Consider the following 144,179-nt stretch of genomic DNA (forward strand, 5'->3'; position numbering starts at 1 on the left):
TGCTTCCACAGTATGTCAAAAACCTGAATTTACTTTACTTATTTTCTGAATTTAAACTACTCTTACTCATTGTCCAAATGAAAAGTAACGAGTACAAGTATTTACTTTTTAAATTACTCAAAAGTAAGAGTAAAAGTAGAGCATTTAAAAAATTCAGATACAGATCCTCAAAAAAACTACTCTTGAGTAAATACTTGAGTAATTTTACTCGTGTATATATACTATGCATTCGAATACATCGAATGCATAGTAATAGAAGTAAAACGAACACAAAATAAATATATAAAAAATGCTATCTAAATTATATGGTATGGTATATGGTCATTGAGGATAGGCAAGCGCTATGGTGGAGTCTGAAGAGGTCTTTAGACCACGGTGGAAGCTAGGGAGTGAGTCTGCCGTTCTAAGTGCAACAGGGGTTTATTCCACAGTTTGGGGGCCAGGAGGGCGAAGAGTCTAGGCTAGGGCAAGTGGATCGTTGTCCTGGGGTTTTTAGCGAGGGTTCTGTCAGAATCAAGTAGTTAGACAGATTATGTACAATTCGATCCATGGCCTGACCTGTTTTACACTCATAAATGATCTCATGTTTTATGTGTCTGTCATTAGTTTTGGTTTTGGGCATTAATGTCACTCAGTACAGATTTATAAAGCAAGGGAGTTTAAAAGACACATGTTTAACCATCCCAAGACTGAAGAGTTACCGATGACTCCAATGGACCACAATTAGATTTTCCTATTCAATAATTATTAGGGGTAGGTCTAATTACTATATTGCCATGGAGCTCTGAAATCTATAGGTGGGGCCACCCTTTGAACACTGGATCATCAATCAATGCAGGAGATACCCAGAATTATTATTTAGATGGTTGATGTGTGGTATAATATCCATATACCATGGCTATGAAGTCTGCCTTTGTACAGTTCTGTGTCACTTCATGGTTAAGGGGGGTAAAAAAAAGGCTGCCCTGATCTGTGCCATAACTTTAGTCACTAGGTGTCACCCTAGTCTAGAATGGTTCTCGTCAGGAAAGCATCTCTAGTGAGTCTAGTTCAGTGAGTTCAACTTTTTCGTGTCAAGGACCCCCAATGTATTGTGCTGTAAGAGAAGATATGTATTAAATATGTTTATTATTTTTCTCAAGGACCCGGTTCCCCGGACCCCACTTGAGAACCACTGCTCTGGTTCAATTGTACAGCCCAACAAAAAAAGTAAAAAAGAAAAAAAGTGACTGACTACTACATTGCAGATGTCAGTCCCAGCAGTGCTGTCTTTGACCAGGGCCAGGCTGGATGCCTTGATTCAGGCATCACTTTATAATCCATGTGTGTACAATGGAGAATCTCTTCAATAGGTTTACGGAACATCAATTCCAGGAAATATGTGTCTGTGAAAGAGAGGAGAGAGAGAGATATAGAAAGAACATGGCAGAGAGGAACGTGTTAATCACTTTAGCCGCTTATAGTGACCCAAAGGAATTGGCCTATGGGAGAAACTAGGGTTTAAGGGTTTGGTCCGGGGGGATATCCACCTGAACTGAATTTGTGCTCAGCCTTAAAAAGTTTAATATCTACCCCGGTCCATATCCCTTTGATCGAGTGGCGGGATGCACTCAGTCTTTGGTATGACCCGTCCGGGGATCGAACTCTTAACCACTAGATCAAAGGGATATGGACCGGCGTAGATATTAAACTTTTTGAGGCTGAGCACGCTCCCATCCACACGTCAGAGCTTATGTTTCTAGTTGGCAGTCATCGCTGCCCATGTCGGCAGCAAGACACCCACTGTGTTAGGGGTCTATATTCAGTTCAGGTGGATACAAATGGGACCCAGTGCCTCCCTGCTTGGCACTCAGCATCAAGGGTTGGATTGGGGGTAAGTCCCTGTGACATACTAGTGCCATGTCATGTCCAGGGGGTGTAACTTACATCAAGCTGCTTCACACTACAGAAACAGGAGAAAGGCTCCTGCCCTATATGGGCCTCAGGGCTCGGCAAGTCTTACTTTTACTTCCACCCGGGAGACCTGGGGTTCGAATCCCCTTCCAGAGAAAAAGCGAATCCCTTCTCTGTGGCCTGTGGTTGTTGACCGGGTGTTCAGCGCGAAGGGCGAGTGAAAAAGCGTGGGGGGGCAGTGAGTGGGTGTGAATGCTCAAGACAGATTCAGCATAGGGAAAGAAAACGATGGGTTCCCATATTGCAACATTACGAACAAAACGAAATTGGCATCAATAATGTCAAAACACCATTTTAGAGGGGTGCCCGCTGGCCTACTGGTCCAGGCGCATACCACTTATAGACATTGCCACATAGGCATGGAGACCTGGCGGCATCACCGGTTCGATTCCCGAAAGATTTATTTAATGATTAAAAAGAATATGTCACTTGAATTAAGGTGACTTGATTGACATCAAGAAAGGTCTGTCAGCCCGCCCCATGGCTAAAGTAGGCAACCCCCACAATGTAATGCTTTGTTCAAAAGTCTGTAGCATTACAAAGAACCCTAAAACCTACCACTTCCATACAGAATGGGATGAAGACTTTTTCCCCCCAGTAATTCCCATTTTTTCCCCCTTACTACTTAAGTGTGTTTGTCTTATATGTAATTCCAGTGCCACATTTCCAAAGCCCACCTCAGGCCCACAGGTAAAACATTTGGGATGGGTAGATCATGTGGAGCTGGTCATTTTAAAAGTAGCTCTCAAGTCAACAAAAGTGTGGGCACAACTGTTCTAAATCCTCTCATACAACTTTGTTGGTAGCAGGGACCTAAAATACCCACAATAAAGGCCTGTTCTTCTGTCAATCACAGGTTGTGGTTGCCTGTTTATTTCTTGGGTTGGCTTCTGACTGCTTCTTCATTGTCTCCGCCAGGCCGAAAGGCACCCCCCCTTTTTTCTCCCCTTTTTCTGCTTTTGTAGTTGATGTTATCCTATGTAAAGTAGGCTACTATGTTCTGTCTTTCAATGTTATATATGAGATAGGCTACGTAATGTGGTTCCTGTGTAAATAAGCCGTAAAGCTTACTAGGATCTCCTTTTAGTTGACCTTGTACCAGTGATTTGTACAGTCATGAAACTGTACTTTTGTTCTATTGAAAACTGCTAATAAACTCTTCACTCAATCAATCAAAGCATGCATGCTCCAATTGCAGAAGAAGATACGGAACCCTTTTCACACTGACCTATTATAGCGCCACCAGGAGGGTATAACCTTCTTGACCTGGCGGAGACCTGTCCCAGGAAGAGCACTGCTTCTATTTATTATTGTTATTATTATAGACTAATATGCGCTATAACCTACTATCGTTGTTGTTATATAATACTATTAATACATCATTGAATATTAGTATTATTGTTATTATTCAATATTTTAAATGTCGATCAGTCAGTGTTTTATGACATCATAACAACAAAAAGGAAATAGTAGGCCTCAACTCATGTTAATAAATTTAAAAAAATAACACCCGTGTGAACTGAGCGGTGGAGGCCTGCGCACCTTGAGGTACATGCGGGGGTTGAGGTATATGTAGTAGAAGTAAAACTATTGGAAATACTCAAGTACAAATACCTTAAAATGATCTAAAGGGCTAGTTAAATTTCTATTAGCCATAAATTATAACTTCCAGGAGAGGGCGCTAATATTCGGACGTTATGTCTCTCCTGGAGTTATAAGGCAGAGTCATATGGCTCTTGCTGGTTGAGTCCCAACGTCCATACTAAGCTCAAAACATGTACAAATCAATAAGTTGGTGCGTGTGCGTGTGCGTGTGTGAGTGAGCCACACTTGCAAACCAATAGAGAGAGAGAGTGTGTGTGTGCCTGGCCTGAACAACAGCGCCCCTCCCTTAACATGTGTGGTCAGAAAAGGTACTGCAGGCTACATACAGACAGACGCATACACACACGGCCACGTATAGGAGACGGTGTAACCACCGCTCAAAAATACCTAAATGGAAGAAAATACATTATCAATAACATGACAAGACAACCATTGTAATAAGATTAAACATACATTACATATGAGGGCTGTATTTCCATACATTTTTTTTTTTTTTACATTTATGTTATATGAATATTATTATTATTGTTCGCGTCACAGCTGAGCTTTCACGACAGTCGGGCGCGTGTTGACGGCACCTGACGTGGCCCGTCAACACAACAATGGCGGACACCGTGCAGGAGGAAGAGGTTCTGACAGGCAGCTGGTAAGAACTGTCTGTTCTCTGTGTCTGTACTGTGACTGTCACCTGTTCATTTATTACATACACTTACATACACGTGTTTATCTTCATGTGCATGATAGAGACGACCCGGTCAATCCTTTATGCTGTGTTGAAGGAAGGCTAACGCCGCTAGCCCCGTTAGCCGCTAACTGCTAGCTTTAATACGATTATGGAAGATAACAATGAATAATAATGAATACACTGAAGGATGAAAACCCGAATGAATCAATGTTCGTTTTCTGTAACCTCCTCTTTTTATGTCTTCGTAAAGCGACGATTGTTGGGTTTCGGAAAAGCTTGTTGTTAACGTTTAATTATTGTCTGGTGGTCCTGTATATTAAAGGGCTTAAAAAGAAACGCATCAAATCTAAACTTGGATTAATGCATATGGTTCATTGGGAAGGACTCGTTCACAGTGTGATTCAAGATGCATAAAATGAGTATGAATTGAATGTATAACACAGTTAAAAAAAGAACACACACACACACACACACACACACACACACACACACACACACACACACACACACAGATCCATCTAAAGAAATTAGAATATTGTGTGTAAAAAAGCATTGTAGATGCCATAGCACCCCAAATCATAACTGACTGCGGAAACATCCCACTTGACTTCAAGCAACTCTGACTTCAGAAGATTTACATTTCTCTATTATAAATCATTGTTTTGAGTGGTAAAAACATAAAAATAAAAACCAGTGTTTCTCAAAGTGAGGTCCCGTACAGGGACCCTCAGGAATCCTTCAGGGGGTTCCAAATGGACCCTTACTGGTCTGTAACTCTGATATTCATTAGACCACAAACATTTGATACGATTTCTGTCTCTGAGACTATGGGACAATAATCTACATGGGGGAAAAAATCCTCAGTCTGTAAATGTAATACTCTCTGAAAGAGTCTACAAATGGAACCGAATGGACTCGCAATTTTTACAGACTCAGAGTCATGGGGTCCTTTACATTTAAAAAAAAAAAAAAAGTTTGAGAACCATTGTCATAAAATGATTGTTCACTCATAAGTAGTGCTATCTACAATAGTGTTGATCCGAGGCTAATACTTTTTTGCCTGGACCCCCATCTCTACTACAGTCGGTGTAGACTAATGGGGATCCTTAAAGGGGAAGACCACCCATTTTCAATATTGAACTATGTCATTAATATACCTTAGAGGAGTTGTGTGGAAATAGAAAAAAAGTTCCCCCTCTTCTGTGTTGCCTAGAACTGGAGGATTGATTTGGGGGTTTGTATTGTAAAGTACAACTTGATGACATCACACATTGTACTTCACAACACAAACCCCAAAACCATTCCTCCAGTTCTAGGCAACACAGAAGGGGGGGAACTTTTTTTCTATTTCCACACAACTCCTCTAAGTTATATTAATGACATAGTTCAATATTGAAAATGGGTGGTCTTCCCCTTTAATAAACAATAAACAACTATGTGTGTGCTGGTTGTGTGCGGTCCGTTCAGGGACCAGGATCTGGCCGAGGCCTTGGACTCTGGGGGTTCTGACATGGAGGAGATGGAGCGAGGTATTGTCCAGGTCCAGGAGATCCCTGCTCAGCAGAGAGCCAAGATGTGGAAGGTGAGTGTCGATTGGATGAAAGAGTGATCCTCGCTCTCGAGAGGTTTCTGGGTTCTTTAATGAAGATTAGCACAGCAGCAGCTGTACTACCTCGAAATAAACCAATATGTTTTTATTGTCTCTGTCAGTGTCAACATCAACAATGTAAAGGACAGTATGCCACCAAAGGACATCCCTCCCCCCCTTGAGTGGTTAATAACACAGAACAATGAGTGATCACGTTCAGTTTTCAAAGACTACATGTCATTGATTTGACTGGTGTTGTAGTGTTTTCAAGCCTAAAGCTTTAAGTTACAAATGTATTGAGAGCGACAGAATTCAGCAGTGATTCAGCGACTCACAGAATACATTCACAGTCTGTTGAATCCCTCATTCTTGATTCAGTACATGAGTCACAGCTACATTTAGAACCGTGTCCTTTTTATAAAAGATTCATTGGACTGTTTGGAACAAAAGTGGAAGATGGTGGTTATTTTTGTCCCAGGGCAATCTGACAAGACCTTAATATGAAATTCCATCCCTATTGATTTCTTGTTCGTCAGCGATGGCCGCAGTGTGTTAGCTGAGCTTTCATTCTTATTAGCTGTGCTTTGCAAGTACCCAACGTGTCTCTCAGGCTTGATTCATACTCACACCGAAAATAGACGATGTACAAGCTCACAACGCGTTACAGCACAACGTGTTGTGAGCTTGAAGATCGTCTATTTTTGATCCACGACAGGCTACATTATCTGTAGCTAACAAGTGAATACTGTCTCTGTATGTTGGGTTGTGTTTCCTAATCATTAAACACTTACTCTTTGTCAGATTGCGCTGAACGTCGCCGGAAAGGGAGACAGTCTGTCTCCATGGGACGGAGTGTTGGACCTGCCAGAACAGACTTTGATTCACAACCGCAGCCAACAGCTCATCGGTGAGTGGTGACTCCCCTGTGTGTGACTGTCATTCGCCACACTGCATACAAATGTGAGGACATTTTAAGGGAAATTAATACTTTGGCCATCAGCACTCTGTCTCGCTTAAAGCTACACTATGCAACTTTCCTCTCCTCCCCCTGATTTGAACCCGGTTTCCCGCACGAGTGCTGACATTATTTTTACCATTGAGATAATAGAGCCTGCCTGCTTGCTCGGGGGAGAAATGTAATCTTGACCGTCAGGTCAGATCCTGTATCTAGTCGAGACATGACCTTTGGCATGATCTACAGTGCATGTCTCGATAGATGAGCAGGGAGACAAAATACAAGCAAACAAATTGTATAAGTTAGATTGTATTAACTCATTGAGTGCCTATCCCGAATTAGTTCGGGATATATTATCGCATACCAGAGTGCCTATCCCGAACATGTTCGGGATATAAAAAAAAGAAAAAGAAAAATTTTGAAAAAAGATTTTTTGAAAATTTTATTTTTGGACCCCATCAAATCTAGTGAACATGATTTCAATCGCGATTTTGCATGTTCCACCCCCATACAACCCCATCTAACATACAGGGCAGCCATGTTTGTTTACATAACATGTAAAACATAATGGCGATTATCTCAAGAATGCCTGAACGGATTTCCAATCGGATTTTTTTGTTTGAAAGCTGTGAACAAACTGCACAAATCCACTCCAATGCAATCCAGGATTGCATTGGATTTTTTAGAGCTCATTCTTCTCTGTTTTTTTCCCATGCATGAGGTGTGCAAGGTTTAATCATGGCTAAGTTGACGAAAATAAGGCTTCTAAAATGCTTGGTAGCCAATAGCTAACTTCAAGCTAACTTCATCCTCTTCCTGTACATGCACAAAGGAAAGTGTTCAGGCAAGTCATGGCTGCAGGGCTTCTGCATATACCAGCATATCTCTATGGGATTTTCTATGGCCACTGGGCGCCCTCTAGTGGTGAAAGGGGTGGCACTCAAAGAGTTAACATACTCTACCATACAGATTGGACAACATTACATTTTATTCACTAAAAACATAGTGCCGGTTTAAGACTAATAGGTCATTGAGGAAGTACAACTGGACTTTTATGATTTTAAAATACAATATATAATTGATTACATTGATAATAATGCCACTTTACAACGCCATTAACATTCTGCACTGGAACAACAGAAGATTCCTTGTAACTTGGGATCCACCCTTCAATAAGACAAGATAAACCTTTATTGATCTGAGTGAGGAAATACGGTTAATGGTTAATGTATGTTAGGGTGAGACTTATACAAGTAATTGACAATACGATACTGTGGCGATATCAATAATATTGTCACATTATAACAATAGCGATGATATCTGTGATGATGTACACTCTATAACCTGTGAATATGAGACTGATAAAGTCTAATATCAACAGTGAATGTAAGGGGGAGTATATGCGAGTCACATAACGGATATCCATAACATGATCCTAACGTGTTACAGGATGCATCCTTTTATGATGGAGCCCATGATTCCTTGAGGCAGAGGTTAGATCATCGGGTTACAAACTTATGTTGAGCGTTAATGAAGCTGCTTGTCCGAGCGTTATTGTACCCACACACAGCACCTAGTCAGTAACACTGCAGTATATTAGGACACCCTTCGGCTCCCACCCAGGAAATGAAGTAACGCAGCCTGGAGGAGAGGGTGTAGTGGTGTCTGTAGAACAATGGCGCGGTGACCTTTTAAAATCCACCCCTTGTCCATTAGTTTGTTATTACAATGGGTTCTTTTGGTGTGTCATCCTGTAGGTGCACATTCCACAGAACATACTGTACATATGTTAGGCATACAGACCTGCTTCATGACAGTAGAATGTCATTGAATCAGCAAGTACATAAAATGCTGAAAGTGACTTTACATGTAGAGCCACCTATGTGATGTTAGATTGAGAAAAAAGGCCCTGGTCAATCACAGGCCCTGGTCAATCACATGTCTACTGTACACGTGCATCGTATCGTTGATGTCAGGCAGAAACCTCTTATGTCTAGATTTCTTCCCATAAATGAATGCCCCTGTACTTGCTCATACTACAGCGTCACACAAAAGCATCAAAAGTAGAAGATCCACAAGCTCGAAGTTTTCAGCTTGCAGATCTGCTACTTTTGCTATTTTTGAATTTGAATCCTAAAAAGTAACCTGTAACAGTTTTGGACATGAGGTTTCCACCCAACAGAGACGATATTAACCATGGCGTCCCTATTTTGGGCATGCCGTTCTAGGCGAAGATTCTCAAAAATAGCCTTGGCGTATTCTGCTTAATAATTCATAGTGCTCTGTTGTCTGGCGGTGTCACATGGCGAAAATGGAAGAGCAAAAAGCTCATGACGTGTTGCAGCACGACACGTTGTGAGCTTTTCAAACCTGCACCATGCAGAGGTGTGATTTTATGCCTGAGTAGACCTATTAGTCTTTAAGCCACGCTGAGTGCTGCTAGGTTTGAGTTCTAGCTGCCATCCTAGTTACTTACTTGGTAGCACTTCATTGATTAATTGGCACTCTGTTTACTTGACTGTGTACCCTGTTGTTTGCTAACCAGAGTTGATGTTGACTGACTGCTGGTAGGACTGATGAATAATGAATAGATACACATTAGGAGGAGGGCAACCCTTTCTGTAAGATCGACTGAATAGACTTAAAATTTCCCGATACGTTGTTTGTAAGCTTGTTGATCTGCTATTTCTGGAAAATGTATGAACATTTCAACATGGAAACGAATATGCAAAATAATTGTGATTAGGCGATTATGTAATAATTGTGACACGCCTAGGCTGAGCGTGCTTGAACAACTGGGTAGCTAAGTGATGGTGAAGAATGGGAACATGGAAAGGCACTTTATGACAAACCACAAATCATTTGACGAGACCTTTCCAGCCCTCATTGAGCTGATAATAAGCAAAAAGGAACTGAAATCTCAACCACCCACAAAAACATGACATTTCTGTTTTCACAAAGCCAGTTGCTAAAGTTAAAGACAGCCACTTACAGCCTTCACAAATGTTGATGAGAAGAGTTGCTCACACATTTGTGATCCAAAATGTGCTCTGTATGTGAAACTAAAAGTGCTGTAAGCACTTTAAACATAGATTTCTCTTTAACAGTTTTTGATTGTTTTGTTATAAACATACAAATAATTAGACGGCAGTAATAAGACATGTAAAATGGAGAAAGAAAAGGAAAATTGTATACATATATATGTTGAAACAACAATCTTTAAATGTAGATTTCTTAATTTTTTATAGAATTCATATCGTAGTCAGACTCATAACCCATGGTGGAAAACCATCACCTTTCTTTACTTCCTCCTCGGCTGTCATGCTCTGTTGTCCTGTGAAATAAAGCACTAAAATACATTACTAGCAGATCTACATGTTCTACGAGTTTGTGAGCTTGTAGATCTGCTATTTATGATGCACCACACCCGGTGCTCCACTCCAGGCTTAACTCTTCTCTCAGTGGTTCTCAAAGTGTGGTCCAGGACCCTCAAGGGGGTTCCAAATAGACCCTTACAGATCTGTAACTGAGAGAATACAAATGGAACAAAAACTTTTATGAGTGGTTTTTCAAAATAATTTCTGAAAATAAATAAAACACAAATCAAAGAAATTACATACATTAGAAAAAAATGTTTTAGAAGTAGTGAAAAAAAAAAACCTGATCTACAAGCTCACAATGTCGCAATGCAACGCGTTGTCTCAAACTAAAAGGTTTGGGAACCACTGTCCTCAACGACCCCGGTAGCCACTTTGAAAACCACTGTCCGAGACAACAACATTTTCTTTTTACCAATTTTTTGTAAAAAACAGAAAAAGGAAAGAAAAAACTCCAGCAAGTGGAGTTATAGGAGTTTGAGAACCACTGCATTAACTCATTGTGAAATTCCAAAGGTTATGCCTCATTCACACTACAGATATATAGTTGAACGTTTTGCTTGGTAATTCAATGTAATCTCAATGGAAACCAGCTTTAAACACCTTCTAAGCCGCGGCAGAACCCCCTGAACCCCGGTACTGCCGTGCAATCAGCGTTTTATTTATAAACATATTTTAAAAAACAAACACACCAAATGATAAACAACGCGCGCGGGTCGTTCAGTGCAAGCCAGCAGGACGTGCACACACTACGTGTTTGGGCGGCCACTTACTTAGAAGCTGCTGCTGGCTGTATTTCTGCCGTTCATTTGCATGGAGCGAGATGGGGTAATCCGCGAGAAAAAACAGCGTTCGAAAGTACATTACGTCCTCGTCGCACGCACATCGATCTAATTCCATGTATTCCACTCATTCCGAAGCCTCCATTTCGCCTGTCGTCTGGTCGAAAAACACGAGGGGATGGGCTAAACCAGGCTGCAGCACACACAGTGAAGGGGAACGTAATGGCCGCTCGTGGAGCCAGTGGCAGAGCCAGCCGATGACGTCATCACGTTTCTGACGTGATCCGATTGCACAACATCTCTTAAAGAGACAGAGCACGACCTGCGACTGTATTTTTCAAAAAATTATGATTAATTTCATTAATTACGGCGAAGTACGGGAATAGACGATTGGCTGAGGGGACCCAGTAGGAAGTCTGAGGGAGTGCGGCCAGGCTTAGAAGGTGTTAAAGGCTGGGCGTGTCGGCTGTCCTTGGAATCCAGCCTTTAAAGCTGGTTTCCATTGAGATTACATTGAATTACCAAGCAAAACGTTCAACTATATATCTGTAGTGTGAATGAGGCATAAAAATGTGGTCCGTGTGCTCTCTGCTAACAGGTACCTGTTTCAGCTGTGTGTCTTACTGTGTGTGTTGTAGACCAGCTGGGCGTGTCGGAGGAGGACGGGGACGAGATGGTGGCGGACGTGGAGTCGGTCATCACCTTCTACTGCAAGTCCAGGAACATCAGCTTCAGCCCTGAGCTGGGCTGGCCACACCTTCTCAAACCTCTGCTGGGGCTGCAGCTGCCCCGCAGCGACCTCTACAACTGCTTCTACGCTGTCATGAACAAATACATCCCCAGGTCAGTCACAAAGCTTCTCTACGCCGTCATGAACAAATACATCCCCAGGTCAGTCACAATGCTTCTCTACACTGTCATGAACAAATACATCCCCAGGTCAGTCACAATGCTTTTCTATGCCGTCATGAACAAATACATCCCCAGGTCAGTCACAATGTTTCTCTACGCCGTCATGAACAAATACATCCCCAGGTCAGTCACAATGTTTCTCTACGCCGTCATGAACAAATACATCCCCAGGTCAGTCACAAATGCTTCTCTATAAGGGGGCACGGTGGTGCAGTGGTTAGCACTTCGCCTCACAGCTAGAAGGTCCTGGTTTCGATTCCCGCCGGGGGAAGCTGTGGGCGCTGGGGGCGTGTTCCTCCAACCGCGTCATCAGCACCCACACCCTAGGTGGGGTTGGCGATAGGGCCTTTCTGTGGTGAGTTTGCATGTTCTCCCCGTGTCTCCTTGGGCATAGGCCCTCACACAAAAACATGCAGTAGTCCTGGTTTCTATACTACCTCCCCCTAGCCAGCCGGGTGCTCCCCAATGTCCCCTGGCGCCGCAGCGGAAACCAGGACTAAAGGTTAGGTAGTCACCGGGTGAGAAAAATGGGTTGCAAAAACCGTGGGATAATAAACATAAAAAAAAAGAAAGAAAAAAAAATGCTTCTCTATGCTGTCATGAACAAATACATCCCCAGGTCAGTCACAATGCTTCTCTACGCCGTCATGAACAAATACATCCCACGGTCAGTCAGAATTAGAGATGGGTATTGGTGTTACGGTACTTGTATCACAATATATTTTGCGATATATTGGATTTATAACTGCCGATACCAATGTCATCAAAAAAGTAAAAACATGGCAGATATACCAGCTCAGGCGGCGTCTCGCACTAATTTACAGTTGCATCTCGGCAACAACAACCCCAACCTCTACCATGATGTTTTTTTTGTTTGTTTTTTAAATGTGGAAGTGACCAGAGGAGTTGAATCCTAACAGCCCTGTCTTTATGGTGTGTGTCTTCTCCTCTCAGGGACTGCATACCAAACGGTCGGCCCTTCCACCTGTTCAGGCTGCTGCTGCAGTACCACGAGCCCGAGCTCTGCTCCTTCCTGGACACCAAGAAGATCACACCCCACTCCTACGCCATGAGCTGGGTGCGTCTTCCCTCTAACCCACCCACCCACCCTGCTGATTACACACCACATACCTCTCATTTCTTAAAACGGCAATCCATACATTTTCTTTAGTGAAAGATGCCCCCAACCCAGGGACTTTAAAGGTGATGCACCATGCATTTAAAAAGTATTTATGTCATATTGTTTATGTCCCAAAAACGTTTTTCAAAAGGTTTGAGGCTAAATTACCCCCCCCCCCCCAAATCTTTAAAAAAAAAAAAAAAAAAAAAAAATGAACAAAAAAAAGTTTTTGAAAAAAAAAAAAATGTTTTGATTTTTTTTTGATGATGACGTCACAATCGGCAGATGACGTCACAATCGGCAGCAAATCTCGATAGCCTGTTTTGAGAACCCGTGGGATACTTTTAACCTTCGCCTTCTCAAAACCAGAGAAAGACACAACGGTCAGAAATGGGACTTTGTGAGGATAGAAGATGCTAGTGGGACCCCCAAAAAAGGTTTTAAAATAGGAAAAGTGAAATTTCATGGTGTATCACCTTTAAAAAAAATGCTCAAGACACACATTTTCACTGTAGAGGATTACTAGCTTCACTTGTTGTTTTGCGGGTTGTGTTTGCGAAACCTTTCTAAAGATGTTTGACAATATAATGACATGGCGTACATAAGAATGGCAGGTTGAAAGGTAACGTGTGTGTGTGTGTGCGCGCACGCTGCAGCTGGGCAGTCTGTTTTCCAGCCACTGCCTCCCAGACGTCACCCAGGCGGTGTGGGACAGCTACCTCCATCAGACCGACCCCTTCCTCGTCTTCTTCCTCATGCTGGTCATCCTCGTCAACGCCAAGTAGGTCGCCTCTCCTCCGCCAACAGATCGCTCCGCAGGTTGTGACCCATCTTGTCTTCTAGACATGCCTTATCCTTTTTTTTTTGTCCCCACTCTAGAGAAAGCATCCTAGCGCAAGAAGAAGGGCACAGCAGAGAAGACCTCATCAGTGAGTCTGTGTGGATGTCGTTCATGATCACGTTCACCCATTTAGTCTGGAACCACTTTAACCATTATTTTATGCTTTAACCATTCAAAGATAGCAGATATAAAAGCTCACAACAAGGCACAGAGAGAGAGACATAGAGATTGCGGCCATTACATCGCTAGCTGACTGTAGACTATTAAATATAGATGCATTATGCACATACTGTAGGCTCTGTTTCATCACACTGTTATGTGGACTTCATGTTTGCTATGCAATTACAAACTTTTACATGTCAAGGACCACCATAACTCCTAAGTAGGGGAACCATTTGGTTCCATTCTGTACACTCTCATTGTTACAGATTTGTAAGGGTCCATTTGGAACAATCTCAAGTAACTGTGAGGGATAATTCTTTTTTCCCCTGTGTTTTTGCAATTTGTCAGAAATGTTGGAGGAATCGCCCTCTCTTCTGGAAGCCGAGGACATTGAGGACTTGTTCTCCCTGGCTCAGTATTACCAGAGCAAGACCCCGCTATCTCTCAGAAAGGTAATGAGGCTGATCATTAGAGCAAGACCCATATACTGTAATTGCAATTATGCAGCCCATTTGTCCCGATTTTCTTTTAACCACTTTCTACCTGGTGTCTGTATTGTTGGTCATGTGGTCATATGATGCTGGTGTGTGTCCCTGGCAGGAGAACCAGAACCTGTTTGGCAGCAGCCTGGTGGCCCTCAAAGAGGAGGACATGGATCTGAGTCAGGCTCTGTGTCTGCCTGTGTCTGTCCCCGAGATCCTGCAGGCCAACCAGCTGCAGCAGGTCAGCACAACACCCCCTCCCCCCACCCCCCAAAAAAATCTATTTCAACTTTTGTTTGTTTGTACATTAATGCCCTACTGCAGGTTTTATTCATATTTTACCAATGAAATGTATTAACTAGAGCTTGTGACTAAATAATAACTACATTTGATCCAGTTTAACACTTTTTTTTTCTTTTTTCTTTTCATTTCCTGAAAAGTAACTGATTTGGATACAAGATTTCCGCCTTGTAACATTCTTCATCAAATAGCTTGATATCGATATTGTACGGTACTGTAATATCGTATTGTATAGAGATCCGTGCTCATACACATACATTTTTAGTTATCGTGGTAATAAGTCACTGTTTACAGACGGTATGGCGGTATCTCCCCAAAAAGTTGTTTTGAATGATTAAAAACAGCGGTATGCATTACACAACTGCGGTTATTGCACACAGCCCTAGACCGCACCAATGCAAATATTCACAACTACTTGCAACAAAACAGTTTTAAGGCCATGTCACACCAATACAACTCCTTGCAACAGCCATTGGGGATAATGGTTGCAAGTAGTTGCAAGTAACTGCATGCAACAGTTGCAAGGAGTTGCAAGGAGTTGCATTGGTGTGCACTGGCTTTAAGGGAAGTTCACATCAAGCACTATAACAATAACTGTCGTCATATTTCTGGTGTGAACTCTGTCATCCACTTAAGCTAGAACTTTTTTTAATATATCATTTTAGTTGTAAAAATAATTGCGGTATAATCACGGTTATGAACTCGACACCGCGGTATGCATTACACAACCACGGTATTGCGGTTATTGCACCCAGCCCTAGTCTCAATAGAAGAGCAATGCAGCCACTGTTGGTCCTGTGGACCTACTTCAGAGCAGGCCATGCAGATCATCGTTGTTAAGAATGTCTTTTATGGTCTTCCTGGCAGGACGGGGTGCGTTTCTTTGTGGTGGACTGTCGACCGGCAGAGCAGTACAATGCTGGACACCTGGCCACCGCCTTCCACCTGGACTCAGACCTGGTGAGAACTCACCATCAACTGAATTAACCGACATGTACTGTCACCTGAATGAACCCTCCGTCAAAATGCTGCCGCCCCGTGGGTGACGGATCTGTGATACGGCGAATTTTGCTGCTTTTGCTTTAATCCTTGTGTGTGTGTGCGTGCGTGTGTGTTTTCAGATGCTGCAGAACCCGTCAGAGTTCTCTCTGTCGGTCAAGTCTCTGCTGGAGACCCAGAAGCAGTCTCTGGAGTCAGGCTCCATCGCCAGCGGAGAACACCTGTGTTTCATGGGCAGCGGGCGAGAGGAGGAGGACATGTACATGAACATGGTGCTGGCTCACTTCCTACAGGTTAGACCATATACATAGAAAGGTAGACACTTCCATCGGTTCTAGTGCATATGCATCGCAGCACCGAGGGAATCTGCATTGCTTCCGCCGTTGGACTGTTCTACTGAAACCAATGACTAATTCATATTTGCACGAGGGCACTACACCCCCATAAATAGCCGATCTACAAGCTCACGCGTGTTGTGAGCATGCAGATCAGCTATTTCTGTTGTGCCACACCCACCGGCGAGCAAACAAGTTTAAATCAGACTTGAGACATGGTTCAGATGTGACTATGACCTTTGAAGCTGCCATTTATTGAAAATAACAAAATTTATTCATGCAACCCTATCAAGACCTGGAATAATTTAAAGGAGTTACATTTAATATATATTTTGTTCTGTTCTAGAAAAACAAAGAGTACGTCAGCATCGCCAAAGGTGGATTCATGGGTGAGTGGAATCATGGAAATGTAATGCATACGTCTCTTTTCCTCTAGGCTTTTTTTCTTTAGTAAACATAAAAAAAAGTGATATTTACTTGTGACCCCTTAATGGGTCGCTTTGGGGGATTAAAAGTGCAAACTAACGAGTGTGTGTGACTCCAGCTCTGCAGCAGCACCTAGTGGACATGAACATCGAGGGTCTGGACTCATCCTATGTCCACTGGATCGTCAGCACCTCAGGCCCCCAGGGCTCCGCTGACGTGAGTCGCTCCACAACCACTGCCATTCATTATTCCTGTTATCCTCTTCTGTCTATTCTGTCTATTCACTTTGTCTCTCGTTGGTGGGCTGAGGACAGTTCAGAAACCTGCCTAACGGTGACATCATTGGCGGCCAATGGCGGGGGTTCCTTTCTTCTTCATTTTTATCCCACAATTTTGTTACCCATTTTTCACCCAGTGCCAATTGCCTAAGCTGTAATCCTGGGCGTCTGACACCGTTTTGCGTATCGACCGCCATTCGAATGGACACAAACAATTATCGCAAAAAGCCACCTGGTTATTTTAAATGGCAGGGGTGTAAACACCAGACTAATGTTGTTTTCACCAACCGAGCGACAAGGCTTTGACGACTGTTTGACCTCTGACCTCACAGGGAGAGGCCCTAGGCAGTGCCGGGGACAGCAAAGGGGTCAAATCACTGGTCAACAAGATGACCTTTGCCCTCAAGTCCAAATCCGTGAACGTAAAGGAGAAAATGATCAGCTTCATCGAGAACACGTCCACGCCTGTAGACAGGTGAGCTTCCACTGCTCAGCTTCCCGCTTGTTTGCACTTTACACAAATGATACTGACTGGCAAAAGGAAATGAATATAGTCTACAGGGGATTGTAGAGTCGGACCGATGCCATATTTTTGGGTCCGATCGCAATTTAGGAGAATCCTAGCCCACCGAGTACTGATGTTTTGACAGAGGTTACTGTATGTCAGAATGTCCAAAAATAAATCCTAATCTATTTGAATTTTCAATTTGACTGAAGTAAAAAAATTGTTATAATGGCCTGGGCAGCTAGTGTAGTGGTCCACACCTAGGCTGCTAATGCACTTAACAGCGTGTCGCGGGTTCGACTCCCGATCCTGACGAACTTCGCTGCGTGTCCCCTCTCCATCTCTCTCCCCATTTCCTGTCAGTCTGTTGTTCACTATCAATAAACTATCAATTAAAGCCCATAAAATATAAATTAAAAAAAAAAAAAAAAAAATTGAAGGGAATGAATAAAAGGAATAGGGGACTTTCGCCCTTTCGTCTACACTTTGGGCATTATATACTGTAGGTGGAAATATTCAAAAGTTCTCGGTCTCTATAATAGATCTACAAATTTCTGTGAAAGAATCAGTAAACATTGTCCCAAAAATCTGCCATTGGTTGGATTCTAGTATAAACACATATCCTTCAGTCCTTCCTTACTGTGGTCGTATTTCAACATCATCTGAGACAGTCATTGTCGATAAAACACATGTTTTAAGTATGGGTTGCTGAGATTTGCTTTTAACCCACAAAGTATTAATTTGCTTTTATGCCTATAAATTCCTGCTCTTCTTGAACCCTTGTACTTAACCGTATCCCCCCCTCACTGTAGTACCTTGTTGTGCCTTATATTCCTATTGCTAGAATGTCTTTCACTCTGCCCTGGCCAGAGAAGGTGCTTCCAGATCGGTAAGAGTTCTTCCAGTTACCACCACCACCACCACCAAACAATGAGCTGTTGTTCTCTCACCACCAGCATGTGTTGTCCTCCACCTCCCTCTCCTCCGCTAGTCTAAAGGGGAGATAGAAGGTCTTGCTTACAGTCTCCAAGGACCCCCACCATGCTCATGATGGGACCTCGGCCTGGGCATGCTTTATAACATCAAACCTCTCACTCACTCACTCACATTCTAACAGCAACACACACTGCTACTAGGGCTGCAATTATTAAAGATCGACATCTTCAAAGCTAGCGGAAATTGACAATCTACAGTACAAACTCGCAACGGGTCGCCTCACAATCTTGTTTGTTGTCATTTTTTATGAGGAAGCATGTCGTCGCTGTCAGGCAGAAACCTTGTTTCCATTTTTGACTTTTTGTGTAAATTTAACATTGAATACAGTACTAGACATAAAATACATCCTTTGTACGTGTTTTTAAAATGCAGATGAATGAACCATGAAGACTGTAAAAGTCAGACTATAAATTATTTAATTTAGTCTTCATTAATAAAATGTATCAATTATTTTCATGTTGATCCATTGATATGTAAAATGTTTTTTTGTTTATTTTACTTTTTTGCTTTTCGATTAATTGAATAAGTAATTGATAGAATGATCGATAAGAACGTCATTGATAATTGCAGCCCTACATCACTATGCAGTGACTTGTGTGTAAGGTAGACCAATCGCATTTTATTTTTGGTTATTTCTTTCAGGTGTGTCTCTTCACGCTATCACTAACAACATCGAGCACTTTGTGTCCGTCCGTAGTTTGTCAACACTTGAGCTAGTACTGTGTACTGTACTGGTTCTAGCTGCTATTTAGGGTGAACTTCACAACCTTCACTGCCGCTTTGCTTTGAGACGGTGCACCCTCCTCTGTCCTTCCATTTTCATTGTATTTCTATAAGGTGATTGCCCCTGTTCTGGGGTGCCAAAATAGCTGATCTACAAGACCTCATCTTGTAGAATTTTAGGGGTGGAGCTGCCTAGAGATACCAAACGGTGCCTTAGGGCCGTGTGTGTGTGTGTGTGTGTGTGTGTGTGTGTGTGTGTGTGTGTGTGTGTGTGTGTGTGTGTGTGTGTGTGTGTGTGTGTGTGTGTGTGTGTGTGTGTGTGTGTGTGTGTGTGTGTGTGTGTGTGTGTGTGTGTGTGTGTGTGTGTGTGTGTGTGTGTGGTCGGTCTATGTCTAACTGACTGACCCCTCGGCTGCCTCTCCTCCCTGACCGTGTTGGGGTGACCTGGTGGTATAACGTTGCCCTGTGTGTCTTGTTTCCTCCGTCAGGCACGTGAGCAGCAGCGACCGCGTGGGAAAGGCCTACAGAGGAGTCAAGCCCGTGTTCAGCATCGGAGACGAGGAGGAGTACGACACAGGTGAGACGCCTGCTCAATTATACAGTATGTAAATGGTGCATTTATATAGATAGATCCTTTATCCAAGGCACTGTACAATGATTGTGCATTACATTCACCCATTCACACACACATTCATACACCGATGGCGGAGGAAAGCAAGGCACCAACCTGCTCACCGGGAGAAACTAGAGGTTCAGAGTCTTGCTCAAGGACACTTCGACACCAACTCTGGGGGAGCCCGGGATCCCAGTTGTTTATTGCTCTGTTGTTTATTGCTCTGTTGTTGTGTTTATTGCTCTGTTGTGTTCTTTTTACAAACTCGGATTATCTTCGAATGATTTATGCTTGTGTCGCAAAGTGTATAACGATCTGAAAACAACGTGTCGCACGTCGGAGCGGCTCGTGGCTCGTCCCAGTGGCAGTGCGACTCGCGGCTAGCTTTGCTGCGTGACTCCGACTCGCTTCATGCAGAACAGGAGAACAGAACAGGTGGCCGCGGCACATCGGCGTCGCGACCGGTCACGACAGACTAGCCTAGCGCAGCTAAACTCTATCTACCATTGCTAACACAAGGGAGATATCATATGTATCCACGCAGTATGATATTGTCTGGCTATGCAAGGCTAGCGACAGACAGACAGAGAGAGAGATTAATCCTGCAAACGTATTCACAACACGTTGTTTTTGCGCGAATGAAACCCACTGATTTAGAACGAGTTGCAGGCAGCCGGGTGCTCATCGTGTCTTCATCATATGTGAGCTTGGTTTTTGACGGAGCTCGTGTGTGTGTGTCAGTGGCACTGGCACGTGTGTGTGTGTGGGGAGGGAGGGACTGAGAGGAGAGACGGAGAGAGAGAGAGAGAGAGAGACAGACAAACGGAGCAGCATTCTAGTCCTGTTCAAGTGTCTAAACTCTCATTATGTTACTCAAAATGCGCACTTGCCCGGTCGGGCAACCTGGTAGCAACTTTCACCTGCCCGACCATTTTATTTACTTGCCCCGGGCAGTCGGGCAGGCGTTAGTGTCAACCCCTGTAATAAACTTTATTTGTATAGCACCTTTCATGAAATAAAATGCAGCTCTAAGTGCTTTATGTGACACACATTATAGACACAATCAATGTCTGCAATCAAATATTCATTAACCACTTTCAACCTGGCATACCTATTTTGGGCATGGCATTATAGAAGAGCATTTTATTTTTGTTGAAATGTGTTTTTATACATACCAGTTTAGCAGCGGTGCAGCACAACATTGTTCAAATTGGCCTTGTTAAAAAAGGAAAGATAATAAAAAAGAAAGCTATGTCATTGACCATTTTCTTTGTATTGAAAAGTGTCTGTTCTGGCAACGTTTAGGCACCAGTTTTAAAAATAGCGGTTTAGGAACACGGTTGATACCTGTCCCTGGACACTCCTGACCACAACATGTAGTGTAACTCGGCATCTCCTTACTTCCCTTTTGTTTTGTTTTCCTCTCCCCCAGACGAGATCGACAGCTCGTCCACGTCCGATGACGACAGGAAGGAGGTGGTCAACATCCAGACCTGGATCCACAAGCCTGACGTCAAGCATCACATCCCCTGCAACGAGGTGAAGGAGACGGGACACATGTTCCCCAGGTGAGAGGATCACATGCATTAGTGGTTCCCAACCTTGGTGATTTCAAGTAGCTGGAATTTGATATCGTTGCTGTCTGGCTGAAAGCTCTTATTCCCATATTGTAACTTTTGTTTTCTTGTGTAAATTAAGGCCCTACTTGATCATACTATAGACAAAAGTAGCAGATCTACAAGCGATGCATTTCAAGCTTGCAGATCTGCTACTTTTGCTATTTTTGAATTTGAATGCTGTCACAGTCCCAGGTAACTCTTTGGTTGCTGTGGGTTGCATGGATGAAAGGAAAATAAAATCTCATGACAAAAAATGTTGTATGGCCAAGTCCTATTATACGAATTGTGTAACAGTGTGACTAAAGAACGGGAGCGGTGGGGCTTATGCAAATCCGCTTATTCCATTGCCCCCGTAGCAACCACATTGTACTTCATTGTTGAGATTCTGCCATAACCATGATTCAGTAACGTTCTAAATCTTGTCTCGTGAGACTTCCGAATTTGGAACTCTCGCGAGACCACAAAATAACAACAATAAAAGCTAAGAAAGCAATTTAGCACGGAATTCTCCTTTAATCCATTCACTCTTTATTAGCGGACTCACGTCCAAATAAAAGATACAAGGAATAGACATACAAGAAACACGACAGGCAATGAAAATCATCATATAGAATGTAAATGGTACATAACTTAACACACAGGCATTTTAGCCAGTGCACCCTTAGGCTGGATGCATACAGTGAACTGCTCATTATGGGGCTTGAGAGCGTCATTGAGAGTGTCTTGGTCCTTTGTGTTGTTGCAGCCACCTGCTGATCACGGCCACCCACATGTACTGCCTGCGTGAGATCGCCTCCAGGAAGGGCTTCTCCTACATCCAGTCCAGACAGGCGCTCAACAGCGTGGTGAAGATCACCTCCAAGAAGAAGCACCCAGAGCTCATCACCTTCAAGTTCGGCAACAACAACACGGCCGGGGTGGAGATATCAGCCGTGGAACGGTACTACAGCACACTTGCTGCCACATGCACACATACAGTGGTGGAAGGAAGAGCTATTCCACATTTTTACGTAAAGCAGCACTATGTCACTTTCTTTTAATGAATGATATGTACTTTTGTCCAATCTGTATCGTAGAGTAATGAATTAAGTTAATACAACACAAACGTATACAACTGGGGTGGTTGTATTTTGTCTCCTTGCTCTTCTATTGAGACATTTAGATTGTTTCAAAGGTCATGTCTCAAATTGTAAAGTAAATCAAAATAGACATAAAAAATCGAAAAGCGATGCCCACTCGGTCTGTCTCTCTTCCTTTGACTCTGAGGCTGTCTCGAGAGATTACAAGTTCTTTAATAAAAAGTATTGAAGTCTTTTTGACAATGGCAGATCTACAAGCCCATGCCGAATCAAGTGGATGTGCGAATACTTCCTTTACATAGATCTACAAGCCCACAATCGGGAGCAGTTCAGCATTTTGATAGCTTGTAGATCTGTTATTTTCAAATAGATGAAGTGTAAAATCAATGCAATAATAATCGAAATCTACAAAGTTAGTTTAGTGCCACTGTTAGTGCCACTAGCCAAATCTTTCCCAACAACATTGGTGGACATGTACCAACCCAAGTCACTGAGGCACTGTTTATCTTATTATAAATGTCTCTGTTCTTTTTCTTTTTCTCTTGTCCACCAGATATTTGATACCCAACGCAGGGGACGCAACCAAAGTCATCAAGCAACAGATCATGAAGGTCCTGGATGCTCTGGAGAGCTCATAAACACAGCCTCTTTCTTTTTATTTATCTTTCTCTCTCTCTCTGTCTCTTTCTGGACACGTCATCCAGCTAACAGTGTTGAGTGGACAGCCTCCTCTGTCTTTGTGTGAGATACGAGAGGGAGGCTACAGTAGCTACTGACTGACTGACTGACCTATGGGACTGTGTGTGTGTGTTGACATACTCAAGCGTAATTTATCCTTTCTCGCGTCGCACGACAAAAGTATAAATGACGCTTTAGGTGCTCTGCGGTCTGGCCGATCTCAAGCAGTTATCCTCATAGTAATTTAAGCACTATAGGTTACGACAGGAGTAGTTTTCTCCTCCCCCCAGTACTTTCGGATGACGCCTATTTGTTTAAAAAACAAAGTTTAACCGGTCTGCAGCGCAGTTTCTAATGGGACGTTTTCCCGTAGCCTTAAAGCGGTTTTCTGCCTTCGTGCAGCAGCCGCGGTCGGTCATCTCTACACAACAAGTTTAACTTACAAGAGGTCCGGTAACGGTAAAAGGCTGCACAGTTTTGACCACGCCTCTGTTTTTTTTGTTTAAGGAGTCTTACAAGAAATAAGGAAACGCGTGGCTCGGGCGTGACAGAGTTGTATTTAAGCGGAACACTAATAGCTGTGCTGTCCAGATCACAGCGTGTGAGTTTCTTCTGCGTTCAGATGTTGCAGTTCTGTTTGTGGCCATTGGGTGGCGTGCGGATATTGAGATTAGATGCCTCCGGTGGTAAGAGCGTGTCTGGATTATGTCACTTTAAAACACCTCTTTATAAAGACCGTTTTAACATCTAGTCTGGCTTTTGTATTCACCTCAGATATGTTTTTTTAAGCTGCTTTGATTTAAGATTCCTGGTGATCGATATCGTACTTCTGATGTGTGAGGTGGCCTTGTTTTTCCAATGGCTTTTTTTCTTCTATTTTATTTTAATAATTAGCTTGAAGAAATAAAAAAAGGTATTGAATCAAGTATCTTAAAACCTGTCTGGGGAAAACACAAAAGCCAGAATAAATGTTAAAATGACCCGGAAGAAGTGTTTTGTTTTGTTTTTGTTTTAAGTGAAATGCCCCGCTTTATTAAACCCCAAATGTGAGGCTGGCATGTATGGTGGCACGCGAGGTGGCACATTTGTTCCATCACAAACCGAAAACAAAACAGTTTTTTTGATATGACAGCCTTAAAGATTATTATTTGAGGGATATTTATAAATATGTACATAATATATTGTGGTAAACGGCTCTACAAAGCTGTGCAAACATGCTATCCAAATAGTAGGAAGACGAGTACGCGGTTGATATTTAACTGGCCTTGAGAAACCAGCTTACACACGGTTTTGAAGGTCTGAAAACGTTAAAGCCTTTTACAGTTTCTGCGTGTGGGTGGGGGGGCGGGAGGGGTGTTCTTATGTTGTATATCCAATGATCCACTTAAATCAGCGGTTCTCAAAGTGTGGTTCAGGGTTCCCTCCAGGGGTTCTTGAGGGGTCTCAAGTGGGAACCAAATGGACCCTTATTACTTGCTCCCCTGTAAGTCCCCTTACAGGTACATTTGGTTCCATTTGTACACTCTTAGAGTTATGGGGGGGTTGTCGGCCCATTGCATCCCACACTGGTGGTCCTTGAAGTTAAAAATAAGGTTTGAGAACCACTGACTTAATGATATCAGTGAAGTGGACTTTGAGGAGAAGAATGTTCCTTGCCCTCTCTGGACAGTATTACCTGAAGAACCTGGACTGAATGTGATATTATTTATCTGAATACCAAAGTCAATTTTTAACCAATTCAAATTAGTTGTACAAGTCATCTCTCTTATTTTTCCATAGCTGACAGGCTCAAAACATTGCTGTTGTAGGTCATGGCCTATAGGTCCCAAAATCTGCATCGACTAGCTAGAGTACTAGAGTTCATTATAGTATAGTATACCACTAATTGAATTTCCAGTTCTGCATTTTCTTTTGCCCTGTATTATCTGAAGTAGTTATTGTATGTGATTTGACAACAGATCTAGATTGTATTGTTTTGTTGGTTAACATGAGTCAAATTTGCCTAATAGGCAGCTATAACCATTGAAACCTACAAATAAACAGTGTGGTCTCCTTTCTCAAAAGCGCTAAATCAAATCTTTTTGTCCAGAGAGGGCTCATTAACGCTCATCTCCGTGTTCTGGGTATGAGACGCTAGGAATCGTAAAGCCTGATTCATAATGCTGTGCCAAAAACAGCCGATCTACAAGCCCACATTGCGTTGCGTCACGATGAGGGCTTTTAGATCTGCTATTTTCGGGAAGAAGGCATTCAAGCTCACTATCAGTATGGGCAACATTCAAACTTAAGCTGAGACTATAGGCAGATGTGCTACCGGTCATGTCTGGAGGCTTTCATGGCATTCCTGTATAATTAATGCATTGTGTTGTAATTAATTAGTAATTTTTGTTAATTGTTCAGTATTCTTCTATTCACTGGAATATTCTTGATCTGAAAATGAGTCTTAAAACTGTGGATACATTTTGTTCTTTTTTGACAGATATTGGCAGATATTGACGTTGATGCCACATTACATGTTGCCACAAGTCAAATTTACCCAGCATTTATGTTTGCAATGTCTCCTGTATATTTTGCACCTTACTGTAATATTATTATTTTCTAACTACTTTTGTTTTTAAATAAATGGAGATTATTCAACTGCAACTGTGCACAAGTCATTTTTTTTAAACATGTTTGACATAAGAATTAATAAAATGTGCAGCCATTGTATCTGGTTCGACCATAACCTTCTGACCAGTGTTCTATTAAATATGTATTGCACTTTTTGTGCAGATCCAAATAAAAGTTCATTCAAATGCACCGAAACATAGCTGATCTACAAGCTCACAAAGTGTCAACGCGTTGTGGGGTTTGACGGCTTTGGGCTTATGGTTAAAAATGGCTTAAAATGTTGACGTCCTCACAATAACATAATTATTGTAATACAATATTCAAACGTGTGTGTGTGTGTGAGAGAAATATTTGTATAAAGCTGCCATTATACAGTACAGTGCATATTGATAAAACTGGCTACAGTATGTTGGTTGCCATGTCACATGTCAGCAGCAGGGGGTGTGAGAGAGCTGCCGTCAAATACTCGCCCATAACAACCAAGTGATGTGACTTTTAGACTTCACAATAATATCCCTTCAGCTCAAGAACACTGAGAGTAAGTGTTGAAAATAATACAACACATATGATATGTCCAATGCAACAAATGTGTGCACTTTATGAAAAATAAAACAACTTCCTGTAGCTGTTGAATTAACTTTTATTTTGAAATTCCTTGTTTACCCCGGAAATACAGTCATCTTTCTTTTGCATGTGTAAATAAATGGCAGCACATTGAACATTGATCTGCTGCTGCTGCTGCTGCTGCACTATGTCTGCAATAACTAGAGCAATGTCTAGTAAGTATATTTTAAACATATTCATGTCTGCTATAATAGAGCAATGTCTAGTACGTATTTTAAACATGTTAATGTCTGCTATAGCTAGTGTCTAGTAAGTATATTAAACATGTGTCTGCTATAATATAACTAGAGCAATGTCCAGTAAGTATCAACCTTGCTAGTCATGGCATTTATTCAATTATGCTTTCAATTGCAACACGAAGTTGAGCAAATGTTTGAATCAACACTTGCTTGGTAGCCCAGTTATAACTGTAGGCACAGTTTGACTTTGACTTAAATCTGAGAGTGTGCGAATAACCAAATGGACCTGTATATTTTGTTAGAAATGTGTTAGCTCTATATTCCGATAGTAGCCTACTCCTTTGTTCTAATCTAGAGTGTAGTGTTTGTTCAGTCTCCACGTCCCTCCAGCTCTTTATTAAACAGAAAATTCATTTTCAGGTCAGGATACACATTTTATCCAATCAGAATAGAGAACTCAGCCAGGAAACCAGGATACAGATTAAACAAGTGATGACACTAATAAATGAACAGACAAAATAGGAACTGCAACAGTATAAAAATGAAGCTGATAAATGGGTAGCTGTCCTGATCAGCAACCCACTTATTAAAGAGCTGGAGAGAGGAAGACTCCTGTTACTCTTTAACAAACACTATAGCACTATGATTACTATCACAATACAGAGTTCACTGTTACTGAACTAACACTATAGCATTATGATTAGGCCTACTATCACAATACAGAGTTCACTGTTACTGAACTAACACTATAGCATTATGATTACTATCACAATACAGAGTTCACTGTTACTGAACTAACACTATAGCATTATGATTACTATCACAATACAGAGTTCACTGTTACTGAACTAACACTATAGCATTATGATTACTTACTATCACAATACAGAGCTCACTGTTACTGAACTAACACTATAGCACAGCACTATGATTTCACAACATAAAGCTTTACCTTTTCACACAAAATAATACATGTAGGAACACCAGGTTGAAAGTAGTTAACTGTGTCTGTGTGGATTTTAATATTGAATGAATGTAAAGTATTAACAAGAGCTTGTGGCTAAACAATAACTTTTGGATCCATTGAGACACAGGCTCTTTTTTTCCCCCTATTTCCTTTAAAGGAGTAGTTCACCCCCAAAATGACTTTTTTTCTATTGATTACTCATGCCATGGAGAGTAGAGTTTAATAATATTTTTTGGTTTTTGTCACATTCCTAAGACAAAAATGTGATAACAATAAATTTACCCCCATTCATTTCGGATGGTGACCCGTTTCGAAACGGGTCACCATCCGAAATCCGGAATCAATGGGGGTAAATTTACTCAAATCAAATTTTTGTCTTAGGAATGTGACAAAAACCAAAAATTATTATTGAACTCTACTCTCCATGGCATGAGTAATCAATAGAAAAAAAGTCATTTTGGGGGTGAACTACTTTAAGTAACTGTGTTGAACATACAAGCAAGGGTTCCACGTGGCAGTGAAGATTATGTTTTGTGTGTGTGTGTGTGTGTGTGTGTGTGTGTGTGTGTGTGTGTGTGTGTGTGTGTGTGTGTGTGTGTGTGTGTGTGTGTGTGTGTGTGTGTGTGTGTGTGTGTGTGTGTGTGTGTGTGTGCGTGCTCAGAGTTCCGTGTGGCAGTGATCCAGCTTCATGTCAGTGGGGTGAAGGCAGACAACCTGAGCAGAGCCAGCTCTCTCATCAAGCAGGCTGCGGATGAAGGCAGCAAGCTGGTGCTGCTGCCTGTGAGTACAACTCTATGGAATATCGATGTAGGAATAGGGCTGCAACTATATATAATCTTAGCAATTATTCTGTCAATATGGGGGGATTTTTTCTTTCTAACAAATCCACACCAAATCCCCATCATTGATTAAATCGATTTGTCTGGTTAACCACAAAAGCCCTATTTTATACGCCGTTGTACAATGGTGTCAGACAAAATAACAGATCTAGAATTGAGCTTGTGGATCTGTTATTTAACTGACTGTTGCACCCTAGTCGGCAGCACATACTGTACCGGTAGAAATAATATATGATTCTAACGATAATGATCCCATCCTTGATAGGAGTGCTTCAACTCTCCGTATGGAACCAGCTTCTTCCCAGAGTACGCAGAGAGGATCCCTGGAGAATCAACCAACATGCTGGCAAAGGCTGCTAAAGACAACCAGGTGTTTCTAGTAGGAGGTAAATATATTCCTGCGATTTTGTTAGGGCTGTCACGGTTATTCATTTAAGTTGACGATTCATTGTCATACTAATGATTATGATTAACAATTTAATTGTACTTTTGACCATCATAAAATGACCATTGCTGCATCAAAAGTAATCAACAAACTACTTTAAATTCTGGTCAAAATTTGATTTATAATTATTTTGTGGGGGTCACAGCCTGAAAAGGTTGAGAACCCCTGACCTAAACTAAAATTAGTCTTCCTGTGTACCAGGTTCCATCCCTGAGGAGGACAATGGGAAGCTGTACAACACCTGTCCTGTGTTTGGCCCTGACGGAGCCCTGCTGCTTAAACACAGAAAGGTAGCTACTAATATAAGACCTGAGGGCGATTCTAAAAATGTTTTCTAAATCCTAATGGTTTTCTGAAAAACGTATGTGTTTTTTGCAGGTCTTTCAGTCCGAGTATCAAAAAAGCAACTGGGTTAAGTACCTTTGGTCCGACCAGTTTATCATTCACCAGGTTAGCATTCACCAGCGTCGGCAGGTTAGCATTTCACCAGGTTAGCATTCACCAGCGTTAGTTTTACTGAGGTTAGGGTTAGGGTTAGAGTTAAGGTTAGGTTTAGGTGTATCTCCGTCCCCCCCGCAACCCGATTCCGAATAAGCGGTTGAAGATGGATGGATTGATGGATCTGTCCCCCCCCCGACTTTCGGCACCTCCGCGCAGCCAATCACAAGTTTCCGCTACCTTAACCAAGTTGAATTTTTTATACACTCGGACTGAAAGTCCTGCAAAAAACACTCTCCCATGTTTCTATATCAGTGGTACTTTTTAATCTCAAGAACCCCTATAATTATATGTATTTCCTGTGATCTTAGAGAAGGGGTTCCAAAACTCTCTAGCTCGACACCCAAAACAGAAATGTTTTCTCCCCAGGGTCCCAAACCCGTTAAAATATTTTTTTATTTTTCAGTAATTGATTTCCGGAGACATTAGCATCTTTCTGCCGGGCATCAAATTATTGTCTCAGGAATGCAACAAAAACTAAAACATCTCCATGAATTCAAGGCATCATGGGGTGTGGAATTAAAAATTAAGTAGAAAATAAGTCATTTTGTGGGTGAACTACTCCTTTTAACTGCAAAGAATCTGAGAACTTCTGCAATTATGCAGCTGATCATTGTAGTATCCCCATTTTAAACCACTGTCAAGCTGATATCCCTCTTATATGGGCATGTCAGCTCACACCGCGTTGCTCTTCATGCCCTTCTCCTCTGGTTTGTGTGTGTGTGTGTGTGTGTGTGTGTGTGTGTGTGTGTGTGTGTGTGTGTGTGTGTGTGTGTGTGTGTGTGTGTGTGTGTGTGTGTGTGTGTGTGTGTGTGTTGTTTTCCCCTTTTCTTCAGATCCACCTCTTTGACATCGACGTCCCGGGAAAAATCCGCTTCCAGGAGTCTGAGACTCTCAGCCCGGGGAGCAGCCTGTCCGTGTTCGACACACGTAAGACATGGATTCAAGCTCTCAGTCGCCACCACTCATTTCAGTCATTAGGATTCCATACTGTAGATCGTAATCGCTATTTTCGGTTATTATTTTAAGATTAGATCATTTGAAATGGTCAAACTCTTCTTCCATGAAATCTTTTTAATAGCCCCAGATATTTCACATAAAAGCAAAGGTTAAATCCTCAATCTGTGATTTCTTCAGCTGTTTGGCAGTATGTAGAACAGCAGCGATAATGTCAAAATGTTTAAATATGGAGAGACAAGGTTACATATGTATTAATGTTGTTTGTTTGTTTCAGCATTCTGTAAGGTTGGGGTTGGCATCTGCTATGACATGAGGTTCGCAGAGCTTGCACAACTCTACCGCAGCAAAGGTCAGTTATTGTTGTTGTTAGTGTCTGGGTGATATCGAAAGTGATGAGTAGGGCACGATTATATCATTTTACTTGACAATTAATTGTCGCTCAAATAATTTTGTTTCTGTCATTGGAACACTCTGAATAGAAATTACATTTCTGATTGGGCTTTGTTAACGAAAGTTGCACAGGGAAGATACGATAAATAACGTACATAATTTAATAACGTTATACAACTGAGCTGATGCTTTTTTGTGTGTGACAAGCCGCTTCTTATCACCTGACAGGGAAAGGCCCTTTTGCCAATCCCACCTAGGGTATGGGCACTGATGACGTGGAGGAGTAGCAGTATGTAATATAATATGGTTCCTTTTGCCATGGTGTGTGTGTGTGTGTGTGTGTGTGTGTGTGTGTGTGTGTGTGTGTGTGTGTGTGTGTGTGCGTGTGCGCGTGTGCGTGTGCGTGTGTGTGTGTTGTGGTGGTCCAGGCTGTCAGCTGCTGGTGTATCCCGGAGCCTTCAACATGACCACAGGGCCGGCCCACTGGGAGCTGCTACAGAGAGCCAGGTACAGACAGAGTGACAAACCTCCCATAGCTGAGTGGTTAGTGAGCAGTGTTGGGTATCGTTACTTTTGAAAGTAACTCGTTAAGTTACATCGTTATCGCCATTTAAAAAGTAATCCGTTATGTTACAGCGTTACCTTCTGAGAAAAGTAACTCGCTAGTTTGATTTTCCTTTACCGCAATGAAAACCTACCTCTGATGACGTTTGTTAAACATAAAATCCAGAGTTCAGCCTAACGGAGTGTAGTGGAGCTGTGCTGGTCTTCAACATGGCTAATTTGCATTGACGTTGATTTCCCCCTTTCACCAATAAATCAAAACATAGTGAGAATTCTTCCACAGCCTTAATAAAGGGCAACCTCTCTGTTGTCTCTCAAGTCCTGCCATGTCATGGGCGACAAATTAATGTAAACAAACTAACTATTCGCCACTAGGGGGGCGGTAACCCACTAGGGTCACCCCCATAAGGGATTTGATGGAACATGTATACATATTTCTGTCTTACAAATAATTGGCTACTCTAAATTTCAAATAATCTAAAAATAATTGAATAAAAATGAAGTTTGCCTGTCCTTTTGTTTTTCCCTTACTGCTATTTCAGGGCACTTGACAATCAAGTTTACGTGGCCACAGCCTCGCCTGCTCGAGATGAAACGGCGTCCTATATAGCCTGGGGTCACAGCACTGTGGTCAACCCATGGTGAGAGCATGTCTTTACCTTCTCTATTAAACACACTGTGGTCAACCCATGGTGAGAGCATGTCTTTACCTTCTCTATTAAACACACTGTGGTCAACCCATGGTGAGAGCATGTCTTTACCTTCTCTATTAAACACACAGTGGTCAACCCATGGTGAGAGTAAGCCATTTACCATGAGGGAGTGGGTTGTTGGCTGATTTACCACTGTTTCAGGGTTGTGGCACGAGGCGAAGCCAACAACCCACAACCTTGAATGGTAAATTGCTTTTCTACCACTTTTACCATATAAATGAAAGAAAACAGTGTTTTTGTATTATGCCTTGCTACGATCCGCCCATGGATCACAAATTGGCCAGCCGCGATAATCCATAGCAGAGTGAAATCATTTATTTTGGCGATGCCAAAATCAGGTCAAACTTGACAGTTTGACGTGAAATAATCACAACACATCTAAGAAAGTGATTGATAGTTGAAAGCCTAAAATTAAAATGCAACAGTCATTGAAAAGCCATTGATGGAAACGTGTGTGAACCTGTCGTGTTGTGGGTGTGACGTGTCAATGTGTCATCGTAGGGGAGAAGTGATGTCCAAGGCAGGAGCAGAGGAGCAGGTCATTTATGCTGACATTGGTGAGTGTCTCCCACTACATTGATCTGATGTGTTGTCACTACATTGATCTGATGTGTTGTCACTACATTGATCTGATGTGTTGTCAGGGCTGCCAGATGGGCCAGATATTAAAGAGAATTCCGGATTATTGCTTTTCTTACTATTTATGTTATTCCATCCGTTAACCAGTCGTAGAGGCAAAAAAAAAGTAGCTCTGAGCCGGGGGTTGGGATCTTGCTGATCTTGGGATCTTGCTGCATCCACAGAGACAAAACTCTGTTGAGACTTCTTTGCCATTACGACAGACAAAACATAATTGAAGAGAGATACAAATAAGTGATTTTGAATAATGTCCCACCACTCTCGGTCAGAGCTGCTGTGGACTCTAGATTAAAAAAATAATAATAATAAAATACAGATCATTCTGGGATATCATAACATCAGATTAACATAATAAAATGGCTAGTCCGGAATACTACTACCCTAACTAAAAATGAATAATGCAAAACCATGCAAAATGATTTTGGTTTTAGTTTTTCCTGCATCATATGTGATGCTATTCAGCCTCTATAATAATCAAATATAATAATCCTCATACCCAGTGGTGCAGTGGTGATTCAATGTTTGGGGGGTCGCGGACGTCGCTCGACAACTACTATACAGGTCTATTGATATGCAAATTGGCTAGTTTCTTTGTTGTACGGTTGTCAATGTGTGAACTTCGGTGGGTGCGAGACCCCGGCTCAAAAAAAGATATGGGTCGTCGGGGGCGCGCGACCCAAGACCACTGCAACACTGCTCATACCTAACTAAAACCTTAAAAAAAGCACTTCCAAAAACAATCTAAACTGATATCAAACACCAACTGAAACTCATAAATATTTCAAAACTATTCTTTGAGACATACACAAACAGGTATTCAGGGGCTTGGCCGAGTCCGCCATTGCTTCTCCAGGTGGCTTTCACCATTGGAATTGCATTACGGAACATACAAGTTGTTACATTTTTATGGGATTATTTCATCATACCGCAACAGGTGGTGAATTATTGAAGTGCAGGTAATTGCAACAACACCTGATGTAGTGAAAAGTGAAAATATTCAAAATCTTCTGCAATTCTGCCAATAATATATCCTTTGAGACACAACGGAATCAAAACAACGGAATCATGCGACATTGATCCGCTTACCCTATTCGCTCATGCCATTTATATAAATGCACCATTTAGGACATGACGTATGTCGTAAGAATAACTCTGATGTGGACTCATCATACCTTTTGTGTTTCAGACCTGCAGTATTTAGCCGACGTACGGCAGCAGATCCCCATCACTGCCCAGCGTCGTACAGACCTGTATTCAGTGAACGCCGTGCAGGAGGGCTGAACCTCTACAGAGGTACACACCCAGACCAACCAGTGAACCAGACAGGTGTTGTGGACGCCATCGAACCGTCTGTTCTGCTCTACAGGTCCCAGGACACGTGATTGTGTGGAAACCCACGAGATAATATACAGATGTTGTGAACTTCACTGATTGACTGTTACTTGATTAGAGCCATGTTTCCCAACAAACAAATGGGTCAGGAGTCAGGACCCATTTTTGATGGGCCGCGAGTTAATTATTTTTTCACCTATCATACAAAACAAATCATTTTTTCAAAAGAATTTAAAAAATCTATGTCCAATCCATTTGGCCATCTGTTTGTGGTCAAACCAGTAGGAGGAGTCCTCCTACCTCAGTGGTCCCTTAAAGGTGTGCCATGGCACACTGCTGTTCTGTGAGATAGGTCCAGGTGTGCCTTGGGTTGTGTGACAACCACACTTTATTACTGCAACATAATACCACTTTAAAAATATATTATGTTAGACATTATAAAAAAATTAAAATATATAGATTTACAGAGTGATGAGTGATAATGTGTTATAGAGGCTATTTTTCACGGATTTTGACTTGTGGAGGACCTGGACACAAAACTGTCTTGAGTGGAAGAGTAGGGCGAGCCCCTCCAACCACTGCTCATGTACTAGTTATATTGACTTTCTCAAATACACAGATTGGTCAAAATAACAAGTTTATTCATTACAGTAAGTCCTCCAGGATTGTCATCGTTTCAGATGTTGACACATAGATTAGTTAAATAGATGTGTTAAATCTTTTCCAGAGTTTTATGTTTTAAGAATGTCTTCAAAATTTGTTTTGACTGAATTAAAATGAAGCAATAAAATAAAAGATTAAAAATCATGGTATAAGTTTAAGAACATTCATTATTCCTGATTGATACCTTTGTTGGGTGCCGATGCAACGCACATTTTTAGCTTGTCGATCTGATGTTTTAGGTGTACGGCAACCAAGTATAAATCAGGCTTTAGAAGCCGTGTCGGCAGTAAGAGTTTCATGAGCGGTGGAGCACTTTGGATATCATGGAACGTTTATTGATGCCCGCCCCACAGCATTGGAACCTGTTGACCGTTGCTGTGCTCAAACATCCTGTCATCTGCGATGTTAGCACAATAGCCTATACAGTAGCTCAGTGATTATCAAACATATTAATTTCAAGGACTTCCAGTTTTTATGCATTTGGACCCCCATTTGATATTATCTCTATCTCCGGGGCTCCACTCTACATGATAAAACCCCCAACTCAGAGCAACCCCAAAATCCCAACTCTAAAGGACTGTCCATACTGTCTCCGACCACCGAACCTTTCGTCGGAGAGTTCCGACTTTCCGACGTGTTGCTTTCCAAAATCAAATTCGGGGTAATGCTTTTCAGAAGTTGCAAGTGACGTCATTTTGTAGTTAAACCGGACCTTTCCGACAAAAGGTTCGGTGGTCAGAGACAGTATGGACAGAGTACAAATAGAACCAAATGAACCTTACAGGTCCATTTGGTTATATTTGTACACTCTGAGTTACAGACCGGGGACCCTAATTTGACAACACATCCATTTATGATCTGATGTGTACCGTTGTTTCACTAGGCCTGTGGTTCTCAGACATGCCGAGAGTGCCGCAGCAGCACGATGCTGGGCTCTGGGAAGAGCGTAGTAAAGAGCACCTTTAGTAATAGATACCCAAAGAAACGCATGGCAGAAAGGAAGGCGCTGGCTGTTCATAAAAGGGCTTTGTATCGTGTGTGGACACACATGGCCCCTTAAGGCTCTTTTCCACTATACAAGAACTACGTGAAGTTAAGTATGTTGTGCCGTTTAAACATACTTGTACTTTGTTTCCAAACGTTACGGCTCGCTCGGTTTCAGATAAGGTTCTCACAACCCAATTTATTTGGGCCCTGCTCAGAAGATGGTACTAATAAAACTTGTACTTAAATATATAAAAAATAATTATGAAAAAGATTTACAATGTTCACATAGTGTTGCATCATGACACCTTGTCAGCTTGTAGTTCTGCAATTTTAGCTTTTTTCTTTTTTTTTCTTTTTTTTTATGACACTTCCCCAGTTGTACTGGCAATGGAAACATACATAAAAAGTACATCACCAAACAAAATGTGTTCTCAAATGTATCTTTCAGGTTATGGAAGGTTGAGGGTTAAGCTTTGATAAAAAGAAAATGCATTAGTCAGCAACAATAACCACACCCTGCTGTGACATACAGTAGTTGCATAACTGGTGTATTGGAGACACATAAACACCACAGACACAGACACACTATCGGAAGTGAAGATAGAGATGTGAGTGAGAGATGATTCTATGAACAGCAATGAACATTGCAATCTTTAGTTATTCAATAAGGAATTAATAACTAAGCCTTTGTCTTGCATTCTCGAATACAAGAACGCTCGCCCCAAAACACGCTCGTCCAGGGGCAAATCTGGCAACCTCGGAACAGTCGCCACTACAGCTGGTATTCCTAAGCGTAATCTCTATAAAACATTATGCCAAAAGCTAACCTTATTCCTAAACGTAACCTCAGTAAAACTATGCCTAAACTTAACTTCAGTAAAACTATGCCTAAACCTAACCTTATTCCTAATCTTAACCTCAGTAAAACAAGAATAGAATAAATACTGCTGGGGCGAGTAGTCCACATAAAGAAATTGGGGTGAGTGTGTTTTGGGGCCTTGGAGCCTTCCGATGACTGCATTCTCTTATTTTGGAGTGCCGCCACTTCCACCTCAGTGTGGCAACTTTTCTTCTAAATGTATGTTCTGTATCTGTACTTTTACACGTCCGTCTCAATCAAAGAGTCCACTTGCTCCAGGTCTATCGTCACCCGACGCTCCTTGTCCTGGAGGTCATGCTTGTCCCCTAGATGGCGATGCTTCTTGCCTGCCATGTCACACTCGTCCCCTAGATGATAGTCCACTAGATATGACACATGGAAAAAGTAAACATTACTATCATATAGATCACAATAATTAATAAAATACAGCAGTAGTTCATATAACTTCAGAAAGAGGGCAGGGTGTTTAACCTATTAAGACCTGAGGCCGATTCTGCAAATGCCAAGGACCCCCAAAATGATATACATTTGGCTGCGGACCCCCCAATCTAAAATTGTTTTGTTTTAGGGACGCCCAGAAGAGAAGATTTGTGTTAAAAAGAGTTTGAAGTTACAATGGGTTCTAACAGGAAGGCAGCTTGTCTTATACAATTAATATCAAACTTCTAAATACTGAATCAAGCAACTTTTGGCTGTTCACAAAAACCCTAGTAGACTTTAAATGACCCCAAACATGTTTGAAAGTGAGAATTCCCATTAACATACTCTACCATACAGATTAACTAGTTATATTGTATTTACAGACTTTATCATACAGATGTAGTTTATTGTAAATATGTTCTATAGTTGTATTTTAAAACATTTAAACAGCCCTATTTTTGGTTAGGGTTAGGATTCTCATTGTTAAAATAACGCTGCATGCAATAAGCTCATGCAACAAGTTCCAGTTCAATATGGGTGTACCTTTGCATGTTGCGTAGTTTTTGTAGTTATTTCTACCTTTGCATGTTGGGTAGTGTTTGTAGTTGTTTCGGTCCAGGTGGACCTGGTAGGCGATGGCGGCCAGCACCATGGCGCCCACCGCCACACACAGGCCCAGACTGAACATCCACATGGCCTCCGACGCACGGCTCTCCACGTGCCTTAACTGATCGCCATCTGCAACGTCAACATGTATCATCACCACTAATTAGGAAAGGATTTAACAAGCCAGAGCCAGCAGAGGCGTTCATTCAGAAAGAATATGGGAGGTGGCAAAGATTCGTTACCACTTAAGCCCCATTTCCAAAATAGCATAAATAGTGGATCTAACAAGCTCACAATGTGTTGTGAACGCAGTGCATTGTGAGGTTGTAAGATACACCATTTTTGGCCTATAATGACCAAAATAGGTTGAAAGTGGTTAATAAAGGTATGGTCATACAAAAGAAACATATCTATAACGTGTCACATTTCTGGACGGGCATCATTGAGATGCACTTATAGTATATTAGTGTTGATCTGAAATGTGATTACTCAGCAAAAAACTTTTGAGAGAGTTGGGGAAAATATGCATAAAATAACTAAAATGTGAACACTAGGGGTGGCTAGCACCATCCCCTGGGACCCCAAATGAGGCCCCTGCAAGCCAAACTGATTTAGTGATTTCTCCCACAGATTTCGAATGATTCTGCCATAATAGTCTGGATAATTGCTGAAAACGATCCGGGGGTAAAGCGGATGTCCTGCTTCCATCTTGTTTTTGCATAGTTGTCCCACAAATCAAATTATTAAAAGCATATACAGTATAACTTACTGCTTAGCCCAAATGAAAAATTTGATATGTTTTAAAGATATTTTAAATTACATTTTAGTGAACGGAAATGATGAACAGATGACAGCTTCCTTTCTCAGCTTTCGTGTAGCAGACTATATAGCATTCAGAGATTGTGGAATAGTAGACCAGGAAAGATGCTCAATTGTACTTAAGGTTGACAATGGGTAAAAGGCTCCTTTATCTTCATATAATTGGTCCTACTCACTATTGCTCATTATTAGATGATGACACCATTTCTATTTTAATCACTCTGTGCCTCAGACTGAGGTTGGTGGTGTTTTTTAATTGATGGAAGAACAATGACTTATTGGCTTCTGTTTCAGCATAATCATTTTCCAGGAAGCCAAAGGCATAGGCCTTGGAATCCCAATGGGAGATATCATTGGTAGGCAAGTTTCTGAACTGACCACAGCCCACCTCAGACAGAGAGGAGTAGATGTGTTGTGAACTTGTCGATCTGCCATTTGCCTATTATGTCCGCTACTCCTCACACTCCGTGAAAGGCCATTATGTGACCAGCGATCACTCACCGCTGGTGGACGTCAGAGTCTGGTTCATGGACAGGTTCTGGATGATGCAGGTCACCCTGGTGTCTGGGGACACGATGACAGTCAGGCGGCTGGTGACGTTGTAGAGCGGGGAGCCCGGGTGCAGCGGGGTCTTGTGGGTGCTGACCACGGAGCCCTGGGGGGGCTCCTGGAAGTCGTTGATCAGCCACTGGACGGAGGGCTCCGGGAAGCCCCCGCTGGACTGACACGTGAAGTGGGTCTCCTCTCCCGACACCTCCGGCTCTTCTCGCTCTAGAAGAGGAGAGCTGAAGCTTGCTGGAAAGTGAAGAAAAGAACACAGAAAGAATATTATCCACTTAAACAGTATATACTCAGTATATACTCTGTTGTCGGGCAGAAAACTTAATTACAGAAAAACGATTAAATAAATTAACACGTGCTTAGTCTCATGACAGTTGTTGTTATGATAATCCACAGACCTTGAAGAGAAATACAGTATTTAATCTGCTGATGTAGCTTACACCAGCAAACTATCTCTGAGCAGAAAGACGTCATCCATAAAGTACTGGCAATGCTTTATTTATTGGCACTTTGAATGCCACAAATCATTTACTTGCATTGTATTGGGATGACAGCAGACATGTTCTATGACAGAGGTTTTATGAAGTGATGGAAAAAAGGAATTTCACCCAGTTCTTTACACCTACTGTATAAACATGTGATACTGGGGGTGAACTGAACTGCCCCTTTCAGCATGTTTGTCTGAAGCACTGGCTCTCAACACTGGTCCCTGGAGACCCCCTGGAGTGCTGCTGGCTTTTCTTTTTCACCAGGTAGCCTACTAGAGGTCCTGGTAGGATAAAAAGGTCTAGGTCCTACCAGGACCTCTAGTACTGCTGGTTTTATATCCTTTTTTTTCTTAAAGATTTGTTTTGGGGCATTTTATGCTGACAGGAAATGGGGGGAGAGATGGGGAGTGACATGCGGCGAAGGTCATCCGGACGCCGCCGCCAGGCATCCATGCCTATGTGGCAATGTTATGCGCCTGGACCAGTAGGCCAGCGGGTGCCCTGGTTTTATATCCTACCAGCCCAGGACCTCTAATACTGCTGGTTTTCCATCTCAAAATGGGCCCTTGTTGCGGGTACAAATGGTCCCATTTGTACACTCAAGAGTCATGGGGGAACCACTGGGATAGAAACCCAGAAGTACTACAGGTTCCTTGAGCACCAAGCGGGGTACAGTAGTTACTAGTAAGACACCTCAGGGCGACAAGCGATCTCGCCCTTGCCATCTGGCCAGTGATGTATATCGGACCAGTTACCCATTAAATGGAGACCCCAGCTGGTACCCATCCCTGGAAATATGCTGTGAGAGCCCAATCATGTTTACTCAGTTATTCGTTATGTGAAAGTCCTATGACATCTGACATCATACATACTTTTGTGCCCATACATGGAGATCCCTGTCTGTAGAACCAGCCACACAGATATGGGCTGTCTTGGCCATATATGGATTCTGTGTATGATTGGTTGACGACATTTTATTTCACAAGATTTCTTGTTACTTAGGGGAGGCCATAGGGCTGGCTGTTGTCTTCTCCCCCTTGCTGACGTCGGCCTAGGCAGGGTTTGAACCACTCACCTTCCGCATGAAGGCCATATGCACTAACCACTACACTAACGTCACGCCCCAGTGTCCAGCTTAATATTGATGACATCAGGGATCTCCATATATGGCCATAAAAGGGATAGTGTGGTTCCCCTGACATCACAGTGATGTCAGAGCAGCAAACCCATGCATAGACCGTAAAAAAGTGTACAACGTCTGGACGGACGGAGACATGATGTGCCGTTTTACATAATAAACTGCAACCTTTGGTTGCAACCAATCTTCAATCTAATTGGTCACTGACCTGCTGTTATGAGACACACGTTGCACAGTGCAGGACGAGGCTCCTGCCCGGAGACGAGGACAAACAGGCTATAATTGGTCCGGGTCTCTTTGGGGTCGGGGACGACGGACAGCTCCAGAGTGAAGTTCCCCGTGGTCGGAGCGTCCGGGGACACTCTGGTGCTGCTGTTGTTGGCGTCCAACGCGCTCCATGTCCCCACGTGTGAAGCATCCTCCCACGCCGACCTGAACACCACCTCATCGTCCTCTGTCCTCCATTCAACGGAGACGTTCCCAGAGTCCAGTCGAAGGCCGTCTGAAACGCAAGGCAACGCCACCGGATGTCCAACGATGCCCAGGACACACTCTTTATCTGAGAATGGCGGAAAGATAAACTGGATGAGTAGGTTCACACACACTTTTCCATCAAGAATTTTCAATGACATTGAACTTACATTATAGGCTTTCAACATCGAATAATCAATCGACTACTTTTTCGATTAATCAAATGATTGAAAACACATTTGTGTTTTGTTTTAATCAATGAGACGTACACCCTCTCAATAATATATATATATATTATAATGGACAAAGTATAAAATAGGCCTTAGTTGGTTAGTTATGGCCTATTTTATACTTTGTCTTACATGTCACACAAAACTAGTGAAAATAGCTGTTCGACAGACCTGGATTGCATTGCAGCCCACCGGTTGTGAGCTTGTAGATCGGCTATATTAGGTGTGTGTCACCGGGCCGGCACGCAACAAAGTATACTTTACAAAGCCCTTTAAACAGTGAATGTAAGCCTTCCGCAGACTCCTCTGAACACAAATAGCTAAACCACATGAAATCCAACTCTGTTCATAATTTGTCCAGTATATATACAAAGTTGTAAAGAGTCCTCTTACCCAAACAAGCGCTGTCATAGAGAAAGGAGAGCAGTAGTCCAAAATGCCACAACAAGGAAGGCATGACAAAGGGCAGGTTTGCACATGCATGAGATAAAGTTGTAGTCCTTAATGCAAAAACACATTTACAGCCCCCATTTCTTTTCAGGCGGCCGACATTATTTCCATATTTCTTTCAATAATTCCCATATCTCCTGTATCCCTCCCTTCTCCACGACCTGCCTCCTCAGACAAAAAACTGCATAAAGTCTACTTACATTTCTCGACTGTGACTAACGTAAGACCCACCCACACACCCATGACTCGACTGACATCAACACCCAGGAGGTATGTTACTGTCATTCAGGTTCCAGCATGTCTTCATGGGCCCTGCCTTTGTTTTTGTACTGTTATCCCAACAAACAAGGTCAAACTATCCTGGGACTTTATGTGGAAGTAGAACCTGCAGAATAAACCTTCTCTAACACAACCCTACACACTTTCCCACTTAAATCCTCTGTGGATCTGTGGGCTGTTGTATAGGCCTACTGGAAGCTGATCTGACCTGTTGGACAGCTTTTCTTGCACACACACACACACACACACACACACACACACACACACACACACACACACACACACACACACACACACACACACACACACACACACACACACACACACACACACACACACAGGGACAGAGGGGAAGGGAGAGGGACTGGAGGTAGGGGAGAGGGACTGGAGGTAGGGGAGGGTGTTTACAACCAGGTAGGGCCAAATTAAGTCATTAGTGAAGGTGTTTCCTAAACATACCTGAAGGTCGGGACACTATTTTAGGGTCGCAGAACCATTTCTATTGGTCGTGGGCAAATTTGTGTGTTTTTTTAAATGTTTTGTACAAAATTTGTTTTTATTATTTTATGTTTCGTACAAAACATGTTTTTATTATTATTTCAAAAGATTTTAAAAAAAGAAAGGAAAAATTAAGAAAAAAAAATAGATGATCAGAAATTAAAAATGTTTCACTTGCATACAAACAAGATTCATACGTTTTAAAACACTTGAAAATAGCAGGTCCACAAGCTCACAACACGATGATGCATTGTGAGCTTGTAGATTGGCTATTTTCACCATGAAAAAAAAAGAAAGAAAAAAAAGAGAAAGAATAGAATACTAAGAATTTTTCTAAGTTTGGTTTCCAGGGAGACACCAAATGTATCTTTTGGGTGATTGCATGGGTCTCAACTAAACAAAACATATCTATGAATTCAAGTCTCCATGGGGTGAGTAATCGATATATTATATATATATATATATATATATATATATATATATATATATATATATATAGAGAGAGAGAGAGAGAGAGAGAGAGAGAAACACTTTTGAGGTATTTTTTACATTAGCCTACTGGGATATAGCCTATTTCCAAACATGTTAGGTGTCATTTTACTGTCTACTCGGTCTCGGGCATAAGAAGAGCACACCCCAGACAGTTTTTAAGACGCTTTATATTGATTCAGTATTTAGATGTCAACAAAACTAAATGTAAACAAAACCAAGATTAAATAGGCCTAGCCTATATTGACGATTTCTTCAACAAATAAAAACTAGACTACAAGGGACTCGTGGAGAAGAGATCCAGTAGAACTAAAAGACAAGTCGCGTTATTATTATTATAATTTTTTTGCAATCTTATTCTTTTCATTTCTGATTTCTGAGTTATGTTTTTTTCCCCCCTTTTTTCATAGTTAACCATATAAAGACCCCAATGTAAACAAGCCATTGTGCTTTCTTGGGTTTAAATCCTAGTAGACCTTGTACTGTCCTGTGATGTGCTTTTCCTATGCAAACTGCTAATGAAATATTCATTCATTCATTCATTCATTCAATCAACCAATCAATCAATCAATCAATCAATCAACAATCAATCATCTATTTGAATGATTACATCAAACGTGAAATTCACGATGGCAAATATTGCGGCATGGTCATGCTGGACCTCCAGAAGGCATTTGACACCGTCGATCATTCTATTCTGATTGAAAAACTCAAAGCTATTGGTCTTGACAACACAGCAGTGAGATGGATGCACTCTTACTTGGTGAGGAGGGAACAGATGGTGGAAGTCAACGGAACCCTGTCCCCCCCCCCCCCCCCCCCCCCCCCTCCCAGTAAACTGTGGAGTACCTCAAGGGAGTATACTAGGACCACTGTTGTTCTTAATATACGTAAACGACATGTCATCTGCTTGTGACTGCAATCTGTTTCTGTTCGCGGATGACTCGGCACTGTAGACGGGTTTCCTGTTTATAAACAAAAGGATGCAAACGCATCTAACGGGTGCCTTCTACGGGGTGCCTCTAGAGGGCGCTATTATGCGCAGCAGCTCTGGTCAAATCTAGACTAGGGCTTATAATAAAATTCGTCTTCACGGAGTTTAATCAAAGTAGACTAAATGTGCATTGTTTGTAAGAACTTGTTCACTGAATTAAAAATGTATTTCAGAATTGGATTTGTGTTTAATTTGTATATAATAACATTGTATGTCATTGAATGATATAATCCCATTTTGCAATCCTCACATGATTGTATTATCAGGAGCATGGTGGTACGGCCTTATATATTACCTCTATGTGTACGGTCACTCAAAAATAAATATGTTTACCGTACGGCGTACGACAAGAGTATTTTACGACCTGTTGCCACCTGTAGTCAGTCACGTCACTTTGTCAACTTTGACAACAAGTGAGAAGACGAAAATGGCAGCATCCGATTCCGATTACACAGCACAATTAAGTATTTCTGACCGAGCAGACTATATTAATAAATTGGTTCTTAGCCATGGAGAGATACTACCAGATCCATACAATATTCCAGAGAAGGACTGGATTGTAGATATGTCCAAATGGCCACTCATCACATTTCCTGACATTTATCTGTATCTCATAGAGAAGCCCAGTGTTTATATAAAGGAAAATCTACGTGCCTACAAATCCTTAGATGCATATAATTATGTACTTTGCGGTCATGTGCACGAAATAAAGTGGTATGACACAGGATCAGATTTTTGCGTTTTGAGGGCAAACGTCCTACCAAGTCAGAGACAAGGCCAGAAGACAAAACCATATGATGCCTGGATTTATGTGCACAAGGGCCTTGGGTACATCCTAACAGCGAACTGCACATGTATGGCAGGGTAAATATAAAACACAACAGATTATCTGAGATTATAATTCAACTCGGATGCTAATAATCTATACATGGCTTCAGGCTTGCCTCTTGTTGCAGCCATGCTGCAGCCATCATGTGCCAAGTTGAGATGTCAGGACGGAGGCACAGCGAGGAGGAGGTTGCCTGTACTTCTAAACCAAACCAGTGGAAGGATATGTCCAGGAAAAATGTTGAGTCAAAGAAATTGTTGAACGTCAATTTCAGCCGACCAAAAAGGCATCTGACAGAACTGCCCCTTATCTACCATCGCACAACAGCACCCCAAGGTGTACCAGGTAAGCTCCGTGCGTAACGCACTGATAATTAACCATTACGCGCACCCCAAGTTTGTGTCCAATTTTACCCTTAGATTAGATCTACTTCTGTGTAGTGCAGAGACGCTTAATTATGAAATGGGAACCTATGAAAGAAGCTACAGGGCTGAGAAATTAGTTAAAATACCATGAATGTAATCAATCAGGCAAAACATTACATTTAAAACTAGACATATGGCTGGTTTGCAATGTATTTATTGTCTCTGGGATTCAGTGATATTGATACTCATGTAGGCATATCAATGTGTGTGTAATTTCAATAACTGATAACATGTTTTCTTTACCCCCCCCCCACTCCAGATGTATTTGAACATGTCCAGACTTTAAGAAAAGGATATCCAAGCGCCAGCTTGTTTTCATCCATCAGCACAACTGTTGACTCAGACACAGATACAGCATCTGAAACAGGAGAATGTGACCTCCCTGAGCCCCTGACAGCTATGTATGACCCATATGCTAAAGACATATCACCAGCTGACCTTAAAGAGATGTGCAAAACTAGCTATGAACAAATTAGGTGGCAATTTACAAATAAAAAATTGGATGATCTACAGGATGTGACCAAAGATCAGGCAGAGTGTAAAACATGGAACATACACAGAGTTGGACGTGTAACAGGCAGTACTTTTCAAAGAGTTGTTAAATGCAAAGAATCCTCAGTTGAAAGTGTTGTTAAAGACTTAATGCAATATGAGTCCACAGATCTCTCTGCTGTTCCTGCTATCAAATGGGGCAGACAAATGGAAGCTACTGCACACCAATTTTATGTAACAGAAATGAGGAAGATTCATGCAAACTTCAAGGTCAAAACAACTGGTTTAACAGTGAAAGCAGATGAGCCTTATCTGGCTGCATCTCCTGATGGCATATTTTCCTGTGACTGTTGTGGAACAGGGGTGCTAGAAATTAAATGTCCATTCAAGTATATGGAGGGATTTAGAGGGATCAGAGTCTGACACATCCTTTTGCCTCGACAAAAACTATGATCTGCGACCAACCCACCCATATTATGCACAGATTCAACTGGAGATGTATGTTTGTCAAATGAACATGTGCGATTTCATGGTCTGGACCAAAACAGAGAGTGTTATTTGCCGGCTACAGAGAGATGAAGCCTTTCTGCAACAGACAATTCCCAGGGCTGAAGTCTTCTTCACGGAGCACCTCCTTCCAGAACTTCTCTGCCGCCGCAAAGACCCTGATTTGGCTGAAGAGATATCATGTCTGCACTGCAAAAAGCCTAGCTTTGGCAAAATGATCAAGTGCACAAAATGCTGCCAGCACTTCCACTATGTATGTGTGAACATTACCAGAAAGTCCAAAGAATGGAAGTGTGAATATTGCAAATAGATCCAGATAAGTACTCTAGCAGTGATAAACATTGTAGATAATACAAAGACACTGGATCTAACATGTCAGTTCATACAAACTGAGAAGACAGCCAGCACACAATATATCACATTTTCAAATTTTATTTACCTCCGTTTAATGACATTGTTGAGCTTTAAATTGTTGAAATCATCTGGAGTGTTATATTAAGTTGTAAAAAAGAAAAGAAAAACTGGAGTACTCTGAATTTATATTATTACAGGACCAATACAGGCCTGGGGAAATCTAGTGCAGGGGTCTTCAACACTTACAGTCCAAGGACCCCTTAGTTGTGAGAGAGATGAAGCAGGGACCCCCACAACATTTTTATAGATTCCATATAGTTTCATCGTTTGACAGCACAATCATCAGTGTATTTTGGATTCATGTCAGTTTGTGTTTTCAGATATTTAACCGCCGTCAATACTTAATAAACTTGACCTTTCACTCTGTACTTAGTCTGCTCTTTTTCCCCTCTAGGCTACTCCAAACCTCTTTGCTGAAAATAGCAGATCTACAGGTTCACAACGCCTTGCGCTGTGAGGCGTTGTGAGCTTGTAGATCTGCCATTAAGTTCTCAGAATATATTATGGACGCTAGGGTTCAAGTGGTTGGTATAAAAAAAAGAGAAAAAAGTTTCTATCACTCAGAGATTTGGAGGACCCCTGTAGTAACTCTGAGGACCCCCTAGGGATCCCGGACCCTCTGTTGAAGAGCCCTGATCTGATGTGTTCCATGTTCGTTTCATCCTATAACAAAGGGCTAAAAAAAAGAAAACACAAAAAGATTATCAGCGGGCAACCACACTCTTCCTAAGGTTGGTGAGAGCAGCACATATGGTTACAATATCATCCAGCATATCTATCTGACTGATGGGTATAACAGTGTTAAGTATCTGAAAGAGTTTAAGCTGACCTATAACTCGTTCCACATGCATGCGGACTCTTGATAACTGCCGTGAAGTGTCAACACAAGAACCGGGCAACTGAGATTTTCCCTTAGTGAAACTTGGGATTCTTAATGTTGCTCCTACACTGGCCAATTCCTCTCTAACAAGAAAACCTCTGTCAGCAAGGACCTCATCCCCATAATCAAGTTTTCTCAAAAAGTTGGAATCTAAAGTTATTAACTTGTCAGAGGCACGACCACCCCACCCATCCGACAAAAAAGATATAGCTCCTGCTGGTGTTATTCCAATTAAATATTTGATTGTGTTTTGATGCTTATAATTTGACCAGGTTTCAGCCCTTGCTTTGAGATTGTATGTTCTTTCAATAAAAATGTCAGTACAGTCTACAATACAACGGCACTTTTTAAATTTAGGTTTAAAACTCTTTGGCATGTTTGCCCTAATTGCATCTCTACTAGGCCATATTATCAAGGGCTTCAATATCGCAGACAACATGGGTATCCACCCTCTTAAGATTTTTGATACAGTTGAAAATGAAAGCCCAAATCTGTAGGCAAGGTCTCTGTTGGTCAGTCCGAGTTTACATTTCATTAGGACCAAAAGAAGGTTGTTCTCGCAGCTTAACCCTCCCTTAGGCACTAGTGAGCTACTTTGTACAATAGTCAACAGCCAAGTGAAAACCTGCACTACCTGTATACCAGTAAAAAAGTTCACCTTAAAGTTACTGTCTTTTATAGAATCAAACCCAAATTTAGACTGTTGTAGCTGCTCCTTCAGTTTTCGATTTTCTTCCTTTGTGGCATCCAGTTCTGTCTCCATTTGGCCTGTGGGTCTGGTAGTAACAGGAGCTGTATTCTCAATCTCATCCATTCTTCTAAAAGGTCTGGTAGTAGGAGCTGTATTCTCATCCAGTCTTCTAAAAGGTCCCTTGTTTTCATCCCGTCTTCTTTTTCTTTCATATCTAGACAATTAAAAACAGTATGGTCAGGTTACTATAATTAGCAACATATTAAATAACACAATAAAATAAATAAAAAACGTATTTGTTTAAATACATACTAAACAACCAACAAAGGGCAATGGCAGATTACAATATTACAATTGATGAATGAATGAATGGTCAGTTAAAACTGTTACAATATACAGTACATGACACTGACCGTGCAACTTTTGCTGTGCTGTCTCCGTCTCTGGTGCTGTGGCTAAAAATTGTTGGAACGAAATCTGGACTGTCATAATCCATGGACGGTGCTCCTGATGAAGAGAGAGAGAGAGAGAGGAAAGATTACAATGGCTAACTGGCCTTTTCACAGCAACAATATACACTTAATTTACATTGGCATCAATGATTGCATCATTCACACAGTTATTACAATAATACTAATTACATTAGCCTACATTAAGATCAGAAGAGTCTGTGCATCATGTTGGCTCACTGGAAAGGCTCAGACTGACAGACCCTCTAACTACTTTCACGTCAATGAGACGTGAGCTTGAAGGCTATTTTGAACATTTTAAAAACTAGTAGCTCAGCCTGCACACTGGTTATTGTTATCCACAGATTAAGAACTTTGATTGTGCAATTCATGTCACAGTAGCTGATGAAGACACTCCTCTGTATACTTAGAAGTAGCACTGAAACATGACGGTCGTATGACAAAAGCAACCCTTGTATTTCAGGGCTATTTCTTCAGGCTATCAATTCAATTCAAATGAGCTTTATTTGCATGAGAAAACATAAGTTTACATTACCCAAGCAAGTTTCAAAAATAAAATAAAAACAGTTGAAAATGGAGAACATACAGGAGGGCGTACAGCATTGTGTTAAACAGAGCTATGTGGTATCACCAACTGAACAAACCTATGCTGTGTTTAATATGTCAGAGCAAAGAATCAGCACAGTGTCAACTTTTATATTGCATGCTTAGCCAAGATATCAGAAAAACACATACCAAATATGAAGTGGGCGCTGCACAAACAGGCTTCACCTTTGGGACCACTGGAACCCCAATCCGCCCTTTTAATGGCCCGTAGCCATAATACTCTTCGTTTTTTATGAAATGGGTGATAACCCCTCGGAATATAAAACATTTCCCACCCATTCTCTGATTTATTGGCGCAATTGACAGCACAACAACTTGCGGGCATGTTTGTTTTGTAGCGAAAGCATCCGATCCGAGTCCCGTCCATAGGTCCCGTCCAAGACAATGCAGCATGCATTGCAGACTGTTTACTTCCGGTAGCTTTCTACCCTGGGCATGCGCAGTGACCGCAGTCTGTGCGTGATGACGTTTGTGCATGACGTTGCACGGTATATTGCAGGTTTAAACAAGTAGTAACTGCTGCAACCTGCGGGAAGGCGTCTGCGAGACCTGGGTCTGCAAACAGGTCTGCACTGCAGACCTGTTTGCAGACCCAGCACTGCAGACCCAGGTCAACCTCTCTACTGCTCCCAGTGGCAGCCTTATAGTCCATGGGCCAGACGGGTTGTCGGTATCAAAAAGGTGGCAAAGGTTACCATGCATTTTTGAAAAGCTCTATATCTGTAGATTATATTTTGGTATGATAACCCTTTCTTAGACCCAGCTAAATTGGTGTTATCAGCCGCTGGAGTTGGTGTCCCATTAACTTTACATTACAGGGAAAATAAGCAAAAAACTTATCTGCTTTTAGTAGCATAAGAGGGGTGTCAGGGGTCAAACTAGGGGTTTGTCATGATGCTGAATCCATTGCAAGCATCTGTTTTGCACAAACAACATTCCTTGGTCTAAAAAGACTATGGTTTAGTGATGAAAAGTGATGAGTCATCACTTTTGTGGGGGCTGTTTTAGCCCCAGGAATGTTTTTCGTGCTAAACAGATGCTTGCAATGGATTCAGCATCATGAAAACCCCCTAGTTTGACCCCTCTTATGCTACTTAAAGCAGATAAATTTTTTGCTTTTTTTCCCTGTAATGTAAAGTTAATGGGACCAACTCTAGCGGCTGATAACACCAATTTAGCTGGGTCTAAGAAAGGGTTATCATACCAAAATATAATCTACAGATATAGAGCTTTTCAAAAATGCATGGTAACCTTTGCCACCTTTTTGATACCGACAACCCGTCTGGCCCATGGACTATTAGCTCCAGGCGGAGCCGCTCGATTGTCCACGACATTGCAAGCGGCGCGAAGGCCAGCGGACCTTGGTCCTGCTCTTCGCCCCCGAGCGCCGCAGGCGCGAGTGGCCGCGAAGAGCGGGCCAGGGCCGCGCGGCCGGCGGAGCGCCGCGCGAGTTACGAAGCCGTGGTGAATGCAATCGTTCTATTTATGCCCAAAGCCCACGATAAACGCCCTGTCCAAGTGACTACAATGTCTGCACAGTCACCGAAGCACTAGAGGGCAGTAAAGTCAATGGGGTCTGCAAACCCGGGTCTTCAGACCCACGTCTGCAGACATGCTGCAGTGCAGACTTCCCGCAGGCTGCAGCGGTTAGCTTCTCGGTTTAAAAGGCCCTTAACTGTGAACTAAAACATGTTGCCTTAATAGTGCAGTATGTTATGTCCAAAAAACTGCTCCCGTAGGATTTTTGTGTTAAAATTGATTTTTTTGCAGATCTTGGTTCTATAGGGTCCAAACTATCAGAAAATGACGGGGGTCAAATTTTCAGACCCCTCCCTCATTTCCTGGGGGCGGGTCACTTCAGTTTGGGCCCTATTCGGCTATGTATCCCCAATTTTCCATATATTTTTTTGCTATTATTGATTTGTTTGCTGTTTTGGCTTCTATAGGGACCAACCTATCAGAAAATGTCAAGGGTCAAATTTTCAGACCCCTCCCTCATTTCCTGGGGGCGGGTCACTTCAGTTTGGGCCCTATTCGGCTATGTATCCCCAATTTTCCATATATTTTTTTGCTAATATTGATTTGTTTCCTGTTATGGCTTCTATAGGGACCAACCTATCAGAAAATGTCGGGGGTCAAATTATCAGACCCCTCCCTCATTTCCTGGGGGCGGGTCACTTCAGTTTTGGCCCTATTCGGCTATGTATTCCCATAGGATCTTTTTGCTAAAATAGATATTTTTTGGCTGATTGGCAGGGTTCACATTTTCAGACCCTGCAGCATGCAGACTGTTTACTTCCGGTAGCTTTCTACCCTGGACATGCGCAGTGACCGCAGTCTGTGCGTGATGACGTTTGTGATGACGTTGCACGGTATATTGCAGGTTGAAAAGGCCCTTAACTGTGAACTAAAACATGATGTTGCAAAGTTAAAGCTCCAAACAGCCCAGAACAAACTAATTAGGGTTGTGCTTGGTCTTCCTCCTCAGACCCACCTTATCATCACCACGAAAGCGTGGGGTGGCTCAAAGTAGCTGACAGAGTACAGCATCTTGCAATTGGCCTGGTGTTATGGAAAGCCAAATCTGCCGTATATAGAAATAAATAAATACATGAATAAATGACATAATACAGAATTAAATGCAAATATAAATACATAAATATGCAAGAAATAATTAAATGTATATATTTATGCAATATTTTAAGTATTTGTTTATTTATTTCAGTATTTATACATTTATTTCAGTATTTATACATTTATTTATATATGTATTTGTTTACGTATATATTTATTTGTACATATATTTATTTGTACATATATTTATTCATTTCCTAATTTATTTATTTATTTATGTGTTTATTTATGTATTTAATTATTTGTTTATTTAATTATTTATTCATTTATCTATACATTTATTTATTCATTTATTTCTGCCTGTATTTCATGATCTGTATGTTAATGAGGGGGCGGACCTTGATGATGTCCCTTAACAGCCATTGGATAATCTATGTGGGAGGTCACAGATCGATTGTACTTGTCTGACTCTCCAGGAAATGATTAGCTATGGCCTTTAACTTGAGGCTGCAGTGAGGTAAACAAAATGTTGAATTGGCAAACAATTGAGGGAGAATATAGAGTTGAGTTTTGGTGTATTTGGCTGCAAATACTTATTCGGACATCATGCTGTTTGGAGTGGACTACATTTTAGAACATTCATGAAGTGGCAGAGAATATGAAAAGTCCATCATCTCCATGGAAGCCTTGGAGAGTTATTTGTTTTCAGGATTGATTTAACTACCTGCGACATCGTTCATCTAGTCTAGTAATTCTAGGAAAACAATCCACTCAGGTTGGAAAAAATTGTGTTATTTAGTTTCTCAACTGATTCTGACAGGAAATTAGGTCTACTAGCCAGGATAAAAAATCTACCATAATCTGCTCACTGCAAATACCCACAGTGGCCAAATCAAGTTGGGCTCCCATCGACTTTCTATACAGGAGGAAAATACCCAGAAAAAAATCTGCTTTAAGTAGGATGTGAGGGGTCTAACTAGGGGTTTGTCATGATGCTGAATCCATTGCAAGCATTTGTTTTGCACAAAACACATTCCTTAGGCTAAAAATGGCCCCAGAAAATGATGGTTTAGTGATGAAAAGTGATGAGTCATCACTTTTCATCAGTTTTGTGGGCGTTTTCTGGGGCCAATGAATGTTTTTTGTGCAAAACAAATGCTTGCAATGGATTCAGCATCATGACAAACCCCTAGTTAGACCCCTCACATCCTACTTAAAGCAGATTTCTTTCTGGGTATTTTCCTCCTGTATAGAAAGTCGATGGGAGCCCAACTTGATTTGGCCACTGTGGGTATTTGCAGTGAGCAGATTATGGTAGATTTTTTATCCTGGCTAGTAGACCTAATTTCCTGTCAGAATCAGTTGAAAAACTAAATAACACAATTTTTTCCAACCTCAGCTTTATTTTTACTTGACTAATCTGCTTGGTGTGGATGAAAGTACAGTCTACAGTTGGTGGTGGCATTAGGTGAGTTTGTATCTTGGGCAAAAGCTTAAAATGTTTATACTCACTTACAGTATACATATAAATATTGAATTATCTTGTTTACCAGGCCAGCACGGTTTGTTACAACTTCACTTTAAACCAGTGGTTGTTAATTTGGGTGTTAATCTTTCCATGAGAGTGTACAAATTGACCCGTAATGGTTCATTTACCACCTTTTTTACACCATCAGAGTTACAGACCTGTAAGGGTGCATTTAATACCATTTGTACACTCTCAGAGTTCCAGACTTGGGGGTCTCTTTGGTTCCTTTTGTACACTCAGAGTTGAGTTAGAAACTGCTTCCATTTGTACACTCTATGAGTTACAGACCTGTAAGGGTCCATTTGGTTCCATTTGTACACTCAGAGTTGAGTTAGAAACCTGTAAGGGTCCATTTGGTTCCATTTGTACACTCTCAGAGTTACAGACTTGTAAGGGTTAATTTGGTTCCATTTGTACACTCTCAGAGCTACAGACCTGTAAGGGTCCATATGTACACTAAGAATTACACATAAGGGTCCATTTGGTTACTAACTAGCAATCATGACTTGCCATTAACCCCACGTTGAGAACCAGTGCTCTAAACCAGTGGTTCCCAAACGTTATAGCTTGTGACCCATTTTTTGAAATATATTTTTTGTAAGAAAGGAGAACAGGATTTTTACTTGAGTCATGACTTGACGCATAACATTGGTTTGTGACCCACTGTTTGGGAAACGGTGCTCTGGATAAACTATTAAACTAAGTTGTGTTTGTTAACACAATCAAATCTTATTTTTAAGGGTGGCTGACAACACTGGCGAAGAGGAATTGGATGCAATGGTCTGTGAGATCCTTGGTCTTCCTCCAAATACTGACTACAAGATGATGAGACACGAGGCATACAGGTTCAAAGTAAGTGATCATTGCTCATCTTTCAGCTTAAGCCTAAACTCTTGTCACTTTATCTATCCTCTTATAACTTTCAAATGTGTATACTGTACATTGCTCAACTCACCTCTGAATCCTATGAATTGACATGACCACTAGCCTAATTATATGTTGTGATTATTAGAAGTGATTCCAACATGTGTGAAGCACCCTTTTAAACTTCCTCTCTTTCCCCCCAGTTTTTCTTGGAGAACCATGTGTGCAAGGCTCAATGCATGGTAGTCCACAGGGGGTTCAGATGCACACACTACAGCAGCAGACTGTGAGAAGCAGATCCTATTGTGTCATCTCCTACAGTCAATGACATATACTGTAGATGGCAACCAGAAATGAATACGGTATGGCTATACTTCACATAATACTACACAAAAATGTAGTTTTCTTGCCATTTATGCCATTTAGAGGACATGATAATGATGATAAATCTAAGTTCTAAGCTATTGACCACTGCTTTCACAATTGTCTGCTACCAACACCGCCATAACTCCCAGGTGTCATGGTCCTCATTCATTTCTATTCATTTAGGGGACCTAAATATTGAACAAAGTACTACTACTGTGGAGATTTCAATAATATAAAACTCACAAGGGCTTCTGTTTGTTGTGTTTTTATACCCAGCCCCAACTGCCTCTGATTGGCCTACCAAACTTTTGTTTCTGTGACGCAGACGGAAATGTGCTTCAAAATTCTGGAAGCTTGCCTTAAAAATTGCCTATCCTTTTTTGCAGATGCCCCAGAGCCAGTGGAGGAGTCTACCTTTCTACGAAGGACTCGCATTCCCTGCCACAGCGGCCAAGGCCATTGACTCCTGAAGATACTTTACATCCATCTACCACATGCCAGGAGGACTGATAACACGAATAAAATACATTTAAACGAACCGCTAGGCTTTGTGTCATTTAACATGATCCTGCACTCACAAGTCATTCTGTGTAAGACTATACTGTATGATATGCCTAAATTGTATATTGATTGATAGTTTGAAAAATAGTAGCCTACAGTGGTACGGTTATATAATGATGCTACAAGGATAACACAAAAAGTTATAAGGGCTTGTTTCCATTGTGGTCCTAGCTGGTGATCAGCTATATTTGGTAAAGAAGGAAATACCAGCATACCTAGAGACCTCGGAGACCCTGACTGGTAAAGTAAGTACCGGTATATAGGGTTTAAGAGCTTAAATGCAGTGATTGTCTGTGTTCAAATATGTTTTAAATAGTTTTATATTCTGAAGTAATCATTGTTATTGTTATAGGGCAGAGGTCATCAACAGTTGATTGATAACCTTGTGGGCCCTAGGGGGTCTGCAGAGTTACTCGGGGTGGCAATGATAGATGTTCTAATGTCTGAAAATACACATTAAACAAAAAAAGAAAAGAAAAAAGTTTGCATCAGCTGGCACCTCCTAAGGACCGGTGTGCTACCGGTTACCCATCTGAACAAGCTCATTTGTGTACAAAAGTTGCACCTACCCACAACAGCCAACTACTTAGATATTGAAACATATTGAACATGAACATCCTATTATTCTTAACTAGCCCTTACCCGTTCAAAGATATGAGCTCCAAAATGATGTGCAGTGTGTGGGTTATGGGATGTGCACTGTGCACACAGTATATGAGGGATGGAAAGTAACTTTAACTGGTGCTTGCATGATGTAGGAGCATCAATGTAAGAAACCTGTTTCGTTTAATGGCTACAGAGATACTGTCCCCCCCCCCCAGCCCTCCCGCCCGCCCGCCCACCCGCCTGCACACACACCCGCCTGCCTGCACACACACACACACACACACACACACACACACACACACACACACACACACACACACACACACACACACACACACACACACACAGAGCTGGTTAAACATTTTGCCTCATGCTAGATGCAGAATAGATGTGCCTCATGCTAGATGCAGAATAGATAGTAGATACACCATAAAAATGCTAATATACAGCATATGATTTGTGAAAGTGACAAACGGGCTTCACAGTTATGTCAGGTGTGTTCATATGCTAATGGTGATGCGATTTCAGATCAATTGCTCCAGCCACTGAGGAGAAACGCTGTTTCAGACAGACAGACACTCACTCACTCACTCACTCACTCACTCAGACATTCGCAAAATTATAGTATAGATTGTGGATCAAGATGGCAAGAGAATATTTTTATTTTGCTAGTTTAAAGGGGAGAAACATCACAGTGTATATTTTGCAAGCCAAACCCCAGAATCAATCCTCCAGTTTTAGGCAAACTGTGGGGGGACTTTTTTTCTTATTTCCAGATAACAAATGAAAGAGTATAGCAGCATGTGGAACACCCTACCACAGGCCTTAAAGGAGTGCAAATCCCTAACCTCCTTCAAAATTAGTCTGAAAAGTCACCTTCAGACCGTGGGCCGTGGCTGCTACTCGAGACTAAGCCCCCTTCTCTTGTTGTTTTTTTCTGCTTTTGTAATTAATGTTCTCCTGTTCTATCCTTCTGTCTTTCAATGTTATATGAGATACATAAAGTGGTTCCTATGTAAATAAGCTGTAAAGCTTACTAGGATCTCCTTTTATTGACTTTGTACCAGTGATTTGTGCTGTTATGAAACTGTACTTTTTTTCTATTGCAAACTGCTAATAAACTCTTCAATCAATCAAGGACACTTCGACACAAACCCAGGGTTTTAGGATTAGGGAGTGTCAGGGGTTTGATCAATCTGGGTTTGATTGCTAATGCCTGAATGGGCAAGACACACCCCCTCATTAACATACGGTTCATGAAATACACAATGAAATACAGGCATAAATAAATACAGGCATCAATAAATAAATAAATACATAAATAAATAAATACATAAATAAATACATACATAAATAAATGCATAAATAAATAAATGAATACACAAATAAATATATATGCAAATAAATATATACATAAATGAATAAATACATGAATAAATATATAAATACATGAATAAATATATAAATAAATACATAAATACTTAAATAATTAAATAAAATGTTACATAAATATATACATTTCATTATACATTTTTACATTTCTTTGCATATTTATTTATTTAACTTTGCATTTCTGTCTTTATAATCTCATTTATTCATGTATTTATTTATTTCTATATACGGCAGATTTGGCTTTCCATATACACAGATGCAATTGATTGAATGTGCTATTCAAAATAAAATGTAAGCTTTATCCACAAGTTTCCGCGGGAGTTTACTGGAGACTATCAGGACCAAACTTCCGGGTTTAACAGCAGACATACAAGCTCACGTCGCGCCGCAGATGCAACCCGTTGTGAGCTTGTAAATCGGCGGCGGAACCTCGGTGCAGACGTTTGCGCAATGCACTATGGGGCGTAGGAAACTCGTGGATACAGTGGTGGAAAAAATACTCAAATTCATTGCTTAAATAAAAGTACCAATACTGAAACATGTACAAGTAAAAGCCTGGAATTCAAAATGTATTGAGTAAAAGTATTAGTGTTGACATTAAAATGTACTTGGGTGGGTGACGTGACGTAGCGTTTTCGCTGTCCTCTGTGTCAAACATGTATAAATAAAAAATATATTTGTCAAAAACCTTCTGAATATTGTGCAGGACATTAAGCTTTATGTGAACTTACTCAAGTTTAAAACATTTCATTCCTCATTTCTTCAGAATCTTCAACCAAACATGGTAAATGTCATCTGGTGTGACTGTCCTTGTTTCTCAAAGTGGGAACTTGAATAAAACTAAGAAAAAGAATTGCTAAAATTCATTTAAAAATGAATTTAGGCAAAAACAAATGTCTATTTGTGAGCCTATATCTTTTCAAAGTCCAAGCATAATGTTTTCAGTCATTTCTGATCAAAAAGATTTTGTCCCCCAAACCAAAATCATCTGGTGTGACACTAGTTTGGAAAAATTAAACAGGCAATAATTTGGACACCTACTGGGCTAGAGAGGTCCTTCTTCTGTAAGGCTATTCAGCACTCCCAGCACAACTGCAAGACAGGTGTCTGAGGTGAGTTATGATTTTAACATTTTCATGAAATGCCATCTTGTTGAAACTTTGACAAGTGTGGCACTTCTGGATGTCATCTGGTGTGACACCTTTTTCATTAATAAAGCAAAAGTTATTTGAAACTTTGGTCATAATTACATGTAAATCTAGGTTGTTTTGTTATAGCTAGCATGTTGTTAGCATGCTAATGTGTACCTGGTAGCCTCAAGGTAGTCCTAAATGCAGAATAACGTCATCTGGTGTGACACTTCGTCATCTGGTGTGACATATCTGCTTGTCACGCCAGATGACTTGATTGTCACACCAGATGATATATACTGTATTTTCCTACAGACATAACAATAAATAACAAGTCCCATGTTTCTTTTGTCCATTTAAAACATTTTAACATGTTTAAAACAACGTTTTAAACATTTTTACATAATTTAATTTAGCTTCATTCGGTGATACAGCAAATTCATCAGACAGAGCAGAAACCCCTTCACAGAAACCTAAACCTTATATTGTGGTAACACTTTATAATAACTATCCGTTATAAGCAGTTAATATAAGACACTTGACAACAGAAAATGGGTGGTACAGAAAATGTGATTTTATTATTTCCAAAATACACAAACATACTGTATAGTGATGAATGAATGGATATGGAGGAAGGGCATTTAAACAAAACCATAGCTGTTCTTATCCTTACTTGGATACAGCAAAACAAAAAAAAAGAAGGAAAAAAAGTAGGACTACTAGTTATAGATTTAGCACAATTCAAATAAATTGATTAATTTGGACTCACTGATGTGTTCAACCAGAGGCTCAGTGCGATTGCAAGTCATCAGCTCAACTGGCTTCATCAGGTGAAGCAGTTCAGACACATCAAGGAGAGCATCCAACCCAATGAAATGGTCTTGCATATAGACTTTTCTGAGAACTATGCATGTAAACTAAACACAGAGATTCAGGCGTTTCATTTTGGTGGCAATAGGCAGCAGGCAACAGTGCATACCGGAGTTGCCTACTCAGTCAGTGGCTCCCAGTGCTATGCCACCATTTCACAGTCCTTACGCCATGATGAGCGTGCTGTGTGGGCACACATCAAGCCAGTTATTGATGATTTCCGAGGAAAACAAGACAATGCAATTGACACCCTGCATGTCCTCAGTGATGGGCCAGCAACCCAGTACCGGAATCGCACAAACTGCTTCCTCATGAGCAGCATTCCTTATACATGGGGATTCAAGAGGGTCACCTGGAACTTTTCAGAGCGTTCCTGATGGTGTGGGAGGGGTGCTGAAGCGTAAGGCAGACATGTATGTCCTCGGAGGCAGTGACCTACAAACACCGAGGGATCTGTGTGAGTATTTACAGAAGTCCTCTGAAAAAGTCACTGTCATGTGGATCGAAGAAGAGAAGATATCCAACATGGATGAAATGGTCCCTCCATCAGTGCGTCCAGTGACTGGCATCAGCACTACGCACCAGGTTCTTTCTATCTTCCCGGGAAAGATAGTTTACAGAGACCTGAGTTGTTTCTGCCAGTTTCCTCAGATCTGCACCTGTCACAACCCACGGAAATTACAGTTCGACCAAGTCTCCAGGGCTGAGGTGCCAGGTGACAAGACAAGTGATGAGTAAGTATAACTAAATCATTCTCTTTGCCAATTTTATGATACCTGTAATTGTACCTGTTTAATGACAATAAAGTAACTTATGTCATCCATTCATTCCTTTTCTTCCTTAACTAAGTGGTGGCCCATCTGCGGAACTGCCCCCTTCCCAGGTCAGCTGCAGGCCCAAAACAGCTTCCGGAGCTCAGTGAGTATAACATACTTGGCAAACTTGAGGACTTGCTAGTAATTACATTTTACTACTAAAAACAATCTACCTGACAAATAAATTACATTTAAATGTCTCCTCCTGAAGGTCTTCTACTCAGGTGCTGGACACAAGTGCATCTATTGGAGAGGCCCAAGCTGAGGATTCAGACACCTCCTCAGATGAATACACACAAGGACAGTTTGTCATAATCAAATATGAGGGAAAGCCATATGTGGGGCAGATTGTTACCATTAATAAGGAGGGGCTAGAGATAAACTGCATGAATCAACTTGGAAAAATGAAAAATGGTTTTGTCTGGCCAAAGGGGCGAGACTGCATTTTCTACAAAGAGCAGGAAGTTGTCTGTGGCATAGCAGAACCGCAACAGGGCAAACGGTTTGCTACCCTCACCAAATGTGACTGGCTGATGTACAATACAGTCTAAATGTCTAGATACCCTCACCAAATGTGACTGGCTGATGTACAATGCAGTCTAAATGTCTATTCTAATCTAATCTAATACTTTTGTACTTTCACTCACTGGACTGGACAATGAGGTAAGGTAGGACCCGAGACAAACATAGCGAAAATAGCTGATCTACAAGCTCTCAACGCATTGTGCTGCGAGAGCTTGTAGATCAGCTATTTTCGGAGTTGCACAACCCAGCACTCTTTAGCTAGTGGAGATGTGGTGTAACGACATGATTCGTAAATAAATTTGTTCAACTCAAAATGCTGTGTTCAAGTTCAGGAGACTTCGGAAAAAAGTAATACACCTGAATGCTGAGTTGTTTCCAATAATTGGTGTTAATAAAATGTTGCCTTGGCTCCCAGTGTGGCTATGCACCTTATTGTCTCTTTAAGATCCTTCTGCCGTGGGCCGGCAGAAGACTTAGGTGTGCGTAGCATTCCTGTGCACATCCTCATCATCCATCTACTACTACAATTCTTTGTTATCCTATGTTAAGGCCCAACAATACTATCCTGTTCAGAAATATTAAGGCCATGTTATTTAATGTTAAAGCAATTTTACTGTTGCTGTTTTTCCTGGGTAATTGTTTAATCAATCAGTAAAGTTCAGTACTCACTAATAGGTAGGTTAAAACACAGTTTGCTTTGACACATGAAGATATGGTCATCTGGTGTGACACTAAGTCATCTGGTGTGACATTCCAAATAGTGAGAAATCATACCTTTATTAATGATGAAACCGAAAAAATGTGTATGGTTTACATAGAAAATAGTATCAGGAAGAGTCACAAATATTTGTGTAATTTTAAAGAAAGTTTTTGTCAGAATAAAATTAAAATATGTTGAAAGATCGACAACATGGGCCTCACACAGAGTGTTGATTATGAAAAAAATATACAGATTCAATTAATTTTCACAAAACTATAGTGGATCACAGGTTAGTTATGATAAAGGACTTTGATAAAGTGAGTAACTTAAGAAAGGTGTACTCCATTTTCATTTTATGAACAATTATTGTCATGTCACACCAGATGACGGTTTTAGGCACAAGTACAACAAACTGCTCAATAAAGTCTGATTCCAATAAAATATCTAAAAACAAAATGTGTTTCCATAAAGTTGAGAGTGAGTAGAACAAAAGTAAATAATTTTTATGCCTGCTATTTAAAGTTTTTTTAAAAACATGTTTTTTGGGGCGTCACTGACCCACTTCAAGTGCCTAATTTAACTTTTTTAAATAGCAGATCTACAAGCTCACAACGTGTCGCATGGTGGCACGCTGTGAGCTTGTAAATCCATTTTACGTGTCACTAAAAAGCAGCAGGTACTCTGCCTTCACCCGATGACAACTCCAAAAGAACTACATGGCCAATAACCTCGCCTACCGGGCTTTCTGAGAAAAAGCCTGGTGTTCGTTCACAACAGGCCGTTTGGTTTCCGCCTAGAGCGCGGAAACCACTAGAAGAAGCGGCGTCGCTTTGATTTGGTTCCCTCCGTTTGTTTCCCCAATACCTATTAAAATGCTCGAGTAGCCTAGTGTAGTCTTGCCAGTCGCTAAAAGTTGGACTAAAAGATGCATATGCCAAACGAATTTTTCAAAAGCAAAACTACTCCGCATCAAGGAGTTTATTAGGTAGGCCCTAAAAGTGTGTCCTTGAGCGCAGGGGAATATTTTGGGTTAAAACTGAATCCGGTTTGATCTTTCCGGCAAATTGTAGTCCTTTGAGTACTACAACATGACGTTTTGTGGTTTCCGCTCCAGACCGGTTACAAACCCGAAAAGTGAAGTGATCCCAGACTACATGGCCAAATACCATATCTGCTTCCTCCTCAAGCGGAGCCGCCCACTTCCTGCAAAGCATTGTGGGAAATGTATTATTTTTTTGGAAGAGACTTTGACACGCACAGAACTTTGAAACAACTTAGTGCGTTCCAGTCTGAGTGCAGCCTTAAGGTCAAGGATGTTCACGATCACAACACCAGAGGCAGCTCCACTAATCATCATCAACGTAGATTTAACACTAACAAGGCTCTAACTCGTTCTCCCATCAACATGTGGAACGCCCTTCCACAAGCCTTAAAGGAGAGCAAATCCCTAGCCTCCTTCAAAATTGGTATGAAAATTCACCTTCAGGCGGCTGCTACCCGTGACTTGACTAAGCCCCCATGCTCCCCCCACCCTTTTTTCTGCCTTTGTATTTGATGTTATGCTTTTGAAACTGATATTATCCTAGATAAAGTACTATGTTCTATCCGTCTGTCTTTCAATGTTATGAGATCCTTAAAGTGTGGTTCCTGTGGAAATAAGACTCGGCTTTCTAGGATCTCCTTTTAGTTGACCTTGTACCAGTGATTTGTACTGTCATGAAACTGTACTTTTTTCTATTGTAAACTCCTAATAAATTCTTCAATGAATCAACGAATCAATGAATGAATCAATCAATCAATCAAATGCAGGCCCGGAACTTGGAGTAGTGTGTGAGGCTTCAACCCGGACAAGATAGAGGGAAGGACGAGGACCGTTTCCGTGCCTCTCTTTCGTCCGGGTTGAAACACGGGAGAGTGTTGGATTGTCAACAAACCATGAGCATGAGTGGAATGATGAACCACAGCTTATTTTCCTTTTTTAAGTCTTTAATGAATAATTGCGTGGTGTTTGGAAGTGGTGTGAGCTGTGATGAGAGGTCATGTCTGTGATGATGAGACGTTGTTTTTGGCAGAACATCGGTGCTTTATTGAAGCCAGTGCAGAGGTCATGCAGCAGAACTCATGCTACCTTATGCTGCAGGACTGCTCAGCATGCTGCTGCAAGGTATCACATTTACATTTAACAGTGATGATGGGAAAAGTACTCAAATGTTTTACTTAACGTATCAATTCTGCAATGTAGAAATAACTCTGCTACGAGTGAAAGTCTGGAATTCAAAATGCACTTGAGTAAAAGTACAAAAAGTATTACTATCAACGTGTACTTAAAGTAGCAAAAGTAGAACGTTCTCATTTTGCAGAATGTCCTATTTCCACAATGTATTAAAAACTTTTGAAAAAAGCGGATCTACAGTAGATCTGCTATTTTCAAATGTGGTTTCAAATACATGTAGCGGAGTTAAAGTATAATATTAGCCTCTGAGATGTAGTGGATTAGAAGTAAAAGATTGAAAAAAAAGGAAATAGGCCTACTCAAGTAAAGTACAAATGCCTCAAAATTGTACTTAAGTACAGTACTGTAAGTAAATGTACTTAATTACTTAAAATCACTGCATTTGAAAATTTTGAGTGTTCTATTACAATATTTTTAGGGTACATTTTCTTTACTTGAGTATTTCAAATGCATTTGATGTACTAATGTTGATGTATTGATGTATTACCTTGTGCTGTCCTTACTTATTGTAAATTGCTCTGGATTAAGAGCGTCTGCTAAATTGTAAGTTTGAACACTATTAAATTGAAGCTGATAAATTGGTACTCTGAGTCTCTGCTGAAATTGGCAACCCACCTGAACATGTATTTTCAGTTTACTAAAGAGCTGGGGAGACCACTGTTACTGAACAAACACTATAGCAATTATTACTATCTGAATACATTAGGTGCCGAGCTTATAGATCTGCTATTTTCAAATAGCTAAATATAAAATTGAGCTTAATTGGTTAATTAAAATCAAATGTTTGCTACTTTTAAGTATGTCTTGATGCTTAATGCTTAGAACTTTGTTTCTTTTACATTAACCACTTGAACCCCAGCATCCCTTTTCTGGGTGGAACATTAACTGGGAATCGCTAATTACTTTTTGAGTGGTCCGAACCGCTTCTACATCTGGCTTTGTGCGTATGTCCATACATTATGTCTGTCCAAATGTCCCGCAACTCTTGCCATTGCCATTGGCCAAGCTTCGCTGCACGTTTTTTGTTCATATAGATTAATGAAGTTAACTCATTAAAGGCACCACTCACTTTTTTTAAGTAATACAAGACCTTTTACTTGTAACACCACACCACTGGTCATTATCTCCACTAACAGGCTGCAGATTGTGGCCCAACCCACACAGTGCAGACACGTGAGCTTCTCTGCCTGCAAGCTGAGCGCCCGTGGAGGGAGGGGAGGTGATGATGATGAGGAGGAGGATGAAGACCTGGACATGGAGGACAGTGAGGTGGACGAGCTGTTCCTGCAGCAGGACCCTACAGCAGCTCTGGGTGAAGGACAGCACAGGATCTTCATCGTCCACCCTGACGTCAAGTGGGGCCACCAGAAGCAGCACCTGACCACAGGTGAGCAGAGGCTGACGTGACGTCAGATAGAACGTATGACGACCCGCACAAAAACCTCGCTGTTTTGCCATTTTTCAGAAGTTGTCAGCTTAGAATATATTGTCTCGACTCCTATTGCCTCATCGATCTCTAATTGATACAGAATTCCGTGACACATAACTGTTTCTTGTTCAAGTTCTTTTTTTTTGCATTTTATTTGGGGGTCTTTTTTGGCCTTTTATTGACAGTAGGAGAGAGAAATGGGGAGTGACACCCAGCAAAGGTCGTCAGAATCGGGTTTCGACCCACAACACACTGTCAGGCTGCATTAGAGCATAATATTATGTGGTATGTGCCTGGACCGCTAATCCAGCGGGCTTCCCCAATTCATATTGCTTCGTTAGGGAAAATAGGTTTACGATTTAGTGCAACTGGATTAATAGATAAAGCTTGATTTAAACCGGGTTAAACTTTAATCCGTCTCATCCCTCTTTTTTTGCAAATCTTAATCCTTGTTGGTACAACAGGGAATATTTGCTCTGACAGATCCGTCAGGTTTCCAGGCAACTTGACCCAGTCAGAAACGTACTCTGTGCCTGTGGTCTTCACACATTTTTTTTTGGTAGTAATAAAACAAACCAAAAACATGTGACACTTTCTGTTTCTTTCAAGCGGAGCTGATGGTGGCCGAGGCTGAGGGTCTGGTGAACACCTTGGAGAACTGGAGTGTGGTGGACAAGATGATCCTCTCCACCAAGACACCAGAGAAGAAGAGGATCTTTGGCAAAGGGAACTTCCAGACGCTCACAGGTCTCCCTCCCTACCTGCTATGTCTCTTAGTTTAAATCAGGGGTCTTCAACGTTTTCAGGCTAAGGACCCCTTAGTTGAGAGAGAATGAAGCAGGGACCCCCACAACCTTTTCACAGATTCCATATAGTTTAATTGTGTGACAGCACGATCATCAGTGTATTTTGGATTCATGTCAATGTGTGTTTTCAGATATTTAACCACTTGAACCATCAATATTTAATAATCTTGACCTTTCATTCTGTACTTAGTCTGCTCTTTTCCCCCTCTACACCAAACCTCTTTGCCAAAAATAGCAGATCTACAAGCTCACAACGCCTCGCAGACGCAGTGCGAGGCGTTGTGAGCTTGTAGATCTGCTATTTTTGGCTAAAGTTCTCAGAACACCACCGTTCAAGTGGTTAATATAAAAAAGGAGAAGGAAAGTATCTATCACACAAAGATTTGGAGGATCCCCTGTAGTAACTCTGAGGACCCCCTAGGAGTCCCCGACCCCCTGTTGAAGACCCTTGGTTTAAATCGTGTGAATGTGTAGCATACTCATCACGGGTGGACTGGGAACAAACATCAGACTGAGAAAACACACACACACACACACACACACACACACACACACACACACACACACACACACACACACACACACACACACACACACACACTCGCACACACACAGGGATGAAGGAATATTCCCTAATTGCTCAATTAGCCAGTGTATCGTTGCTGTCGGGTAGAAACGGCTTATCTCCATATTCTGTCCATCATACTACAGCGTCACTTGAAAGCATCAAAAGTAGCATATGTTCAAGTTGAAAGGTTTTGGGTTTATAGATCTGATACTTTTTCTACTTTGGAATTTGAATACCTGAAACGTAACATAAAACATAGGCCTGCCCTGAAACGTAGACATAATGAGGTTTCCACCCGACAGAGACGATATCCTCGATGGCATGGTGTACTGTATATACTGTAGTATGCTGCAGCCTAAACACTTGAGCCCCATTTCAAAAACACATTGCATAGCTGATCTACATGCTTACAACACATTGCGAGTTAAGTTTGTGATGCGTTGTGTGAGCTTGTAGATCTGCTAGTTTGACTATCGTTCCCTCCCTCCAGAGAGAATTAGACAAACCGTTGGGATCACGGCCGTGTTCGTCAACGTGGAGCGCCTGTCCCCCTCGTCAGAGGTGAGCTTACTGTACTTGCAACTCTTAATCACCAACAGTTATTAAAAACATTCATGATCATTTAATAAAATGCTTTATAAATGTGTGTGGCTGCTTGCAGAGGGACTTTGAGGAGGCGTGGGGTGTGAAGGTGTTTGACAGGTACTCTGTGGTTCTGCACATCTTCCGCTGCAACGCCCGAACCAAGGAGGCCAAGTTACAGATCTCCCTGGCCGAGATCCCCCTGCTCAGGTAACGTAGGCCTCAAGAAGCTACGCTACATGTAGCAGAAACCATTTACTGTATCTCCATATTTCTTCTTTTAGTTTTTCAATTGTTTTGTTTTGTATGTTTCTGGTAGATCTCGACTCAGGAACGAACTTGCAGACTTAGACCAACAGGGGGGAGGCTCGAGGTACATCGGGGGCTCAGGTAATTCTCTGCAGTTTCAACTGCAGTCACAGTGCATAACATAACTGTAACTGCAGTCGTGACTGCTGTCACAGTGCATGATGTGACTGTAACTGCAGTCACGGTGCATAATGTGACTGCAGTGCATGATGTGTTTGTGGTGGCTGATTTTACACTTGGTTGGATGCTGAAAATGGACGATCTACAAGCTCACAATGTGTCGTTGTGAGCTTGTAGATCTGCTAGTTTCAGAGTGCAACACCCCAGCCCAACTAAACATAAAATGACTTGTCTTTAAGTTCTACTGGATCTCTTCTCCACTAGTCCTTCCCCAACATTTTAGTCTAGTTTTTATTCGTTGACAAAATTGTCACTATATTTAGTCTTAGTTTTAGTCATCGTATTAGTTTTATGTAGTTTCTATTTAGTTTTTGACTCAGTGAAAGAACGTAGTCAACAACCATTTTTCGTCATAGTTTTAGTCTACTAAATCAATATGTCAGTGTAGAGACAGGGAACACGTCGAGAGAGTAGGGGAGAGACATGCTGCAAACCCGGCATGGGAATCAAACCAAAACAAAAGTCCAATATCAGTCGAGGGTTTCATTCCCCTCTAAGCCCTATTATATTGTACTTGAATAGCTAAAACCGTTGATCTAAAAGCTCATAATGCTGTTTTCCTTTTAGGAGAGACACTGATGGAGGTGCAGCAGAGGCTGCTGAAGGAGAGGGAGCTGAAGATCCGCGCGGCGCTGGAGCGCCTGCGGAGGAAGAGACATCTGCTGCGCTCCCAGAGGAAACACAAAGAGTTCCCCATCGTGTCCGTCATGGGCTACACCAACTGTGGTGAGAGAGACACCCTGCGACTGCACATTAGTTCCTAACCCACTATTGTATAGTTAACCTTTTTGATTCATCAAATAGTCTAGGGGTCTTCAACCTTTTTCAGACCAAGGACCCCTTAGTTGAGAGAGAGAGACATTTTTGTAGATTCCATATAGTTTCATTGTTTGACAACACGATCATCTGTGTATTTTCAGATATTTAACCACCTAAACTGTAATACTTGATTTGCGATACTATGACCTTTCACTACTGTACTTGGTCTGCTCTTTTCCCCCTCTGACTAACATTTTAGTCTAGTTTTTACTTTTTATTTGTTGATGAAATTGTCAAATAAATCATAGCTTAGTTTTTTGTGCTCAATGAAATGAGTACAAAGGACCCCAATGTAAACAATCCATAGTGCTTTCTTGGGTTCAAGACCTTTCATCTGAACTGTGCTACCCTGTGCTTTTCCTTTTCTTATGCGAACTGCTAATAAAGTATTTAATCAATCAATCAATTCAATAGTGGAAAAAAGGGCAGTCGACGATAATGTTTTGCCATCGTGTTAGTCGAGAAATGACCACTGTCCTGTGTTGTTCAGGGAAGACGACACTGATCAAAGCGCTGACGGGCGACGCCACCCTCCAGCCCAGGAACCAGCTGTTTGCCACCCTGGATGTGACGGTGCACGCAGGTGCACTGCCCAGCCACATGGTGGTGCTGTTCGTGGACACCATCGGCTTCCTGTCCCAGCTGCCCCACCAGCTCATAGACTCCTTCTCCGCCACGCTGGACGACGTCAAGCACTCCGTGGGTGGCTTTAAATCCCATTTAGAGTAGACCTGAGGCCTGTTCTACAAATGCCTTCTTAAATCAGTAGTTCTCGAAGAACCCCCAAAATGTATATGTATTTGGCTGCGGACCCCCATCTGAAAATGTTTTTGTGCCAGGGAGAAGAACAAGAGATGAGTTAAAAAATGCAACATTATTCAAGATTTCATTTTCTCTTTTCAAAGAATTGTAAAAAATAGCAGATGTATAACCTCGCAGTGTGGCACGAAGTGACATGCTGTGAACTTGTATATCTGCAATTTTTGAGAGCGCAATCAAAGTTCATTAGTTTGAGACTTTTTTTTCCACCTTTGTTGATGCTTGATTTTGTCACTATCAGGATGAAAAACCCAGAACTGTATCTCCATATCTATATCTTCCTCCGTAAATGAAAGCCCTACTTAGTACACAAAAGTAGCAAAAACTGCTGATTGCGAAAATAGCAGATCTTCAAGCTGTCAACGTATTTAGCCGGGGACCCAGTCACCAAAATGGGAGGGGACCTGTGATTTTCTGCCGTACTTTTTATTTCTGTTTTATCTATTAGTTTGGTCATTAAGGTCCACAGAATGAGAGGCCTGCTCTGCTGGAAACATTGTGAAAAAAAGTTATGGCCATTTGTATATTCACTGTCCCATTGACTCCACTAGAAATATATATAAAAAAAGAAAAAAAGTCTGCTTTATTTAGCATGTGAGGGGTCAAACTATGGGTTCTTCGTGATTCTGAATCCATTGCAAGCATTTGTTTTGCATGAAAAACATTCCTTGGGCTAGATATCGGCCCCCCAAAACATGCAATGTTTCCGGCAGAGCAGGCCTCGCATTCTGTGGACCTTAATGACCAAACTATTAGATAAAACAGAAATAAAAAGTACGGCAGAAAATCACAGGTCCTACCCTATTCCTTGAGCTTTTGGGCTTGTGGGTTCCCGGCTAATTGCACCGGTTATATTTTCTCTGAGAAAAGGTGTACCGTGAGATTTTTACTGGCCCGTTATTCGTGTGCCTTGGCCACAACTACGTTGAATAGGTTGATTCAAATAGTTTGTCTTATTTTTTTTCTTTGTCTTTCCGTAAATCAATTCAGATATCTAATGAAGTGCCAGACTGCTGAGAACATTAATGTCTCTTAGAAAATCAATTGCGCTGCAGTCCAAGATGAACGGGTCTGGGCGAGATCAGTGGTTCTCAATCATTTCATTTTCAAGGACTGTCAGAGTTATAGACCTGTAAGGGTCCCTTGGGAACCCTCTCAAGGACCATACTTCACAGAGCTCTCAACCGATTCCACATTTTTGGATCTGATGCCGATCCTGAATTTGGAGAGTCGTAGACCACCGATCACAGATGTCTGATCAATTTGATTAAAGTTTCTATTTGAGAACATTTATTTGCTCCTTTGAATTGAATTGAATATTTGAAAGGGAAACAAAGAAAAAATACACACATACTTTTTGATAGATAAGTATACCGTATAGTAAACTTCAATATATAAATAAGACTGAGTTTTTGTTGTCCTAGTCTAGTCTTCTTTGTCTTGTCCTAATGTGTATTTTATCTTTCTTTGGACTGCATCTCTACAAATACCAAACCTACAGTACCTACGGTATGTGTCCGTAACTCTGAGACACTGAGACTTGCGGGTCCATTTGTACACTGAGTTATGGGGGTCCGTGGTCCTTGAAATTATGAGAGAGTTTGAGAATCTCTGCTCTAACCATCTGCGTCTCCTTGCTTCTTCCAGGACCTCATCGTTCACGTGCGGGACATCAGCCACCCAGAGACGGTCAACCAGAAGGCCAACGTTCTAAATGTCTTGAAGAACCTGCAGGTGCCTGACAAGCTGATGAACTCCATGATCGAGGTCCACAACAAAGTGGACCTGGTTGAAGGGTAAGCCTGTCAGTACGCCAGTGTGTTTCTTTCCCGGCTGAAAACGTCAGGCACGCGCCAAAAAATAAAATAAAATGCTTCCTTCCATCCGGGACAACGCTCCACTCGTCTCAGACTCTTCTCCCTCAAACTGTGGAACAAAGTCTGTAGCACTTGCCCTACCCTCGGCGACCTTGCAGGCTTATGCAAAGGCTAAAATGTAATTTAGAATAGCATGTAATGTAGACAGATGGCATAGTGTGTATAGCTTCAATATACAGATTATTATTATTACTTTTAATATATATTTTTGGTTATTCTACTGTTAGACTGATGTTAGGTTCTCTGTTTACTTATAATTCTCTAGGTTACTATTTCTATGTATTTGATTATGTATTACCTTGTGTTGTCCTTGCTTATTGGATTAAGTGTCTGCTAAATACCTAAATTGTAAATTATTAAAACTCAGCAAGCAGATAAAAAATAAATAAAAATCTGCGGCTTGCCGTCACATTGCAGGGGTTTCTGAAAACGTTGTCATTGTAGATAATTCAAAACTTGTGCTGTGCTCAGGAAAACACGTCTTGGTGGACAAAGCCCTTTGGAACCAACGTTCTTCTCCTTAACCACTTTACTGTTATTTTACATTCTGTCTTATATGTATATTTATTAATATTGGTATATTTGTGTTCCCATTAGCTACCAGCCTACAGAAGCCAGCGTTCTGCCCATATCTGCCTTGAAAGAGCAGGGTCTGGATGAACTGAAGAGAACCATCCAAGAGGAAATAGTCAAAGCCACGGGAAAACAAATTCTGGACCTGAAAGTTGACCTCAGCTCCCCCCAGTTAAGGTCAGCCTCATGTAGATTTCACCATCACAATATCCTGTCATATTTGACTTTTATCCTTATAGATAGACCAATTACTGTGTATTTTGTACACAAACATTTAGACTTGATGCGAAGGTTGCGTGTAATTTAAAAAGTTTTGAATTGTTTTTGAAGAGAGCTCATATTGTCTCACCCATATTGGCCCGGGACCCCTAGGGGGTCCTCAGTTATTACATGGGATCCTCCAAATGTTGTGTGATGGGATTTATTTTACATTGACCACTTACTTGAACCCTATTGAAGCATTCCTATTCTGAGGGGAACCTTATGTTGTAGGATACCATATTAGACGACTGCAATTGAAGCTGCATCATAACCTTTTTCTATCATTGTGTGTGTGTGTGTGTGTGTGTGTGTGTGTGTGTGTGTGTGTGTGTGTGTGTGTGTGTGTGTGTGTGTGTGTGTGTGTGTGTGTGCGCACGCACAGTTGGCTGTACAAGGAGGCTACGGTGCAGGAGGTGGATGTTCTTGCAGATGAAGGCTCAGCCGTGGTCAAGGTGCTCATCAGCATGGCCGCTTATGGACGCTACAGGAAGCTGTTCCCTCACCGATAACTATGGATATGAAACTGTTCTCTCACTGATAACGATGTCAGGAAATTGTTCCCTCAGGGCATGTTCCCTGCTATACATTTGAACTTTGACACTTGAGCGACTAATGGGAGTGTCAACAAAGTGCCGTTCTTCCGCCGTTTAGGCCTGTCCCATTGGTACAGTTGAGCAGTGCTGAACCCCATGCGTTGAATACGAGCTTGGTGCACACGACCCCGCAACGGCTCAATGCCGCTTCGGTCATCGTCGTAACGCCTTGAGGCATTACGTTTAGTTTGAGTCGATAGCCGATCTGCAATCTCACAATTTTCACAATTTGTGCCTCTTGTTTGTCCTTATATACATGTACTGTATGTCCTTGTGTTTATTTTAACCAAAGATATTGTCAGTTCAACATGACCTATTCCCACTTTCGGAATGTCATAGGCCAGAGCCCTTTTCACTCCATTGTTCTACACGGTCATTACAGTATTACATAAGGCATTAGATCATGAAAGTAATAATTACAGTAAAACCAAGCAGTGTGTCTAAAGAGTAATTCACACTGAGCACTAGAACTATGGAAATAGTTTTAAAAACGTTCTAAGCAAAGTGGATGGCAGTGTTCATACAGACTATAAAATTAGGCACAGTTATTGTGCCCAGTGGGAATGGCGCTTTAGTATGTAATTTAAGTACGGTGTTATTGTAAATAAAACAACAGTAAAAACAAGGGGTGTATCTAAAAATGTATAATTTAATGGTTATTGTGATGTGTAACTATGCACTGGAACAATCTTTGACCATAACTGCATTATGCTATAGTACATACTGTAATGCATTGGATGGAATTTAGTCTCATGATGCCATGAATAGTGGAATAATTCTTACTCCATTGTGGAGTAAGAATAATCCAAAGTAATCATGAATTGTGATTTCATGTTTCACAATTTATGCATGTTTGAAACTTGACAATGAATTCAAACAGTGTTTTTCACCATAACAGAGAGTTTGAGCAGAATATTGTGGAAGTCGTCTCCTCTGTGAGTCTGATGCAGCCAAGAAAATAATACAAAACATCTTTATTCTATCATCATCACCACCACAACTTGTGATTAATAATCATGGTTATAATATTAACCACATGAACCCCATGTACCCATGCTTGTCATAGCTTTTTGGCAAAAATTGAACATTTGGCAAAAGTAGGTGAGTAAGTGCAATCTACAGGTGCACGTGCAACCACTTGGATGTTTGTTTTGGCATTTTCAGAACTCCATGGTGGACCGTGACAGACAGCCTCATTTACAATAGCTACACATAACTAATCATCTAGATTATCATTTTAGCTGTAATCATGGAACACAAAATGTTACAGGGCTGTAACAACATTGGTCTTATATGTAAATAGGGATGTGCTGAATGTAAACATTGTATCGTCGGGGCAGAAACAATATTTCCATAGCATTTTGTTCAGTGGCCCTGCTTTACAGTTCATGGAATGTTGGCACTGTTACGCCTGATTTATACTTGGCCACACACAATGTCTCGCACTGAAAAGAGCAGATCTACAAGCTTGATCGGCTATTTTCGGCAGGTGGGCATTAGCATTAGGGTGCGATCACACCAAGTCAGTAGAAACACATCTCGGTTAAATCATTCTAAATTATTCCAGCGTAAAGTGCGTAGTCGAACTGCTCTGTTCAGTTGTGAAGCTGTAGTACAGTAGTGACGGTGGGACCACGACAAAAGGCAGATGCATACTCCACTTTTAGAGCTGATTTTAAATCGTTTCAGTTCGGGCTGTCACAACTCTCGTGACAACGTCTCGGCAGCACCGAACAGCCGACTTTACGTTACCCGCCCCCGGCCCCCCTGAACCTCTGAATGACATCATATTGTAGTTTGGACAGAGCTGAACCGATGTAAACTCGGCTCTAAAAGTGGAGTATGTATCAGCCCAAACGCAAAGATGAAAGTTAGACATAGAAAGAAGACTTGATGTCTGCTTCAATAAATGTTTTCCTCAAGATTGGGGCTGTCATGATTACAAAATACAAGTTGACGATTAATTTGTTATTTCCGTTTGCCTTTTAGGCTCCAGGGCAGATACATTATTTTATAATAAGAAAATATCAATGAAAATCGATGATTATCTCCATATTTTGACCTTTTGTGTTTTTTTCATTAATTAACTCCCCACCTGATAATACTACAGCGTCACACACGCATCAAAAGAGAAAGAGATGAAAGAACAGCGAACTGGCAGATGACAAGAATCAGCTATTCCGCGCATTACAAGCAGGAATTGTGTGGAGAGAGAATGCTAAGAAAGCAGACGATGCATTTCTGTCGACAGAAATACAGTCTTCAGGAGGAACATAGCAGCCGTTATAGATGTCATTATTTAACGACAGCCAGAGAATTGGCATAATTGCATCCGATAAAGTGCTTGTACATCTAAATAGTCTTTTCCCTCAGCAGTTTGTTGTTGAGTGCAATGACCAGAGGACAGAACGGGACGGGTCCCACAAAGTCTCCGGCGATGATGTTGAGACAGTGGGGGTGTGGTCCAGGCGTCTGCTGCTGCAGCCACTCTCTCAGGCACGACCAGTTCTTCTGTGTTAGAGAGCTCAGCGACTGCTTCGGGTGGGCGGCGATGTAAAGTACCTCGGCTGTCAGGTTTAGGCCGGAGACGAAAAACCCCTCTGGACAAAATAACGGATTAGAACACAATAAAGCAAGAGTTTCAACCTGCCATCCTTATGTTGGGTGAAAATAGCCAATCTCTCACAATGGAACAACTCAGATACACGTTGTGAGCAACTGAATATCAAATATCATGATACTTTTGACCTAATATCTTGATATTGATATTACAGCGATTGTGGGTGCTTTCACCAAATATTTACACAATGAGATTTTAGTTTTTTTGTAAATAATCATCAATAATGTCTATCTGCTGTTCAAAACTGTTACCTTTCTGGATCCAAATTCAAAAATAGCAAAAGTGGCAGATCTACAAGCTCAAAATTGCATCGCTTTGTGCCACATTTTGAGCTTCTGCGGATCTGCTACTTGTGACGCTGTAGTATCAGTACTGTAAGTAGGGCGTTAATTTACCAAAAAACACAAAAAGTTTAAATATGAAGATACATGGTTCCTGCCTGGCAGCAAAGTATAATTATGATTTTTTCCAGTGAGGTGTTTTACTGTACCTGGTCGTCCCAGGTGTTTCTTGCGCTCCAGGTAAGTGATGACACCGTGGGCTGTAGGTTCGTCTGCCCACCAGTAAGGGATGGCCGGCCACAGCTCCTGGTGTCTGAGCGCCGCCTGGTGGTCATAGGACAGTAGCACCTGATGACCACATGACCACAGTGTCCTCAACGTCACCGCTGCTTCCTGAAGGAGGGAGGAGAGAGAGGGACAATCTGTGAGGCCAGCTTCCTCAAAACATTTTCATGTCAAGAACATCCTCCCCAAATTGATGTGTTAGGGGCCGCCGTCTGAAAATATTTTGTGCCAGAGACCCCAGAAGAGAAGATTTGTGTTTAACACATTCTCTGCCAGGTATTAATGAATTAATTAATCCGCCTCTGCCAGCGTCTTTCGTTGATTTTGTCTTATTTTGAAGACCCCCAGAAGTCACAACGTTACAAACACACGCTGTTTGTAACATCCAACGGTCATCTCCTCTTTCACCCGTAAAAGAGAAATTGTAACCGCAATGATCCATTCTTTAGTTTTGGTCCGTTGAAAAAATCAACACTGGGAGTAGAATCCTAGATAAATCCATTTTTCTGAACACTCTATAGCAGGGGTCTTCAACAGGGGGTCCTGAGAGATACTGCAGGGGCCCACCAAATCCGTGTGTGATAGGGACCTTATTAGTGGCCAAGGCCACGAAGTGGCAATGCCTTGGCCACTCATTGTTATTGGACTTCATCACTATTATTATTATTATTATTATTATTCCGCCACTTTTGCTCTAGCGGCTAGACCGTGCAGTCGCTTTTTACGAAACTCGGCAGTATGGCAGAGGACTATGCCAAACGGCTAAAACGCGAAGCTCGCAACAATCGGCCAAAGGGTGGCGCTGTAGGAAGCCTTCGAAAGTGCAAACTTTGAACTGGTGTAGCTCTTGCCCTGTTTCAGGTACAGCAATGAAACCTGTATACACTTATGCGTCTCCTCATGCCGAACAACTTTTACGCTCTGACTTTTGACCTCTGACCTTTACCTCTCCCACAATTTTGAATTCTATGAAAAACAGTAAAAATGTATCTCCTCCTGGGATTTTCGCGTAACGTGCGCGAAACTTTTTTTACATGAACTTTGGACCAATACGGTCTGAAAAGTTAGCCGGATTTTCTTTAAAGCGAAACATTATTTTTTAATAATTAACCGTATAATGCAGTTTCATGCAAATTATTCTTCTGCCTCTAAATCATACATGCAAAGTGACACGTTCATGGCAGTATGGCAGAGGACTATGCCAAACGGCTAAAACGCGAAGCTCGCAACAATCGGCCAAAGGGTGGCGCTGTAGGAAGCCTTCGAAAGTGCAAACTTTGAACTGGTGTAGCTCATGCCCTGTTTCAGGTACAGCAATGAAACCTGTATACACGTATGCGTCTCCTCATGCCGAACAACATTTACGCTCTGACTTTTGACCTCTGACCTTTACCTCTCCCACCATTTTGAATTATATGAAAAACAGTCAAAATCTATCTCCTCCTGGGATTTTCGCGTAACGTGCGCAAAACTTTTTTTACATGAACTTTGGACCAACACGGTCATCGCACAGCGGCCGGATTTTCTTTAAAGCGAAACATTATTTTTTAATAATTCACTCAATGTTGCAGTTTTATGCAAATTATTCTTCTGCCTCTAAATCATACATGCAAAGTGACACGTTCATGGCATTTGGCAAATATGTCGAGGGTTAGTCCAAATATCACTGAAAGCAATCTTACTCCAATTGGCCAAAGGGGGGCGCTATACGAAGCGTTTGAAAACTCAAACTTTAAAGGGGCATAAGTCATGCCTCGTTTTGTTTGAAGACATGCAACTTGCTTACACGCGTGCCTTGACTCAAGCTGAAGACATCTGTGTCTTTGTTAAGTAAGCTCCGCCCTTCGATTTTCCGCCTTTTGGAGCAGTTCGTAAAACACTTAAACCATCTTTTATTCCGGAACTTTCGCGTCACGTGCACAGAACTTTTTTTACATGAACTTTGGACCAATATCTAAAGATCTGTCAGATCGGATTTTTTTAAAATTGAAACATGCTTTTTTAATAATTCTATCAACATTGCAAGTTTTATGCAAATTATTCTTCTGCTTCTAAAACAAACATTTAAAGTAATATTTTCTCACTGTGCAGAGCTGTGCATAGCTCACATGGTAAGGCCTTTGTCTATCATTCCAGAAGTCCCCTGTTCAAGCCTTACCTCATGCATTTAAAATACATTTTACAACATTTTGCCGTGAAAACCCTGGTACTGCAACTGAACATGGCAACCCGACCAAACATGGCAACCTTCTTAAGCAAGGGTATAAATAGTGGTTGAGTTGAGGCCACTCCCCCCCTCTCAGATTGTTTGAAGCCGCATGGTGCTGGTGGTTGCTGCTACTCACTGCTACATTATGCAGCAGCTGCAGGTCTGTACACTGTTCATTATTCCAACAACTATTCCAATTTCTAACAGTTTCATTCATTATACTTACCCATACTATAATTTGTCTTTTAGATTTACCTCACCTGAACATACCTACCTGATCCACTCGATACACTGGCTGTGTATGATGGAGGAACAATGTGTCACTTGGTAAGCTGACCATGTGCTCTGAAATGTTATGTTGTTTTTGGTTTTGGTATCTAAATGTTAAACGATTTCTTTTGGAATGTAATGCTTGTATGTTAGCTGCAACGTTGATTATTGAATTGATGTATTTTGAGTTTAATGCCAATGCCTAGTTGGGGAGATTAATGGAATTATTTTGTTTCAAGCCTGTAGTGCAGCGGATTATTTGAATTTGTTGTTTTTCTATTCATTTGGCCTTTTTCTTTGATCCAGGCCAGGTTTATTGCCTAGAACTGAATCTGAAAGATGGCGAGCCTGCAGAAAGACTGACACAATCCTGTCTGACCTATGGTTATGGGTAGGAAAAAGCAGCCACAGTGACACTCATTCCTAGTTTGATTTGATTTTGAAGTAATGACTTTGAGTTTCTTTATAAAGTAATGATGTTTGAGTGCATTCATTTATTCGTTTATTGTTTCAAACCATGCAGGGGAAGCTCAGCCTCACACCTGAAGCCCATCTGACAATCAGCTGACAATCAGTACCAGCTCCCAGATTGCTTCATTGAAGCCAAAGAACGGCAGTGTAAGTGGGTTCATTATTCTGAATTGTGTGGAACGGGCAGATTGAACACCTCTTCTCTAACTTGTGGCTCAACTGTAATTATTCTGAAGCTCACCTCATTTCTCTCTCCCTCCCCCACCTAGGCTGGCTGGGTTCCAACACCCCCCAATTGGAATCCATAGTCTGCTCTGCCCACAGGACGGCAGCCCCATGTGAGCGTCTAAAGTTCCAAGTTTTGACCCCCAGCCGCCTTCCCCTCAACGTTTTTCAATAAAAACAATTTAAGTTTAGTTAAGTCTGACTCTGCTAGCCACTTACAGAAAATAATGCTGCCAAATATTTTGCAATTGCAAATCCTTTGTGTAAATAAACTGAAATTCATACTATTGCATGACTATTTCTTTATCATGTTTCACAAGCATCTGGGTCTACAATGCCAGGGGTGTAAAAGTAACTGAGTACATTTACTCAAATACTATCCTTAGTATAATTTTGAGGTATTTTATACTTCACTTGTATAGTCTTACTTCTAGGCTACTCCAGTAAATGCTCATGCGTTGCATTGCATTGTGAGCTTGTAGATCTGCTATTTTCAAAAAAATTCAAGTTGATGCCAATACCTTCGTACTTTTATTCAGTATTACTATTTATCTCTATATATTCATGTTATTCCTGGCACCGCCCCTGTTATCCTGTTCATATCCTGAAAAAGGCGGGGGCTGAAAAAGCTGTCCTGAAAAACATCATTTGATTTCCTGTTGTCCTTGCATTAAAGTGTCAGTAGTTGGGTTCTGGGTTGCCATGTCTGCTTATAATAAGCAATTTGTGTCTCGTTAAGATTTTTATTTATCCAGCCCCCACCATGCAGTTGTACAGTGAAACCCAAAATTCAAAAATGGCAAAAATAAACTTTGCCAAAAATCTAAAAATGAAGAACTCGGGAACGGGAACAAAAGGCAAAACTCAAGAAAAAGGCAAAAATAACAAACACTGCACTAGGCTATGGGGCCCTTGCAACTCTCACTGAGATTTGTTCATCTCGCTCTGCAGCTATAGACAGAAAATCACACAAATCAGTACACAGTATCTCTACAGTGATGTGATCATGACGGATTTGTCCGATATCATATTCTATCTAATTGGCTAAAATTGAATTCCAAGGTTTGCAGGATTGCTCCTTTTTGAACAAATTGTCTCAAACGCAGCCTGCTATGTGTGTGAGATTTTGCACACACATTCCCACTAGGCCAAGGAACAGATGCCACCCTTCTCACATTGGCCTGTTATAGAGTCACCAGTGGGCCAAAAAAAACACCTGACCTGTTCGGAAGAACACTGCTTCTAGTTTCTCTTTGATGTCTTCTTTGCTTTCCCTTGATGCTTTTGCCTTGGCCACTTTATCGCTGCTTGCAGCTATATTATTATTATTATAATATTACATTATTATTATTATATCTGCTATAATGAGGATTCTTATTGTTTTGGTTCTGGAATAGTTCTGCTGCCATGTGGATTATTAGTGGCCAAGGCCACGAAGTGGCAAATGGCCACTCATTGATATTGGACTTCATCATGTTTTTCTTCCGCCACTTTTTCTCTAGCGGCTAGACCGTGCAGTCGCTTTTTACGAAACTCGGCAGTATGGCAGAGGACTATGCCAAACGGCTAAAACGCGAAGCTCGCAACAATCGGCCAAAGGGTGGCGCTGTAGGAAGCCTTTGAAAAATGCCAACTTTGAACAGGTAAAGCTCATGCTCTGTTTCAGGTCCAGCCATGAAACCTGTATACACTTATGCGTCTCCTCATGCCGAACAACTTTTACACTCTGACTTTTGACCTCTGACCTTTACTTCTCCCACAATTTTGAATTATATGAAAAACAGTAAAAATGTATCTCCTCCTGGGATTTTCGCGTAACGTGCGCAAAACTTTTTTTACATGAACTGTGGACCAATACGGTCTGAAAAGTTAGCCGGATTTTCTTTAAAGCGAAACATTATTTTTTAATAATTCACTCAATGTTGCAGTTTTATGCAAATTATTCTTCTGCCTCTAAATCATACATGCAAAGTGACACGTTCATGGCATTTGGCAAATATGTCGAGGGTTAGTCCAAATATCACTGAAAGCAATCTTACTCGAATTGGCCAAAGGGGGGCGCTATACGAAGCGTTTGAAAACTCAAACTTTAAAGGGGCATAAGTCATGCCTCGTTTCGTTTGAAGACATGCAACTTGCTTACACGCGTGCCTTGACTCAAGCTGAAGACATCTGTGTCTTTGTTAAGTAAGCTCCGCCCTTAGATTTTCCGCCTTTTGGAGCAGTTCGTAAAACACTTAAACCCGCTTTTATTCCGGAACTTTCGCGTCACGTGCACGGAACTTTTTTTACATGAACTTTGGACCAATATCTAAAGATCTGTCAGATCGGATTTTTAAAAAATTGAAACATGCTTTTTTAATAATTCAATCAACATTGCAAGTTTTATGCAAATTATTCTTCTGCCTCTAAAACATACATGCAAAGTAAAATTTTCATGATGAACTACTGTAGAGGGTAAGTCCAAATATCACTGAAACCAAAAAGAATCATATTTGAACTGGGGACCCCCCACCCTGACGTGAGTAGGGTTTTCCCATGATCTGGGCCTTAGGCTAGATGCAGAATAGAGCTGGGACGTTCGCGAACGAATCAAATCTTTTGAACGGCTCTTTGAAGTGAACGTTGGGATCCGGTTCGCGCAGTAGAGAGCCGTTCATTTGGGGGGGAGACCCCCTCCCCCCAATTCAACATCTCCTTGCTACTCCACTGAGTACTGACTGAGTACAGTGAGTGAGTGAGAGAGAGAGAGCAAGTGGAGGAGCGAGTTCATTGTTGCCTGCTTGTTTTTTTTGGTGTATTATGAATAACAAAAGTCAAGGTAGCTTAATTTACACACACATTTTATGAAAAGGGTAAATACTAAATTGTGATCTCAACTGTCAGCAGAGGAATGTGGTGCCACCTTGTGGATTCATGTTTAAACAAATTCTTTTTAAAAATATATAAATATACAAGGAGCCAAATGAGCCAGTCTTTTGAACGGCTCTTTTTAGTTAGCCAGATCGATGGTACTGTCTCACTTCAAAGAGCCATAAATCCCACTTCTAATGCAGAATGGTTAGGCACAGGTGTGTGTGTGTGTGTGTGTGTGTGTGCGTGCGTGCGTGCGTGCGTGCGTGCGTGCGTGCATGTGAACTGAATCTAACTGATGGCTTAGTTTGGTTTTCAGAAAAACTACATTTCCCAGAATGCAGCAGCTAAGATGGCTGCTTGTTGCAATCAGTTTGATTTGTCAGCACCTGGCCGCAACACAGCTTCTCCGAGTCAGGCAATCCAAATGTTTTTGCTCTTAACCACCGAGCTCTGCTTCACTGTGTAGCTGGCTCTCGAAGGGACTCTTCCATCGAGCAGTAAGCAAAACTCCACTATGTTCTCCTCTGTCGCACATTTGCTCTGTATTTTGCCACATTGCTAATGGTGGTTCTATCTGTTCCCATTGTAGGCAAATTAGGAGCTGCATCTGAGTCTTGGAAGAGAAATGGCATGTGTTAATGGAAGCAACGGCATACTGTGAAACATATGTTTCGAATGTAACCCCTGTTTGTTAAGTTCTGGAAAGAAGCATATTTTGAGTTAAAAGCCCCGGTTTTGGGAAGAACTTTATTTCATGTTTTAGGGGAACGCCCCATTGAATAAAACAACGCTTATTGCGTTTTCACCTTGAGAACTGTTTCCGTGTGCTGGTTTGGGTTCAGACTTCACAATACTTAAAGGGATATTCCACTTTCAAAAAACTTTTTGTCATTGTATGGTCTAATCAGGCTTGTATGAACACCCTGAACAGTTTTTAATTTTCTTCATTCAGTATTTAGATATTTGATGTAAATGTTTTCTGGCCCAACACGCCCAGGCCCTCTCCCCACACACACTCATTGTAACTTCAAACTCCATTTAAACCATGATAGATTATTTAAAAACACCCATTATTTTTTCTGGTGACTCATAATACCCTCCTAATACGTGAGCAGGCCGTGTTTTTTCCATAACGTTTTTCATGTATTTTTAATAATTCTTTGGGAAAATGGAAAAAACTAAATACAATAACAATATATAAAAAAATAATGAAAACTGTTATGGAAAAAACACGGCCTGCTCACGTATTAGGAGGGTATTATGAGTCACCAGAAAAAATAATGGGTGTTTTTAATGAATCTATCATGGTTAAAATGGAGTTTGAAGTTACAATGAGTGTGTGTGGGGAGAGGGACTGGGCGTGTCGGGCCAGAAAATATTTTCATCAAATATCTAAATACTGAATGAAGAAAATTAAAAACTGTTCAGGGTGTTCACACAAGCCTGATTAGACCATACAATGACAAAAAGTTTTTTGAAAGTGGAATATCCCTTTAATGTTTAAAAACTTTATTTGAAGACGTTTACTACTTGAATTATTTGAAAACATTGTGATTTAAAAGACATGCCTGAAAATGGCTAGGTTGTTAACCCTCTGTTTTGAAGGTTTACAACCTGATGACCAACTCTTCAACAAAGACAACTAATGAAAAAGTTGGAAAATAAAGATATTGAGTTAAAACCTTGAGGAGTTCTTTGGAACTATTTTATGTCTGTTGCATATAGTCTTTTGCATACATGTTGTGTAGAGGTCAATTTGTGCTTTTACCAATAACTATGCCGATTAGTGTAAAATCGGAAGAGTCTCTGTCATTTATGGCGCCACCAGAAGGCCGAAAACGCATTCTTCAATATTACTCCTTCAGATTTTATCCGATAATCACACAAATGGGCACACAGTATCTCTACAGTGATGTAATCATGACGGATTTGTCCAATATCATATTCTATCTAATTGGCTAACATTGAATTCCAAGGTTTGCAGGATTGCTCCTTTTTGAACAAAATGTCTCAAACGCAGCCTGCTATTTGTGTGAGATTCTGCACGCACATTCCCACTAGGCCAAGGAACAGATGCCACCCTTCTCACATTGGCCTGTTATAGCGCCACCAGCGGGTCAATTTTAGCAAAACCCATTTTTGGAACAAAATGCCTCAAATCCCGCATGCAGCGTCCGATTGCCGTGAAAGGCCAAAGAACACGTGGTACCCTTTTGACTTTGGCCTATTATAGTCACCACTAGGCCAAAAAAAAAAACACCTGACCTGCTGGAGACCTGTTCGGAAGAACACTGCTTCTAGTTTTTCTTTGATTTCTTCTTTGCTTTCCCTTGATGCTTTTTTGCTTTCCTACTTTTTCTACCTTGGCCACTTTATCGCTGCTTGCAGCTATATTTTCTTTTTAAATCTTTACATTAAACACTTGAACCATCCATCCTTATTCTGTGGGGAACATTAGCTGAAAATAGCAGATCTACAAGCTCACAATGCGTCGCAGACACCAAGCCAAAGGTTAAGTTTACAAAGTATTGAGTGTTTAAGTTGTATAATGAAAACACATTTAACATGAATCCAATATATAGTGGGGGGTCCCTGCTTCATCTCTCTCTCTCAGCCATGGATCCTTGGCCTGAAATTATTTGAAGACCCCTACTCTATAGCAATTATTACTTGTATCAGAATATGAAGCTATTTAGCACTTATAAAAACAATTATACTGCACATACTGCACCTTTAATCGGTGCATATCTAATCTGAAAGGAGGGGACATAAAGGTTAGAAATTATACTTTGATGAGGATGAAACTCACTTTACGTGGACAGAGTTTGGAGCCAAAGAGTTTCTTCAGGGCCCAAATGAAGGATTCGTGGAGCTGTTCGCTCAGTCCCTCAAAATGGCTGCAGGCCAGAATAACAATCTCCTTTGGGTGAGAGTCCAGCCATGACACCACTGATGTCAGGGTTTCCTACAAAGACACAATGATTTACATTAACATGTTTATTTGGACACTTGCAGGCATAAACACAACCTGAGTTGCAAGTCTTGCAACAGTTAATTGAACTAATCAATTTAATCTATTAGAATTGATTTTAATACATTTATATTTTTCGTATTTATTTTATAGCTTATTTAATAGCCAATGTACAAACTCCCAAAGTAATCGATAAAACAATCACTAATCACTAATACAAATAATTGATGGTTGCAACTTGCAGCCCTACCATGGAAAAGGTTAAATTAGATATTAGATATTAAAATATCTAAGCCTGTATACTCACCAGAACTGTCAGATATGTGTATAAGGCATGTGCAAAGTACAGGTAGTGGGTTGAATCATGCGGTTTCTGTGCGATACGAAAGTCGAAGTAGCGGATTCCCATTGAGAGCTGCTCCACAACGCTGTTATCCTGAATGGAGGAGAAACATTTATAACCCATCAGAACAAAGTAGGAAGAAAATAAGTACATTTTCATCTCCAAATATCTGACTTATAGCTTATCAGTAATATAAGGTTTAATGGTGTTTAATGGAGTTCGCCTCTTTTCACTACTTAATTATATATTTTTTAAATTAATGGAATTAAAATGTTGTCATTTCTAATGGTCCCAACCCAGGGTTTGCGAGTGTCTGTGTCTAGGTTGGACATGTCCTTTGACACAATCCTGTTTCTGGTTAGACACACATTTTGACTTGACTTGAAGGTCAAAATTCTATTCCTCCTCTGAGCAAGCAGGCCAGGGGTATTACTGTAGCTCATTGTTAAACATGTATCAGTACTCAGCACACAGGAGACTAATAGCTGGGTTCAAATGAAGGGGTAGAAGGGGAAAGTTACAGTTAAGACGACTGCTTTAACTGCAGTCATCTGCTGTGCTTGTCATTTAATTATACACTAGTTAGACCTGTGGCACCAGCTGAGTTCATTTAACGTCCTGCTAGGGTTAAAAAAAATAGGTTGACTTCAGTTGACTTCTAGCAAGCTGCAATCTGTGGCTCCCAAACCACTGTGTGCAGACAGAGTATAAACTCATGTACTATACATAACCTGCAACGTTTTAATGATTTGTGTATAAAAGTAGGCTATATATACTGTATCGTCATTGTCGGGAGGGAACCTTGTGTGACCAAAACTGTTACTACTACCTTACATTTGCAAAATGTTACAAATATAGCAAAAATGGCCGATCCACAAGCTCCCAATGCGTCGCGACTCAACACATTGTGAGCTTGTAGATCGGCTAAAGTGGGGTGTCAATATATAAAATAGGGAAAAAAAAAATGCAAAAGCTTAAGTTTGGAGATACAAGGTTTCTGCCTGACAGCAACAACAATATTCTACGATTTCTCTCTTTGACCTCTTTCTTTCTTTCTTATGTTTCCTCCTTGCTCTTCGCCCCTCCCCCATTCTTCCTGAAAACTATGGATGATGGAGCTTGCACAAAAAGAATGTTTTTTTTTAATGCTGTGTTTATATACATGGATATTTGAGATTTTTGACTATTTTCGTTTTCTTTTAGCAGCTTACAGATCTGCTATTTTCCCTACTGTTGTGCAACACTTGTATAATGATGTTGGGCTTTAATTTACAAAATAACATGGACAAATATGGAGATGCAAGTTTTCTGCCTGACAGCAACAATATATTTAAAAAGCATTCATTCATCATTAATTCATGCATGAATGAATGATTGATGACCCATAAATGACTATGAATCTCTTGCAGTTTTCTGTGTGGTCGGGTAAAGGGGGCACTATGGATTCAGAAATCAGGGCAAAGGGTACTGATGAAAAAGAAACTATAAAAGAGAGCCGTTGTGAGTTTGTAGTTCTGCTATTTTGGGTCCCGAGCAAACTCTCATTTCTCTTTTGTGTGTTGAGCTAAAAGGTTAGGGAACCACTGCTCTAGATAGTATATATTGTGTAAACTGAGGTACGTACATCCCTGTACTGTACCTTTGTGCCATACAGTACAGTACAGTTACAGTACAGCACATACCTGTGTCTTAGACCATTTGAATATGAAGGGTCTGGTCAGGCAGTGGCACAGTTTATCCAGGATCCTCAGAAGCACTGACTCAGACCTGACCAGAGGAGAGTGGATGTCCAGACAGTAGCTCATGGCATCATGGCTTCCTAACATGAAGATTCAAAGCAACCAGTTTAATATGTTACATTGTACAGACTCAGACTCAGAGTAAATCCTCGCTGTCGGACAGAAACCTCTCATCTCCATAAGTAAGTTAATGCCCCTACTTCATTATACCACAGTGTCAAACTAACTTTTGGACATATGAGGTTTCCACCTGACAGAGACAATATAAAGGCTATGTTCAAGGTTGTACTTTATTGCTACATCTTGTGCACACACAGGTACATAAGAGTAAAACGTAGTTTTTGTTCCTTGTCTGAAGGAATTCAGACGATGACAATGCATGGGTAATAATAATAAAAGTAAAGAAAAAAGAAAGAGAAAAACAAGGGCAGAAAGAGCAGAGTCTGTAGTTTTATACTAATAGGATAATAAAAGCACATCAGCGAATGTACGAAGCGGGTCTAAGCTTGGCATATTATATTATACACCATCATCATCAGTAGCTGCCACAGTACCTTATATAAACAACACCATGCATAGTACCTTCTAAGTTTAGGTATAGGAACAGTCAAGCGTGTTAAGTGAGCATAAAGTGCACACTCTGTGTAACATTAGTGAGCTCAGACTGTGTGTAACATTACTGATATTAGTGAGCTCACTCTGTGTAACATTAGTGACATTAGTGAGCTCAGACTCTGTGTAACATTAGTAACATCAGTGAGCTCAGACTCTGTGTAACATTAGTGACATCAGTGAGCTCAGCTGAAGAGGTGTCTTTGTGCTTTCTCTCTCCCTCCCCCACAAGACATCCAGTGGCCATGTACTGTATACAGCAGGGTTTCCCAAATTGGGTGCCGCGGCACCCTAGGGTGCTGTGATGCCAGTCCACGGGTGACTCAGAATACTTTCATAATATTTGGAATTCATCAATATCACTACATCAATATCACTTCACTATGCTTAGTAAAACAGAGCTGATTTGCACTGTACTTGATGAGTTCTTTTTCCATCTACCCCAAATCGCTTCACCAAAAACGCAACGCGTGACGCGTTGTGAGCTTGTAGATCGTCTATTTTTGGTGAACCTTCCCCCCTAGAATAAAGTTATTTTCAGTCATTTCTGATGGAAATGGATATTTCTCTGTGACATACCATATCTCATGTGGAAAATTGTGAATATTTAGTTTTACGTAGCGTAATATGATGTAAGATTCTAAAGAAAATAACAGTGTAATTCAGGGGTGCCGTGGAGGGAAAAGTTATTTACAGGGGTGCCCTGGGTCAAAAAAGTTTGAAAACCCCTGGTATACTAACTGTATAGCATTGGTTCTCAAACTTATATTTTTCAAAATCTTTTAAAAATAGCAGATGTAGGAGCTTGTAGATCTGCCTTTTTATTTTTTATTTTTTGAAGATTTTGAACATTTTCATGAATGAAATGCCCAAAATATAATAGACGAAAAGTCCAGTATCTCATTTTCAACACTTCTGTTTATCTTGCAGTTTCAGTTCCTTTTTGGGAAACTACAGCTGTTTGGGAAGAGAGAGAGGAGCACTCGTCAGCAGACCAGACACTGGAGTAGTTACAGAAACACGTTGCCCTCTCGCTGTATTTGTTTTTTTTTCCACTGTTTGTTTTGGCAGACAGGGGTGTTTTTGGGACAACCAAAAACAAACAGTAAAAAACCACACTACTTCCAGTGGCTGATAAATGCTGCTATAGAGGGAAACGAGGAAAAAAATGTATTTATTGATTTCTTATATAAAACGTTACAAAGTAGCATATATGCTTCTAACATTTACAATAGTGTCTCCCACTTTGTCATGGCCTTACAAGCCAGGTCGTGACAGTTGTAATAAGGAACACAGTCCGTAAAAACCTAATTAGTGTGCAAAGGCTGCATCAGCAGACACCGGTGTGGTGAATATTAACTGAGACTATAGGATAGAACTGTTTCCCTATGGTGCTGAAGTAGGATATAGGCCTATAAGAAAAGAGAGAATACAGAATATACGGAGAAAAATAATGTATGAATTGAAAACATTACTGTAAGAATGTATGGAATCTAGTCCACCCTACAACAATTCAGAATCACACCTTCCCTTGGTTATAGATACTAGTCCTTACCCGTTCAAAGATATGAGCTCCGAAATGATGTGCAGTGTGTGGGTTATGGGATGTGCACTGTGCACACGGTATATGAGGGATGGAAAGTAACTTTAACTGGTACTTGCATGATAATATGTAGGAGCATCAATGTAAGAAATACCCGTTTCGTTTAATGGCTATGTGTGTGTGTGTGTGTGTGTGTGTGTGTGTGTGTGTGTGTGTGTGTGTGTGTGTGCAGCGGTTTGGACCGTGAGACCATCCGCAGAGTGGTCTGTGTTTCTTTTTGAGAGGGTCGGTCCGCCTGAAAAACGCGTTTTGGAACAAAACGGTTACGTTTTGCGCGTTTGTGACGCCCTCTACGGGTCGAATTGGAAATGCTTCTGGGGATTCGTTGAGTAAGCCACCCGCAACCTGTGGCAGAAATTCAGTGTTGACTCGACGTTTTGTTTGTGATTTATGGCTATTGTTTGCAAAACGGGCCCCTCCCGCTAACTTTGGAGGCCCGTTACGAACGAACAGTATGGACTATCAAAATATCCCTTGACTATGTTCATTGCATGGGTTCAGAGATCATGTGTACCCATTTTCGTGACATTTGAAGAAAATATGTAGGAAAAGGAGCAAAAAGTGTGTTTTGGAGAAAATTCAAAATGGCGGAAAATCTATCCTGACGCAAATGGGCGGGGCCTATATCGGGAGATGCGTATTGACCCAAGGAATCCAGGGAAAAAAGAATTTTAATGTTCCGACCTACGGTTCAAGAGTTACAGGCCGAAACGTAAAGTGGACTGTTATAGCGCCACCATGAGGCCAACTGACAAAGTTATTTTTTATTTAATCCTTGATATCATTATAAATCTCCTCTCAGAGTTTTGTAACTGTAGCCCCTATGGTTTGCGAGAAAAAAAATATTGAATGTGAGTTTTTGCGATTCCCATTATAAGTCAATGGGAAAAATGTATTCACTAATAAATTAATATCAATTAAACGATTTGTGAAAGTGAAAAAAGGGCTTCACAGTTATGTCAGGTGTGTTCATATGCTATTGGTGATGCGATTTCAGATCAATTGCTCCAGCCACTGAGGAGAAACGCTGTGACAGACACTCACTCAGACAGACACTCACTCACTCACTCAGACAGACAGACATTCGCTAAATTATATGTTAGATAATAAAGTTATAGATAGATAATGTATAATTGAGCCAAAGGAAATATGCAGAATATGGAAAATAAAGAATATAAATTAGTCTGTCAAAGATAGGCTATACAGCATTCATGCAATCAAGTACATATTAGTTCAAATAGTAGTCATTATGTGGTGGTGACCTTAATGTACAGTAGGCTAGTCTACAATCTACATTTTATACCCAGGGTTCCCCAACTTCCCCCAGCTTAAATGACTGATTGATAATCTTCAAGTACCAAGCAAATACGTACAACCAGAGTCATGATTTTCATCCCTTCCAATGTTATCTCTGGGCATAGTAGCTATATTGACAGTAAAGGAATTCTGGACCAAATGAATGGACCACAAATCTGACTAATCCAACAATATAAATGTTGTTTAGATTGGTCTCTCCCAGAGATAAAGCTCCTTTCAACCTTTTGAAAGGAGCTTTATCTCTAAGGGAGACCAATCTAAGAACATTTATATGGGACTGTGTCCTGATGAATGCATGTCAAATTGTTTCCCTGGATGGATTCAAAGGGTTGTATTTCACTAGCTGCTTACAGACTCATGTGACAGCAGTGTTTTACTATCAGTCAGACCAGATTACGAAGTTTACCCCAGAACTAAAAGGCAGAAAATCATAGCTTATAAAGCAATAAGAGTTCATGCAGGCTGATGTGAAACCTACCAGGAATAGAGAGGTTTGTGATGGGAATGTCCCACAGCTCTTCTGGTAAACCTGTCATCCATTCTTCATAACTATTATTATTGTCACTGTGATGGTGATGATCCATTGGAGTTGTTGTCCTTCCTCTTTCACACGCATTCCTCAGATATTAGGATCATATTCTGGGTTTTTATGAGCTAACTGTGGTCTTTCTTATACAGGGACATTATTCCTTCAAACACAAAGGCAGGCTGTTCCTCTGTCTGCAGAGCACAGTGATCCAGTTGCTTTGATGTCTCTCTCACCATCTCCCGTTCGTTCACATTCAGGAAATAGCTTTGTTTATGTGAAGGTCTGTTAAGGGACCGTCGTAAAGTTACACGCCGAGAAGAAAACGTAAACTGGATATTCATGGTGACCTATGAAATAAGAGCAGGGGGTTTCAACGTTTTCACAATACATGTATTGTATAAACTTGTGTTCCATTATATAATGTAGGCCTATTTATTTATTTATTGAGAATGCCCTCCATTCAACAATAAGGTGTTTTCAAAGCTGTTACTCGCCAGTCGTCCCCCTAGTGGCGAAGAAAAAATAACTTCTGGGGATCCGATTAGTTCATGATCTACGCAAAATTGTTGGATTCATATTCGCGTGTGTGTGTGTGTGTGTGTGTGTGTGTGTGTGTGTATATAGGTCTATACATATATATATGGTATATATATATATATATATATATATATATATATATATATATATATTTATTTTTTAAGAAAAATACATCACACCTTGTTGAACACCCATGAAACAGATTTTCTTATTAATTTGAATTGACAACATTTGAAGGCTAAATGGTAGACTTTAGCCAAAGTGCCAATATTTTATTTTAGGACGCAGAGTGAGGAAACCAACATTTTCTCAGACAACTGCCATCTTCAGGGTATACTGTATACAGAACATATGAATAAACTCACGAATAAACATTCTACAAATGAGTGGAAGAGTAAGGTTAATTCCTTGTCAACATGACAACTAAATATATCTGAAGCTTTGCAAATACATTTATGAAATAGAATTATGAAATAGAACCACAGCGTTTGAAGGCTACCACCAATCAAAGAGACCACAGACATTTTTCAATGCACATCTGCACTTTACCAACTTTTGACAAGTGACAAGACAACACATTTCCAGTTAATACAGGAAGTTGGATAAATCATGGGTCAGACATTCACATCAGTTTCAGGAGATTAGTTGATGAACAAGAGAAAAGTAATTTACAGTACTGTAGGCTACTTTGTTACTGTGTGTAGGCCTATTATTGTAAACCAACAGGATGACATATTTGCCATATGTATATTCTGGTAAACAATCTTTGACTGTAACTTTATTACATAATGCACTGAAATATATATTGCTCTGGGTATTAGGAATGACAAGGACAAGGACAGGGAGGGTGACAAGTGATGTCATATTGATACAAAGTTTACAACGTTGTAACGATATAGTTATAATATAAAAGTTGCATCGTCCGACATAAACATTGCATCTCTATATACTTTTTTGGTGTAAAATAATGCCCTACTTCATCGTACAAGAGTGTCACACCAAAGTAAGAGTGACCAACTAACTGCATTCCGTTGGAAATGCATTTATGTCACCTAGATTAAACCTGTTCTCCGTTAACTTTACTGTAACCCCAAACGTCCATTGAGTTCAATGGATGTTTTATTTTTGGTAACCTTTTCTGTAACCCCAAAACCCCCAAAGTCCATTGAGTTCTGTTCAATGGACCTTTTCTGTCCCTTTGAATGCAACATGATTGGTCATGCTTCACTGACATCACTGCCAGTGGATTCCTCGCGACTCGCGTCAGTGCAACCACCCTTGCAATTTCCTAGAATTGCACCTTTCTAGTTTGTATTTCTTTTTCATTTCCTGAAAAGTAAACATTTTGGACATAATGTACAAGGTTTCCACCCGACAGTGACCATATGTAGTACAGTATACTGTTGCTGTCGCGGGACAGAAACCTCTTATCTCCACAGTCCAACTTTTTGTTAATTTCGTAAATCAATCCCGTACTTGATCATACTACAGCGTGCGTGACCTCTCTGTAGAAGGAAGTCAAACCCAGCTGATCAGATACTATTTTCTTGCCGTCTTGTGACTCATAAATCAATGGTACATTATGGTCACAATGATCACTCTCTGGCCCTGTGAATGTATAAAAAGGTCAGTGCCCCCTCCCCCTAGGGGGAAAAAAGAGTCTACATAGCAGCTACAGTATTTTTGGAACTACTACTAATTTACCTTTTTTCACAACAGCAATACATAATAGTTATGTCACTTTTATAATGTTGCATTGTTTTTATTCAAAAACAGGCCATCTACAAGCTCACAATGCGACACAATGCGACGCGTTGTGAGCTTGTAGATCGGCTATTTTGGCCCACGTTTAAGATAGCATTAAAGTGGTTAAACAGATTTTGGTGCTACGGATCATTTCCAAATAGTAGCCCGAATTAATACGCAAAATCGATTTGGACCCCAGGTGTTTAAAAGAATTTGCATTTATTTGCGTATATTTGAAGGGCGTTTGATGTGCAAAATGGGGTCAGACCTCCGGCTACTGTTAGGTACCTGGGTAGTGGGTACTGTATAAGTGCTTGTTTGTATCTAAAGCAGTGGTTCCCAAACGAGTGAAAATAGCAGATCTATAAGTGCACAACGCGTCGCTTCATGCCGCATTACTAGCTTGTAGATTGGCTATTTTCACTATACTTCTTAATTATTTATGGAATGTCTTTGTTTGTTTGTTTTAAAATGTATACATTTGTTTATTAAAAAAAAAAATCTCCGTGACCCACAAATGGGTCCCGGCCCAATGGTTTGGGAAACAGTGATCTAAAGAGTCTTCTTCCTCAGCAGTTTGTTGTTGAGTGCAATGACCAGAGGACAGAATGGGACGGGTCCCACAAAGTCTCCGGCGACGATGTTGAGACAGTGGGGGTGGGGTCCAGGCGTCTGCTGTTGCAGCCAGTCTCTCAGACTCGTCCAGTGGGTGGTGGTCAGTGTCCTCAGAGACTCCTGTGGGTGGACGGCCATGAAGCCCCTCTCAGCGGTCAGGTTCAGACCTGAGACAAAGAACCCCTCTGGAAAAGATAACTTGGAATTAGCACACAGTGATCAAGATCACATACTGTACAGCAGTGATACTCAAACTCTGGCCCGCGGGCCGGCGCAATTTTGACTGGCCCATCAGCTTAATGTCCTTAAAGTCACACATCCAACAAGCTTTAAACTGAGCAGATTGGACCTTCCGTTCCACAGATAATGGCAAAAATATCGCCATTTTATTATTTTATTTTTACCAGTGGCTCTGCCCAACTAATTAGTATACCCAAAACGACATTGTAGGCCTAATGCAAATCAAATGAAAGAGAGATGTACTGTAGCTCTACTTAACTGCATCACTAGCCATTTGGTGGCTAAACAGTCTGGGTAATCTATTTTAAGTAGATTTTTTTATTTTATTTTATTTTATTTTATTTTATTTTATTTCCCTAAGCCATAACTATCTATTTTCACAAGTTTATTTTCTGTAAAAAGCCATTTGTATTGAATGTGGGCCAAGTCATAAATAACATTGTGGAGCAATTGAAAGAGAGATGTGCTATCTTTAATATTATCCCACTTGTTAGCAGGCAGACAGATAAACAACAACCCAGACAAATAGCAGACACATGTACATTAGTTTGTTTTATTGTTTGTGTGGAATATGCTAATTGCACAGAATTATTAAAAATAGAGAAAATGTAGCAAATTACTTTGATTATGTGTCATTGACAGAATATAAATGTAATGTCATTTCATCAACTGGCCCGTGGCCCCTTGACATTTTTGTAATGTGGCCCACAGGATCAGAAGTTTGAGTATCCCTGCTGTACAGTACACAGTCACTAAACTATGGTGCTATATATATATGGTTCTCAACCTTTTCAGGCCGTGACCCCACCCCAAATTAATGATATTTGAACTGGGCCCCCCCTGCCCCCACAAACCCAGCTGAGGAAACTCAACGTCCCCCGTCTGGTCTTGACACAATTTTATAGAGCCACCATTGAGAGCATCCTCTCTATTATGCCAGGGTCAGGAAGCGGGCAGGGAGGATGGTCTCTGACCCTTCTCACCCTGCAAACAGCCTTTTTTTTTTTAAACCCCCCTCGGGAAGACGCTTCCGTGCCATTAAGACCAAGACCACTCGTCACCTGAACAGTTTTTTTCCCCAGGGGCTGTTTCCCTCCTAAATAAGGCATGAGCCCCCCCCCCCCGTATGTTTTTATGTGTAGCTGTGCTGTAACATCATAAAAATATCCTGTGTGTCCTTATGATGCATAAATGCATAATGTTTCTGTTTTCTGTTTTGGTGTAAAGTGGTAAAGTGGTAAAGTGTTTCTGTTTTGCAGATTGTCTATTTTCCAAACTAAATGTAATGCCTCAAATATGATTATTTTGGATGGGTTGTGGCCTGAAAGGGTCGAGAACCACTGATATATAGTATATACTGTAGCACCTCAACCCCCCTAAAATAACCACTGAAGAAGAACCAACAGTGTGTGTGTACTGGTTTTCTTCCTTTTTACCATTTCCAATCTGCCGTCCCTATTTTGGGCATGTCGTCACAGGTGAGAATTTCCAACAAAACAATTGCCACGCATTGTGAGCTTGTGCTCTAGACCTGCAAATACAGGTACAAATACAGGTACAGTCAATTTAGAAACACATACAAGCAGTGCCTCAGTGGTGGGGAAAGTACTCAAATATTTTACTTAAGTAAAAGTATCAATACTGGATTGTAGAAATACTCCATTACAAGTAAAAGTCCAGAATTGTACTTGAGTAAAAGTACAAAAGTATTGGTGTCAAAATGTACTTAAAGTACCAAATGTGCGGAATGTTCCATTTCACAAGTTTTTCAAATGTCTAAAAATCCTTTGAAAATAGTGGATCTAGAAGCTCACAATGCGTTGTGAGCTTGTAGAGCTTGAGGAGTAGAAGTAAAAGTACAGAAAATTGGAAATACTCAAATAAAGTACAAATACCCCAAAACAGTACTTAAGTAAACGTACTTAGTCACTTTACACCACTGTATACAAGTTGAATCCAGGTGTGAATATAGGGAGGTCTAGAAGCGACTGAGGGATGAAATGGATCTAAGAGAAAGAGTAAGATCATTCCAATCAGATGGAGCTTTGTAGCAGAATGACCTTCGTCACAGCCGGTTTGGTAGGATTCACGGCTGAGAAGAAACTGGCGTTTATCCAGGAGCAAAGGAGCCAAAAACAGAGCCGGAAACAGCTTTGCGGGGACCTTCCACAGTTCACTGCATACCGACATGGGATGAGAAATACCTACCGTGTCCTCAGCTATTTCGTTTGGAATAGTCCATTCAACAGAGGGAAATGTAGTTAAAGTGAATGCTGTCTGTGTCTCATAGAATTCACAAGCTGTTCACCAAAACTATTACAATATGTGTAGTTTTATTTGTTGATTGGTGAGTGCCAGAGTCAGTTTGACTGCCACTGGAATATAATTTAACCATAACCACCAATGAATCAGTCAATGTTCCCAGTTTTAACACCATCCATGGATTAAAGAAAATTTAAATATCACGACTGAAAATGTTTGTGTGGCCTAAAGTCACGCCTCAATGTTTATTAGTCTATAGCTGTTGTCATGGCTAAACATTTCCAGGTTAACTAGCTAGGCTAATCGGCCAAGATAACTCAGCTTTCATGAAACTGATTCATTGCTGCTCCTGGATAATTTAAGACAGGCTAGCTGATAAATCCAGGTTTAATTCCCAATCTAGGTTTTGTGAAACGGGTCCCTGGTCTTCCCAGGTGTTTCAGTGAGGTGTTTTACTGTACCTGGTCGTCCCAGGTTTTTCTTGCGCTCCAGGTATGTGATGACACCGTGGGCTGTAGGTTCGTCTGCCCACCAGTAAGGGATGGCCGGCCACAGCTCCTGGTGTCTGAGCACTGCCTGGTCTTCATAGGACAGCAGCACCTGATGACCACATGACCACAGTGTCCTCAACGTCACCGCTGCTTCCTGAAGAAGGGAGGAGAGAGAGGGACAATCTGTGAGCTGTAAGGCAAAACCACAAATGCCAGTTTTGAAAAGAAAAGAACAAGTAGCCCCTATGGCCACCATGCCCCTATGTCCTCTCTAAATTACTCAGCCTGTATGGCCACTGAAAAAGTGAAACTGAGTTAAGGAAGCAGCACTTAAAGAAAGCCAGGACACACTAGAGCAGAATGCTGTCTGAAGAATGCTGCAATTAAAAATGCAGGCACTCAGCGGATGCTCTCATGCAGAGCCACTTATGTAAGATCAGAGTACATGGAATGAACCCTAGGCAACAAACAGCATGGCAAATGGTCCAAAGTAGAACACTGTTTAATGTTACAAAGAAACTAGGATGCCAGGTAAACATCACACATTGCAATGGGAAAAAGAGCTGAGTGTGGACATCCCTGAGGAAGTGTGGAACGACATGTGGCAAATACATCAGACAACAACCCAATCAATAGGATGGATGGAATTTGCATGGAAATATCAAATTCGATATTTCATCACACCCCAAATTAAGAGTGAACAAACTAAAACACAACAAATGTTCTGTAGAAAATGTGGCCACTACGAACCCAATCACACACATTATATTCTGGGATTGTAAGAAGGTCCGGCCTTTCATACACTCGGTTATTTGTGAAGTATTGGGATACGAAATACCTAATTCATGCCTAGTATTATATATGGGTCTCATAGAGGAATCTGTACAAGCGGGGGACAAATATTTAGTTAAGATCCCACTGATCGCTGCAAAAAAAGCAATTACTAAGAACTGGCTCAAGGACATTACTCCTGACTATATACAATGGAGGACAATGGACAATATACAAAGAAGAACTTTTTAATAAAAGATGGGAAAATGGATGTATAGATTCAAAAGGGGTGAGCTGCTGATATGAAGGTGAAAAAAATGTAAACCCCAATGTTATTATTATTGTTTTTGAGCGGTGGTAAACCGCTCCATAGAGTCTGAGTGGCTGTGCGTGTGTCTGTAGCCACTTTTCCTGATATTTCTTCTCTGTCTTTGTGTGTTTTGTTTTATTATTGTCTTTGTACTTTCTGTATTGTGCAATCATCAATAAAGGCAAAGTTTAAAAAAGAAACTGCTTCATGGTGGCACCCTTGGGTGGCTTAACGCAAGTCCAGGGGTGCCTCAGAATACTTTGATGATATTTGGAATTTATAAATGTCACTTCATTTTAACCACTATTAAAATGTACCTGAGTTAAACTGTGCTTGGTGCGTTCTTTTTCAGTCTACAGTACACCAAGTCTCTTCACCAGAAATAGCAGATCTACAAGCTCTGTGAGATTTATACACGTACGGTTAATATGACAAAAGGTGCTACAAAGTAACAATGTAATTTAGGGACGCCGTAGATGAAAATGTTATCATCTAAGTAACAAACAAAACACAAGATAAATGTTGAAGTAACCAACATACTGTATAGCTGCATAGTATAACAAGCATCTATCAAAACATAGTCCAGAATAAAGACAGACCACAAGGAGGAGAGTGGGGTGAGGTGGAGTCTGAAGAGGTGTGTTTTCTGACTGCAGCTGAATAGGTGCTTCTGCAGTTCTGACTAGGAATGGGACGATTATTGTGACCAAAAAAAAATAGCTATTTACGCTATGATCGTGAATCAAAATATCCCCAACATCCAGCTATTCTGGGGCGGAACGTTTGCCAATAATAGCAGATCTACAAGCTCACAACGTGTCGCAATGCAACACGTTCTGAGCTTATAGATTGTCTATTTTTGGCAAAGACATTTGGTAGAGAGTGAAAAAAAAGACTGTATCAAGTACGTTATTCCCAGGTCCGTTTTAAGAATTATAGAGAGTTTAAATGGTACTGGATATGCAGCTCGGAAAAATAAAAAATTGAATTGATCCCAGTGCATGACAGAGGATAATTTCACAATAAATTTAAATCTCCACAATACGATTATTGTGTTTTTTTTTTATCACGATAAACGATAATAGCAATTATTGTCCCATCCCTAGTTCTGACTGAGGCGAGTTTAGTCCACAGCTTGTGAAACAGGAGGGAGAAAAGTCTAGAGCAATGGTTCTCAAATATTCTTGTCTCAGGTCACCCCTCTCAATCAACTTTTCATCAGGTCACCCCTGAATTACATTAGTTACTTTATAGAACCTCACATATTACGCTACGTAAATATGTGAAACGGGGGAAACTTGAGAAAATAGTAGTTTCCATTACAACAGATTGAAAATAATTTACTTAAACACAATAAATACTTTTAAACACTTGAACCCCAGCATCGCTATTCTGAAGGGAACATTCACCAAAGATAGTGGATCTACAAGCTTGTGACGTGTTGTGAGCTTATAGATCAGCTATTTTTTGCAAGGAGAACTATTCCATCTAAAAAGATAAATGAAAGCTGTCAAATAAGACTTTGACAAGGATGAAACTCACTTTACGTGGACAGAGTTTGGAGCCAAAGAGTTTCTTCAGAGCCCAAATGAAGGATTCGTGGAGCTGGTCGCTCAGTCCCTCAAAATGGCTGCAGGCCAGAATAACAATCTCCTTTGGGTGAGAGTCCAGCCATGACACCACTGATGTCAGGGTTTCCTACAAAGACACGACAAATACAATACAACATGTGTATTTTGGACAGTTCATGTAAATACAACCTGGAAGGAACAAGTTAAAATCAATAATGATATTTTTTATGGACCGATAATGTAATCGATAGAGTAATAGTTATCAATAGTTGCAGCCCTAATGTCTAAAGTCCCTGTACTCACCAGAACTGTTAGGTATGTGTAGATGACATGTGTGAAGTAGAGGTAGCTGGATGACTCTTCAGGTTTCTGTGCGATACGAAGGTCGAAGTAGCGGATTCCCATTGAGAGCTGCTCCACAATGCTTTTATCCTGAACGAGAAGAGAACCATTTATAAGCCATCAATATGGGTCTTGGGTCATGAATTTCTTATACAAAGTAAAGGATAAGAAATAGGTTTCAGCTGCATATTGTTGTGTCGGGGCTGCACCCACGTTAATTGTTCCATTATTGTGCTTATAGCACTGATTCTCAAAGTGGGGTCCTCCAGGGGGTTCTAGTAGGACCCTTAGGGGTCTACTGTATATAACTCCAGTTCCATGTGTACACTAAGTTATGGGAGTATGTTGCCATAATGCGTAACCAGTGGTCCTTGATGGGTTTCCAGATGGTCCCCAGCTAAATGGAGAATTGGTAACCAAATGGATGGCATTTTTATAGCGCTTTTCTAACCAAGTTAAGAACTCAATGCGCTTTACAATGGTCCATTCATTCATACAGTACATTGGGAAGTGAAGCGGCGAACAGTCGACGCCAGCGTCCTCACTTCCCACATTCACACACCAATGGTGGCAAGCTAACACCAACCGACTCATTGGAGGCAATGTGGGGTTCAGTCTCTTGCCCAAGGACACTTCGACATGTGGACAGGAGGAGCCAGGATTCTAACCGCTAACCCACGGACCATTGGATGACCTGCTCTATCTGAGCCACGAATGGATCCTTTATAGATTAACTCTTGAGAGTGTAAAATGAACCAAAAGACCAAAGGTATTCACAAACATTTGCCTGTTATCTCTCCTATGGTACCACATCAATACAGCATGGAATTCTGGACAAAATTTCATCAAATGGTGGTCTGTGGCTCAAATTCCGAATAAATAATGGACCTTGATATGAAACATTTTTTGAAAAACACTGCCAAACTCTTAACGAGCCAATCACACTAAGCTATTTGTAACAGGCAAAATGTATGCCATCTTTTGAAAATCCAGGACTACAGTATGCACAGAGCCTGTTGTTACTATGCGTTTGTATTTTCTTTATTGCGATTACTGAGTTAAGCTGGTTGCACACTGCACTGCGTGTTTTCGTTGCGTTTTGGAAATCCGAAATCCAGAGGCCAGGGAGAGAGAGAGGAAAGAGAGAGAGAGCAAGGCACTCCGTGGCGACACTGCGAAAATCGGATAAAATCAACCCTGGTCTGAAAATAAATACGAAACCGGCGGCAGTGTGCAAACGTGATTGACATAACGTGAGGTTGATTTTTTTATTCACGCGCTCCGAAATTCACTCCGATATTCGGCCCGAAAAACGCAGCAGTGTGCAAAGACCTTTAGGGTGTTAATGTGCATGTCTGTGTATTTTATAATGTGTGTATTCGGCCTATAACCCAACTTACAGCATATCAGTATGGTCTAGTACAGCTGTTCCATCTGTCTGTCATCATGGTTTATTGTCATTTAAGGAACTAGTTAGACCTGTAACACCAGGGGAATTAATTTCTCTTCCTGGTAGGATGAAACGTTGATAGTTTCCCAGAAGTCATAGTTGTACCTTTATGTCATACTGCAGTGGTTCTCAGAGTGGGGTTCGGGGACGGCCGGGGACCCTCAGGAGTCTGTGAGGGGGTCCCAGAGGGTCCCCAGCAAAATGAGTTAATAACAGTATAGCATCAAAATCTGTTTAACCACCCTATTTCATACTTTGGCTATTTGATTATTTTTTTTTAAATCTGTGATCATTTTTATGATTTGATCTGCTCTTATGGGGGACCCTTCCCCCTGGCACAAAATATTTTCAGATAGGGGTCCACGGCCACATACTGTACATATCCTCTGTTGGGTGGAAACCAAAATGGTTTACATTTCAGGCTTCAAATTCAAAAATAACCAAAAGTAGCAGATCAACAAGCTCAAAACGCCTCGCTTTGCACCACGCTTTGAGCTTGTGGATCTGCTATTTTTGATACGTTTGTGTGATGCAGTAGCATGATCAAGTAGAACATTCTTTAACGGAAAAACACAAAGAGGTTCCTGCCCGACAGCAACGATATCAAGTTGGGGGTCCTTAACATGAAGACATTTGAGAGCCACCACATGTACCTGGGTTGTAGCCCATCTGAATATGACCGGTCTGGTGAGACAATGAAACATGCCATCCATTAACCGCAAGGTGTCCGACTCAGACCTGACCAGGGGAGAGTTGATATCCAAACAGTAGCTCATGGCATCATGGCTTCCTAATGTGAACAACAGATAAAAAATAAAGAAAAGAATATATATATTCATGTCATTACGTTTCATGAGGTTTGCACAGTGATGGAAAGTAACTAAGTACATGTACTCCAGTTCTGTACTCAAGCAAACAAAATAGTACTTTCCTCAATGTTGGATCTGGTTCCTGGGGTTCTGGATCCCAACCCTACTGTCACAGGGCAGCCTGTGCCCTATACACACACACTGCTTGCTTGAGGACAATGTACACAACTAACTACACAGCTCCTTCCATTTGACTAAACGCCAGTCCACACCAATGCAACTCCTTAAAACATGCAACTGCTCGCAACCATTAACCCCAAAGGCAGTTGCAAGGAGTTGCATTGGTGTGACATGGACTTGTAACAGTTTTGTTACAAGGAGTTGCGACTAGTTGCATTGGTGCGCTTTGGCCTTTAGACTGTCACAAGCTTGTAGATCCACTATTTGTGTGTGTGTGTGTGTGTGTGTGTGTGTGTGTGTGTGTGTGTGTGTGTGTGTGTGTGTGTGTGTGTGTGTGTGTGTGTGTGTGTGTGTGTGTGTGTGACATTCCTGCGGTCAGGTCATTTCCTTGTTCAGTCACTCAGTCCTTTTCTCAGACTGAGACTCACTCGTCAGTCAAAGAGAGTGACACTGACACAAGAAACTAACCAAGAGACAAATATCAATCAATAATAGATCAATTACGGTAATAGACGGACAGATCATTTGACCTGGCAGACTGACTACAGTACAAGACAGACAGACAGACAGACAGACAGACAGACAGACAGACAGACAGACAGACAGACAGCTACATTCCCTACTGAGGTAAGAACTGACGGATTTTAAGAAGTGCTAAAATATTATTTGTTACTATGAATACTACAACCACTAGTACCGGTATAAACAATACTACTATAACTTGGGGGTGTAACGATACATTTTAACTACGATATGCATCATGATACATGGTTGAACTTGACAATACCATATATGGACGATATTGGTTCATTCATGACGATACGATACGATGTGATTTAAAATCGATACAGTAACTATTTAGCAAAAAAAAAGAAAATCTGTGAAATGTGTGGATGGTGCAGGTTTTTAAAAGGAAAAATGTATTATGGATATACTGTAAATAAGTAAACATAGTGATTCAAACACACGGACATTTCTGATATTTGAACACATTATGGACAAACCCGCACATTGACATGAACAGCTATAGTGGACAGATTAAACCGACAGATACAATTATTCCCGATAACGTACTTTTATTTTGTAATGTTTGTAATTATATTGGTATTGATCTTATTAAAGATGATGAGAGTAAAGTGAGTCAGTATATTTAATTACATGCATATTACTTATAAAGAGATGACATAACTGTAACTTTCTCCTTTCCCCTTTCTTTCTGTTCTTTGTGCTTTTTCCTAAACTAATGAACAGTATTTTCTTATGAATCCGCCGACCCATGGATCATTGGACGACCTGCTCTACCTCCTGAGCCATAGCCACCTAAATTAACCACTTGATGCCTTGGAACAATAGATCTGATCCATTTAGTAGTTTAGGCTGTACAAACTTAGAAGTACACTGGATCAGTGGTTCTCAAACTGTGTCACGAGGAAAATTTGAGAGAATAGTTACGAAAGATTGAAAATAACTTCATACTTTGTGAACCCCCAGCATCCCTATTCAGGGGGGAACATTCACCAACTAGAAACAGTGCTCTTCCGAGCACAGGTCTCTGCCAGGTCAGGCGTCCTGGTGGCGCTTTGATAGGCCAATGTGAAAAGGATGGCATGTCTTCCTCGCCTTTCACAGCAATCGGACGCTGCATGCATGACTTGAGGCATTGTGTTCCAAAAATTTGTTTTGCAAAAGTCTACCTGCTGGTGGCGCTATAACGGGCCATTGTGGAAAGGGTGCACTTGGCTTTTGTTCCTTGACCAAGTGGGAATATGTGTGGCAAATTTTATGGAAATCGCAAGCTGCGTTCATGATTTGAGGCATTTTGTAAAAAAATTGACAAAGGTTTTTTACTCCTCTAGTGAGTGCGCATACAAAGTTTTCCACAATGATCGGTGGAAACAAATTGAACACAAATTGGCCTGTTATAGCGCCACCATGAGGCTGATTTGAGAAATTTGAAGTGGCATTTCTTCCTCTGCCTAGTGGGAACGTGCATGGCCAATTTTACCAAGATTTCACGCTGTGTTCATGATTTGAGGTATTTTGTTCAAAACGGAGCAATCCTGCAAACTTTGGGAGCCAATTGTAGCCAAGCAGGATGGAATATGGGAAATCGGACAGATCCATGTTGATCACATGACTGTAGAGATTTAGCCTAGTAAACGACCAACTTCCGTTCTCCAGAAATGGTTTCCGGAAGAGGGCGGGTACGAGGCTAGTAGAGATTAGGGGTGCAGGAAGAAATCGGTTCGAATTCGAATCGCGTTTCTAACATGGTAAGATTCAGAATCGATTCTCATTTTCCAAAAAATATTTTTATTAAATATAATTTATTTCATTTTATGATTTTCTTTTTATTACGATTTTTTTATTAGATATTATGTTGTGTTAGTACAAGTTAAAAGAACGTGTGCAAGCATGAATAAAACAGACATGTTGTCTTGGATTTACCTTTGTGTGTTTCCATTATTGCAATAAGTTAATAAAACCTTTACAATTATAAAAGCTAGATACATGTACTCTGCTAGTCTGCTTTCATGCCAGCAGACTGGAGTAGATCCTGCATGATAGCTTATGAATTGAATAGAAAATCGTTTTGAATAGAGAATCGTTTTTAAATCGGAAAATAATCGTTTCTAAATCGAATCGTTTGGATTTGAAAGAATTGAGAAAAAATAAATAGAATCGTGACCCCAAGAATCGATTCTGAATCGAATCGTGGGATATACCCAAAGATTCGCAGCCCTAGTAGAGATACTGCCTACGATTTGCATGATTTGTGTACAAAATCTGTGGGAGTAGGCCTAGTGTACAGAAATGTGTTTTGCAAACATCGGCCTCATGGTGGTGCTAGAACAAGGCCATGTGAGAAATGTGGGGCAGAGGTTCTGAATTGGCATCCAGGGAGTGTGCACAGTTTTGCCGCGCCCCGGCCTACGACGCCGGAGATTAGCTGGTAACAAACTAAATTAGCTGCAAACTAAACGGTACATAAAACGGAAAACGGTTTAAATCGCTTAAATCTCATTAAATTCGGAAAAGCCCCCGGCGGCGGGTGCCAGTAATGCATCCTTCCCATTGTAGCAGAATAAGAAGCAGCACTGGCAACTGCCGTCGGGGGAGTTCCGGTTGAATGGGAAAACATTACAAACTAGTGATTTAAGCGGTTGTTTCATGCCGTAGCACATATTTTATGTGCCGTGGGATGGAAAACCATAGTCGGGGAGCGTGGAACTACCTTTACTTTTTGGATACAATTTCGGGAAAAGTGTTTTCTACCTCACCGTGGAGGCATTCTACCCCAGCCCGGGGATAACTCCATAGGACCTCATCTCGGAGCACAACAGTATGCAGCGGAGGGTGAGGTTCTACATGAAGTACAACTTTGGAAAAAGACAATTAGTGTTAATAAGGCTGTGCATATTTACCAGGTATAGAGAGGTGTATTAAGGGGATATCCCACAGCTCCTCAGGTAAACTTGTCATCCATTCTTCATTGTTTTGATTCGTATGATAATCCATTGGAGTTGCATATGCGTTAATTCCAGCGAGGGTTATAGTTTAAACATCGAGGCTAAACTGGTTTCTATGGATGTAGGATCTGGATCTTTACTGTTGGATCTTTACTGTTTGATCTGTGTCAAAAAGCCAGTATAACAACTATATAGACGAGATGACGGTGATCAAGTTTGAGGTGTGACACAATGATACAAGAACGTGGACACAGTGTTGTCATTGTGAAGAGAGAACGTCTGCCAGAGAGAACATACCTCCCTACTTCTGGAAACTAAGGGACCGTCGCAAAAGTATGGGAACTGAAGCCCATTTTCGTTCAATGTGTGATGGTGGTATCTTGGTTCAAGCTTAGCCCTGAATACATGACTATCATATGTTCAGGGCTAGCACTCTCTGAGTCTGAAATCAGGCTATGATGGTGGGGCATCCTGTGTAGCCTACTACATGTTATTACGTTGTAATATCTCAAAACAATTACAATATCTCGAAAATAATGATATTGTTTTCAGAATATTTCTCATTGTTTTTCAAAAAGTTTCTTATAATTATGAGAACATTTTAATAAATATTCTCAAAATAATTAGAAAACCTGTATACACTCTAAAAACAAAAACTAGGCTCTACTCAATTTTATTGGTGAAACATTTTTACACTCAAAAATATTGAGTAAATATTACTGTTATGAAATCAGGTAGATGATACTCAATTAATTTGAGTAAAAGTAACCAAAACGTTTACGTACTTATTAACAACTAAAATTGAGTACAATGACCTAAAGAAATTGAGTAGATATAATTAAATTATTCAGTCAATGCCACAAAAGACTACAAGTAAATACATTGAAATATTAAGTAGATCTAATTGAATATTAGAGTATGATTTAACAAAACAAATATGTCACATTTACTTTATTCATTTACTTTTATTGATTTAATTCATATAGTACCATTTACCCCTTTCATTTACTTTACCTTTTACTCCAGGAGTACATGATGTCAAATGAATACACATGAAATAATTATGCAGATAATTATGTTTTTAATCAACTAATTTTGACCAGTGTAACACCACATCAAGTATGAACATTCAACATACTTTAGTATGTAAATGACATGCAACAATGCCTGCAAAAACAATATGTTTAAAGATAATGATCAGGAAAGGGGTATCCCTGACACTTTTAAAATTATGTTTACTAAAGAGCAGTGTGTGTTCACAATACTGTATATAAGTACCTCTAATTGAACTGTGCATACTGTAAGTAAGCAGTCTGTCAAACATTATGCACCATAAGAACAATGAGCCCATCAAATGAACAGTAAGTCATAACCACAAAATACATTAAAGACAGTCAGAGGCCATTTGGCATGAAAGAAAATCACAACTTGGAATATGAAATAATAAATAAGCATTTACAGTAGCTCAACATTTAAACATATTGACTATGCACACGTGTAATGTCTATATGCTAAACTGACCTGTTTGCATTATGACTCGAATGCACCAGAAACAAACACTTTACATTAACTAATTACTATCAGCAACAAATACCATTGCAAAAATGCTGTTTTGACAATAAATCCACTTTCAGTAGGTTATACCCACTTTCTGAGAGCATCTTGCTGAACAGTAGTCGGCAAGCAGACATTTTTTCAGTCTCTGAACTTTGGCTGAAAGGTGTCCAGGATCCAACTCAACTAGTACTTTTTGGAACATCTCAAGACCATATCTGAGGTTCTTGGGGTATCTCAGATTAAAGGCATAGAACAGTCCCAACAGATAGCAGCAGACCCCCAAGATTGTTGAGGGCAGTGATGCCCTTAATCACAATACCTACATCAGTAGGTTCATTCATTGAGTCCTCTTGGTTCTGCAGCAGGTAGATCTTCATCTTCATCATCACCTCCTCTGTCAACTTCTCTTCTACTCTGACAGGTGCACCAGCAGCTTCCTTCCTGCACACATTGTGAAGATAATTGTTTAGAGCTCACTTTCAGGCTAAATGTTACAAGACACACAGACACACATTGAGCAATCCTAGCTGTCTCCACACATGCAGCCCTGGGCATAATCTTGAATCAGTTGGACCAGACATGCAACGGATGCAACAGCCATTCAGCCAATGTCACAACCTCATTCTCTGGACATCACTATGCTGTTCCTTTGCATGTGATGGTCTCATCCACGATGACATTAAAACGTCAAAACATTTATTTTACTAACTTGAAAGTCCTTGATCTTGACACTATCTTCTTCCAGATGGTCGATGAGACATCGGATGATGACCTCTCGTGTTCGTTGATTGGGGATTCCTCTCTGCAGAATAGAAAAATAATTATTTGAACAATAAAGAAAAAGTATGACTGCACTTTCATAACTAACATAAACTTTGGCAATACAATTGTTTCCACAACCCAGTTTTAGCAACGGAAGCTGGGAGACTGTCCTTAGTAGCTATTAAGACATACATTTAGAAATGAATAATCAGGAGAGAGAGAGTTGCAGGGGATAAAGATGAGTTTAGCATAAATTAATATAGTAATTATTGTCATTAGCCAGGTGAAATATAATTAAAGCAGTTAGAGTAAATGAAAGTTTCATACCTGAAGTACAATACTCATTTGTGCCCAAACTGCCCTTCTTGGACTGGAACATGGACAGTAGTTTGGGGGTATAGAAGTCCAACATTGCCATACATTTTGGCTCAAGATTCAGTGTGGTGATCATCCTGAACTTTGCACTAACCTGGAAGACAGAGATGAGGGGAAGAGAGTAAAAAAGAAGACATGTAGATAATAATGTAGGCCTATACCTGTGCATTTTATCTTCATTGTACACACCATTGTATGCAGCTGTGCATAGCTTGTAATAAATGCAAAAAGTCACAATGACTAGAGGGCTTGCACATTCCTCTCACTGTAACCTTAACTAGCTGCAAACCTTTGTAAAGAACATAAGTTATACCCAATACATTTGTGTAGCCTATATGCACAAAGATACAGTAAATCTACTTACCAATATTTGCAAACACTCTCCAGGTTTCTTGTTGAAGAAGATGTGTGCTGCTGCTGTTTGTTGACAGAATGTTCCAGTAGAACTTTCCCATGAACCCTTGTGTACAATTTTGAATCTTAGTCATATCTACTCAATTGTTTAAGTTGTTGTGAGAGATGAAAGATTATTAAGTTGGAATGAATAATAATTAAGGGTCTTTTTAAATTGATCCATATAAGTACTCCATACTCAAATATTATGAAGGAAAATTACCAAAACAAATTGAGTATAATTCATGAATAAAATCAGTTGGTCAAATACTAATTTATTCTCATGAAATTAACTCAAATAATATATGTACATCTAACTCAAAAAGAACAGTTGGATTTTTACTCATTTTGTTTGGTTTGACCTACTCAAACAATCACATACATGATATTCAGTGATTTTATTGAGTAAATATAACTTTTTCTAATAGTGCTATTTACTCGGTCACAGAATTCTTTCTTAGAGTGTAGGCTGTTCATCTTTTCATGGGCTTGATAATAAAGTGCACAGTCAGGAAGTCTTTCATTGAATATATAAGCGCCCTAATTAAATAGACACTTGTAATGTAATATCATGCATCATGCAGAAATGTGAAGTAGCCTAGTTCTACTGCACCTACTGTATCATGGTCAAGTCTCTGAATGAGTTCATCATTTGCAAATCATGCAGGCTACAAAATAAGATATAGATTTTATCAGTTGATGGATTAAAATCTGTGTGTGTGTGTGTGTGTGTGTGTGTGTGTGTGTGTGTGTGTGTGTGTGTGTGTGTGTGTGTGTGTGTGTGTGTGCGTGTGACGTGTGCATGGCCTTGCCTTAATTATTAATTATTAGCTTTGGTTTTGAAAATGATCATCTTTAACCGGAAACCCTTACGATATTGTTCATAATTAACCTGTCATTTGATCTGGTCCAAAACTATGACTTTTCAAGATTCAAATTCAAAAACAGCAGATCTACAAGCTCGAAAACGCTTTCGAGCTTGTAGATCGGCTACCTTTGTGTGACACTGTAGTATTATAAAGTAGGGCGTTCATTTACGAAACAACACAAAGAGTTAGAATATGGAGAATGGAGATAAGAGGTTTCTGCCCGACAGCAATGAAATAACATTAGCAGTGTCAACAGAGTGTCCTCCCTGGTCCCAGTGTGTTTGTGTTGTTCAGAACTGGTTTAGTCACTTTGCCATGAGGTTTCCATCAGACAGAGACGAACAGACAAAATAGCCTACTGTGAATGGGGTTCTGTTTGTTACTAGCCTACATCTGACATGCAGAGTGAGGGTACAGAAACTGTGCCATGTCATGGTGAGCTCTATGGTGAGGACCAGTGAGGAAGTGTTGTAAACCCTGTTATTAAGGTTGAATTCATTATCATATTTCCTCTGAGTTTATGACATAAACTGCAGCTGAAGGTCACCACTCTCTTTGACCTTTATACACAGTCCCTGTCGGTTGGAAACCTCATAATGTCCAAAACTGTTACTTTTCAGGATTCAAATTCAAAAATAGAATAGAAATCTGTGGGATGGGAGCAGATGTAATAGCAGATCGGCAAGCTCAAAACTCAGACATTGCTTTGCGCCACGGTTCCAGCTTGTAGATCTGCTACTTTGGCCGTTAATTTACGTAAAAACACAAAAAGGTTAAAATATGGAGATGGTTTCTGCCCGACAGCAACGATGTATGAAGTGACAACAAAGGCAGCTTTGGTTTGCTTAAAAAAGCTCATATTTATTGAAGAGCTGTTTCTCCACAGGCACGGAGGTGCAGTTTGATCCGAAATGGGTAACACTTTACAATATAAGGTAAAAAATGTAAAGTGTTACCCTGAAAGGTAAGCATGCCTCAACTGTGTAGGGCTGCCTGGAACACATTCACCTTTCAAATGTCCAGTCATGGTTGTGTTCATGCAGCGTGACGTTTTGTTTTACTTCATGCACTTGATGTACTTCCATGTCCGTGAAACATTCAGTCTTTGAATAAACATTCTACATAACCGGACATATTTAACCACTTGAACCCTGGCATCCCTGTTCTGGTCATGTCATCATTAGTCTCTCAAGAACAGCCAAACTGAGCCCGAGCTACAACTGTAAAGAGCGACCAAACTTTTCCTTGACGATGGCTAGCCAGATTGTGTCATCATAGGCCAATATTTTCTAAAATCTTAGATTTACGATCTTTGAAAATCGATGATCAACAAAACAAATTACAATGCATCATGATGCCCTATTTAAAATACGGCTCAGCCATTGAAACCCTATAGTTTTGACCTGAGTTGGCTCTGCTCTTTGTTTTCTCTCTTTACACCAAATCTCTTAGCTGAAAATACCCAATCTAAAAGTTCACAACGTGCTGTGTTGCAGCGCGCTGTGACCTTGTAGATCTGCTATTTTCAGAGCAAATGCTCTGCCCTAGAATAGAGCTGCTAGAGTTCAAATGGTTAAGAAATGGAGTTTGTTGCTTTTTTTCACTTTTCTAACCTTGCTTGTATGTGCTCCTTTTGGCTGATGGAACATTCTTGTGCTTGCAAAGCTATAATAAGTCTAAAATACAGTGAGAATAGTTGTATTGTTATATTCCTCTTATTGCTAGATCACAGTAATATAATAAAACAGACCTTAAACGTCTGAGGTGTGAAAACACATAGTTGACAGTACGTTGCATAAAGAGTGGCACAGATTTGACGACAGGCCGAGGTAAACACATCAGTGCACGTCGAGAGGACGCACGGTGAATTCCAGAACGCTTATTTGACTCTGAAACAGTGTTAATTGCGTCGACTAAAACCATGACGAAAAATGTTCGTCGAAAAAAAAAAACCCACAAAACTGTGAAAAGTGAGTGAAAAGTGATGACTCATCACTTTTCATCACTAAACCATCGTTTTCTGTTTGTCGTCAAAATCAACTGTAGATTTAGTCGACTAAATCCGGCACCAAATACCCACGTTTTGCGCATCGACCGACATTCAAATGAACGCAAATAAGTATCGCAAATTAGAACTCAAAGAAACGAATTAGAACTAAACTGAAATAAAAAACTAATGAATAATGAAAAACTAATGTTCCACTCCCAGAGTTAAATAAACACTCTGGATTTTACTGTGCAAAATGTGTTTTGTGTTTAAGCAGCTCTAAAAGACAGATCACCATGTCATCGTCTCCAGGAAGCAAAATGTAACATTTTTCAAAAAGAATTCAAGTCACTGGAATTATTTTCTGGCTCGGTAAAACAAGTACATGTGCATTTCATGCTGTGAATTCATGTTTCTTGTTTTTAGTTTAACTTCTGTAAAGCCTGATTTATACTTCATCGTTCAACTGTGTCTACAAGAGCTTGTAGGCCGGCGATGGGTCATACGATGGAGCATAGATCACGTTTAAAGGTAGTGCAAGTGATATTTGTATGGTTAAAAACAGTGTTTTATTGTTAAGTTAAAGCTCTATATTCCGATGATAATCCTCACTATAGACTAGAGTCTCCCTGTCTTCTCCAACACTTCAGTAAACAGACAATAAAAATTCAGGCCAATTTCATCCATTCAGGAGAGAGTGCACATTTATCAGTGTTAGTTTTACAGTGTTCCACTTTGGATTTTTTTGTCTGCTCACTTCTTCTGTGTCATCACTTACAATTCCACTGGTTTATCCTGTACGGGTTCTCTCTCTCAGTCACTGATTGGACAAAATTGATATCCCGACCCTGAAGAAAGCATCTTTCCGCTTGCAGAAGTGCAGACGCACCATAGCGATCGTTATGATCATATGAACATAAGAGCTATTGAACACTCTGCTTTAACAAAACAATACCACTTACTGCACCATCAACCACTTTAAGACCCCACCATCCGTATAGTGGGGAAAAGTTTTCACTGAAAATACCAGATCGACAAGCTCGTGTTATGAGCTTGTCGATCTGCTATTTTCAGTGAAAGCTATTCCCACAATAGCAGACAACAGAAATGTTCTCTTCTCCTTCTTAAAGGATTAGTTCACCCAAAAAAACTACTTATTTGCTATCAATTACACACTCCATGGAAATGTATTAGTTTTTGTCACATTCCTCAGCCAATATTTTGATTACCGTCTCCTATTGGCCAATGTATCCTATATATCCTATATCCTCATTGAAAAGATCATGCTGTTCTCCAGCAGTATAATGGCCTACAGCAGTGGTTCTCAAACTTTGTCATGTCAAGTACCCCCAAATTTACACTTATTAGCCTGCGGATCCCCATTTGAAAAGACATGCCAGGGACCCCCTTAAGAGAAGATTTGTATGGCTCTAGCAGTGATTCTCAACCATTTTAATTTCAAGGACCCCCCAGTTTGATATGCATTAGGCTACGGGCCACCATTTAATAGCATTTCTATCTCTGGGACCCAATTTATTGTAAAATTGTAAAATCAATGTTAATTTAACTGAGTTAAGGAGTCATAAGACTCCATTTGGTTCCCAACTATCTATCATTTAGCTGGGGACCCCCTGGAGCTCCCTCAAGGACCCCTGGGAGTCCCTGTACCACACTTTTAGAACCAATGGCCTACCTACACAGTATATGTCAAGAGTGTGAAAAACGACATAGGCCATTATTTTTAAGAAGGTGACAACGTGAGAAGTTTCTAATGGAGATAAAAACAAACAAACAAACAAAAAAAACAATCACGAGGGCCAGTTCAATAACTTGTCGTTGAGCGCGACGACGGCAGGCGCAAAGTGGCTCTCGGTGCAGAAGTCCCCGGCGATGATGTTGAGCGAGGACATCCTGGAGCCGGGGCTCTGCTCCTGCACCCAGCCCAGCAGCGCTGGGTACGTGGACATCACCAGGTCCTTCAGGGACTCTGTGGGATGGGAGCAGATGTACTTCAGGTCCTCTGTGAGGTTGATGCCCGTCACGAAGAAACTCGCTGTATACCAGAGAGAACACACACACACACACATGCACACGCACACACACACACACACACACACACACACACACACACACACACACACACACACACACACACACACAGTCCATGAATTGATTACCAAGGACTTCCAACGTTAACAAGACCGTAAAAGGACTTATTTGGAATGCTCCTTTTAGGCAGGGTGTTTAACTGTACTTATACATACACGCACGCTCACAGAGACTTCTCGCATTTATTGTAAGATATCGTCTCGGGTGGAAACCTCAAAAGTAGCAGGTCTACAAGTTCGAAATATGTCGCTTCGCGCCACATTTCGATTTTGATTATTTTGTATGACACTCTAGTGTGATCAAGTAAAGCATTAATTTAAGAAAAAACACAAACATTTTGAATATGGAGATAAGGTTTCTGCCCGACAGCAACGATACATATAATAGAAACATACGTTTTTCAGAGAACTGTTAGGATTTAGAAATGGTATAAAGCTGCAATTCATTACTCTGTTTAATGTGGTGGTTCTTAAACTTTTGTTTTATTTCAAGGACCCCCTTAACTCTGAGAGCAACACACAAATGGAATCAAACCCATCAGGTAACCCTGAGGGTCCCTGGACCCCACTTTGAGAACCACTATAGTAATCTTATTTTAACTGACAGCAGTTAACAATTATTTACCAGTGTCTGCTGTTTGTAGCTGATGAGGAGAAGGAACACTTTGGCAAGTGCTGGGTGGAAAACAATGGCTTGAAAAATAGTCTGAAGGAGACGGCAGGCTAAAATCAGCTTGCACACAAAGGGCTCCGGTTGAAACCTGGTAATTTAATGCGCACACAAAGTGCCAAGCAGGCACTTCAATTAGCACGTTTCAACCAGAGCCCGTTGTGTGCGAGCTGATTTTAGCCTGTCGTCTCCTTCTGACTCACCTGCCAGTGAGGAGCCCCCGTTAAACAACGTTCCCTCCCCCAGATCACAGCCGCGTCGGTATAGAATAGATGCTGGGCCAAACCGGACGCACTGTGGTGGATTCAAATCCCAAGATCCGTGGCTCTCAAAAAACGCTTTGAGCCCCTTTTCGACTGCAGCTTTAGCACTACACTACACCGCACCACACCACACCATACCGCACCAGATAAAAATATCTACATTTTCCATTACACAAAAGTATCCCTAACGGTAAGAAACAAATTGACCCTTTTAACTGTGATTATAATACAATATAAATTGTATTACAACTATCCTAAATTATAATACACTATAATGGATTATACCTGTGATTATAATATACTATAAAGTATTAATGTATTACTATAATCATTATAATACACTATAATAGATTATAATAGTGGTTATAACACAATAGAATCTATTATCATGTATTACAACTATATCCTGGTGGTCTAAATGAAAAGCCAGTGAGTGATCAGTCAATATGAAGTGTTTGGCCCTGTTTGGCCTAACTCAGACCTACTCTAGATTGGATACTTTTTAGTACCACGTTTAGTACCACTTTCACACCACTCTACCCAGGTCCTTGTAGTGGAAAACCTGGCACAAGTGGGCGGTGTGGTGTGGAGTGGAAGTGGGCGGTGTGGTGTTGAGTGGTGTGGTGTTGGGCCTGTGGAAAAGGGGCTTTTGAGAGACACGGGTCTTGGGTCCGGGAACCTCCAGGGGTCCTTGAGAGGGTTCAAGGCAGAGCTGTTCCATTTGTACACTGTCAGAGTTAACCCATTTAAGACCCGAGGCTGATTCTACAAATCACCTGTCGGGTGGAAACCTCATATGTCCAAAACCGTTGCAAAATATAAAGCTAAAATGTAGGACACAGATCCTGGTCTAAATGTGTGAAATTAGCAGTGTGGATTGGGGTTCCAGAGATACTGTACATAATGGTACCAAAAGGGGGTCCGTAGCCTAATGCATATGAAACTGGGTGTCTTCGACATGAAAATGTTTGAGAACCACTGGCCAGTGCCCTAGATTTTACAGGTAAAGTCTAGGGCATGTTGTACTTTGTCATACGACATGATGGCAAGATAAATTGGTCTACAGCAGGAGCAGTTCACAAACCCTTTCAGCTCGAGACCCAAAAGAGAAATGTGGTGACCAAAATGTAAACATAAATAGCCAATCCACAAACTTGAAGATCTGCTATTTTCACAATTTTTTTAAATCTTTTAGAATTTTTGCGGAAATGTAGGGATTTTTTTTTTACATTTCAAAAATTGAAACCCATAAAAATGCTTGTGTGACCGCAAAATGTGTCCCGACCCATAGTTAGGTAACAGTGTGCTTTAGCTATACCTGGCCGGCCGTGTCTCTTCATCTCCTCGAAGGCCTCGATGAGAGCTTCAGCCTTGCACTTGTTGGCCCACCAGTATGGGATGTGAGGCCACAGGTCACCGTGACAGCTGGCCTGGTGGAGTTCATAAGACACGATAACCTGGTAGCCCAAACTCCACAGGTTACGAAGGGTCACAACCTCCTGAATCCATGGGAAAGAACACTGAGTTATCTTTACACAGGAAAATAACGTAGTCTATGTGCTACATTTACTATGGGTTTGCGCTTACTTTATATTATAACCATTCAAAATCCAGCATCCATATTATAGGGGGAGCATTAGCCAGAAATAGCCGATCTACAAGATCTACAAGCCTAGGTCTAGGGCGGTTTAAGGGGTTACGTGTAACAGCAGTGTAAACTAAATCTACACTAACTCTACATTCTAAAAAAAATAAAAAGGCATATTACAGGTAAATTATGCTGTTATTTTAAATGTTTAGTCCTGGTTGCTGACCAACTGAGTCTCGTGGTGCGACTCAACTGGCCTTGTGGAATCCCTGTATTGACCGCCTGTGCGTTCACAAACATAGGACTCATAGTCATGTTGGACTTTGTTAGAGTGTCGGGTTGTACGATGACCTGGAAGTAGTGATTCTGTTCAATCTTGCTGTATGGGCTCAAAGTCACATGTTTAACATGAACGCAAACAACCCACGACCCCCAATACAGCTTACAGTTTAAGCGCTAAGCAGACACTCTTTACAGACCGACTTACAGCAAGAGATGGGAATATGCAGAGTAAGCAAGAACTCTAGTCAATAAACCAATGGCAAACAATTGACACATCATCTGCCTAAATAACATCTAAATAACATTCTGTACGATTGAAACTATGGGATACCAGGCAATCTATGAACCTCGCATCGGTCTAAATAGCATGCTGTCTAAATCACATTCTTAACATCTGTGGTCTAGAAAAACTAACCTAAGAATCCAAAACAGAAAATCTTGTGACCAAGTGACCAAGATATGTATGGATAGTATCCATTATCAGATATACTAACAATACTAGCATCAATCAAAAGAAAAAGATAGCAAGAAGGGGCATAGGGAGAGTCGAGTTCTTCAATACTGCGGTTAACAGCATTGGGTTTTATCTTATTCCTTAGTAAAACAATGTATTTGCAGCATTTCATTTTCTCTTTTTCAGATCATATCCATATGCATAAAGATTATGCTGAGTTCAAATTAATGCAGAGTTCAGTAGCTATGAAAAGAAAACCTGATGTGAGAAGGCGCAATAGCTCTCCGCGTACGAGGTGGATGCAGATTCTTTACACCGCCAACGAGAGAATATGCAGGAAGTAGGAACAATTAGAATGTGATGGGTTTTCGTTTTTTCTTTTTTGCTGTTCTTACACAGAAAGTATAGTTTGTGGTCCAATAATATTTCATAGCATCATTAATACCGTTGGTGCATTTGCATTCTGCTCAAGAGCAGATAAGGATTCACTATTGCTTCTTATATTTACAGGACATGTATCTTCAGTTCAATGCACTTTTCCCCCCCACTATTGTAAATCATTCTGAGAGATTGGGCTGATACATTTCTCTGGAAAAAAAAGAAAAGAAAAAAAAAACATTTGGACATGCTGTCTCCTTCAGTGATGGAAGAAGTACCCAAATGTTTTACTTGAGTAAAAAAATATCAATACCCTATTGTACAAATAGTCTGTTACAAGTACAAGTTTGGTATTAACATTTTACTTGAGCAAAAGTACAAAGTATTGGCATCAAAATATACTTAAGTACTAAAAGTAATATGCAAAAGGTCCCATTTCACAAGTTTTCAAATGTATGAAAACCCTCTGGAAATAGATCTAGAAGCTTGTAGATCTGCCGGAAGTGGTTTTGTAATAATAATCAAAACAATCAAGTAACAAGTAAAAAATCATTAATGTTCTCAAATATTTATAGTGGAATAAAAGTACAACATTTGGCTTTGAGATGTAGTGGAGTAGAGGTAAACATATTGAAAATTGGAACTACTGCAGTAAAGAAAAGAAAATACCTCAACATTGTACTTATACAGTATTTGAGTAAATGTACTTTCCACCGCTGGTCTCCCTGGAGCTGGGTGATAATTCCACTGACAGTTATTTGGCCCAGGAAGCTGGCCAAACTGTCAGGACGATAGGAAATCAACGTTAGAATCTATCTATCTCTCCACAGGGAGTTTTCAAGGATGTTTAGGCGACAAGAGTGGCGATGCGAGATTACACAGGAACTTATTATAAATATGGTGTGTTTTTTTGCTGTTCTTACACTCAGTGTAATAGTATTCTGAGTCCAACAAAATGTCATGGCAGAATTATCGGTTTGCTGTCCATTACACTGAATGCACCGATGCATTTCTCCCAAAACCGACTTGACAATAATGCTGGCAGCTGTCTGCAGGATACCAGTGATTCACTGGCTCAGTAGAGAGAGTGCTGCAGTCTCCTGCAACATCTCAATGCCACTATAAAACTAAGCTTCAGACCTCCCAAAACAAACTGATACGACTATTTCTCTGCCTTGGGATGGCTCGGGGTGGAAGACAGGGTTAAGCAAATATCAATATCACTGGGATTGGTATTTAAGAAAGTCAAAGACAATGGTTCTCAACCATGTGGTGGGTGGGGGGAACTTGTATTTCTGCTATTTTCACAATATTTATCTGTGGAAGCGAGGTAATGCCTAAACTCCTGCAATTACAAGTGCTTGTCAGGGTGGGAGGGGGGGTGACTCCTTTTCAAATACGATTATTTTGGATGGTCACGGCCTGAAAAGGTTGAGAACCACTGGTCAAAGAGACAGTGCCCTCAATACCCTCATACCTGTCGAACTACTTCACCAAAGTGAGTGGCACCCACAACCACAACACTAGAGGGAGCCACCATGATCTGGTACCACCCATATTTAGAACAAACATACTACTCTGCCACCAACATATGGAATACCCTGACACCATCCATTAAAGGATGTGTAACACTGGTTTTCTTTCAAAGTTTGCCTAAAAAAAGAATACAAAAAATCAGTAGACCACAAGGGAAGGTAAATGTAATTTCCACATCTCTTACATAGTGTTTGTATTTGTTGATGACATGAATCATTGTGTTAATTCTGCATGATGAATTGAATCGATAGGACCAATAGTGTTATTTTATACTTTGGATATTCAAAAATAGCGGATCTACAAACTCGTAGTGCGACGCAAGAAATCTCAGAATATATACATTTTAAAGTGAAAATGTTTAACTCAAATCTTTGCTTCTGGGAGGTTCCTGGAACAAAATATCTTGAGATGGGGGTCAGCGACCAAATTACATAATAATTTCGGGGGTCCTTGATATGAAAAGGTTTGAGAACCACTGATGTAGAAACAGAAAGCTGTTTTGGATTTAGAAGACATTTTCGGCCTCAGGTCTCAATGGGTCAAAAACAAAACAAAACGTTACAAAGAACAGCATACTCTACCATCTTTGGACAGAGCTTGGAGCCGAACACGCTGCGTATGGTGGAGATGAGACGTGTGTGCAGGTCTGGGCTGAGACCCAGGAAGTGGCTGAAGGACAGGATGACCACCTCTCTGGGATGAGCGCCCAGCCACTCTCTGATCTCCACAAGAACCGTCTGTCAGAGGGAGAACACCACCATATAACTCAATGTCAACTCTTTAGATCTCATCTTATTTTACAGTGTCTGTTATTTAATGTATATTTGCAATAGATAAGTCGAATAATATCGTCCTACCCCAATATTTCCGGCCGATATCAACATAAAAAATGTATATCAGAAAATATCGGTAGCGGTTCTTATTGCTATATTAACTGCTTTTGCTGGGGACCCCCTGGAACCGCCCCTGGGGTCCCTGGAACAACATATTTTGAGATGGGGGTCTGCGGCCAAATACATGTAATTTTGGGGGTTCTTGACATTAAAAGGTTTGAGAAACAATGGTGTACACATCAAACAGATGCTGAGCAAAAGTTGGGTACCGGTATGTATCAAAAGGAAATAACTGTGAAAGGTGTGCATCTCTCAATATATTGCCCCGGTGGTGAAGGGATGTTTCAGGGATGTTTTTAGTGACAGTGGCGAGGCGAGATTACACAGGAATATAAATAGATGTCTTGTTGCCGTTCTTACAATCAGTGTAAAAGTGTTCTGAGAATGAACATTTTATAGCTGCGTCAATGTTTCTGGGTCTTAAAAGTGAATTAACTGTCCATTACATTTACAAGTAATTGCAAACGTGCTTTGGTTCATTGCACTTTTTCTTGCCGCTGTTGGAATGTAATTAATGCAGCGATGCATTTCTCACAAAACTCTTTGAGACAAGAGTGTGTACTCTCTCTGAGATAATGGGGGTCCGTGGCCTTAATGCATAGAGAACTGGGGGGGTCCTTGAAATGAAAACGTTTAGAGAACTACTGCGGCAGAGAGAGATTGTGCCGCAGTCTACCCTCCTCCTACAGTAACAGTGGCCCTGACACTTTTCCTTGTTGGTTTAATGATCGGCTTTTCTTTTTTTTTCTCTCCATAAAGCGTTGCTTGTGTAACAGCCGCTATAGCGAAGATATATTTACAGCACCAGCCAATTTTCCTCACACTGCCCTTTTAAAATTGTGTAGAAATACAAGCTCGCAGCGCAGCACAGTGCCGTAGATCAGCTTTTTTTTTTCTTCTTTTTTTTCACATCTTTGAATCTGGGGGGGTCACACACCATTAATTGATTAAATAATATGGACTACAGTAGTAACAAAGAAATAAGATATTGTTTTAGATGTTTCTTAAATATTGGCAAGGATAGTGATGACTTAAGTGACAGTCCACAAATAAGGGCCTCTAAACTTGTTTTGATATTGCCGTTTTACTTTGTCTATAGGCAATATCGGATGGCTCATGTCTATTTGAGTGTGAAATCATTCTCAGAATCCTCTTTTGAATGATCAGTAATTTAGTTACATATGTTGGATATGTTGCAGCCCAAACAATATTTAAGTAATTTATATGACGGAAAGTTAAGCTATAATAAAGTGGGTTAACGGCAGTGGCACCGAACAGCAGTGGCTATAAATATTACCAGTGGACTCAGCTAACCCCTGCTCATTATGCCAGGGTGGGATGGATCAGGGTAGAGGACAGAGAGAGAGTACAGTAACTTGCAATGGGCCTGGTTTTCAAAATACTCAAAGGCCCAGTGCCCATGTACCTGTCTGACTACTTCAAAAAGAGTGAGATGCCCACGGGCACAACACCAGATGGAGCTCCACTGATCTCATTCCCACCAGATTCGGCACAAACATGGAGAGGAATAAAATGTGGAATGCTCCTACCACTACCGCTTAGCAAAATAAATTACCCTATCGCTACTTCCACCAGGGCAAAGATACAGAACCCTGTGGTGGGAAAGGGTTTGTTTAAAGGGCCATTTATAGTTACGTATGGTTGATTTTGTGTACGTTTTTGGGTGAGACAGTACGTACGGTAGATACGTCGGCATGCATAGTTCCTCTATACGTTATTTATGTGCCGACGCGCTCTCCGCTCCAATTCTGCTCCCGCTGGGGCCGCACGCCACATGGAGGGGGTCTTCTGCACAGCACACACGTGTAACCGAAGCATTTTTAGCCAAAATATGTAGAACCACAGACCGACGACCGACGTGATGTTTTGTAACAGTCTGGACTGGTTCTGCAGCTGCTGTCTGTCGGCAACATTATCATTGCCGATCAAATGCAACTCCGCGAGGGTACAGATTTAACCACCTGGACTGAGTAATAATAACAAAACACAGTGCACTGCACCCATCTCGCTTTTGGAGGAGAGGCGGTGTGAGTGTGTGTGCGCGCGCGTTTGTGTGTATGTATTCTCATGCCAATACAGCCGTTTGAGCCTGTGAGGAGTGAGACGTCTTCTTCACCAGTGGTTGCAATGACGTTCCTTTTTTTACAGTTTCTTGCTAAATTATATTTCTTGTTGGGACACATAGTTTCAGAACCGCTGTCATAAGTAATTTTCCTCACTACTGCCACGGTTGACAAAAGTTCGCCACGGGTAGTTCAAACGTACGTACGTTTTTATCGGTTTAATCCGTCAGGTTGAGTGTTGTCTGTAAGGTTACGGAGACAGACAATTACGTCCGGACCTACGGAGCAACCGGATTAAATTACTCTCCCCCTCCGTTTCTTGTGTATTCTTGTGGTCCTTATGTATTACTATGCATGGTACTTTAGCAGGAGTTTTGTCCCCTCGGCCGTTTGCTGCACTAAACAAACTGCCCCGCCCCCGTCGATAGGATGGTTTTCTGTGTACAGTGGGGACCATAGGCGATTTTAAGGGGTGTCCTAGGGTGCACGTGCACCCCCTGGCCGCCAGGCGGACATTTTGATTTTTTTTTTTTTTGTAATGTAACTTTATTTTATAATTATTAAATAAAACAGTGATCGTGATTTGTAAAATGTGCGCAAAAAGAGAGGTGGAGGGGCAAGTATTAGTAGTTCACTCGACACTGACAGTAATGCTAATGAACGTGAACCAGAGGAGGTGGACGGAGCTTGCAGCAGCAGTGATCCAGCCACCGACATCACTGTGGAAGGCTCGCCGTTGCCGGAGACCGAGGCCCCGGTTCCTCCACAGCAAGCAAGCCCCACTCCAGACTCAACTGTTGTTACCCCAGGCCCAGACCCAGAGGAGCCAAATGAAGCCAACTTTGTTCATGAAAGAGACCCTTGCCATGGCCCGGATAAAGCCAAGCAGTTTTTGGCTTTGGGTCCATATCAGCCAGAAGATGTAGAATGTCCATTAAAGGCCGCTGGCGAAAAACAACGCAAATTCAGAAAGGAGTGGTTTAAAGATTTTGCCTGGCTGGAGTATAGCGTGCGCCATGACCGGGCGTTCTGCTTTCCATGTCGGGCCTTTGGTTCTGAGAACGCCGAGCAAGCTTTCAGGAGGACAGGTACATAAAGACACATCTCTGTTTACACAATGCTGTTGTACTCCCTCCAAGTGCATAGTCTATTATGTTCCCTTAGGCTTTTTTCAACTGTTTCGTTATATTGAAGAGAATGTGCGCAAAAAAAAAAGAAATGGAGGACACAACACTGTTTGAAAAGAAACTTGCTTTTTTTCAAGAGAAGGGAATGCATAATTCTGATTCATTTGGTACATTAAAACACGTCTACACACTGTACCTCACCATACCAGTTACGAGTGCTTCAGCTGAGCGCAGTTTCTCTACTTTGAGACAACTAAAAACGTATTTACGGACAACCATGACTGATAAAAGAGTGTCAGATATAGGCATTTTACAGATTGAGAAAATACACGAAATTAAAGTGCAGAAAATAATTGAAAGGTTTGCAAGTGCCAAAACCCGGAGGCTGCAGTTCATTGTGTAATAATAAGGATGTGTCTACTATTTGTTTTTGTGAAATGCTTATTTGACACTGTAAATGACTGCTTGATTGCTTGATGAATGATGATTAACTTGATGTTTGGCTTTATATGTCCTGGCTGTGCTGCCTCTGTCTGCAAAATAAGTAAATAAATCCTATAGATAGACATATGGTGTCTAGAAAAAGAAGCACCTGTTTTACACTTTTTTTTGTTTATATTGTGTTACATTTGGGTACAAAATTAACTGCAGAAATCCGCTAAAACAACATTACAAAACCGCTAATATCCGCAATTTTTTTCGCGTGCGCGCAAAGCGCGCACGCGAACGTCGTGCACGCGCGCTGCGCGCGCGTGCATGAGGTAATAGAGGTCGTGCACCCCCTGCTGGAAGAGGCTAGAATCGCCTATGGTGGGGACCTTGTGTTTTGTCTTTGTGATATGTTGTTTTTGTGTTTTATGGTTATGTGTTGTTTTTGTTGTTTTTGAACAGATGTGTGAAGACAAATATCCCTTCGGGGACAATAAACATCATTATTACCTCCACTGTGACAGTGGTGTAAACACCATGGTAGAAGTAGAGGTCAGTGGAGGCGTCGTTGGGTCTGTGTGCGATCCTCAGGTCACAGTAACGGATCCCGCAGTCTAACTGCTGCTTGATAGTGCACTCCTGCAACAAAAGGTAAATGGTGCATTTATATAGTGCCTTTATCCAAGGTGCTTTACATAGATTGTGCATTGCATTCACCCATTCACAGTGAGGAAACCATGCAAAGCACCAACCAGCACATCAGGACCAATTAGGGGTTCAGTGTCTTGCTCAAGGACACTTCAACACCAACTCTGGGGGAGCCCGGAATCGAACTGGGAACCTTTTGGTTGCCAATCGGCCGCTCTACCCCTGAGCCACTGCCATCCCACATGGGGACAGAAAGCAGTAATATTCATTTCAGTGTTGTAAAGTCACTATGTGCATTTACTCAAGTACTGTACTTTTTTTTAGGTATTTTTTTTTTTTTTACTTTACTGGAGTATTTCAAGTTTTCAATACTTTTACTCCACTACAAATGTGAAAACATACATTACCCACTTCAGCCCGATTTCGCCCATTTGAAGAAAAAAAGAAAGAAGCTAATCTACAAACTCACAATTGACCTTGTAGATCTGCTGTTTTATTTTGAACTTGTGAAATACTTTTGGTACTTTAAATAAATATGGATGCCAATACCTTTGTACTTACTCAAGTAAATGTTGAATATGGGACTTCTTAGCTGTAACAGAGTATTTCTACATTATTTTTGGGTTAAACAATGCTTTTTTGTAAAGAAAAGTTAAAGCTCTGATAGTAATTGTTGTTATAGACTAGAGTATTTGTTTGGTAACAGGGGTATATCTGTCTCTCCATCTCTTTGGTAAACAGGAAACCTGCATAACCACCCCACTTTTCTGAGGACCCACTGGAATCTCCTGGGACTCCAGAAGAAGAGGAGGTGGGGGGGGGGGGGGAGACGACAGACAGTACCCTGCGCCTTTATGGATAACATGGCGTCTTGTCACACTGAAATGTATTAAATAGTAACTGATAAAACATTTTGTTGCTGCCGGCAAAAACCTCCTATCACCATATTTTTATATATATATATATATATACAGTATATAACAATGCCCAAATGTCTGTCTGACATGATGAAACAAGTGGCCACCGTCTGTTTACAGTACTCTGACGTCATTGTACTGACGTCACAGTCCTACTTGATCATACTACAGCGTCACGCAAAAACTACTTTTGCAGTTTTTTAATTTGAATCCTGAAAAGTAACAGTTTTGGACATACAGTACAGTATGACGTCTTCCACCGGACAGCAAAGCTTTACTCCATGATTGATTCACCTGGGTTTTTGCCCACTTGTAAACGAACGGACGAATGAGCGGCTTCATGAACTTGTCGAGCTTCTGCAGCATGTCTGGCTGAGTGAGGTCCACGGGCGATCTGTCGTTCATGTCCAGACAGTACGTTATTGCATTGTGACTTCCTGAAAGAGGGGGGGGGGACACGTAAAATACACAGTTCATCAGTACATGTTGTTTGCTGTCCGGCAGAAAGCAAACGATCTCTCCATATTTTCACTTTATGTTGTGTGTGTGTGTGTGTGTGTGTGTGTGTGTGTGTGTGTGTGTGTGTGTGTGTGTGTGTGTGTGTGTGTGTGTGTGTGCGTGCGTGCGTGCGTGTGTTTTTACTTAAATGGGGGATTAAAGTGGGGGATTTTTACTTAAAGCAGCTATAGTGTTCTGCTGAGGTAGCAGATTTTTGGCAATTGCTTATTTTTATTTTAATATATTCAGACGGCTAACAATGCTTCCTAAAGAAATCTAGTCTTTGAGACACTTCCAGGGGCCGCAGTCTGCCTCCAAAAATATTATTGTATCTGTAAGAAGCTCCGTCATTGGCTTATGTCAGCAGAAAACTACCTACCGGTATAGCAGCTTTAAGTTGTGTCCCATGAAAATTGGTCCTTTACCCACAAATTGTTTGGGAAACTCATCAACAGTAGCAGATCACGTTTCGAGCAAGTACTGTAGATCTACTATTTTTCATATTTTTGCATTTGAATACTATAAAAGTAACAGTTTTGGACAGAAACTATGATATCGGTATTTGATGCCATCAGAGAAGATATTTTATGCAACAGTAGCGCAGACAGTGTGTACACAAAGTCGTAGTATAAACGATTTTGTGATTTTGTTGCAGGGCTTATATATGGCCATATCGAGTTTGTTTTGACTGGGCTCTGTGCCCAGATGAAGCCAGCAGATTATATCCTTGATTTATGACAGTCCTTGACGTTTCAGGTTTGTTCCCACAACCTACTCAACACCGGAGGCGGTGAAAACCTTATGTCCAAATTAAATTCCAAAACGGTTACTTTCCCGGTAATCTCTCAAAACAGATTCTGCTAAGAGCAGTCAGCACCTTTGCCATAAACATGTAGTGGTGTTGTTGTTAGTAGGGGTGCTGCTTATCGGGGGGGGGGGGGGGGGGGGGGGGGGGTGTTCCGCCGTTTTGGAGGACCTTCAACAACCATTGCTCAAAATCTTCGCCAGTCTTGCGGCAATAGTTAAGTCTTCTTTCTCTTTTTCCCCACCGTTTGGTGCCGCCCCAAGGTTGGTGCCCTGTGCTGCCGCACCTAAAGCCCTTCCGTTAAGTTAAAGGGGAGGACCACCCATTTTCAATAGACTGCCTTCTCCTTCTGATGGTATGGCCTCCACTACAACTGAAAAGCGACCTGTCCAAAGGTATTTTCTCTAGGAGCAACATGTGACACCACCCATTGCTGGAGCATGGAATGGCCGGTGGATCAACCGGTTCAGAGTTCACCTTCATGAGGAATCTGCTACGCTTGTTCAACAACTCTTATGAACATGTAGCGTGGTGAATGAAGTAAATATGTATGTACATTTTATTTGTATGGCACTTCTCACAGAGAGAATTGACCGATCGCTATGCCCCTCCTAAACCCGTGCTTGCCCAATGCCACGTTTAGCGACAGGTTACTAAGGCGGGTGCCTTGGCAAGCTGCCATGGCACCCAGCTGCAGACTAACCTGCCACAAACAAACGCACGTCCAGGAAGAAAACAATAGCCTATACTAAAGTCAGATTAACATACAGTACACAAGTGTTACCAGTTATATTTTCTCATGAAGTGCTCCTAAATTATTCCCGTGGGTTTGTGTAGGTCAGTGCAATCCGTTCTGTTTTTGTTTCAGTGTTTGTGACACGGAAGCGAGTGGGTGGGACGTTCGCGAACGAATCGAGTCTGTTGAACGACTCTTTGAAATGAACGATATGATTCGGTTCACAGTAGGGAGCCGTTCCTTTCTAATGAACAGTGGTGGGAAAAGTACTACATGTCTTTACTTAGGTAAACATATCAATACTGCAATCAAGTTTGGAATGTTATTAATGTACTAGAGTAAATGTAAAATAGTATTGGTTTCAAAATGTACTTAAAGTACCAATATTAGAACGTACTCATTATGCAGAATGTCCTGTTTCACAGGTTTTCCAATGAGTAAAATGTAGAAAAATCATTTGCAAATAGCCGATCTACAAGCACATTGTGAGCTTGTAGATCACCTATTTTCAAATGCCAGAAATGTATCCAATGGCCAAAATGTATAGGCCTATATGGGTGGAAGTGATTTACAATCATAATCAAAATCTACAAAGTAACCAGTAACTAAAATGAGCCAGTCTTTTGAACGGCTCTTTGAAAGGAACGGATCTCAGAGATCCGGTTCACTTCAAAGAACCATAAATCCCATCTCTATCTAGCAGCCAGACGCCGATGCGCGCCGCCATGGCAGCTTGCCAAGTCTGCTGCGTTAGTAACCTGTCGTCTAGCGTGGCATTGGACAAGGACGGCTTTAGGAGGGGCATAGCGATCGGTCAATTCACAAAGAGCTTTAATACAACCGAAATAAAGACAGCATGAAGCATTCACATGATTAAAAACAACAAAATCTAATACATTCCATTCCTTGTGTTGATCAGTCGAATTAAGTATTGGAGTAGCTGCTTTTAAAAGTACATTTTCTTTTTAATATCAAAGCATGCTGTATTAAAATGTGACACTTTCCAAAACATTTTTTTCAGAAATGAAATAAAATATAAACAATAGTATAGATAGCAGCTCTACAAGCTTAATTGTGATGCGTTGTGAGATCGTAGATCTTCTATTTTCACTTTCACTTTTTTAAAGGAATGGAATGCTGTTTGACAGAGCTGCAATCTCAATGGACAATTTTAAGAACCACTTAAATACACTACCGTTTAAACAGGCATTTGTGGGAAGTCTTAAGGTGTCTACACACCAAACAGCCTACAGGAGACTCCTTCTGACTGTACACAGACTGCAAAGAACTGCAAAAAACTAAGCACTTATTTATTTTATTTTTTTCAGACGACGCCGACTGTAGTTACTGTATGGCAGTGGTGCCAGGTCTGCTCCTTATAAGCAACGTTGATCCTGTTTTCCTATAATGTTGCTAGTTGTGTGGGTTGCTTTTGTTTGGGCTTGTTTCTGAAGTGTAGTTGCTTATTTGGCCTTGCTTTCAACATTATTTTATAAAATAACTAATGTAATAGAGTTCAGAGGTGAAACTGGTCGCGCTTTTGGGCTTATTTTCATAGACCTGGTCGCGTATTTCACTCACAGAATCTGGCAACCCTAACCCGGCCGGAGGCAGCTCTGTTCTCCGTGCAGAGGAGGAAAAAAAAGAAAACAACAACAAGGGCACTTGATGGACTATTACTAGCCTACTACTAGCTTTGCTTTGGATCCGATTGGAATAGGAATTGAGAGTTGAGATTGAGAATATGGTATTTAGTAAAAATATGCGACGGGAAAATGTCTCTGGCTTGTTTTGGCTTGGTTTTGGAGCAGTAGTAAACTATTCTACAACTCCCTCAATCTTACCGACGGCGAGGGGCGACTGAACAAAACTGAGCAAGTCCAGTTTTCCAGTTTTCGGTCGATAAGGTTCCCGACCCGCTGCCGAAAACCTGACGATGAGCTCCCGTTCGGCAACAGACGCTTTCCGCCGCCGAATCGTCGCCGAATCTGTGCGGTTAAAAGTGGCCTTTAAATGTTTAGTTTTTTGTGGTCTTTAATCCTGTCTAACGGGGTTAATATATAAAAAAGTTATAATATTTTTGGGGGGGAATCTTTCACCATTAAGGGTTAATAACTAAAGATATAATAGTCCTATTTGCCTCTGAGATGCAGTGGAGTAGAAGTAAAAGTACAGAAATTTGGAAATTAAGTAACAGTACTTTACACAATAACGCTGGTGAATGCTAACCTGGTGAAATTGCTAACCTGCCGACGCTGGTGAATGCTAACCTGGTGAATGTTAACCACTATGCCTAAACCTAACCCAAAACCTAACATCAGTAAAACTATGCCTAAACCTAACCTTAAAATCTAACCCTTAGTCGAACTAATGACATGTAGAAATATCAAGCCTTTCCCGCATAGGGGCATGTCCTACCTGGGATGGCCAGGTTGCATAGAGGCATGTCCCACAGCGAACACGGCAGGTCAGCCATCCAGCTCTCCATGGGCAGGCCTTTCAGGGTCAACTCATTCACTCCAGAGGACATTGATGTGCTGTCTGTGTCCATATGGATGAGATTAGTTGGCGCTGGACCTGCAAGGACGACGGGGAAGGAAAATAACATGTTCCATTCTGATGTTGGCTTTACTTCCATATTGCTGTTGCTGACATTTATCCTGGCATAGGCATTGACTTGCATTATGTTGTATTTACGGTTATCTGCAAATATTTTAAAATATTTAATATATATATATATATATATATATATGTGCGGATAACCGTTATAGTGACCAAGTCCTATACTTTAGAGTTTAGACGTTCAGACGAGTGCACAAATAACTGATGTCCAAAAGTGTCCATTGAGTTAATAAACAAACAATATTTATTCTCTGTAGCCGATCTGTCACCAACCTCGGCATACAATGAATACACAAATAAACTAGAAACAGTGCTCTTCCGAGCACATGGCTCCGCCAGGTCAGGCATCCTGGTGGCGCTATAATAGGCCAATGTGAAAAGGGCGGTATTTGTTCCAGGGAACACATTTGTGTGGCAAATTTCAAGGTAATCTCAAGCTGTGTTGATGATTTGAGGCATTTTGTTAAAAAACAGAGCAATTCTGCAAACTTCGGAAGGCAATATCAGACAATTCGGATGGAATATGAAATATTGGATAGATCGGTCTTGATCAGATGACTATAGAGATACTGTGTGGTGATTTGCGTGATTGTTGGAGAAAATCTGATGGCGTAATAGCAAAGAATGTGTTTTACATAAGTTGACCTCCTCGTGGCACTATAAAAGGCAGGGAAAAGTTTTTTCCTTAGCCTCTAGTAGTGAGTGTGTAATGTGTATACAAAGTTTTCCACTGATCGGTGGAGTTAAGGTAAAAACACAAATTGGCCTGATATAGCGCCTCTATGAGGCTGATTTGAGCAATTTGAAGTGTCATTTCTTCCTCTGCCTAGTGGAAACATGCGTGCCCAATTTCACCAACATTGCACGCTGTGTTCATTATTTGAGGCATTTTGTTCAAAACGGAGCAATCCTCAAAACGGAATCCAATTAATCAGGGTGGAATATGGAATATGGGAAAAATCCATGTTGATCACATGACTGTAGAGATACTGTCTGCCGATTTGAATGATTTGTGGACAAAATCTGTAGGAGTAGAGTCCAAAGATGTGTTTTGCAAATATCGGCCACATGGTGGCGCTAGAACAAGGCCATGTGAAGAATGTGGGGCAGAGGTTCTGAATTGGCATCCAGGGAGTGTGTGTGCACAGTTTGGCCGCGACCGGGTCAACAGTGCCGGAGATTAGCTGTTAACAAACTAATGGGACGGATGGATGGACAGACAGACAGACAGGGGCGAAAACATACTCTCCTGGCATAGACAATGAATGCACAAATAAATAAATAAACAGTCAAAAGACTCAATCCCACAGGATACAGACCACCAAGCTTTCATGAATCACAGTCAAAAACTGATGCCTCTGCCACTAGCAACACCTGCGCCTGATTAGAGACCAGGGTTAAAGGGACACTAGGTAATTTTAAGACTGTTTATATATATATATATATATATATATATATATATATATATATATGAGCTGTCATTTCCCTTCATCAGTCACTATATTTTTGTGCTGGGGTGTTTCCTTGCAGAAAGACACATGTATCCCCTGGCTGTTTATGTTGGGACGGAGAGCTCAGCCAGCGTTACTTTCTTACCACCTAAACCGACCCCTAACCCTAACCCTAACCCTAACCATAACCTCACTAAACTAATGCTGTGAGGTGGGGAACATAGAACCTGGGGAACATAGAACCTGGGGAACATAGGTTGGACCCCGCGTTTTGAACCTTTGAACTTCAAAGAGGTTGTGCAGTGAGGTAATTGATTGGGCCATAAAAGTGTCAAGTGCTCGTTAGTGATCTCTCTAATCAATGAAAGCATCAAAGACATTTGATGCCTGGCTGTCATAGAGGGGAGGGGGGTGGGGGATGTGTTTGTGTACACACACACACACACACACACACACACACACACACACACACACACACACACACACACACACACACACACACACACACACACAGAATTGCCTCTTTCTCCTTTAATAACTTAAGGCAGGCAACCTTGGCCTTGACCCAGCCCTGCAGTGACGTCATCAAATAGCAAACAACAAAGGCAATCATATGGCTCTTAGAACAGTTAATTATACTGGTGCACTCACTGGTGCAGCAGCAACTCACTATGTGAACTGTCAGTCTGTAGCCACGTGACAATCGTCTGTTTTTTTTTTTTTTTTTCACTTTCTCCATTTACAGCCCGCAATATCATTGTAGCCGGTCAGAGCTGAGCCTCAGGGGCCACCATATAGGTACAGCTACACTCTCCACTTCCTGGTTGTCAATCAAGGGGGACTATTTAAATGCTCTGTAACCTACCAAATGGTTAGCTGCTGGTGGTTGCTGGCCGTGGGTCTCATGGCCGTGGGTCTCATTTATGTTTGCTAACATGCTGGTTTGAGGGTGAGTGATGTGTTACATGCCTTTATTTTAACAATGTTTATATTGGTATTGTACTCAACCTTGTTGTGATCATTCAGGTTGATCGAGTGACAAGCTGATTCACGTGCCTTGAGGTGGTGATGTGAATGAGAGGACAATTCAAGGTATAGACTGCAAACAATCCATTGTCGTGGTTATTTATTTTGATTGAAAACTGTACTAAATGTTTGTTATATATTCCAACCTCCTTTAGATCGCCACTGCTGCTTTGTTTCTGTTGATTTTAGTGTTAGTGTTTATTTGATTATTAATTGAGCCAGTTCTTGTGTATTAATGTTGTTTTCTTTATTTGTCTCCCCCATACATATGGAGTCCCGGCCGGGTGCTGAGTCCAACCGAGTCATGTGGTGCAGTTAACTTTCTACAGGGGCTTAGGTTTCACTGTAGTCTACACCTTTAAAGGTTTGTTTTATTGTGTGATAGCGTGCACCTCTCTTCATGGTGGCGCCTTTTATATTTGTATATTTGCTGCATGCTAAGAGTGATAATACGTGTGATATTGGTTTAAAGCATACCTTGACGTTTAGCTGTATAACTTAACAGCCCCTGTGTAGTGTCGCCCACTAGCTGACTCTGGTTGTACTTTAGCACCTTTATGCCTTATCAGGCCTTATGTTACCTGGGCTATTATTAACTTCAATTATTATTGCTATAGGCCATTTGTGGTTTTAACTAGGTTAAGAAATAGTGTTTATGTATTTGACTTTTGTATTTTTAATAATTTGAATAAACTGCAAATGTGTTGGGGGAACTTCATGTCTCGGGTCTCATTGTTCGAAACTGTTTGGGGAACCCAATTATTGAAACTACATATCTATTCATTATTCTGTTCCTTGGTACAGATATTATCAAGGTGGCGTTGTCATGCATTATCTATTTAAAAGTAATTCCTTGCCCACCCTGCTACATTCTGGCGTTGGTCGGCAGGTTTCAATGTGACAAATGAGACATGAAGTTGTGATAATTTTTTTGTTTAACTGGCTCAAGTGTGTAAAACAAAGCAGCAGTTGGTGCTCCGTGGGACTGCCTCCATCCTCCCCAGTTCGCCATCAGAAGGTTGGCTATGGCTAACGAACTCCAGGAGCTGAGGGAGTTGGTGCGGCAGCTACAGGCTGAAAAGGAGAAGCTGGTGGCTGAACGGGAAATGACCGAGATCAAAAACTTGTTAAAACTGTTAAAACTGCAGCAAGAGCAGATAAGTAAACTTACAGAAGTCCTCCTAGGTCTACAGTCAGCCTCGAAACCTTTTCAGCCAGCCTCAAGACTCTTCCGGTCTCACTTTTTAGATCCAGTTATATGTTGGCGGTGCCAGAGACCAGGTCACTTTGCCAGGGTGTGTGGTAACACTCGGGTTGTTCAATCAAGCCAGCAGCCACGAGGTAACGAGACGATAAACGGCTCGGCGCAGGACCGTAACCAACCTTCACTACCTACGATTATGCTGCAAGCTGCAGGTGTGAGACAGCTAACCGACACTCAGACAGATAATTATGTCCTTACAGGACGTTCAAAAGTTGACCTGGTGGCTCTACAAGCTGCTGATGCCTCTATAGGTGCTCTTATTCCATTCTGGCAGGAACAACGGAGGCCTGGGCGTACCGAGAAGCAAGACCTCCCTCCTGAAACACGGGGCCTCCTCACACAGTGGCATCGTCTCAGCCTGGAGGATGGCCTGCTGTACAGGGTGTACAGCAGTCCAGACGGAGGAGGGAAGGTCCATCAGTTGTTGCTTCCAGAGTGTATGAGGGAGGAGGTGTTCCAGCAGCTACACAACCACGGCCACCAGTGTGAGCGAACCACTGAACTGATTAGGCAGAAGTATTACTGGCCAGGTATGGGGCGGACAATTACGCAATGGTGTCAGCGGTGTAAAGGATGCAGCCTTTCAAGGGACACATGGGCCCCCACCCACCAGGTCGTCATGCAGCCTAAGCCAGGTGGCTGTGGTCAAACATTGCAGGTCCGCCATCCACGCAGCTCACTGATGCAAAAGCCTGGGCCATGTGGCCATTCCATTTCTCTCCCAAATGTCCAATGTTCTGAGGGATGATGAGGAGGAGGAAGAAGGCGAACTGTACATCATGATAGGCCCTACTGACTTGACTGTGCAACGTCCAGATGATGTCCCGGTCGTTGACACCCTCTCCCCTGGCCCGACGGCAGTGGTGAGCCCTCCTCTTGCCCCTGTGCATCCACCAGCCCCTTCCTGTGAAGTGGTTTTACGGAAGTCGGCCCGCAAGACAGCTGGCAAACATCCCAATCCTCATCACCTACCAGTGACGATGGGGGGTAGGACTTCCCAGGTGCCAGGTGTAAGTACCTCTAGCTCCATGGCAGCTGTGTTTAGACCATGGTTGTAGGTTGTTGCATTGTCGGGACGCCAATGAAAAAAAAGTTGGGGTGAATGTAGCCGGTCAGAGCTGAGCCTCAGGGGCCACCATATAGGTACAGCTACACTCTCCACTTCCTGGTTGTCAATCAAGGGGGACTATTTAAATGCTCTGTAACCTACCAAATGGTTAGCTGCTGGTGGTTGCTGGCCGTGGGTCTCATGGCCGTGGGTCTCACTTATGTTTGCTAACATGCTGGTTTGAGGGTGAGTGATGTGTTACATGCCTTTATTTTAACAATGTTTATATTGGTATTGTACTCAACCTTGTTGTGATCATTCAGGTTGATCGAGTGACAAGCTGATTCACGTGCCTTGAGGTGGTGATGTGAATGAGAGGACAATTCAAGGTATAGACTGCAAACAATCCATTGTCGTGGTTATTTATTTTGATTGAAAACTGTACTAAATGTTTGTTATATATTCCAACCTCCTTTAGATCGCCACTGCTGCTTTGTTTCTGTTGATTTTAGTGTTAGTGTTTATTTGATTATTAATTGAGCCAGTTCTTGTGTATTAATGTTGTTTTCTTTATTTGTCTCCCCCATACATATGGAGTCCCGGCCGGGTGCTGAGTCCAACCGAGTCATGTGGTGCAGTTAACTTTCTACAGGGGCTTAGGTTTCACTGTAGTCTACACCTTTAAAGGTTTGTTTTATTGTGTGATAGCGTGCACCTCTCTTCATGGTGGCGCCTTTTATATTTGTATATTTGCTGCATGCTAAGAGTGATAATACGTGTGATATTGGTTTAAAGCATACCTTGACGTTTAGCTGTATAACTTAACAGCCCCTGTGTAGTGTCGCCCACTAGCTGACTCTGGTTGTACTTTAGCACCTTTATGCCTTATCAGGCCTTATGTTACCTGGGCTATTATTAACTTCAATTATTATTGCTATAGGCCATTTGTGGTTTTAACTAGGTTAAGAAATAGTGTTTATGTATTTGACTTTTGTATTTTTAATAATTTGAATAAACTGCAAATGTGTTGGGGGAACTTCATGTCTCGGGTCTCATTGTTCGAAACTGTTTGGGGAACCCAATTATTGAAACTACATATCTATTCATTATTCTGTTCCTTGGTACAGATATTATCAAGGTGGCGTTGTCATGCATTATCTATTTAAAAGTAATTCCTTGCCCACCCTGCTACATCATCATAAACATTCAGATTTCAAACATATAAGTGCTTACCCCATGGATACGGATGTTACAATTCACTTCGGGCGGGTATAAGTACCCGTACCTTCTGTATTGTTCAATATATATATATTTTAATCCGATCCAGTTGGCCATTTCCTCATTGAGTTATAATGTATCAAGAGTGCAATACACCTCCCAATCGATAGAGTCGCGTGGTTGAAAGCACGAGGAAACACTGAGAAAAGGCCACCGATCGGATTAAAATGTTTTTAATTGAACAATAGGGAGGATACGGGCACTTATACCAGCCCGAAATGAATTGCAACACCTGTAGCCATGGGGTAAATCTTCATATTTGGAAATCCGACCGTTTGTTTAGATGTACAGGCCGTAAATGAAAAAAGGGCAAAAAACAGTTTGAAGTTCACCCATGACTGTCATGATATGACGGTCATATTTCAGGGCTTCGTGAACTGTAGCTCTTTAATTGTAACATACTGTACTTACATGACAGTGTGTAGCCACCGAGGCTGCGCAGTGTGGGGTATGTCTTTTTGTGTTCTCTTTCCTCTCAAAACCGGTTTTAAATATTATAATCCAGGTGAGTAAAACTACCGTATGATGAGGAAGTAGTCGTCCATTGGCTGATAAAAAATAAAAAAAAGACTCGTTACCGTTTCCAGCAGCTGCTTTAATTTTGTGTTTCTTTCTTTCTTTCTTGGTCTCGGCAGAGATTAGAATCCTCGCTAATGTTGTCCAGCAACGGGGCAGCAGCAGCGCGTCATCTCCTCCTCTACACCTGCATAGCGCATCACGCTGGCCGGGCCGCGTGGGAACTTCACACAATGTCCCTCTTTCAGTCTCAAACCTCCATCAAAGGCAAAGCTATACAGCACTATCCATATGAGGGGTGATATGGTCAGTCCATCCATCCAGGGGGAGATGAATCACATGCACTCCCTCATCCTCATCCTCATCATCGCACGATACTGATACAGTCTGAGCTATCCGGTCTTGCAGACAATAAGGCGGGGACGGCTCTGGTTGTGAGGACGAGGAGCAGTTGTACTAGGGCTGAGCAGCGGCACACAGCCGGCATGCTGCTGATACCATCTGATCACCGCTACAGAAGAGCATTTCCTCTTAAAGAGACCTACGTACTGCCTAGCCTACTGCACTTTACACAGAGAAATACGGTCCAGTGGTGTTAAGTAACGAAGTCAATTTATTGTAGGGCCTACTGTGCAATTTTGAGGTAACCTATAGGCCTACTTTTATGAGCAGGCTATTTCCAATTCCCAATACCTTTATTTCTACTACGCCACTGGCTACATCTTGGACTAAAATATTGTACTTTTACTCCACTACATTTATTTGAACACTCCAGTGCCTAGTAAGTTACTTTGCAGATGCATTATTATTAGTAGTCTAACTACTAGAAAGATGCAATTGGAAATTGCGAGTGTGGTTGCTGACGGTTGCTGACTATATTCTACAGTAAGCTATTAACTGTCATGTGAAGTGAAGCTCGACCAATTGATTCCCTATTGATTTCCACTCCCATTGATTCCCTACGGATTCCCACTCCCATTCCCTAGGAGTCAATAAACAGTATATAAACGGTTACCCTATTAGTCTATAAAGTTTCCCTAGAACTATAATGTGTTGCCCTGTCAGGCAACCACACAATAATCAAGTGGTTCAAGTGCTTAATGTAGGTTTGTAATCATGTATTACAAACCTACATTAACAGATTAACCACTTCAGCCCAATTAACCAATGTATCTTCAGCCCAATTAACCAATGTAGGTCTATCAAAATCAGTTTGCATACTGCATACCTATTTTACACAGACAGACAGACAGACAGACAGACAGACAGACAGAAAGACATCTTCACTTGTGGGGGTCCCTGGCAGGCTCACAAAATATAGGCCTATATGTTCAGATAGGGGTCCACGGCCAAATAAATCAAATTTGACTATCATAGAGCAGAGGATTAGTGGTTTCTGGAACTGGACTGTTTGTTGGCTTTGGCTGTCAGTGAGATCCATGGCTGTTTTATTCCCTGGTACAAATATAGAGTGTGAAGTTGGCTGTGAGAGGAAAGTGCAGGGAGGTGGTGATGCTTTGGCCCATGGCAGTCCATTCAGATAAAGATAACCTTTATTGATCCACATAGGGGGGATTCACACCAGTAAACACTTCTACTGTGCCATCCAATAAAACGAAACAAATAAGCAAGAGGCCCAAGTTCCCACTACAGAGCAGCAGTCAGTCATGTTGTTTCTTGCTGCATCAGCTCGGGAATGCTGCCATCTACAGGTTGAAGTCAAGAGACCATTTCAAATGCAGTAAATGCAAAGCAATGCTGAAAGCACAGGGTTTGTGCCTGAGTCAGCACAGCAGTGGCACTCAGCACAGCAGCAGTGGTCGATAAAGTAGACTACTCTCAACCGCCCAGTAGTTGAGAGTGCTGCTGTTACAGTGGTCCATCCCCCCTCCCCTCAAACCCTAAATAAATAAAATATACTGTAAATATAAGAAAGACAACTGACTGACTTCTATATTGATTGCATAGGAAAGGGTACAGTTTAACAGTACAGTTCACAGTTCACTGGTACCTTTATACAGTCTATGACTGGTACACAGTCGGTCAACTAAAAAATCAAACCTCGGTTCGAAGAGAAGCGGTGAACTTTTATTCTATGTGTTCTAGAGTTATGAACTCTGTGATCTATACATTCTTTATATTCTGAATGAATTAATGATTTTATCTGGAGGGCCGAATTGTCATGTGAAGCTTGACCAATCCTCAAAGTATCCAATCATCAGACCGGGACGGACACTACACACATACGTACGTACGGACGTACGGACGGACGGACGGACGGACGGACGGACGGACGGGACAGGACAGGACAGATAAAACCTGTTCATTCTGGACTGATATGACCATATATGGACATGGGACACACATTTTGTTTTTGAAAAACCCTATTCATTCTGGACTGATATTCTGGACGCACGGGACAGATAAAACCTGTTCATTCTGGACTGGAATGACCATATATGGACATGAGGTGACAGACATTTTGTTTTTGATAAAACCTGTTAATTCTGGACTGGGATGACCATATATGGACATGAAACACACATTTTGTTTTTGAAAAAACCTGTTCATTCTGGACTGAAATGACCATATATGCATGGGCGTGGGACACATAAAGCCACTCATTGGAAGCGGCTTTCACCGCTTCAAAAACTAAAAATGTGGTTGCCTATTTATTGTCTGGATAGACAAATTGTCATGTGAAGCTTGACCATTGACCAATCCTCAAGCTAGCACCATTCCCCCTTTGAACTCAATGGACTTAAAGGAGTAGTTCACCCCCAAAATGACTTTTTTTCCTATTGATTAGTCACGCCATGGAGACTAGAGTTCAATAATATTTTTAGTTTTTTGTCGACAAAAAGACAAAAATTTGATAAAAAATAATTTACCCCCATTTGTTCCGCCCTAATTCGTTCCGGAATCAATGGGGGTAAATTTACTCAAATCAAAATGTTGTCTTAGGAATGTGACAAAAACCAAAAAATATTATTGAACTCTAGTCTCCATGGCGTGACTAATCAATAGGGGAAAAAAAGTAATTTTGGGGGTGAACTACTCCTTTAAGGCCCATTCCCACAGATAGGCCTATAGTGGATGAGACTGGACTACCATTCATTCTGTTGCAGATACAAACTATCTGTCCAGTCTCATCCACTTCAATGGAGACAGATATTTTTTATCTGGCCCAGTGGGAATGGGCCTTAACTCTATAATGGGGACTTCGCTGAGAATGCTGCTTCCTGATTGGCTAAAAGTTGATCCAAAATTATTTGTTGTTCCAGCAGATATGTGGTGCATACAAACTGAACGCTGCTTCTCTGGTTCTGGGGGCATAAAGCAGACCTGTCCCAGATGACTTGACAGGTCTGGATGCTTCATGATTTTGCAGGCCACAAGATCAGAATGAATCTTTCTTGGCCCTAACAGTAGTGTTGAATGTCAGAGACAGATAATTAATGTCCTCAGTTCTATGTACAGTATATATATATGGTTCTGTCTGAGTTTACTGAAATGTACAAACCGAGTTATGCCACAGGGAGGCGCTACAGTGCCACAGTACTTCAGGTACACTCCTTATATAGGCCTGTCACTTCCTGTAGGAAGCACATGTGTGTGTGTGTGTTGTCTTGTCCACCACCGAGTTGAGCTGCGGTTGCACTGCGTGCACCCAGCTAATAAAATATGCCATGCTTGGCTGAATATGATTCCTCTCTCCATTGCCTTCTTCACCCGAATGCAACGTGCTGCTAAGAAGAGTAAATCAACAGGTTATGATGCCCAGTCAGACGTTCGGGAGAAAGGTTTGCCAGTTTCCACTGTGAAGACGCAAGGTACAGTGTGCTAAGTTGCTAACAGCTAGCATAACAAGAGAAGCAAGCGTCGTCATGGATCATCGGGGGACAAGCAGGTTGCCTCGACTGGTGTTCGACGGAGATGAGAGAAGATATGAGTTATGGGAGACCAAAATGTTGGGACATTTCCATTTATTGGGACTAAAGGACACGGTCCTGGGAGAGCCGACCGAGGATGCAAGGGCGGCAGATGGAAAGAAAAATGCCGACGCTTATGCAGAGATGATACTACTACTTGATGACAAGAGCATCTCATTGATTATGAGGGATGCGCCCAACGATGGTAGGAAGTCTCTAAAAATATTAAGAGAGTATTATGCAGGGAAGGGGAAGCCCCGCATAATTAACCTGTACACCATGCTGACATCGCTTCAGAAGGCTAACGACGAAAGTATTATGGACTACATCATCAGAGCAGAGACCGCCATTACAGCGCTGCGAAATGCAGGTGAGACTTTGGGAGACGGTCTGCTGGTGGCTATGGTCCTCAAAGGACTGCCTGAGAGTTACAAGCCATTCGCTATACATGTAGCTCACACAGAAGACAAAATAACATTTGCTGAGTTCAAGACTAAGCTAAGAAGTTTTGAAGAAACAGAAAAGATAAATGCTGAGTCAAGCGACAGTGTGATGAAGACTCAGGGGAGATTCGGGCGGCGGCCCGCCAAAACCAACGCACGTGACCGGAAGGACGACACAGAGATGGTCTGCTATAAATGCGGAACCAAGGGACATCGAGCTAAGGAGTGTAGACAGAAGACATGGTGTAGTCGCTGCCGAAGTGACACACACAAGGACGCCACGTGTAGGCGCAAGGACAAGGACAATCAGGACAGACGTGACGGAGCATGCAAGGCTTCAGAAGAAGATGGCGACGCCGACTTCGCGTTCAAGATGAGGGACGGAGAGACCGGTACCCAGCGGCAGCCGGCGGGCGACATCCAGGAGCGGGGACTGATGGTGGATACAGGGGCCACCAGTCACATCGTCACCGACGTGACCAAGTTTAAAAGCTTCGACGGCACGTTCAGACCAGAAAAGCACAGCGTCGAGTTGGCAGACGGCACCCGTTGCAGCGGGGTCGCACAGAAGAGGGGGACTGCTGAGGTCTGTCTGATCGACAGCGGAGGACAGCGACACAAGGCGACGCTGAGAGACGCTTTGCTGATACCGTCATACCCCCAGAACATCTTCTCAGTGAAGGCGGCCACGGCAAGCGGGGCCACGGTCATCTTCAAGGAGGAGAAAGATGCACTGATAACCAAAAACGGTACCAAATTTGACATACATGTATATGGCAAGTTGTATTATTTGCATACCGAGGGTGAGTCTAATGATAAGTGTAATGCATGTCACGACCTTCAGACATGGCACGAGATATTAGGCCACTGCAATTATGATGATGTTTTAAAGCTGCAGAATGTGGTTGATGGTATGCAGATTAAGGGAAAAACAAGCAGGCCTGAGCAAGCGTGTGAGGTGTGTATTCAGGGAAAATTTCCCCAAACAAGAAATAGGGACCCTGATGCTAGAGCAGAGGCTCCCTTGCAGCTGGTACACACAGACCTTGCAGGTCCTGTACCCACAGAGTCAATTGATGGTTACAAATATGTACAGTCATTCACTGATGATTACACAAGCGCAGTGTTTGTTTATTTTCTGAAAAAGAAAAGCGACACAGTACAAGCTACAGAAAAGTTCTTAGCAGATGTATCTCCTTATGGCCACGTTAGGTGTCTCAGATCAGATAACGGCACCGAGTATACATGTAATGATTTCCAAACACTGATGAGGAAAAATAAAATCAGGCACGAGACGTCCGCTCCGTACTCCCCACACCAGAACGGGACTGCAGAGCGCGGTTGGCGTACTCTATTTGAGATGGGTCGGTGCATGCTTGTTGAAAGCGAGCTACCAAAACAACTATGGCACTATGCAGTACAAACAGCAGCAGTGGTGCGAAATAGATGTTTTAATAAGCGTACAGGGCAGACTCCCTATCAGCTACTGACAGGCAAAAAGGCCAATCTATCTAATATGCAAAGGTTTGGATCTGTATGTTACACATACAAACAGGAAAAGGGAAAACTGGATTCCAGGTGTGACATGGGACGTTTTGTGGGATATGACAAAAACAGTCCGGCATATCTGATTTATCATCCAGACACAAACAGAGTGCTAAAACACAGGCTGGTTAAGTTTGTGAACAGGGCAGCTGCAGAGAAGCAGACACAGACGGGAGAGACTGACCCTATTGACGACTATGACAGAATGAGACAGCCCAGGACTAGTGAGACTACACATGAGGTTGACAGGAGCACAGAGAATGCTCAAGAGCAAAGTGTACAGACTCAGAGTAGAGGTGCACACAGTGGTAGTCCAGGGGTCCAGGGACCCTCTGTCCCTTACCAAACACAGCAGAGTGAGACTGGTGATGGGAGAAGGTATCCAGCTAGAGAAAGGAGGAAACCAAGTCACTTAGATGACTTTGTAAGCGAAAATAGTGACAGTGATGGGATCCATACCACTGTAGACTATTGCTACAGAGCTTTATGTGGTGTTCCACAGACCTTTGGTGAGGCCATGAGGTCAGCTAACTCTAAAGAATGGAGAAAAGCTATGGATGAGGAGGTCCAGTCGTTAAACGACAACAAAACATTTACTGTGACAACCCTACCGATAGGCAAGAAAACAGTGGGGGGTAAATGGGTTTACTCTATTAAGAGTGATATAGATGGGAAAGACAAGTACAAAGCACGGTTTGTGGCCAAGGGCTACAGCCAGGTGATGGGAATAGACTATGGGGAAACGTTTTCACCCACGGCTAACCTGACAAGTGTGAGGGTGGTGTTACAAAAAGCGGCACAGGAGAACCTACTCCTCCATCAGATGGACGTGAAAACGGCTTATTTACACGCCCCCATAGATTACGAGATCTATATAAATGCTCCAGAGGGTTACGAGGAGAAGGATAATGGTCTTGTGTATAAACTTGAAAAATCACTTTATGGTCTCAAACAGTCGGGGCGAAATTGGAATAGAGTTTTACACGATTGTTTAACTGGAAACGGGTTCACACAAAACCCAGCCGACCACTGTGTTTATGCAAAGGAGTCAACAGACGAAAAGGTGATCATAATCATATGGGTCGATGACTTGATCATTGCGGCCAGCAATGAGAATGTTTTGAGAGAGGTGAAAGAGATGCTTGCAGGAAAATTTAAAATGAAAGATCTGGGAATACTTAAACATTTTCTGGGTATTGATTTCAGCCAATCCAATGGATGTGTCAAAATGTCACAGGAGAAGTACACTAACAAGGTTTTAGAGCGTTTTAATATGCAAAACTGTAGAACCAGAGAAACACCCTGTGATCAGAAACTTGATTATACTGAGGATGCAGTAAAAATGGATAATATCAGATTGTACAGGGAAGCTGTGGGAAGCCTTATATACCTAGCTACTTGTACCAGACCAGACTTAAGCTTTGTGGTAAGCAGACTATCACAGCATTTTGCTGAGCCTACAGAGGAGCAGTGGGTTACTGTGAAACATGTTCTAAGGTATCTCAAAGGCACGTCTGAGAAAGGTTTATGTTTCAAAAGAAACAACAGTGAGAATCTAGGTATACAGGCCTACAGTGATGCGGATTGGGCATCTGATGCCAGCGACAGGCGCAGTACCACAGGGTATTGTGTTAGTCTAAGTAAAAACAGTTCATTAGTTTCGTGGAAAACTAAAAAGCAGCCTACGGTTGCGCTCTCCACCTGTGAGGCGGAATACGTAGCACTGGCTTCAACCATACAAGAGTGTCTATACTTAGAGCAGCTACTAGAGGGTATAGATAGCTACAAGTACACTCAACCTATTGTGCATGAGGACAACCAGGGAACGATTGCTCTTGCCAAAAACCCTGTGAACAGACAGAGGGCTAAACATGTGGATATAAAATACCACTTTATCAGGTCTACTGTAAGCGAGGGGAGAGTAACTTTGGTTTATTGTCCTACGGATGATATGGTTGCTGATATTATGACAAAACCTGTAACTAAGATGAAACTGAAGAAGTTTGAAAATGTCATTTTTGGAGTTTGAAATGTGTAAGACAGAGGTCCACATTGATTGATGTTTGTATTTGTTTATTTTTCTATTGATTACAAGAACCTGTGAACAAGTGGGGGTGTTGAATGTCAGAGACAGATAATTAATGTCCTCAGTTCTATGTACAGTATATATATATGGTTCTGTCTGAGTTTACTGAAATGTACAAACCGAGTTATGCCACAGGGAGGCGCTACAGTGCCACAGTACTTCAGGTACACTCCTTATATAGGCCTGTCACTTCCTGTAGGAAGCACATGTGTGTGTGTGTGTTGTCTTGTCCACCACCGAGTTGAGCTGCGGTTGCACTGCGTGCACCCAGCTAATAAAATATGCCATGCTTGGCTGAATATGATTCCTCTCTCCATTGCCTTCTTCACCCGAATGCAACGTGCTGCTAAGAAGAGTAAATCAACAAGTAGTATTTCAAATGAGTGATTTGACAGGCAGGAAGCCAGCCAGTGTAAAGATTTAAGGACTGCAGTAATATGATTA

The 144,179-nt window shown here is 41.3% G+C and overlaps 6 protein-coding genes and 1 long non-coding RNA gene across 7 annotated transcripts; 3 read left to right on the forward strand and 4 right to left on the reverse strand.

The window, feature by feature from the left end:
• The first annotated feature begins 4,153 nt into the window (after positions 1-4,153).
• tbc1d23 (TBC1 domain family, member 23) lies at positions 4,154-24,324 on the forward strand. Its single transcript, XM_080725298.1, has 18 exons — positions 4,154-4,204; positions 5,711-5,825; positions 6,633-6,738; positions 11,584-11,788; positions 12,812-12,935; positions 13,634-13,758; positions 13,857-13,906; positions 14,329-14,432; positions 14,581-14,703; positions 15,630-15,722; positions 15,884-16,054; positions 16,443-16,485; positions 16,641-16,738; positions 17,133-17,275; positions 19,513-19,601; positions 21,070-21,205; positions 22,002-22,196; positions 22,889-24,324. Exons 1-18 carry the CDS (start codon positions 4,161-4,163, stop codon positions 22,971-22,973), a joined length of 2,049 nt encoding a protein of 682 aa, XP_080581424.1. The 5' UTR covers positions 4,154-4,160; the 3' UTR covers positions 22,974-24,324.
• Positions 24,325-26,292: 1,968 nt separating this feature from the next.
• nit2 (nitrilase family, member 2) lies at positions 26,293-34,580 on the forward strand. The gene is made up of 10 exons (XM_080724935.1): positions 26,293-26,402; positions 28,055-28,173; positions 28,498-28,618; positions 28,879-28,967; positions 30,012-30,105; positions 30,410-30,484; positions 30,954-31,032; positions 31,632-31,730; positions 32,304-32,359; positions 33,628-34,580. The coding sequence occupies exons 1-10, from the start codon at positions 26,375-26,377 to the stop codon at positions 33,720-33,722; spliced, it is 855 nt and encodes a 284-aa protein (XP_080581061.1). The 5' UTR covers positions 26,293-26,374; the 3' UTR covers positions 33,723-34,580.
• An 11,863-nt stretch (positions 34,581-46,443) lies between these two features.
• On the reverse strand, positions 46,444-49,363 carry LOC308283670. Its single transcript, XR_013961949.1, has 3 exons — positions 49,190-49,363; positions 48,398-48,491; positions 46,444-48,198 (listed from the first exon to the last, which is right to left on the reverse strand). It is a non-coding gene; the product is annotated as an uncharacterized lncRNA (long non-coding RNA).
• A 13,594-nt stretch (positions 49,364-62,957) lies between these two features.
• gtpbp6 (GTP binding protein 6 (putative)) lies at positions 62,958-72,555 on the forward strand. Its single transcript, XM_080721819.1, has 11 exons — positions 62,958-63,155; positions 64,361-64,611; positions 65,263-65,400; positions 66,518-66,588; positions 66,689-66,819; positions 66,929-66,999; positions 67,666-67,824; positions 68,408-68,616; positions 70,384-70,532; positions 71,211-71,363; positions 71,830-72,555. Exons 1-11 carry the CDS (start codon positions 63,031-63,033, stop codon positions 71,954-71,956), a joined length of 1,584 nt encoding a protein of 527 aa, XP_080577945.1. The 5' UTR covers positions 62,958-63,030; the 3' UTR covers positions 71,957-72,555.
• Positions 72,556-72,999: 444 nt separating this feature from the next.
• LOC308282410 (PI-PLC X domain-containing protein 1-like) lies at positions 73,000-90,594 on the reverse strand. Its single transcript, XM_080722755.1, has 6 exons — positions 90,321-90,594; positions 86,254-86,390; positions 84,536-84,664; positions 84,067-84,222; positions 75,151-75,334; positions 73,000-74,640 (listed from the first exon to the last, which is right to left on the reverse strand). The coding sequence occupies exons 1-6, from the start codon at positions 90,424-90,426 to the stop codon at positions 74,393-74,395; spliced, it is 960 nt and encodes a 319-aa protein (XP_080578881.1). The 5' UTR covers positions 90,427-90,594; the 3' UTR covers positions 73,000-74,392.
• Positions 90,595-93,054: 2,460 nt separating this feature from the next.
• Positions 93,055-105,309, reverse strand: LOC308282421 (PI-PLC X domain-containing protein 1-like). Its single transcript, XM_080722766.1, has 6 exons — positions 105,121-105,309; positions 101,360-101,496; positions 99,218-99,346; positions 98,886-99,041; positions 96,233-96,416; positions 93,055-93,454 (listed from the first exon to the last, which is right to left on the reverse strand). The coding sequence occupies exons 1-6, from the start codon at positions 105,212-105,214 to the stop codon at positions 93,207-93,209; spliced, it is 948 nt and encodes a 315-aa protein (XP_080578892.1). The 5' UTR covers positions 105,215-105,309; the 3' UTR covers positions 93,055-93,206.
• Positions 105,310-112,916: 7,607 nt separating this feature from the next.
• Positions 112,917-129,054, reverse strand: plcxd1.1 (phosphatidylinositol-specific phospholipase C, X domain containing 1, tandem duplicate 1; the record flags this gene model as incomplete). The annotated part of the gene is made up of 6 exons (XM_080729085.1): positions 112,917-113,161; positions 115,468-115,648; positions 118,969-119,124; positions 123,431-123,559; positions 124,780-124,922; positions 128,943-129,054. The coding sequence occupies 6 exons, from the start codon at positions 129,052-129,054 to the stop codon at positions 112,917-112,919; spliced, it is 966 nt and encodes a 321-aa protein (XP_080585211.1).
• Between the last annotated feature and the right edge of the window lie 15,125 nt (positions 129,055-144,179).

This window comes from Nannobrachium achirus (genome assembly GCF_963921795.1).
Source record: "Nannobrachium achirus genome assembly, chromosome: 1".
Classification (NCBI taxonomy): domain Eukaryota; kingdom Metazoa; phylum Chordata; class Actinopteri; order Myctophiformes; family Myctophidae; genus Nannobrachium; species Nannobrachium achirus.

Excerpts from the sequence above, each read along its gene's own strand:
- nit2 (XM_080724935.1), top strand. The coding sequence starts at position 26,375 with ATGTCTGCAATAACTAGAGCAATGTCTA. Across the intron at positions 30,106-30,409 it reads CCTGTCCGTGTTCGACACAC|CATTCTGTAAGGTTGGGGTT; the intron begins GTAAGACATGGA and ends TGTTTGTTTCAG. Across the intron at positions 32,360-33,627 it reads GGTCATTTATGCTGACATTG|ACCTGCAGTATTTAGCCGAC; the intron begins GTGAGTGTCTCC and ends TTTGTGTTTCAG.
- LOC308282421 (XM_080722766.1), bottom strand. The coding sequence starts at position 105,214 with ATGGATTATCATACGAATCAAAACAATGAAGAATGGATGACAAGTTTA. Across the intron at positions 96,417-98,885 it reads CCAAACTCTGTCCACGTAAA|GAAGCAGCGGTGACGTTGAG; the intron begins GTGAGTTTCATC and ends TCCCTTCTTCAG. Across the intron at positions 93,455-96,232 it reads GAAAAACCTGGGACGACCAG|AGGGGTTCTTTGTCTCAGGT; the intron begins GTACAGTAAAAC and ends TATCTTTTCCAG.
- LOC308282410 (XM_080722755.1), bottom strand. The coding sequence starts at position 90,426 with ATGGATCATCACCATCACAGTGACAATAATAATAGTTATGAAGAATGG. Across the intron at positions 86,391-90,320 it reads CACAAACCTCTCTATTCCTG|GAAGCCATGATGCCATGAGC; the intron begins GTAGGTTTCACA and ends TCTTCATGTTAG. Across the intron at positions 84,223-84,535 it reads ACACATATCTGACAGTTCTG|GAAACCCTGACATCAGTGGT; the intron begins GTGAGTATACAG and ends GTGTCTTTGTAG.
- gtpbp6 (XM_080721819.1), top strand. The coding sequence starts at position 63,031 with ATGTCTGTGATGATGAGACGTTGTTTTTGGCAGAACATCGGTGCTTTA. Across the intron at positions 65,401-66,517 it reads GAACTTCCAGACGCTCACAG|AGAGAATTAGACAAACCGTT; the intron begins GTCTCCCTCCCT and ends CCCTCCCTCCAG. Across the intron at positions 70,533-71,210 it reads AAAGTGGACCTGGTTGAAGG|CTACCAGCCTACAGAAGCCA; the intron begins GTAAGCCTGTCA and ends TGTTCCCATTAG.
- tbc1d23 (XM_080725298.1), top strand. The coding sequence starts at position 4,161 with ATGGCGGACACCGTGCAGGAGGAAGAGGTTCTGACAGGCAGCTG. Across the intron at positions 14,704-15,629 it reads AGGCCAACCAGCTGCAGCAG|GACGGGGTGCGTTTCTTTGT; the intron begins GTCAGCACAACA and ends TCTTCCTGGCAG. Across the intron at positions 16,739-17,132 it reads GCCCCCAGGGCTCCGCTGAC|GGAGAGGCCCTAGGCAGTGC; the intron begins GTGAGTCGCTCC and ends CTGACCTCACAG.